Genomic DNA, 144,179 nt, shown 5'->3' with positions numbered 1-144,179 from the left:
ATCTTACCGTTAAACAAACTCGAATATTATTGTCTCATAATATCTTCAGGCTTCCACGTGGCCTCTTCAATACCGTGTTGCTGCCACATCACTTTAACTAACAAAATTTTCTTGTTTCCCAGCTCTTTAACCTCGTGAGCTAAAATACGGATTGGCTTTTCTTCGTAAGTCATATCAGACTGAATCTCTATCTCAGACGGAGGAATCACATATGAAGGATCGGATATGTGTCGTCAAAGCGTCAAAGCATTGATACGTGAAACACATCATGAATCTTTTCTAGCTCTGGTGGCAATAACAATCTATACGCTACCGGCCCAATACGCTAATTTCATACTGCCCAATGAAACTCGGACTCAATTTGCCGAACCGAAGTACTTTCTTCCACAGAGATACTTTCAAAAACACTTTGTCGACGATTTAAAATTCAGTATCTTTCCTTTTCAAATCGGCATAAGATTTTTGATGGTCAGAAGCTGTTTTTAAGCTATCTCGGATCACTTTTACTTTCTGTTCAGTTTCATTTATCAAATCAACCCCGTGAATTTTATTTTCACTAAGCTCAGTCCAATACAAAGGTGGACGACATATGCAACCATATAAAGCTTTTTAAGGTGCCATGTTAATGCTCGACTGGAAACTGTTATCATAAGCGAATTCAATTAAAGGTAGATATTGTTCCCACGTACCTTCAAACTCAAGAATACAACATCTCAACATATCCTCGAGTATCTTAATAATCCATTCGGATTGACCATCCGTTTGCGGGTGAAAATCAGTACTAAAATGTAATTTAGTACCCAGAACATCTTGTAACTTCTTCTAGAATCGTGATGTGAATCTCAGATCTCTATCTGATACAATAGATACTGGTACAGCATGCAATCATACAATATCGAAAATGTATAACTCAGCCAACTTATCTAGTGAGTAATCAGATCGCACTGAAATAAAATGAGCTGATTTTGTCAATCGATCAACTACAACCCAGATTGCATCTTTCTTTCTCGGAGACAAAGGCAAACCCGAAACAAAATCCATGGTCACTAGATCCCATTTCCATTCCGACACTATAATCGGTTGTAATGACCCCGATGGCACCTGATGTTTAGTTTTAACTTGTTGACAAATTAAACATTTAGAAACAAATTCAAAGATATCTCTTTTCATTCTGAACCACCAATAGTGTTTCAGATCATTATACATTTTCATACTACCCAGATGCACAAATAAACGACTACTGTGAGCTTCACTCAGAATCATTTGAATTCATTTTTGGATTTCTCAGAATACAAATTCTATCTTGAAATCTTAAACAATCATCTTTATCAACTCTAAATTCTAAACCAGTCTCTACATCCCACTGAGCTTGTTTAGCTAAAATCTCATTATCAATCTTTTGAGCTTCGATAATCTGCTGTAAGAACAAAGGTTTTGCTTTTAACTCAGCTAAAACTGAACCATCATCAGACAAAACCAAATAAGTATTCATCGCAAGCAAAGCAAACAACAATTTTTGACTCAAGGCATCAGCAACAACATTTGCTTTTCCTAGATGATAGTCAATCACAAGTTCGTAGTCTTTTAGCAGTTCTAACCATCTTCTCTGTTGTAGATGTAGATCTTTCTGAGTCATTAAATACTTCAAACTCTTATGATCAAAATATACATGACATTTTTCACCGAACAAGTAATGACTCCAAATCTTTAGAGCAAACACAATCGCAACTAATTCAAGATCATGTGTCAGATAATTCTTTTCATGCGGCTTCAACTGCCTCGAAGCGTAAGCAATGACTTTGCCTTCTTGCATTAAAACACATTGTAGACCAATTAACGAAGCATCACTGTAGATTACAAATTCTTTACCCGATTTAGGTTGTACTTAATTCAGAGCTTCAGTCAACAAGATTTTCAACTAATTAAAGCTGTTCTGACACTTTTCAGACCACTCAAACTTCACATCTTTCTGTAGCAGTTTTGTCAATGGAGTTTCAATCATCGAAAAACCTTTCACTAATCTTCTATAACAACCAGCAAGTCCCAAAAATCTGTGGACTTCAGAAACATTCCTTGGAGGTTTCCAATCCAAAATAGATGAATTTTGCTCGGATCAACTCGGATACAGACGCTGATGCAATATGACCCAAAAAACCAACTTCTTGCAACCAGAACTCACATTTACTGAATTTTGCATACAATTGTTTATCTCGCAGAGTCTGTAACACTATTCTCAGATGTGGCATGTTTGGATTCATCACGTGAATAAATCAATATGTCATCAATGAATACAACAACTAATTGATCTAAATACGGTCTGAAAATTCTATTCATCAAATCCATAAAGATAGCAGGTGCATTAGTCAATCCGAAAGGCATAACTACGAATTCATAGTGGTCGTTCCTAGTTTTGAAAGTAGTTTCGGAATATCTGAGTCTTTCACTTGTAGCTGATAATAGCTTGATCTCAAATCTATTCTCGAAAACGTAGCAGCTCCTTTCAACTAATCAAATAAATCATCAATTCGGGGTAGAGGATACTTATTCTTGATAGTCACTTTGTTCAACTGACGATAATCTATACACATTCTCATTGTACCATATTTCTCTTTCACAAATAGCACCGGAGCACCTTAAGGTGAGAAACTCGGTCTAGCAAACCCTCTATCAGTCAACTCTTGTAACTGAAACTTTAATTCTTTTAGTTCGGTCAGAGCCATTCTGTATGGAGCTATTGAAATTGGAGTAGTACCAGGTACCAATTCAATACCAAACTCTACCTCTCTAATCGGAGGTAATCCTGGAAGTTCTTCAGGAAACACATTAAGAATTCATACACAACAGGCACTAATTCAACTTTCATTTCTGATACTCTCAAATCAATCACATATGCAAAATAAGCTTCACAACCTTTTCTTACAATACTCAAAGCTTTCATCGAAGATACCACTGCAGGAAATCCACTCAAATCACTAGATTCAATTTTGACTACTTCATCATTCTTGTATTTCAAATCAATAGTTTTCCGTTTGCAGTTTACCATAGCATCATACAAAGTTAACCAATCCATTCCCAGAATTATATCAAATTCATCAAAAGGTAATAGCATCAAATCAGCCGGAAAACAAATGTCTTGAAACATTAATGTTCAACTCTTGCAGACTTTATCAACCAAAACACATCTGCCTAGGGGGTTCAAAACTGTAATTACAAATTCAATAGACTCTACAGGCAAACTCTTACTCTTCACTAAATTCATGCATATATACGAATGTGTTGATCTAGGATCTATCAAAGCAATCACAGAAGTATCATAAAGAGTAAATGTACCCATAATCACATCTGGCGATGAAGCTTCCTCACAAGCTCGAATAGCATAGGCTCTGGCAGGTGCACGAGCCTTAAATCTAACAGCTGTGCCTTTTTCTTCTCTTTAACTACTACTTACATTTCCCAAATTTATAGGAGGTCTACTGTAACACCCCGAACCCGAGACCGACACCGGAGTCGGACACGAGATGTTAACAAACTTTGAAAAATTTTTCCAGACACTGCCCAGTCTGAGTACTAGTCGCTTCAAAAATCATATCTTGAGTTTCACAACTCAAAAATCAGTTTTGTGATTTTTCCCTGAAACTAGACTCATGTCCCCACCTATGGATTTTTTTCTAGAATTTTTGGTTGGGCCAACTAGTACAGTTTATTAGTCAAAGTCTCCCATGTTACAGGGGTCGACTACACTGACCTTTTCCCATTACGACTGGGATATCTCTCTGCACAGAGCTTCAATACTGATGCCGTTTGATTCTATGGAAACTAGACTCAGAGAGGAATCCATACATATATGGTATGACCCCTAATTATCTCTGGTCAATTTATAGTGAATTTCCAAAGGCGGAACAGTGAATCCAGAAACTGTTCTGGCCCTGTTCCACAAGAACCCGAATATCTCTTTCTGTACTGTTCCTATAATTGTTTCGTTACTTCCATATGAAAGTAGATTCATCAAGGTTCGATTACATAATTTATTCACTATTTAATTCCACTCCTACGAATTCTTGTGATTTTTCCAATCCACACCACTGCTGCTATCAGCTTCTGTTTTCAAAGTGAACCTTACCTAATTTGGGGTTTCATGGACCAACTAGGGCCTTGTCATACATAAGCCCACATATGATCATACTTAGCCATTCTAGTGGCTGATCATTTGCTCAACACTTCCATTCCAACATAGTTACATCATGAAACCATCTATACATTCATAAATACGAATGGTCTAATGCCATACTCCACTTCTACAAGCCATCTTCGCATGGCTGTACACTTATACATTTCATAAAGTACTCGAAAGACAACAATGGGTAGTCCTATACATGGCATAACAAAATTCAACCAAAATAGTACCCAAAAGAGCCTTTGATAGTGTGGGCGACTTCGACTTCAAGATCCCGAGTCCGATAGCTGGAGAACCAAAAATCTATAAAACAGAGGAGCAATGTAACGAGTAAGCAATTTATGCTTAGTAAGTTTGAGCAAGGAATTCAGCATGCACAAAGAATAGCACACATTTAGCTAAACGGAATATTTCATAATACGCAATTTACCGATATCAAACTTGCTTCACAACATTAACAACCCTTATGTACATACACAATAAACTAACTTGGCCGAAGGCCGGTAGCTCGTTTATCAACTGAGCGAACATTTATTTGTAAGGGCTGATTAAATTCAACACATACGTAACATATCCCCATATTGGGATGTTTTTCGAGTATTCGCTGGAATTTTACAGCAAGCTCATTCATTACCAAATCACGTACCTTCGGGATTTAACCGGATATAGCTCCTCGTTCAAATGCCTTCGGGACATAGCCCGGTTTTAGTAACTCACACAATGCCTTCGGGACATAACCCGGATTTAACAACTCGCACGAATGCCTTCGGGCTTAACCCGGATTTAATAACTCGCATGAATGCCTTCGGGACTTAACCCGGATTTAATAACTCGCACGAATGCCTTCGGGACTTAACCCGGATTTAGTATCTCGCACAAAGGCCTTCGGATCTTAATCCGGATATATTCACTTAGTACAAAGCCTTCAGGACTTAGCCCGGACAGCATTCAATTAATCATGCACATCTAACAATAATTCATAGCACATTCATATTTCATTTTCGTTTACGAAACTCAAACACAAGGCACATATTGTCCTTGCACATTCGGCTCAATAGCCACACATAGAGCATGATTTAATCACATCGAAATTTAAGCTCTTTTACTCAAGAACTTACCTCGGGTGTTGTCGAACGATTCCGCTAGCTATTCAACCACTTTTTCCTTCCCTTTATCGGTTTTATTTCCCCTTTGCTCTTGAGCTTAATCAAACAAATAAATTGATTTCATCATTTTAGGCATCAAAAGATGAACACAAGGCACTTAGCCCATATTTATACATTAGACATTAAAGTCTCATACATGCAAAAATCATGCATCAACACCACATATTAGCTAATTTCTTGCCCTTGACCGAATATGCATGTCCATTTTTGGGGTCGATTTCAACACTTAATACACACATGTACACACTAGTAAAGCATCCTCCCCCTTTTCATCAATTTAACACATGCATTGCTCATTAACATGCAAAGTTACATTCGGCCTTAGCACACATCTTGCTAGCCGATTCTTCTCCATTTAGCAACCAATGCACATATGTGCTCACACAACAAAAAATGCTAAAAAGGAGGTTCAAGAATCATCAAGCCATCATCACATGCATCATTAACAAGCTTCATATTTTGCATGCAATGGCATTAACACAACCTCCACCTAGGCCGAATCTTAACTCATCCTCATGCCTCATCACCACAACATCAAACATCAACCAAGAATGATTCATCCATGGTCAAGTGCCATTTCCATCACATAGCAAGATTTAGACCATGGGTTAGGTAGAACTCAAGCTAACAACTAAAACATGCATGCCTCTCATGGAACATCATCAAACATACCTTAGCCTAGCTACATGCATGGCCGAATCTCTTCACCTTTCTTCTTCTTTCCTCCTTAAAATTTTTGGCCAAGGATGAACCAAAGGATGAGAAAATTTTTCTTTGTTTTTCTTTCTAGTTTTTGGCAAGCATGAAGATGAGAAAAGGATGAACAAAATTCCCCCTTTCTCTTGTTTAGCTCACGGCAATGGGGGGACAAACACCACACACACATTTTTTTTTCTTTTGTTTTCCATTTCTTTATTACCCATACTCCTTATTTTATTCTTCCACTAACAAAACATGTTTCATGACATGTTTTGCCCATCCTTCCTTGTCATGGCCGGCCACTACTCATTAGGGGGGGAATTTGACATGCAAGTCCCCCCTTTGTCCACATGCACTAGTAGGTCCTCACACATTGACCTATCACATTTTAGAATTTTCTCACATAAGTCCTATTGACTAAATTCACATGAAATCAACCAAATTGAAGCTTGAAATTTTCACACATTCATAATTACATATTCTACACAATAAGTATCACATTCAAACATTTCGGTGACTCGGTTTAGCGGTCCCGAAACCACTTCCCGACTAGGGTCAACTTTGGGCTGTCACAACTCTCCCCCACTTAAGAAATTTTCGTCCCCGAAAATCTTACCGGTAAATAGGTTTGGGTATCGTTCTTTCATCGAGCTCTCGGTCTCCCAAGTAGCTTCCTCGATCCCAAGTTTGAGCCATAACACCTTTACTAGCGGAACTCTTTTGTTTCGCAACTCCTTCACTTCACGAGCTAGGATACGCATCGGTTCTTCTTCATAGCTCATGTCGACTTGAATTTCAACCTCCGATGGGCTAATTATGTGCGATGGATCAGATCGATAGCGTCGAAGCATCGAAACATGAAAGACGTCATGAATCTTTTCAAGCTCCGGGGGCAAAATCAATCTATACGCAACCGGACCAACTCGTTCAGAGATTTCGTACGGCCCAATGAATCTTGGGCTCAACTTGCCCTTACGGTCGAACCTGAGTATCTTTTTCCAAGGTGAAACCTTAAGGAACACTTTGTCTCCCACCTGATACTCGATGTCTTTTCGTTTCAAATCTGCGTACGATTTCTGACGATCCGTGGATACCTTCAGACTTTCACGGATTACCTTTACTTTCTGTTCAGCATCTCTAATCAAATCAACTCTGAAAATTTTGCTTTCACCGAGCTCGGTCCAAAACAATGGTGTACGGCATTTACGACCGTACAAAGCCTCATAAGGTGCCATCTTAATACTTGATTGAAAACTATTGTTGTAAGCGAATTCAATCAAAGGTAAATACCGTTCCCATGAACTACTGAACTCGAGGATGCAACATCTCAACATATCCTCAAGTATCTGAATTATCCGCTCGGATTGACCATCGGTTTGGGGGTGAAAAGCAGTGCTAAAATGCAGCTTAGTACCCAGAGCTTCTTGCAATTTCTTCCAAAATAGTGAGGTGAATCTCGGATCTCTATCCGACACGATAGAAACAGGTACCCCGTGTAATCTCACAATTTGATAAACGTACAATTCAGCTAGTTTATCCAATGAAAAATTCGTACGTACGGGGATGAAATGAGCCGACTTAGTCAGTCTATCAACAATAACCCATATCGCAACCTTCTTACTTGCTGACAAGGGCAGTCCGGACACAAAGTCCATTGTGACTCGATCCCATTTCCACTCGGGTATCATGATCGGCTGGAGTAATCCTGAAAGCACTTGATGTTCCGCTTTCACTTGTTGACATATTAAACATCTCGAAACAAAGTCGGAGATGTCCCGTTTCATACCATGCCACCAAAATTGACGTTTCAAATCGTTGTACATTTTCGTACTCCCCGGGTGAATTTACATTCGGCTACAATGGGCTTCGTTCAGAATCATCAAAATGAGTTCCGAATTCCTTGGAACACACAAACGATTTCTGATCCTCAAACAATCATCATCATCAATTTGAAACTCCGATTCCTCGTTCGGAAAACACTTAGCCCGTTTTGCAACCAATTCATCATCGACTTTCTAAGCTTCACGAATTTGGTGAGTCAATAATGGTTTAGCTTTTAATTCAGCTACTAACACACTGTCTGGTAGAACAGACAAATGCACGTTCATCGCTCGTAAAGCAAACAATGACTTCCGGCTTAAGGCGTCCGCAACCACGTTAGCCTTTCCCGGGTGGTAATCAATGACAAGCTCGTAATCTTTCAACAACTCAAGCCAACGTCTTTGTCGCAGATTCAAGTCTCGTTGAGTCATCAAATATTTGAGACTTTTGTGATCCAAAATACATGGCACTTCTCACCAAACAGATAATGTCGCCATATTTTTAAAGCAAACACGATGGCAGCTAGTTCGAGATCATGGGTCGGATAATTCCTCTCGTGTGGCTTCAATTGTCTCGACGCATAGGCCACGACTCGACCTTCTTGCATCAATACGCAACCCAACCCAAGTAGGGATGCGTCACTATAAATGACAAACTCTTTACCTGATTCGGGTTGCACCAAAATTGGAGCTTCAGTCAAATGAGTTTTCAGTTGGTTGAAACTTTTCTGACATTTCTCCGTCCACTCGAACTTAACATCCTTTTGAAGTAGCTTCGTCATTGGTGTGGCTATCATCGAGAAACCTTTCACAAATCGTCGGTAATAACCGGCGAGCCCCAAAAAGCTCCGAACTTCAGTAATATTTCTCGAAGGTTTCCAGTCAAGTATGGCTGAAATTTTGTTCGGGTCAACTCGAATACCCGACGCGGATACCACATGACCCAAGAAGCTAACCTCTCTTAACCAGAACTCACACTTACTGAACTTAGTATATAACTGCTTATCCCGCAAAATTTGCAGCACTAGCCTCAGATGCCCAGCATGTTCGGTCTCATCTCTTGAAAGACCAAAATGTCATCAATGAACACAACTACGAACTGATCCAAATACGGTCTGAAGATCCAATTCATCAAATCCATAAATACCGCAGGGGCATTAGTGAGCCCAAACGGCATCACTAAGAATTCGTAGTGACCATATCTCGTTCTGAAGGCAGTTTTGGGAATATCTGGATCTCGAATTCGCAACTGATAATAGCCCGATCTCAAATCTATTTTTGAGAACACGGAGGCTCCCTTCAGTTGGTCGAACAAATCATCGATGCACGGCAACGGATATTTGTTCTTTATCGTCACTTTATTCAGCTGACGATAGTCAATGCACAACCTCATGGTTCCGTCCTTCTTTTTCACGAACAATACTGGTGCACCCCAAGGTGAGAAACTTGGTCGAGCGAAACCTCTATCCGTCAGTTCTTGCAACTGAGCTTTCAACTCCTTTAACTCAGTTGGTGCCATACGATACGGAGCTATCGAAATCGGCGTAGTCCCAGGTACAAGCTCAATACCAAACTCTACCTCCCGAACAGGTGGTAAACCTGGTAATTCTTCCGGAAAAACATCCGGGTATTCACAAACCACCGGCACAGATTCGGGTTTCTTTTCTAATTCTTTGTCATCAAGCACATATGCAAGGTATGCTTCGCACCCTTTTCTTACATATTTCTGTGCCAACATTGCTGATATTACAGCTGGCATCCCCTCCAAGTCCGCAGACTCAATTCGGACTACTTCGTTATTTGCGCACCTCAAATCAATAGTCTTGCTCTTGCAATTCACAATCGCATCATGCGCGGTCAACCAATCCAACCCAAGGATAACATCAAATTCATCAAACGGCAAAAGCATCAAGTCCGCTGGAAAACAGGAACCTCGAATTTCCAGGGGACATTCTTACACACTTTGTCGACAAGCACGTAACGACCCAAGGGATTTGACACCCGAATTACGAACTCAGTAGACTCAATAGGTAAAGTCTTACTGGATGCTAAGGTTTCACATATGTAAGAATGAGTAGAACCGGGGTCAATCAAAGCAATTACATTAGTATCAAAGAGGGTGAATGTACCGGTAATAACATCAGGCGAAGAAGCATCCTCGCGGGCACGTATAGCATAAGCTCTAGCAGGCGCACGGGCTTCGGATCTGGTTATATCATCTCTAGATCCTCTCTGACCACCACCAGCATTGCCCATATTTCCAGATGGTCTACCTCGAGCAGTGGTAGCACCCGGTCTCCCACTCTGATTTGCATTCTGTCCCGACAACCTCGGGAATCTTTAATGAAGTGGTCCACTGATCCGCATTTGTAACAGGAGCGGTCAGGAAATCTACAACTCCCCGAATGCCATTTACCGCAATATCGGCATTTCGTCCTGTCTCGACGTTCATTCCCAACACTGGCGACCGAAGTGCCTCGTGTACCCACAGGGGGTCGATCACGATCTCGTCCAAAAAGGCCCGAAGTGCCTCTAAACTGGCCCGCATCATCTCGAAATCTCTTCGATGTCTGTTGAAGAGACCTCCCCGAGGATGTTTTACGAAACTCTCCAGTTCCCTCATCAACTCTTTGCTTTTCTTTTCTAAGCTCTTCGGCTTTACAAGCTCGTTCAACAAGTACCACGAACTCTTGTATTTCAAGAACGCCAACGAACATTTTTATATCTTCATTCAGCCCATCCTCGAAGCGTTTACACATAACAGCTTCGGACGAAACACATTCCCGAGCGTATTTGCTAAGTCTAACAAATTTTCGCTCGTAATCAGTAACCGACATGGAGCCTTGCTTAAGCTCAAGAAATTCCTTCCGTTTTTGATCAACAAATCTCTGACTGATATACTTTTTCCGAAACTCAGTTTGGAAAAACTCCCAAGTTACTTGCTCTCGGGGCACAATAGAAGTCAGAGTACTCCACCAATAGTAGGCAGAATCACGTAGCAAGGAGATAGCACACTTTAGGCATTCATCGGGTGTACAAGATAGCTCATCGAGTACCCGGATAGTGTTGTCCAGCCAAAATTCAGCTTGCTCGGCATCATCGCTATCCATAGCCTTAAATTCAGTAGCCCCATGTTTTCGGATTCTGTCAACTGGGGCTTATGTGACCTTATTTGGTCCGTTACCGGCGGTATTGTAGGTGCGGGGGTAGTATTTGTTCGGGAATGGAGGTTGTGGAACAGCCATATTAGTTCGAATGTATTGGTTAAACCAATCATTCATCACGCTATAGAATGCTTGTCTAGCTTCATCATTCTGATTACTAGCATTAGGTTGAGAGTTTGCCGGCACTGTCCCTTGTGCGGGAGCAGGCGCTACACTCTCAAGATCATCAGCTACCTCTCGGTCACGATCGGGATCCATTACTATAAATAAACACATTTACAATTGTCGGAAATCACCACACTATCAAGTAATCACATAAAATGGCATGTATAGCTAGACCCAAAACATTACGGTAGTCCTAGAATCACTAAACCGTAGCTCTGATACCAATAAAATGTAACACCCCGAACCCGAGACCGACACCGGAGTCGGACACGAGATGTTAACAAACTTTGAAAAATTTTTCCAGACACTGCCCAGTCTGAGTACTAGTCGCTTCAAAAATCATATCTTGAGTTTCACAACTCAAAAATCAGTTTTGTGATTTTTCCCTGAAACTAGACTCATGTCCCCACCTATGGATTTTTTCTAGAATTTTTGGTCGGGCCAACTAGTACAGTTTATTAGTCAAAGTCTCCCATGTTACAGGGGTCGACTACACTGACCTTTTCCCATTACGACTGGGATATCTCTCTGCACAGAGCTTCAATACTGATGCCGTTTGATTCTATGGAAACTAGACTCAGAGAGGAATCCATACATATATGGTATGACCCCTAATTATCTCTGGTCAATTTATAGTGAATTTCCAAAGGCGGAACAGTGAATCCAGAAACTGTTCTGGCCCTGTTCCACAAGAACCCGAATATCTCTTTCTGTACTGTTCCTATAATTGTTTCGTTACTTCCATATGAAAGTAGATTCATCAAGGTTCGATTACATAATTTATTCACTATTTAATTCCACTCCTACGAATTCTTGTGATTTTTCCAATCCACACACTGCTGCTATCAGCTTCTGTTTTCAAAGTGAACCTTACCTAATTTGGGGTTTCATGGACCAACTAGGGCCTTGTCATACATAAGCCCACATATGATCATACTTAGCCATTCTAGTGGCTGATCATTTGCTCAACACTTCCATTCCAACATAGTTACATCATGAAACCATCTATACATTCATAAATACGAATGGTCTAATGCCATACTCCACTTCTACAAGCCATCTTCGCATGGCTGTACACTTATACATTTCATAAAGTACTCGAAAGACAACAATGGGTAGTCCTATACATGCATAACAAAATTCAACCAAAATAGTACCCAAAAGAGCCTTTGATAGTGTGGGCGACTTCGACTTCAAGATCCCGAGTCCGATAGCTAGAGAACCAAAAATCTATAAAACAGAGGAGCAATGTAACGAGTAAGCAATTTATGCTTAGTAAGTTTGAGCAAGGAATTCAGCATGCACAAAGAATAGCACACATTTAGCTAAACGGAATATTTCATAATACGCAATTTACCGATATCAAACTTGCTTCACAACATTAACAACCCTTATGTACATACACAATAAACTAACTTGGCCGAAGGCCGGTAGCTCGTTTATCAACTGAGCGAACATTTATTTGTAAGGGCTGATTAAATTCAACACATACGTAACATATCCCCATATTGGGATGTTTTTCGAGTATTCGCTGGAATTTTACAGCAAGCTCATTCATTACCAAATCACGTACCTTCGGGATTTAACCGGATATAGCTCCTCGTTCAAATGCCTTCGGGACATAGCCCGGTTTTAGTAACTCACACAATGCCTTCGGGACATAACCCGGATTTAACAACTCGCACGAATGCCTTCGGGCTTAACCCGGATTTAATAACTCGCATGAATGCCTTCGGGACTTAACCCGGATTTAATAACTCGCACGAATGCCTTCGGGACTTAACCCGGATTTAGTATCTCGCACAAAGGCCTTCGGATCTTAATCCGGATATATTCACTTAGTACAAAGCCTTCAGGACTTAGCCCGGACAGCATTCAATTAATCATGCACATCTAACAATAATTCATAGCACATTCATATTTCATTTTCGTTTACGAAACTCAAACACAAGGCACATATTGTCCTTGCACATTCGGCTCAATAGCCACACATAGAGCATGATTTAATCACATCGAAATTTAAGCTCTTTACTCAAGAACTTACCTCGGGTGTTGTCGAACGATTCCGCTAGCTATTCAACCACTTTTTCCTTCCCTTTATCGGTTTTATTTCCCCTTTGCTCTTGAGCTTAATCAAACAAATAAATTGATTTCATCATTTTAGGCATCAAAAGATGAACACAAGGCACTTAGCCCATATTTATACATTAGACATTAAAGTCTCATACATGCAAAAATCATGCATCAACACCACATATTAGCTAATTTCTTGCCCTTGACCGAATATGCATGTCCATTTTTGGGGTCGATTTCAACACTTAATACACACATGTACACACTAGTAAAGCATCCTCCCCCTTTTCATCAATTTAACACATGCATTGCTCATTAACATGCAAAGTTACATTCGGCCTTAGCACACATCTTGCTAGCCGATTCTTCTCCATTTAGCAACCAATGCACATATGTGCTCACACAACAAAAAATGCTAAAAAGGAGGTTCAAGAATCATCAAGCCATCATCACATGCATCATTAACAAGCTTCATATTTTGCATGCAATGGCATTAACACAACCTCCACCTAGGCTGAATCTTAACTCATCCTCATGCCTCATCACCACAACATCAAACATCAACCAAGAATGATTCATCCATGGTCAAGTGCCATTTCCATCACATAGCAAGATTTAGACCATGGGTTAGGTAGAACTCAAGCTAACAACTAAAACATGCATGCCTCTCATGGAACATCATCAAACATACCTTAGCCTAGCTACATGCATGGCCGAATCTCTTCATCTTTCTTCTTCTTTCCTCCTTAAAATTTTTGGCCAAGGATGAACCAAAGGATGAGAAAATTTTTCTTTGTTTTTCTTTCTAGTTTTTGGCAAGCATGAAGATGAGAAAAGGATGAACAAAATTCCCCCTTTCTCTTGTTTAGCTCACGGCAATGGGGGGACAAACACCACACACACATTTTTTTTTCTTTTGTTTTCCATTTCTTTATTACCCATACTCCTTATTTTATTCTTCCACTAACAAAACATGTTTCATGACATGTTTTGCCCATCCTTCCTTGTCATGGCCGGCCACTACTCATTAGGGGGGGGAATTTGACATGCAAGTCCCCCCTTTGTCCACATGCACTAGTAGGTCCTCACACATTGACCTATCACATTTTAGAATTTTCTCACATAAGTCCTATTGACTAAATTCACATGAAATCAACCAAATTGAAGCTTGAAATTTTCACACATTCATAATTACATATTCTACACAATAAGTATCACATTCAAACATTTCGGTGACTCGGTTTAGCGGTCCCGAAACCACTTCCCGACTAGGGTCAACTTTGGGCTGTCACATCTACCTCGAGAAACGTTACCACTCTGCCGTAGATTCCGAGCATTATCTTTTTCAACTAAATCTGGGCAATCTTTTATAAAATGATTTCTTGAACCACAACTATAACAAGCTTGATTATTACTTTTTCCCCAGCATTTACTGATGTGTCGTCTTCCACATTTATCACATTCAGGCTTTTCATTCTTTGCATTATCAACACTGGCAACAGACGTAGCTGAAGATTTAAAATTCGATTGTGTTCTAGCACGATCTCGATTTGAATATCCCACACTAGTCTTTAAACGACTACTATCAGCTTTAAACTTCTTTAATCCAAATTGAAATGATTTGCCCGATGATATCTTTCGTACCTCTTTAGCTTCAGCTTTCCTTTTCTCTTTCCCGAGATCTTCATCTTTACATGCTCGTTCAACAAGCACTACAAATTCTTTTATTTCTAGAATCCCAGCTAACAGACGAATATCTTTGTTAAAACCATCTTCAAATCACTTGCACATTATTGCTTCCAAAGATACACATTCACGAGCATACTGACTCAAACTTACAAATTCCCGCTCGTATTCTGTGACAAACATACGGCCTTGTTTAAGCTCGAGACACTCATTGCATTTCTGATCAAAGAATCTCTGACTGATATATTTCTTCCAGAATTCAACTTGGAAGAAATCCTACGTAACTCGTTCACTAGGAACCATAGACGTCAAAGTATTCTACCAATGATACGTCATATCTCTCAAGAGGGAAACAACACATTTTCTGCATTCTTCAGGATTCAATGATAGTTCATAAAACACTCTTATTATATTCTCTAACCAAAACTCAACTTTTTCAGCGTGATCACTCGTTGTAGCCCGGAACTCTTCAACACCATATTTTCTAATCTTATCAACTGGTGGTCTATTTAATTGAACCGAATTCACTGATGGCATAATAGGAGTTTGAGGAGGATTAACCGGGGGTGGAGGTTCTTGTACAGCCAGATTGGTTCTAATATATTGGGTGAACCAATCATTTATCATCTGATATAAGGCTTGCTAAGTCTCACCATAACAGCTACTCATAGCCGGTTGAAAATCAGCTTGCACAGTCCCTTGCGTGGAAGCAGGTGCATTACTTTCAACATCGTCTGTTACAGCTCTTTTAGGATCCATTTGCTATATGAAAGCACATTCCAATGTCAGGATTCATCATACTATCACAATTCACAAATATGGCATGTATAGCTAGACTCACAAACACTATGGTAGTCCTAAAACTGACTAAACCATAACTCTGATACTAATAAAATGTAACACCCCTAACCCGTAACCGTCACCGAAATAGGTTATAAGGTATTACCTAACTTATAACTCAGATTCGAACAACCACATAACAAAAATCATCTCAATTCAAAAAAAATATGGAGCTTTCATATTTAACACAAATTTAAAACAATCAATCAAGGTTTATTTAGGATCAATTTGAATACATATGAAAGTTCCAGAACTTATAAAAATTTTCAGCTTTTAAAAAGTCACACGTCCATGTGAACAGGTTGTGTGCCTTACATGGCCTTAGACACGCCCGTGTGTCTAAGTCGTGTCAAAACAGGGCATAGCTACTAACTTGCTCAATCGGTTACAAGACACGCTCGTGTACCTTGGCCGTGGTCGAGCCTGAATTGGGCCACACAGCTAGCCACACGCCTGTGTGCTTTGGCCGTGTTCGCGCCTGACTTACAATTGTAGGGTACACCTAGGGGACACACGACCGTGCGACATAGCCGTGTATCGTACACAGCTAAGACACACGCCCTTGTCTCTGCGCATGTGGACAAAAATAGGCCATTTGAATAGCTAATTTGCAACCCCGAATTTGGGACAACCTACAAGCAAAGAAACAAGCATATATGTACCACCATTTCATCTAGTTTTATGCCAAAACATTTCCTTCCATACATCATTCAATCTCAAGCTAAACTTACCAAAACTTTCCAACTAAAACATACCACAATTGCATATTAACATCACATACCATAAGCCATTATCAACTATGGATTTAAACACCAACTAGCCAAATCACATGGCTAGGTATATATATCACAAAACATAATCCCACAACCACTAGCCTAAATATGCCATACTTCAAAAATATACATTTTCAAAAGTACCCAAAATGAGGTTTGATAGTGTGGTAACGATCCTTGGCAATCCTCAAGCTTGCAGTAGCTTCGATATCTATACAACAATGTAAACACACACAAAGTAAGCTTTCATAAGCTTAGTAAGCTCGTACCAGAATATCAACTATATATAAAATATAAAATATAAAACATCAATACATAAATACTTATAAAATTCTCAACTCATCCAACAAGTCCATGCCAACATCATCTATATGTTTATATCAATTCAATAAACTTTTTATACATTTTACCATCTACCACATAGGTATTATACCTACCTGACATTCTCGTATTCATTCGTTTTCATTCTCACCTCTTGTTCGAATATTTTAAGACTTTCCAAAGATCACAAATTCTTCAAACATCCACACACCTAGTGCTTAAAAGATTAGCCGAAGCTATAATAATTTTGCACACTTAGTGCCATCTCAATTAACCGAAGCTATTTCGATATTGCACACTTAGTGCCTCATAAAGCTGAAGCTAAATTAACTCGCACACTTAGTGCCAAATACCATTGGTCTCATCCAACTCAATTATATATATACATCTATGCATAATCAAAACATCAACATATACTTATAACATCATTTCTATGTACGAACTTACCTCGTACTCATAATTGTTGACTCGGATCGTCTACTCTATAATCTTCGACTTCCATCGATCTAGATCCGAATTCCTCTTTTCTTGATCTACATGTATTTAAATTAACCCTTTTATTCACCAAATTATTCAAAAAAATCCATAAACACATATTTGGGGCATTTTGCAAACTAGCCCTCACATTTTCACATTTCGACACTTTAGTCCCTAATTCACAAATCACAAAATACACAAAATTTGCTTATACACAAGCTGAACTAAATTTTCATAGCTCTCATACAAATCGATACATTTCATTTATTTCACATTTTAGTCCCTCAAAATAATATTTTTACAAATTAGCCCAATTTACTCATTTTCATCAAAAATTAAAAGACAACATATGTCAACCCAACACATATCTTTCATAATTCATCAACTAACATTAGAAATCTCATAGTTTCATCAATGGCATAACTCAAAATCAGAAATTGAAGCATGGGTTTGATAGTATACGAAGCAACGATCACAAAAACATAGAAATTATCAAAAATCGATCAAAACTCATACCTTAATCAAGGAATGAAATGGCCGAACCCTAGGTGTTCTTTTTCTTTTATTTCATTTTCTATTTTCATCTATGGAACATGAATAATAGTCAATTTCATGCTTTGGTTTTATTAAACATATATTAATTCATCATTTACCATTTTACTCTTAGCCTTATAACATTTATAGCATTAATAACAAGGCCATTAATGTCCACTCATAAGTTCACTGGTCAAATAACAACATAAGGACCTCATTTAATTAGCCAAGTCAAATAGGCACTTTTAACAAACAACAGATAACTTTTACAATTTACACGATTAGGTCCCTTTTACAAATTAAGCACAAAAACAGTTAAATTTTCACACATGTCAATTACTTATAATAGGCACGAAAAATAATTATTAAAATATTTTTCTAACTCAAATTTGTGGTCCCGAAACCACTATTCTAACTAGGGTTAAAATCAGACTATTACATGACTCCTTTCCTCCTTTCCCTTACTCCAACGTTACCCCTCTTGACCGAATACACTTTCTTTCCTTCACCTATTTTCTCTTCTTCCTCCTTTGACCGAATATATCAATCTCCCCTCTTTCAACTCTTGTGATTGTTAAAGTTTATTTCTGTCCACCTTGCTTTTGGGACCATATCCTCCATCCTTTTTATTGCGGTTTGATGTTGTTCTTCAATAAGTGGGTAAGTACTCTCGCACTGATAAAAGTTCCCTTCTTGCTGATTCTTATCTTCCTTCTCCTAGGTGTGGTGTTTCTTTCGGTTTCTAGAGTTTCTTAGGGAGTGAAGGAGTTGCTAGTAAATACTGAAGCAGTCTGAACCTTTCCCTCTTTTCTCGATCAAGGTAATTCTGTTTACGATTATTGTGTTCCATTGGTGCATGACTTGTTTAGGAAGGTGTTGGCCGATTGCCTAATTTCTCCTATCCTTGGTTTGCACTTTAAATAAGCCATATTATAGTCTTAAGTCATGTGTTTTTGTGATCATCCTTAATGGGTTTTGCTGTCAATGCAGCTATTTGATTAGGAGAGTAAATCAGCCTTCGTCAACGGTTCTAATAGGGCTAGTCACTCATATGATCAAGGCAAGTATCGGATGTTATTTTATGTTGGAGATAAAGAAGGATGATTAACCCTAGTATCAAGTGACTAATGAAATTTTTTGATTGGATGTAAGTTTTGGGGACTCTTGGGCTAGTCACTCATTTCACAAACAGGTGTTTAATCACACTATTTTTAGCATAGATCGACAAAAGCCGAAAACATATGACTGTTGACGCTACACGAGCGTACACTCGCTCATGTGGTGAATCAGATGTGCAATCATGGGTGTCGATCGTAGAGGCCACTATGAACGATTTCATGGGCTTAAGCCGATTTGGGCCGCAGTGGGCCGAAATGGGACGTATGGGTCCTACGGGCTCATTGGCCCGCATGGGTAAATCACGTGATTGTATGGAGGTTATTGGACTAGGCTGTGTAGTTCGTACGACCAAGGCCATTTATGGGCTTATTGGGCCACAGGGGCGTGTGGGCCCACAAAGGCCGTGTTATAGGCTTTGGGCCTATTTTCACTGATTGTCTGTTAACGTTGCACTGGTTCCCCAAGACGACTGTGGACCTACTGATGGGTCAGTAAGTGTACTTGGACCCCTATTTTTGGTAAATGACTGATATACCCTTATGTGATGTATGACTGTTTGAGCATGCCATTTATATTGTTTATACATTTATATTATATTGCATCACATGGGGTGTGATATATGATTTGGATGAAGTGTACTGAAAGGCTATAAGCCTATTACTGGCAGCTCTGCTGCAAATACTGTTTTAGTGCCGAAACCGGTGGTACTTGGAGTGTAGGGTTGGGTGGGTCAATTTTATCCCCACATAGTGCGAAGGGTTGGTATGGAGATGGAGTGTAGAGGCTGGATTGGGTAGGATTTTATGATTGCATACTGCACTGATACTGTTATTGAAATGAGCTCAACCCCAGACTGTTATTGTTACTAAAATGGGCTCAAGCCCAGGCTGCTGCTGTTATTGAAATGGGCTAAGGCCCTAACTGAGACGGTAAGGGCTTAGCCCAAATTATGTCTACTCTGATTGATTGATATTCTAGTATTACGCACTGAGTTTCGTAAACTCACCCATCTATTAATTGTGCAGGTAATCCCCAGATTTAGGTGGATCGTTGTGATAGAGGACTCAGCGGTGGCCACTCGCTTTATTTATCTTTTATTAATTTACGTTTTGGTTATATTTTGGGTTTTTCTTTATGTAATAAGGCCTCTTGGGTTTATTTACTTTTCATTGGGTTTACATCTGCTAGTGGTAGGAAAGTCGTAAGATTTCAAAAGCCAAACATTTTATAAAACACTACGAAATCGCAACTAGTTTTAAAAGCTTCCGCAAACGAAAACGGTTTTACAAAATTAATAACATTTTAATATAAGTGAACTTTAATCATACAATTCCACATCATCAATGAAAGGTCACAACTTTCATTCGATTTTTCAAACTATACAAAGAGGCTAGCTAATGATTGGATTTATGTTTATAGAAAAACACTTCGATGTGATATCGCCAAATCCAGTCATAACGTTTGGGCTGGGTTTGGGGTGTTACATTTAGTGGTATTAGAGCCAGGTTGCAAAACTCAACTGTGGATTTGGGCTTTTACAAAAACGTGAAATTTTAACAAAATTATTTTAATTGGTTTAAAGTGATTAATATAATATGGAAATGTTTTATTGAAGGAGTGTTACATCGAGTCTCCACGCCGATCCTGTAAGTCTTCTGATTGTTTATACTGAAAGGGTTATAATGAAATGTTATTACTGAGACACTCTAGGTAGTAAAACTATTCTGAAACTCTCTAGCTAGAGTAACTACAAACCGTAGTAGGACTGTGAACTGCGTAAACAAACTCCGAGATAATATTGTTCATAAAATATCTGTAATAAACACGGGAACCATAAACTGACTGGCATAAAAATGTTAATACAGATAAAAGTACGATTCGATAATGAGCACTAGGCCACTCGTGGTAGAGGCCGCGGGAGAGGTCGTAGTGGTGCTCGGGCTGGGTCTTCATTGTCTAGACACCAGCCTAATGAGAGAACTGGAGAGGCACCAACTTCACCTATGGGTGAGACAGGGTCTCAAAATCGAGTGGCTGGGGCTGACGCATTATCCCAAGTGATGTTGAGGATTCTAAAAAGGGTCACTAGGCCTAATACTGGTACTGTGGGCCGTTAGTAGGTTATAGAATGACTCAGGTCTAATGGGGCAGAGATATTCAGGGGTATTGCTGGAGTTCCCCCTAATGTGGTTGAATATTGGATTAAGGCCATAGAGAGGGTCATAGATGACCTTGACTACACCCCCGAACAGAAGCTAAAGGGTACAGTATCACTGTTGAAAGACGAGGCTTACCAGTGGTGGCTTACTGTTAAAGAGGGCACTCAAGCCAATCGACTGACCTGGGAGTTTTTCAAGGCTACTTTTCAGGCTAAGTATGTGGGTGCCAACTATGTGGATGCCCGTAGGAGGGAATTTCTGAACCTAACTTAGGGTATAAGTCAGTAGCTGAGTATGAGGTTAATTTCTGCGTCTGAGCTACTATGCACGTGGGATGGTGGCAACTGAATATGAACGGTGTGTCCGATTTGAGGATGGCCTCAGAGATGGTCTAAGGTTCTGATAGCTCGTCAAAGGGAGTAGGTTTTTGCAGCACTTGTCGACATGGTGAAAATTACCGAGGAAGTGAAGCGTGCTGAGTGTGAGAACAGAGAGAAAGGCAGAGGTAAGAGGGATGCTTAGCCCACAAATTCATTTTAGAGGCCCAAGAAAAAGGCCAGAGCTGATGGGTCAACCAGAGTTGGGGCCCCTACTGTTGTTATTAGACTGCAGTTTTGTGCTGACTGTGGAAGACGCCATCAGGGCGAGTATTGGAAGCGGACTGGGGCATGTTTGAGGTGCGGTTCTATAGAGCAGTGTATCAGAGATTGTCCAAGGAGGACCGATCAGGTGCCAACTTCTGGTTTTGGTAGTGCACCTCAAAGGGTTGCTTAGCAGCCACCGAGAAGCTGTTGTTAGGCTAGTGGTGGAAATGGTATGGGCCATGGTCGGGGAGCACTGAGCAGGGGTGCCGGTCATACTACGACGAGGTAGCCAACACTGGTTTATGCTACATGCCACCGAGAGGATGGAGACACTCCAGATATTATTACGAGTATGTTCTTTATCTATAATATACCTTATACTGCATTGATTGATGTTGGGTCCACGTATACTTATATAGTGTGCACTGTGTCTGAGACTTTGGGTATTATGGTGGAAAACACTACGAGTGAGGTTACTGTGTTAAGTCCATTAGGGCAGTCAATAGGGGTGAATAAACTGTTTAAAGATGTACCTTTGGAAGTTCAATTAGTGGTCTTCCTGGGGGATTTAATGGAACTCTCTTTTGGAGAATTTGACATGATACTAGGCATGGACTGGCTGGTTAAGCATCACGCGAATTTGGATTGTACTGCTAAGCAGGTGGTACAAAAAACTGTAGAGGGTGGCGAGGTAGTTGTGATTGGGGAGCATCGGAATTATCTTTCAAATGTGATTTCTGCACTAAGAGCTGGAAAGTTGGTTCGTAAGGGTTATAAGGCATATCTAGCCTACGTCAGTGCTTCTGGTTCTGAGGTTTTGTTTGTTAAAGATATTAGACCAGTTAAGGAGTTTCCGGATGTCTTTCCCGATGAGCTACCTGGATTACCTCCTAATTGAGAAGTTTAGTTTGGGATAGAGCTCTTGCCTGGTATAGTTCTGGTGTCTATCGCCCCTTATAGAATGGCACCGAAGGAGCTTGTGGAGCTTAAAGCTCAGATCCAAGAGTTACTGGACCGCGGGTTCATCCACCCTAGTGTGTCTGCATGGGGTACCAGTTTTATTTGTGAAAAAGAAGGATGGAACCATGCGTATGTGCATTGATTATCGGCAACTAAATAAATTAACTATTAAGAATAAGTACCCCCTACCAAGGATAGACAATCTATTCGATCAGTTCAGAGGAGCTTTAATTTTCTCTAAGATTGATCTCTGATCAGGGTACCATCAACTGAAGGTCAAGGGGACTGATGTTTACAAGACAACTTTTAGGACTCGTTATGGACACTACAAGTTCCTAGTGATGCCATTGGACTGATGAATGCACCAGCGGCTTTTATGGATCTCATGAACTGAGTGTTCGAACCCTATTTGGATCGGTTCATAATGGTGTTTATAGATGACATTTTGTGTATTCGAGAACTAAAGATGAGCATGATGCACATCTCTGAGTGGTTCTGCAAATTTTAAAAGAAAAACAACTGTATGTTAAATTCAACAAGTGTGAATTCTGGCTACGTGAGGTAACATTTCTGGGACATGTGGTATCTACTGAGGGAATTAGGGTTGATCCTCGAAAAATTGAAGTTGTTCTGGATTGGAAGCAGCCTAAGTCGGTATCTGAGATTCAAAGGTTTTTGGGTCTGGCAGGGTATTATAGATTGTTTGTTGAGGGATTTTCGTTGATTGCTGCACCTCTAACTAAGTTGTTACATAAAGGGGTGCCGTTTAACTGGATAGATAAGCAGCAGGAAATTTTTGAGAAGCTGAAGAAAGTTCTGACTGAGGCTCTTGTCTTGATTCAGCCAGAGTCTGGGAAAGAGTTTACTGTATATAGTGATGCATCATACGTTGGTTTGGGTTGTGTGTTGATGCAAGAAGGTAAGGTTGTGGCTTATGCATCTCGTCAGCTTAAAACGCATTAGGCGAATTATCCAACACATGACTTGGAGTTAACTGCGGTGGTTTTTGCAATGAAAATTTGGAGGCATTACTTTTATGGTAAGAAGTGAATTATTTACACAAATCACAGGAGCCTTAAGTATCTCCTCACTCAGAAGGAGCTAAACCTTAGGCAGCTTAGACGGATTGAGTTGCTCAAGGATTATGACTGTTCAATTGAATCCATCCTAGTAAGGCTAATGTGGTAGCCGATTCATTGAGTCGTAGGGCTGTGACTGATTTGAGGGCGATGTTTGCTCATCTCAGCTTATTCAGTGATGGAAGTCTATTGGCTGAACTTCAAGTTAAACCGAGGTTGATTGAGCAGATTAAGGGTAAATAGTGGGAGGATGAATCACTAGGTTTTCGTTTCTGGTAGATAGAGAGTGGGGAAACTTCAGATTTTGGACTGAATAGTGAAGAGGTACTTTGTTTCCGTGGGAGAGTATGTACCGAAGGATACTGACTTGAGGTAGTCGATACTACAGAATGAGCATAGTAGTCCTTATACTATGCATCCTGGCAGGAATAAGATGTACTGAGACCTTGGAGTGTTATATTGGTGGCCAGGTTTTAAGCGTGAAGTTACTGATTTTGTTGGTAAGTGCCTAACTTGCCAGCAGGTTAAGGCGGAGCATCAATTGCCTTCAAGGTTCCTTTAGCCAGTTAAGATTCCGTTTTGGAAGTGGGAGAGAGTAACTATGGACTATGTTAGTAGGCTGCCCTTAACACCTACTAAGAAGGATTCAGTATGGGTCATTGTAGATAGATTGACTAAATCTGCCTATTTCATACTTGTTCGTACTGATTACTCGTTATGGAAGCTGGCTAAGTTGTATGTGTTAGAAATAGCGACACTGCATGGGGTACCAGTTTCCATAATATTTGATAAAGATCCCTGTTTTACGTCTCGATTCTGGAAAAAATTACATGAGGCATGGGTATAAGGTTAGACTTCAGTGCTGTGTTCCATCCTCAGACAGACAGGCAGTCGGAGAGGGTGATTCAGATACTGAAGGACATGTTAAGGATCTGTGTGATTGACTTCCAGGGTAGTTGGGAGGATTACTTTCCATTAGTAGATTTTACGTATAACAATAGCTACCAGTCTAGCATACAGATGACACCTTACAAGACATTATATGGTTGTAGGTGTTGTACTCCTTTCTGTTGGACTGAGTTAGGCGAGCAACGAGTTCTGTGTCCTGAATTGATTTCTGACACCGAGGATAAAGTTAGATTAATTCAGGATCGACTGAAGGCGGCATCAGATAGACAGAAGTCATATGCAGATTTGAAACGTAAGGAACTTGAATATCAGATTACCGTATACTTAGTTTTTCTTAAGGTTTCACAGTGGAAAAAGGTACTAAGGTTTGGACGGAAGGGCAAGCTAAGCCGTAGGTTCATCGGGCCTTACCGTATACTGAAGCATGTGGGACCGATTGCTTATCAGCTTGAGTTACCTCCAGAGTTAGACTGGATTCATGATGTGTTACACGTCTCTATGCTGAGGCTATATCGTTCTGATCCTGCGCACATCGTCTCGACTAAAGAGATTGAGGTTAGGCCAGATCTAACCTTTGAGGAAGAGCTAGTTCAGATTGTAGACCGTGATGTGAAGATTCTAAAGAGGAAGTGTGTTCCACTGGTTAAGGTGCTATGGCGTAATCATAGTTCTGAGGAAGCCACGTGGGAACCCGAGGAGGTGATGCGACAACAATACCCTCATCTGTTTTGATCAGGTAAATTTCAAGGCCGAAATTTTCTTTTAGGGGGTAGATTTGTAACGCCACAAAATATAGGTACTTATTTTCTATCTCTCGTGTAACTCAAATGCGTGCTTGTCTCGATGGCTGAGTGTCTTGGGAGGCGCCTGAGAAGTCTTGGGTTCAAGCTTTGGTTAGTGCAAAAAGTTTTGTTTTTGCTTAAATGAAACCTTTGACTCTAGACAGTTGGTTTTTAAATGATTGAGGGGAGTTCATGACATAAAAAGCTTGTTGGTCTAGGGGTTAGTGGCGTGTGGACTCCTATGGGGGATCTGAGGTTCGAGGCCTGACAACGGAAAAGAGTACTTTGGTTTTGTTTTGCTCCTGACATTGGAAAGGTGTTGTGGTTGGAATGAAATTGGGGTGTTGGAGGCGTGTGAGGAGTTGTGGCTGAATACTAGGGAGTGGTTGGAGGGAATTTCGGCTAGTAGGGATTTGGATGAGTAAGATATGGTTGACTGATCTTAGGAGTGATAAGGGGAGAGAAATTAGGAGTTTTGAATGGGGTGGTAGTGGTGTGCTGAATTTGGACTCTCACTTTTAAAATTTTTTGGCTTTTGAGCAAAAGCTAAGGGTTTGGTCATTTCTTTTTCGGTTCTTTTCTCCTTGGTGTGAATTCCTAACTTTTTGGTTTTGGTTTTAGTTGTTTCGTTTTTTCTGTCATTTTAGTCTTTTTCGGATTGTTCTCCTTTAATGTTTTTGCTCAACGATTTCCTTGGCTCCTCTTCTCTGTCATATCAAGTCTCTTTAGCTGAATATCTCTACTTTGGTGGTGAGCCGACTCCTTTCTTCCTCTTCCTTACTCCAATATTACCCTTCTTGACCGAATTCACTTTCTTTCCCTCACCTTTCCTCTCTTCTTCCTCCTTTGACCGAATATATCATCTCCCTTCTTTCAACTCTCGTGATTATCAAAGTTTATTTTTGTCCACCTTTCTTTTGGGACCAAATCCTCCATCTCTTTTGTTGTGGTTTGGTGTTGTTCTTCAACAAGTCGGTAAGTACTCTCGCACTGTTAAAAGCTGAATACTCTTCCCCTTCTTGCCTATTCTTATCTTCCAACTCCTAGGTGTGGTGTTTCTTTCAATTTCTAGAGTTTCTCGGGGAGTGAAGAAGTTTCTAGTAAATACTAAAGCAATCAGAATCTTTCCCTATTTTCTCAATCAAGGTAATTCTATTTACGATTATTGTGTTCAATTGGCGCATTACTTGTTTAGGAAGGTGTTGGCCGATTGCCTAATTTCTTCTATCATTGGTTTTCGTTTTCAATAAACCATATTATAGTCTCAAGTCATGTGTTTTTGTGATCATCGTTAATGGGTTTGTCTGTCAATGCAACTATTCGATTAGGAGAGTAAATCAACCTTCGTCAATGGTTCTAACAGGGCTAGTCACTCTTACGATCAAGGCAAGTATCGGATGTTATTTTAAGTTGGGGATAAAGAAGGGTGATTAACCCTAGTATTAAGCAACTAATGGAATATCTTGATTGGATGTAGGTTTTGGGAACTATTGGGCTAGTCACTTGTTTTGGGAACTTTTTTTAGCATAGATCGGCAAAATTCAGAAACGTATGACTATTGACGCTACACAAGCATACACTCGCTTGTGTGGTGAACCGGATGCACAATTGTGGGCATTCGATCATAGAGGCCACCATGAGCAATTTCATGGGTTTAGGTCGATTTGGGCCTCATTGGGCCGAAATGGGCCGTGTGGGTCCTACATTTTGGTTATATTTTGTGTTTTTCTTTATGTAATAAAGCCTCTTGGGTTTATATCTACTAGCGGTAGGAAAGTCGCAAGATTTCAAAAGCCAAGCATTTTATAAAACAACACGAAATCGTAACTAGTTTTAAAAGCTTCCACAAACGAAAACGGTTTTACAAAATTAATAGTGTTTTAATATAAGTAAACTTTCATCATAAAATTCCACATCATCAATGAAAGGTCACGACTTTCATTCGGTTTTTCAAACTATACAAATAGGCTAGCTAAAGATTGGATTTATGTTTATAGAAAAACACTTTGATGTGATATCGCCAGATCCGATCATAACGTCTGGGCCAGGTTTGGGGTGTTACAAAATGGATCCCGATCAAGCTGAGGCTGATGACGTTCAAAGTAATGCACCGGTTCTCGCTCAAGGGGCACTGCCGTCATAGTAGACCTGCTACAGTTAGTCAGGGAGAAAGGGCTAGGGAAGCCTTTCTCCACATAATGAACGAGTGGTATACGAAATTTGTTTGAAAAAATCCAAATGCCCAACCTCCTCCACCCCCACCTATTCCTCAACCAGTTCCCGTAGCTCCACAAGGTATGGAATTCTTAAAATGAACAAGCTCCCGGTTGATATGATTCAAAAGAATGGGGTTGAAGTTTTCAAAGCTAATATGGATGATGATCCCGAGAGAACCGAGTTTTGGCTCAAAAACACTATTAGGGTATTTGACAAGCTATCTTGCACAACAGATGAGTGTTTAAAGTGTGCCATCTCACTTTTGAGAGATTCTATGTATCGTTGGTGGAATATGCTAGTATCTATGGTTCCAAGAGAGAGGATTACCTGGGAATTCTTTCAAGAGGAGTTCTAAAAGAAATATATTAGTCATTGGTTCATCGATCAGAAACGTAAGGAATTTCTTGAGCTAAAATAGGGTTGAATGTCAGTGATAGAGTATGAGCGAGAATTTGTTAGACTTAGCAAATATGCTCGAGAGTGTGTATCTACTGAGGCTATCATGTGAAAGAGGTTTGAGGATGGATTGAATGAGTATATTCGTATGTTAGTTGGGATCTTAGAGCTGAAAGAATTTGTGGTGTTAGTCGAGTGAGCTTGTAAGGTCGAAGAGTTGAATAAAGAGAAGAGAAAACCTGATTGTGAAGCTAGAGATTTGAGGGAAAGACTGGCCGAAGAGTTCAATAAAGAGAAAAGAAAAGTTGATTGTGAAGCTAGAGATTCGAGGAAAAGACTGATGAGTAAGTCATTTCCATATCAGTCAAAGAAATCTAAAGAAATGTATTCCCGTTTAATTGTATCAGCTGGGTGTTCTCACTGAGACTGCGGGAAGCAATACTCGAATTTTAAATCTCAAGCTACTTCAATGGGAAGTGTGGGTAATGTAAGGTCTAACAGACCCGAATGCCAACATTGTGGAAGAAGACATCCCAGCAAGTGTAGGATGAATGATCGGGCTTGTTACAAGTGTGGTTCTCAGGAGTATTTTATCTGAGATTGCCCTGAAATGGCTGGGAAAGAAAATTTTCAGAACGCAAGGCTGAGTAATACTACCAATAGGGGTAGGCCATCGAGAAATACTGAAAATGGAACTAGTAGTAAAGGTGTGTTGAAAGATTCAGCTGTGAGTTTCGAAGCTCGAGCACCTGCTAGAGCCTATGCCATCTGTGCTCGCGAATAAGCGACATCTCCCGATATTATCACCGGTAGTTTTTCTCTCTATAATACTAATGTAGTTGCATTGATTGACCCTGGATCGACTCATTCTTATGTTTGTACGAAATTGGTAGCTAGTAAGAGCTTGCCTATTGAGTTTACTAAATTTTTTATTAGATTGTCAAACCCTTTAGTCAAACATGTATTAGTTGATAGAGTTTGCAAGAATTGTCCCTTGAATATTTAAGGTCACTGTTTTTTGGCTGATTTAATGTTGTTTCCATTTGATGAATTCGATGTTATTTTGGGTATGGATTGGTTGACACTGCATGATACCGTAGTGAATTGTAAAAGAAAGATTATTGAACTGAAATGTGAAAATGGTAAAACTCTTCAGATTGATTCAGATGAGTCGGGTGAGTTACCTGTTATGATTTCTTCGATGTCTGCCCAAAAATATGTAAGGAAAGGTTGTGAAGCTTATCTTACTTATGTGTTGAATACAAAGATGTCTGAATTGAAAATTGAATCAGTGCAATAGTTTGTGAATATCCAGATATGTTTCTAGAAGAATTACCTGGGTCTGATTAGAGAAGTTGAGTTTCGTATTGATTTAGTACCAAAGACTTCACCGATATATATTGCTCCGTATAGAATGGCTCCGACTAAATTGAAAGAATTAAAAGCTCAGTTGCAAGAGTTGAGAGACAAGGGTTTTGCAACACTAGGTTTTTCTTCTTGAGGTTCTCCAGTGTTATTTCTAAAGAAGAAAGACGGATCTATGAGGCTTTGTATCGATTATCCACAACTCAATAAGGTGACCATAAAGAATAAGTATCCTTTGCTAGGATTAATGACTTATTTGATCAATTAAAAGGAGTAATGGTATTCTTAAAGATTGATTTGAGATCTAGCTACTATCAGTTGAGAGTTAAAGAGTCGGATGTGCTGAAAACTACTTTCAGGACAAGGTATGGGCACCATGAATTTCTTGTTATGCCTTTCGGACTAACTAATGCACCTACTGTTTTTATGGTTTTGATGAATAGAATTTTTCGACCGTATTTAGATAAATTTTTGGTTGTGTTCATTGATGATATTCTGATTTATTCTCAAGACGAATCCGAGCATGTCGAGCACTTGAGAACTGTATTGCAGACCTTGAGAGACCAGCAGTTGTTCGCTAAATTCAGAAAAAAAGTGAGTTTTGGCTCCAAAAAGTCAGATTTTTGGGACATATTGTTTCAGGTAATGGTGTTCGGGTTGATCCAAGTAAAATTTCAAAAATTGTTGATTGGAAACCGCCAAGGAATGTATCTGAAGTTAGAAGCTTTTTAGGCTTAGCTGATTATTATCGATGTTTTATCAAAGGATTTTCGATGATTGCTACTCCTATGACCAAGTTATTGCAAAAAGATGTTAAATTTGAATAGTCCGAAAAATGTCAGCAAGTTTTGAGAAATTGAAAGCATTATTGTCTGAGGCACTGGTTTTAGTATAACTTGAATTGGGAAAAGAATTTGTAATCTTTAACAATACTTCATTAAATGGTTTGGGTTGTGTGTTGATGCAAGAGGGCAAAGTGGTAGCTTATGCCTCGAGACAATTGAAGCTTCACGATAAGAATTATCCGACGCACTATTTGGAATTGGCCGCCATCTTTTTTTGCCTTGAAAATTTGGCGACATCATTTGTATGGTGAGAAATGTCATATCTTTACTGATCACAAGATTTTAAAATACTTGATGACACAGAAAGATCTGAACTTGCGACAACGGAGATGGCTCGAGTTACTAAAGGATTATGAACTAGTGATTGATTATCATCCGAGAAAGGTGAATGTAGTAGCAGATGCTTTGAGCAGAAAGTCCTTGCTGGCTTTGAGAGCTATGAATACGAAATTGAATTTTTCTAATGATGGTTCAATTTTGGCCGAGTTGAGAGCTAGATCAATATTAATTCAGCAAATTTATGAAGCCTAGAAACATAATAGTGATTGCAAGTCAAAAGAGATCAGTGTGAATCGGGTAGTGATATAGACATTCGGATCGGTTCAGATGATTGTTTGATGTTCTAGGATAGAATATGTGTACCGAAAAATGATGAACTTATTCCAAAAATTTTACACGAGGCACACAGTGGCTATTTATCTATTCATCCAGGTAAGAAAGTGTATTGGTGATCAGGTATGAAACAAGATATTTCAGAGTTTGTTTTGAGATGTTTGATTTGTCAAAAGGTAAAAGCTGAACACCAAGTGCCTTCGAGTTTACTACAGCCATTGATGGAACCTGAGTGGAAGTGGGATAGGATTACGATGGACTTCGTAACTGGATTGCCTTTGACTCTGAAAAAGAAAGATGCCATCTAGGTTGTTGTTGATAGATTGACGAAATCAGCTCACTTTATTCTGATACGAACTGACTACTCACTTGATAAGTTAGCCGAATTATACATTTCTAAGATGATGAGATTGCACAGAGTGCCTATTTCTATTATTTTGGATAAAGATCCGAGGTTCACTTCAAGATTTTGGAAAAAGTTGCAAGAGGCTTTGGGCAAAAAGTTGAACTTTATTACCACATTTCATCCGCAAATCGACGGTCAGTCTGAAAGAATGATTTAAGTACTTGAAGATATGCTATGATGTTGTGTTCTAGAATTCAAACGTAGTTGGGAGAAATATCTATCGTTAGTTGAGTTTTCTTACAACAACAGTTTTCAGTCGAGTATAAAGATGGCACCTTATTAGGCATTGTATGGCCGCAAGTGCTGAACACCCTTGTTTTGGACCGAGCTTAGTGAAAAATAGATTCACAGCGTGATTCGGTCAGAGAAACTGAAGAAAAGGTAAAGGTAATCCATGATTGCTTGAAAGCAACTTCAGATCGACAAAAGTCGTACACAGATTTAAAAAAAAAAGAGATTGAGTTTTAAGTTGGTGATAAAGTATTTTTGAAAGTATCTCCATGGAAGAAAATTCTCAGATTTGATCGTAAAGGCAAGTTGAGTCCACGTTTCATTGGGCCGTATGAGATTATTGAAAGAATAGGGCCAGTGACGTATCAGTTAGCCTTACCAAAAGAGTTAGAAAGGATTCATAATGTGTTCCATGTGTCTTTATTGTGCAGTTATCGATCAGATCCTTCACATGTGATTTCGTCAACAGAAGTTGAGATTCGACCTTATATGACTTATGTGAAGAATCGATCAAGATTTTAGCTCAGGAAGTTCAACAGTTGTGTAACACCCTATACCCATAACCCACGCTGGAATGGAGTACAAGGAATTACTTAACTTGATTTTACTCATACACCTAATCTCAAGTTACCGAGACTCGGTCCAAAATAAAACTTTTTCAATTTCTACTTTAAACTACTTATTATGGGCCTACAGCCCCAAATCAATCATTGAAAACTATTCGAAACTATTGCGGGTCCTCAACCCAACCTTAAGAAGTTTGCTTTTGAAATAGGGCACATGCCCGCGTGAAGGGTAACACGCCTGTGTGGCTCTTTCGACATGACCGTATTGACGGCCCCTGTGACTCACGTAACCTGAGCACTCAGGGACACGCCCGTGTCCCATGCCCATGTGGAATTAATTTCCAATTCACACCTACAAGGGTTTCCCACACGGCCAGACACACGCCTGTGTCAATAGCCCATGTCCCTCACACGGCCATGACACTCCTATGTCCTAGCCCATGTGCAAAAACCTGGACATTCTATTTCTGACATCAGCATCCCCAAAATGTCACATGGCCGTGGCACACGCCCGTGTACTAGGCCATGTCCTCACATGGTTGAGACACATGGTAATGTCTTTGTCCATGTGTTTAATACTATGCATACTGACTTGAAATTTATACGTGCAGGGGACACACAGTCGGACCACATGCCCATGGGGCTGACCGTGTCTCACACACAGCCTAGACACACGCCCGTGTGTCTACCCATGTGGACATTATAAGGCTATTTGCCAAGCCTCATTGCCACCCTTGCATACCTATTTTCATATCAATTGTAACACCCTTAACTCGTGTCCCTCGCCGGATTAAGGTCACAAGGCATTACCAAACAAAGAACACATTTTCAAACATCCATATAATTATACCAGTCAAGTTCATATATATAAATAACATAAGAATTTTCATGTATTAATTGAGATTATGTTAATCTTAAAACATATACAGATCACATATTCAACTCTTTAATAGTATTTGAATACCTAATAATAAACAAACATTTAATATTCATTAGCATATATGTCTTTGTCAATTTCATTAACAGGTCAGGGATATTTCACATAACATTATAAACTTTACACACGATTATCCCTATCAAAATTTGAACCATTTCGAACATTTATAATAAAATATAATAAGCTAAAAATGCACTTTTACAACCAAACTACTTAAATTTTATTCGGTCATTTAATACATCCTTTATAAGTCATTTAAAAGTAAGTTAATATAAACCTCCACCAAAACACATTAAAGAACTATTTTTACTTCACTCAATTAAAGTTTATAAATCCAACACCTTCTTTATATATATACCATATGAAGACAGATATGTGTGTGTATATATATATATAACAAATCAATTTGTCATATCCAATAAACATTTAAATAAGCAATTATCGAATTACAAATTGATTATAATTATCTCCTATAATTTCATTTTATAACCGAAGTTTCATATACATTATGGCAATAATCTTCAAACCAACTTATAATACAAAAAATATATTCACTAGGATATGGTATTATACGCAAATAGACATATAATCAAAATATACATCTTAAATATCATGTAATCACCTTATCAAAACAAACTCAATCATGTTCGAATTTAGCCAACAACCTGTTACGCCAAATCATATATATAACATATTATCTTAATACAATCACACATGCACTTATATTTTACTCTATGCTTACCTTAGCCGAATCAACCCTTTAGTCACCCAAAATTATTAACCATTTCCAAAGCCTAAAACATCTAGCACGAACATCATTCAGCCATAGCAGTTAGTTTCATAATCAAAATAAACACAAACCAAGCTAAATATAACTAAATTCAAATATAAAAGATTAAATCCATTTTCGCATGGCTCAATTTATACAAAACCAAAATCCAATATTTTCAAAATGCATTCCAGCCTATACATGCCATAATTCAAGTTTGACTTATAAAGGTACCAAAATAGCTAATAGTGTGATAAGCTTTGCTGACGATCCCCGAGCTTGTAACTTGATCCAAAATCTATAAAACAAGGTAAACAAGAACACACGGCGTAAGCTAACTTAGCTTAGTAAGTCATAAGCAAATAAACAACTTAACATCATAATCAACTCATATTAACTAAACGAAATGCATTAACATTCCCATGCTTGACCTCAAACTTACAAATTCTATAAATAATACATTTTTCATAGACTATTATCCACCTAAGCCGAATATACATATAATCATTTAACACATTATAAATCAAATTCCAAACCAAATAGTTTTAATAAACCATACATCCATACTCTTTTTTGCAAACTTATGAATCGTCAAATGACATCTCATATATAATCAATACCTAGGTGGCCGAATATACCAAATCATTTATGCACATATTAAGTAACATTTCAATGATACACAACTTATTCATTCACAAGCTGAATACACACACTAAATACACATGAATTCTTCATTTGCATTGTACATGATTTACAACAAACATTCATAGTACTTTCTTACCTTATCTCAAGTAGATATTAAGTTAATTCATACCTTACCATTTAGCTCGTATTACACAATCGTACACGATTTACCTTTGCTCGATGAACCATTCAGAATTGGATAGGACACTAAGATAATCACATATATCGTACAATGCCAACGTCCCAAACGTGGTCTTACATGTAACCACATATCGATGCCACTGTCCCAGACAGGGTCTTACTCGCAAACACATATTGGAATCACATATTGATGCCATGGTCTTACTCGTACACAAGTGTCGGAATCCTATGTCATGACATATGTATCCTAACTATTCCTAAGGTTCATACGGGGCTTTCAGACATCGTAACTCAGTCGAAATGAATACTTGAACATGGCTACCAAGCTTATTCACATTCGGAAAAAGCATGTATAAATTCATATTTTACAAACTAGCATGTATTTTTAGCATTTAACTACGATTAGGCACGTCTATTTGCTTATAAACTTACCTCGGACGTTATAAAACGGAACAGGGCAGCTAGTCGACAACTTTTGTTTTCCCCCGATCCAAATCTGATTTCTTTGGTTCTTGATCTAAACATATTCAAATTAAGCTCATTCAAACATATTTTCATTCAATTTAGTCCAAAAACACATAACTGGGAAAATTACCATTTTACCCAGACATTTACAATTTTTACAATTTAGTCCCTATTGCACAAAACACAAAATATGCAAAATTTCCCTATACCTATGTTGGGCCGAATTTTACCCATGCTTATACAAGTCCATAAGTTTCATTTATTTCACATTTTAGTCCTTAAAATTATTATTTTTGCAATTAAGTCCTAATTAATTAAAATCACCAAAAACTCCAATACAAAATATGTTAATCTAAAACATATCTTTCATTTTTCATCATCAAACAACAAAAATCACAAGCTATCAACAATGGCACAACTCAAAATATTCATCAAAATAAAAAATTAAGGCATGGGTCTTGAAGATTACGAAGCAACGATCTCAAAAACGTAGAAATTATTAGTAGAAATTATCAAAAACCAAACAAAAACAAACCTTGATTGAGCTTGAGTAAGTGTCGAAGCCTAGCTTTCTCTTTTTCTTTTCTTTTGTTTAGTTTCAGTAATGAAGAACAAAGGAAATAAAATGAATTTGATTACTTTATTTTTAACATATATATGTTTATTAACCAATTTACTTAAATAAACTTAATGATATAATAATAAAATCATATAACATATGTCTTTAATAGTCCACTACACTTAATATTGGGCTTATTGAAACTTTAAGGCTTCCATTTAAAGAGCCAAGTACAATTTAGCCCTTTTTAGAAAAACCACTGAATTTTCATTTTACGCGATTAAGTCCTTTTATTTAATCGGACACCTAAACGACGAAATTAAATCACGAAAATTTCACAGATATAAATTCACACAAAATAAACACAGAATATAATTTTAAATATTTTTCTAACTCGAATTCGTGGTCCCGAAACCACCATTCTGATTACAGTCTAAATCGGGTTGTTACATCAATACCAAAACAAGCATAATTTCTAAAATCAAATCAGCCACAATAGACATCCATTCAACCATGAAGAAGCATCTTTTATAAACTCAAAATGAATGTTAGTCATCATTCAAGGCTTAATACCAAGTGTGGGATCTATCCCAAGCCAACACTTTTGGCCAATTCTCAAACATCCATTCAACCATGAAGAAGCATCTTTTATAAACTCAAAATGAATGTTAGTCATCATTCAAGGCTTAATACCAAGTGTGGGATCTATCCCAAGCCAACACTTTTGGCCAATTCTCAAAGACACAAAATAATAAGGTCTAGGCCTATACATGCCATAATCAAAAATATAAATCCAACTATATCGAATACTTTGGCTGATAGTGTGATTGATATCTCTGACTTCCGGTGATCCTTGAGCTAATTAGACGGCATTGTAAGGAAATGGAAAGAAAAAGGGAGTAAGCATAAAAGATTAGTAAGTTGCATATAAATAAATATACAACAACAAATTCATCAATGATCATCATGCTCATAACACAAAAATAGGCACAAGCATAACTTACTTGTTACCCTCCATACAAATCACATATTCTATATTGAGCTCATTCCTCACACATACCAATTAGGTACCTATATCACTCACAATACAATTATACTTCACTTATTAACTCACAATCGTAACTTTCATTGTTGAACCATTTGGAACACTACGAGATATTACACAAGCCTCAAACATGGGGTAAGGTGCCGATGCCATGTCCCAGACATTCTTACACTAGCTCTCGCATATTCATGCTGATGCCATGTCCCAGACATGGTCTTACACTGACACATCTCGTAGCCGATGCTTGTCCCAGACATGTCTTACACTAGCTTACATCTCGAGGCTGATGCATGTCCTAGACATGTCTTACACTAGCTCTCGTCTCAATGTTGATGCCATGTCCCAGACATGGTGTTACACTAGCTCTCATAATGTGGCCGATGCATGTCCCAAACATGTCTTACACTAGCTCACACAAGTGACCCTAATGTTACGGCATGAATATCCGGTTTATTTCGTATGTTCAACAGAAACCCTACTATCTCTATTATTATTATACTTTCTCAATTCCACAATCAAGCAATTCATGCTATATTAATTCAAATACAATTCAACACATACATTATTAATGAGGTTGTATTATTTACATACAACTTACCTCGGATTACAAAATACGCTCGACTAGTCAGTTTAGTCGATTTGCTTGGCTTTCCCCCGATCTAGGTTCGGATTTGGAAATTCTTGATCTATATTAGCAAAATACACTCATTTAGTCACTAAATAAAATTAGGCAATCAAAATTTACGTCTTAGGTAAAATGATCATTTTGCCCCTAGACCTTGATAAAATGACCATTTTGCCCCTATGTTTGAAAATCGATTTTTATCGAATTTATTTATATTTCAAGCCTAGAAGAACTCTTTTTACTCTTATAGCAACCCAAAATTCTCACTATTTCACACACTTATCTCCTATTTTGCAACTTATGCAAACTAGTCCTTTTAGGTGTTTTCATGTTAGCACCTTTCACAAAAGTTGTTTATGACACAACTAGGACTCATATTCTTCCATTAAAACTCAGCAACTATCACAAATGCATTCATGGAAAAACCTTAAACTCTTGTTTATTATGCATAATAATCTTTTCATTTGAAAGCTTATGCTTCAAGGAGTCCAAAAATGTAAAAATCATTAAGAGAAACTGTCAAAATCACTTACTTGAGAGGGTTTAAAGTTGCTGAAATTTTATTGAAGCTTTGAAACCCCAACAATGGCTGATTTTCAGTCAAAGAGGAGAAAAATGGATGAAAAAGGTGAATACTAAGCTTTAGGGTATTACTAAAGTATATATTATGACATCAACCAACCTAACCCTTTGACCAATTACCCATTCTTGTCTCATGGCCAGCCAAGCTCTTCTATTAGGGTCTAATTGCCCTTTAAAATCTCCCAATTTTGATTCTCTAGCAAAATAACACCTTTAGCTATCTTTTTAACTTCAGATTTGTGGTCCCGAGACCACTGTTCCAACTAGGCCCTAAATTGAGCTGTTATATTTCTCCACCTTAGGGGTTTTCGTCCTCAAAAATCTTATTGGTGAATAAGTTCGGGTACTGATCTCTCATAGTCTCCTTGAGTTTCCACGTGGCTCCCTCGACTCCATGTCTATGCCACAAAACTTTAGCAAGTGTTATACTCTTATTTCTCAAATGTTTGACTTCTCGGGCTAAAATATTGACCGGTTCTTCGCCATAAGTCATGTCCGGAAGAATTTCAACCTCTGTCGGCTCAATCACATGCGAAGGGTCTGATCTATATTGACGTAGCATGGACACATAAAACACGTCGTGAATCTTTTCCATTTCTAGTGGCAAATCCAATTTGTAGGCAACTGGCCCCACTCTCTCTGTAACCACATAAGGTTGAGTTGCCTTTTCTACTAAATCTGAGAACTTTTCTCCATGAAGATACTTTCAAAAATATCTTATCACCGACTTGAAATTCAATTTCCTTTCGTTTCAAACCTGCATATGATTTCTGTCTATCTGAGGTGACCTTCAAGCAGTCACGAATCACTTTAACTTTCTCTTCAGTCTCTTTGACTAAATCGACCCCGTGAATCTGACTCTCTCTGAGCTCAGTCCAATATAAGGGCGTTCGACATTTCTGCCAATACAAAACCTTATAAGGCGCCAATTTCAGACTTGTCCGATAACTGTTGTTGTAGGCAAATTCGACCAAAGGTAAGTATCTTTCCAAACTTCCCTGAAACTCGAAGACGCAACATCGCAACATGTCCTCTAGAATCTGAATCACTCTTTCTGACTGACTGTCAATTTGCGGGTGGAACGTCGTACTAAAACTCGACTTCGTTCCCATTGCTTCTTGTAACTTTTTCCAAAACCTTGAGGTAAACCGCAGGTCTCGGTCTGATATGATCGATAGCAGCACTCCATGAAGCCTTACAATCTCAGAAATATATAAGTCGGCTAGTTTTTCGAGGGAGTAGTCGGTACGCACTGGTATGAAATGGGCCGATTTTGTTAGTCTATCCACGACAACCCATACTGCATCTTTCCTTTTCGGGCCTATCACAAGGGCCATAGTGATCCAATCCCACTTCCACTCGGGCGGCCATTATAGGCTGAAGTAGACTCGAAGGTACTTAATGTTCAGCCTTTACTTGCTAACATACTAGGCATTTAGGCACAAACTCTGAAATGTCTTTTTTCATACTCGACCACCAATACATTTTCTTAAGGTCGTTGTACATTTTCACATTACTCGGGTGGACGGACAAACAACCATTATGTGCCTCTCTCAGAATCTTCTAAATAAGCTCATTATTCTTGGGTACACAAACTCTGTCTTTGAAATTATACATCCATCGGTACTAATATGAAAATCTAATTTAATTCCCGACTCACATTGAGTTCTCTTGGCTTGCAATTTCTAATCTCCTTTCTAAGTATCTCAGATCTCTTGAAGAAACGTCGGTCTAGCTCTCAACTCTATTAAGACTGCACCATCATCAGACAAAGCCATATTGACATTTATTACTTTCAGCGCAAATAACAATTTTCTACTCAATGCATCGGGGACGACGTTTGCTTTTCCTGGATGGTAAGGTATTACTAACTTGTAATCTTTTAACAGCTCTAACCATCAGCGTTGCCACAAATTCAACTCCTTTTGAGTCATCAAGTACTTTAAGCTCTTATGGTCGGTAAATACTCGGCATTTCTCACCATACAGATGGTGTCTCCAAATTTTTAGCGCGACCATGATGGCATCCAACTCTAAATTGTGCATTGGGTAGTTTTTTTCATGTGGCTTGAATTACCTCGAAGCGTAAGCTATGACTTTACCTTTTTGCATAAGCACGCACCCAAAACCATTCAAGGAGGTGTCGCTATAATCAAATATTCCTTGCCCAACTCTAGTTGCACTAACATTGGTGCTTCAGTCAACAAAGCCTTTAATTGCTCGAAAGTCTGTTGGCACTTTTCGATCCATTCGAAGTTGACATATTTCTGTAATAGCCTCATCGTTAAAGTAGCAATCATAGAAAATCCATTTACAAACTGTCTATAGTATCCGGCCAAGCCTAAAATGCTTCAAACTTCTGTCACATTCCTCGACGGTTGCCACTCTATAATAGCTGAGATCTTGGTTGGGTCAATTCAGATCCCGTCACCCGACACGATATGTCCTAGGAATCTGACCTCTTTAAGCCAAATTTCACTCTTGCTGAACTTGGCATATAACTACTTGTCTCTCAGGGCTTGTAACACAACTCTCAGATGTACCGCGTGCTCGCTCTCATCATGTAAATAAATCAACATGTCATCGAGAAAGACGATGAAAAACTTATCTAGATACGATCAAAAAACACGGTTCATCAAATATATAAACACCGATGGGGCATTAGTCAAACCAAAGGGCATGACGAGGAACTCATAATGCTCGTATCTTGTCTGAAATGTAGTCTTCGGCATATCTTGCTCTTTCACTCTTAACTGATAGTATCTGGATCTCAGGTCAATCTTGGAAAATACAGTGGCTCCTTTTAACTGATCAAACAAGTCATCGATCCTTGGCAAAGGATACTTGTTCTTCACTGATACTTTATTGAGTTGTCTATAGTCGATACATAATCTCATCGACCCATCTTTCTTTTACACAAAAAGTACCAGAGCACTCCACGGTGAAAAACTCGGTCTTGCAAAGCCCTTATTCGTTAACTCTTGCAACTGTGCTTTCAACTCTTTCAACTCTGTTGGAGCCATCCTATACGGAGCAATCGAGATGGGTGTCGTATCGAGGACCAACTCAATTCCAAACTCAACTTCCCTCACTAGAGGTAATCCGGGTAATTCCTCCAGGAACACGTCTGTAAACTCACAAACTACTGGCACTGATCCAATCTTCAACTCAGACACTTGAGTATTTAGCATAAATGCTAAGTAATCCTTATATCCTTTTCTCAAATACTTCTCAGCAGTCAAAGACGATAGTATTACAGGTAATTTATCTGACTCATCTGGCCTAACCCGAAGAACATTCCCGTCTTCACATTTCAACTCAATTTTCTTTTTCCCACAGTCCACTACAACACTATGAGCAGTCAACCAATCCATACCAAGGATTACATCAAACTCATTAAACAGAAACAACATCAGGTTGGCCAGGAAACAATGACCCCTAACTGTCAAAGGACAATTTCTACACACTTGGTCCACTAGTACATGTTTGCCTAAAGGAATGGACACTTTGATCACAAATTCAGTGGACTCTACTAGCATACTCATACGAGGTATCAATTCCATACAAATATAAGAATGGGTAGATCAATTAAAGCAATAACATATATGTTATAGATAAAAAAAGGTACATGTGATAACATCGGAAGACTCTGCCTCTTCCCGGGCACGTATAGCATAGGTCCTTGCTGGCGCTCTGCCCTCGAATCTCACCACAGCATCTCTTAGTGTGCCTCTATTGCTATCCTCAATCTCTGAGTTCTTTTGTTTTCTACCCCTCAACGGTGCACTACTTGCCTTCACTTCTTGTTTCCTTTCTCTCTCTTTCATCTCACGACAATCACGGATAAAGTGGTCTAATAACCCACACTTGAAGCAGCCTCTTTCGTTTTCTTGGCACTCGCTGAAGTGACGCCTTCCACAATACGAACACTCTAGCTTATTTGGTCGAGCACTGCTGACACTCGCCACCGAAGTGGTCTGGGCTCTAGATATCGTGTTCTCCCAGTCATTGTTTCTCTTTGGATACCCCACTGAAGCATTCGATCGGGTAGAGAATTCCTTTGATCTCTTGGATAAGGACTGATATGATTTCCCCATCTGTCTCTTCTTTAAATCTCGCTATTCAAAATCTGCATTCCTCTTCTCTTTAATCAGTTCTTCGGCCTTACAGGCTCTTTTAACAAGTGCTACAAATTCCTGTACCTCTAAGATGCCAACAAAAACTCAGATATCTTCACTAAGGCCATCCTCAAATCTCTTACACATGGTGGCTTTTATGGATACGCACTTCCGCGCATACTTGCTGAGCCTTACAAACTCGCGTTCATATTCTGTCACTGTTATTCAGCCTTGCTTTAACTCTAAAAATTTCTTCCTTTTCTGGTCCATAAACCTTTGGCTAATGTACTTTTTCCTAAATTCCTCCTGGAAAAATTCCCAATTGACCCTTTCTCTCGGTACCGTGGACACGAAAGTTTTCCACCATTGATAAGTTGAGTCTCGTAGGAGTGACACGGCACACTTTACGCACTCTTCAAGTGTGCATAACTATTCATTGAATACTCTTATGGTATTTTCTAACCAAAACTCTACCCTCTCCGGGTCATCATCTATGCTAGCCTAGAATTTCTCGGCCCCTTGTTTTTAGATCTTATCTACCAGAGCTTCTCCTTCCTAAACATGTCTGCACTTTGCAGAGCTACCGGGGCATACTGGGGAATCGGAGGAGGTGGGGGAGGTGGAGTGTTCAGGTTCGCACGAATGAACCCCGTGTACCAAGCATCCATCATTTGGAGATAGGATTCTCTAGCCCCTCCACCTTTGCCCATAGTCACAGGCTCACTCTCAACCGCCGCGGTCCCTTCGGTGGGAGCCAATGCATTACTTTCCACGTCATCTATCGTGGCTTTATCAGGATCCATTTACCATATAAAAAAAATTATAATCGTCAAGATTCGTCACACTATCAATATACAACTATGGCATGTATAGCTAGACTCGTGCTCTCGCTAGGTTAGTTCTAGAACCGACTAAACCATAGCTCTGATACCACTAATGTAACACCCCGAACCTGAAACCGACACCGGAGTCAAACACGAGGTGTTAACTGACTTTAACCCCTTATAAAATTTATTTTCCAGACACTGCCCAATCTGTGTACTAGTCGTTTTAAAAATCATATCTTGAGTTTCGTAACTCGAAAATTAGTTTCGTGATTTTTCCCAGAAACTAGACTCATGTGCCCATCTATTATTTTTTTCTAGAATTTTTGGTCGTGCCAATTAGTACAGTTTATTAGTCAAAGTATCCCATGTTGCAGGGGTCGACTACACTGACCTTTGCCCATTACGACCTGGATATCTCCCTGCACGGGGCTTCAATACTGATGCCGTTTCTTTCTATGAAAACTAGACTCAGAGAGGAATCTGTACATATATGGTACGACCCCTAATTATCTCTGGTTAACTTATATTGAATTTCCAAAGTCGGAGCAGGGAATCCAGAAACCGTTCTGGCCCTGTCCCACAAAAATCTGATTATCTCTTAATATACTGCCCATATGATCTTTTCGTTACTTCCTCATGAAAACAGACTCATCGAGCTTCGATTACATAATTTATTCATCAATTAATTCCACTCCTACTATTTTTAGTGATTTTTCAATCTCATGACACTGCTGCTGCCAGCATCTGTTACGAAAGTAACTAGGTCTATTTCATGCCTACCCTTGATCCAACTCAATCGAACATTCGTGCCATTTTTGCATGGCTTAAAGTTTACATGCCAAAGTTCAAACACAACGTCATAGCTTATACATGCCAAAATGTTCTTCTAAGCCAACTAAGAAGAAAGTACCAAAACTTGCTATCCGGTGTGATGACTTCGATGACGGCCTAACCCCGCAAAAAATAGATGAGTCCAAGCAACCTATAATGGGTGACAAGGAAACACCGAGTGAGTTTATAACTCAGTAAGTCATAAGCAATGCACTACCATCCATCAATAACATTATCACAAGAGGAAACAAAATGGAACGAGACAATTTACTCCATCCATACCGAACCATACCATAGTTCCTCCAACCTATCGATTCAGTTTCATATCAATTCATGCATTCACATTCCATATACTCATCAATAGGACATTGAGGCAATTTCATAAATCAATTTATTTTCGTTAAAATCAAACGACTAAACGGCCTTTCACCCATCCTACGATAATTTTTATGTACGTGACTTCAAGTATATTTGTCACATAGGTTCAAACTTACCGAGCTCAACACCAAGTATAAGCATAGCACCTATTAGCCATGTACTCAAGACACTTACCCGATCCGCTGTACGCGATCGACTCAATAGTGTCGCACACATAGTGTCCATAATGATTCACGAATGTATATTGAGTCCGCACACTCAGTGCTATATAATCAACTCGCACACTTAGTGCTACGTAATCAAATCGCACACTTAGTGCTACATAGTCAAACTCGCACACTTAGTGCCGCATGGTTAATTCGCACACTTAGTGCATCATATTCATTTCGCACACTTAGTGCAACATAGTCAAATCGCACACTTAGTGCTGTACAATTTAATCCCGCGCACTTAGCGCCAATCTCATGGTCATAAATGGTTATACCCGCACGTTTAGTGCCGAGATCAACAACTCAGTACATCTTACCTCTTTTCTTTTCATTCAACAATTTCATCATCACATACGTACATGCATATATATATATATGTATATTTATTCATTCCATTCAGCATCAATACATAAACATTATGACCATTTGAAATAATACCAACTACATGCTTAATGACTTACCTTGTGTTGGGTAAGACGGTTCCAACTCGGCTACTCAGTGATCTTTTCTTTGCCTTTATCGGATCTAGTTCCCTTTTGCTCTTGAGCTTAAGTTCAACAAAACTTAAAATAGTCATTAATCGACTATTCAAGTATTACTTTCAGAATAATATATATATTGATTTGACTTTCACACACATAGATTATAGTAAGCTTTATAATAATCAATAAATAACTCATTGGCAAATTTTCATTAATGTTTACAACAAAATCACATATTCACTACGAGCTGTTTTCCTGAGCAGTAGTCGCTAAATTGTTTATAACTGGAGCTACAAAACTCAAAATCACTAGCCGTTAATTTTCCCTGAATATATACTTGTATATCTTCCATCCATAAAATTTTCAGAATTTTAGGCTTGGCCAATCAATACCAGATTTTTCTTAAAGTTTCCCCTGTTTCACTGTTTGACTATTCTGACCACTCTTCACTACGAATCAAATTTCTCATTTTACAGAATTAAAAATGTGTTGTATTTGATCTCATTTGAAACTAGACTCATTAAGGAGTCTAAGCATATAAATTTTATCTTATAATCATTTTTTTACAATTTATAATGATTTTCTAAAAACAGAACAGGGAATCTAGTAGTCATTTTGACTCAGCCCCACAATACTTCAAATATCTCAAGATCGGTAACTCTTTTGTTTTTATAGTTTCTTTTGTAAGAAAATAGACTCTTCAAGCTTTAATGGCATAATTCACTCAGCTTCTAATTCAACTCCTACAAATTATGGCGATTTTCCAAAATCACCTTACTGCTGCTGTCCCCAAACAGATTATTACCAAATCAAATACTAACATTAGCATTTCACCTTAATAGCTAGCTTGCCAAGCCTTAATTTAACATATAATTCACACATATCACATTCAGCTATATATACATTTATCATATTTCCATTTCAGCATATATAACTAACATTTATTCCGAAATTTTAATATCTAATTGCTTATAAACTTTCTTCGGATGTCGTCGACTAAATGATCGACTACTCAACTACTTTCGATTTTCCCCGATCTAAATCCAATTCCTTGGTTTCTTGATCTTAACATATTCAAATAAATCTCATTTTAACATATTTTCATTCAATTTAGTCTAATAACGCATAAATGGATAAATTACATTTTTACCCCTAATATTTCGCACTTTCACAATTTAGTCTTTATTCCACAAAACACAAAATACACAAAGTTTGGTCACACTCCTTAAGGGCCGAATCTTCCTAGTACCCATATAAGTCCATACATTTCATTTATTTCACCTTTGAGTCCTTCAAAAATTTATTTTTGTAATTTAGCCCTAACTACTCAAAATCACCAAAAACTTCAACACAAAACATATTAATCTTTAACATATCTTTCACTTTTCATCAACAACTATCATAAAGCTCAAGCACTCATCAATGGCAAAACACAAAATCATCATCAATCCACAAAATTGAACCATGGGTTTTTAGAACTCAAGTCAACTACTAAAACATGCATGCATCTCAAGAACAACATCAAACATACCTTAGTCTAGCAAACCACCATAGCCGATTTTCTCAAGCTCTTCCCCTTCCTTTCTTTCCTCTATTCGGCCAAAGGTGTTCAAGAATGAACACATTTTTTTTTGTTTTCTTTCTTCAACTCACGGCAACAAGGGGGTATGGATGAGACCATTTTTTTTTCATCACCCTTCCTTTCATTGTTTAATTACCATGCTCTTTATTTTATTTTTCTTAGCATACATCACTAGCATAACATGTTGGTGACATGTTTCCACCCATAGCATGGCCAGCCACTATGCTTTAATTTGGCTAATTTGACATGCAAGGACAAACACTTTCCCACATATATTAATGGGCCACTTGAACACTTGCCTAGCATATTTCTAAATTGTCTCACATAAGTCCCTACTAATAAATTCCACATACACTGACCAAATTAAAGTATGGAACTATCACACAAGCATTTACGCACATCATAAACACAGAATATAATCTTTAATTATTTATAAGACTCAGTTTTGTGGTCCCGAAACCACTTCCCGACTAGGGTCAATTTTGGGCTGTCACAACTAAATGTAACACCCTATACCCGTAACCCACGACGAAACAGAGTACAAGGCATTACTTAACTCAGTTTCACACATACACCCAATCTCAAGTTACCAAGACTCGATCCAAAATAGAACTTTTAAATTTCTACTTTATACTACTTATTATGGGCCTACGAGCCCCAAATCGATCATTGAAAACTATTCGGAACCATTCTGGGTCCTCAACCCAACCTTAAGAAGTTTGCTTTTGAAACAGGGTACAAGCCCGTGTGAAAGGGTAACACGCCCGTGTGGCTCTTTCGACATGATCGTGCTGACGGCCCGTGGGACTCACATGGCCTGAGCACTCAGGGAAATGCCTATCTCCCGTGCCTTGTGGAATTAATTTCAAACTCACACCTACAGGGGTTTCCAACATGGCCAGACATACGCACGTGTCAATGGCCCGTGTCCCTCACACGGCCACTACACACCCGTGTCCTAGACCATGTGCAAAAACCTGGACATTTTGTTTCTAAAGTCAACATCCCCAAAATGTCACACGGCTATGGCACACGCCCATGTCCTCTACACGACTGAGACACATGACCGTGTCTCTGCCCGTGTGTTTAATACGATGCATACTGACTTGAAATTTATACGTGCAGAGGACACACGACCAGACCACACGCTCATGGGGCTGACCGTGTGTCACACACGGCCTAGACACACACCCGTGTGTCTACCCATGTGGACATTATAAGGCTCTTAATTTGGCCTCATTAACACCCTTGCATACCTATTTTCATATCAATACCAAAACAAGCATAATTTCCAAAATCAAATTTGTAACAACCCGTTTTTAGGGTTAATCAGAACAGTGGTTTCGGGGCCACTAAATTTGATGAGTAGGTTTGTAAATATTATATTTAATATTTATGAGTTAATTGTGAGTTTAAAAAAGGTTTTTGATATTGTGATTTTTGTTTTATAAGCGATTTATTAAGCTGAAGTGGTATGACCCTCAGGTCAAGTGGGTTTAGAAAATGAGGTATCGAGACCTCATTTCTATAAACCGAGTCATAAATATTTTTGTAAATATTTACGGAGTGGCAATAAGATGATACTAAAGTTTCGTTGAAAAATTTTATTGTTTTGATAGTTAATTAAGCAAAAAGGACTAAATCGCGCAAAGCGTAAAAGTTGTGTTCTATAAGTTAAAGATATTAAATAGCTATGGAATTAAATAATGGGAGTCCTTAAGTGGTAATTATTCCATAATTGTTGATAGTGGAATTCCATGGCTTGGTATAATGGAAATTATTAATGTATATTAAGGTTAAATATGGTATTTGGTAATTATAATAAAATAAAATAAAACAAAAGCCAAATTACATGCTATCATCTTCATCAATAGCCGAATGTGAGAAAGAAAAGAATGTTCTCAAAGCTTTGAAGGTTCGGCCATGGTTGTTCATGCATGTAAGTCCATGTCGTCTCGGTTTTTAATATTTTTTACGTTTTTGAGATCGTTGCTTCGTAATCTAGCTGGTCTGTACCTCTAATTTTAAAATTGTTAAAGTATTTGGATGATGCCATTATTGAATGTTTGAGTATCTTGTTGTTTGATGATGAGTAATAAATCTTTGATGTTTGATTTTCATGATTGATTAAGTGATTTTTGATAAAAATGTGTATTAAGGACTAAATTTAGAAATTTGTAAATTGAGGGGTCAAAATGTGAAATAAATAAAAGAAATGGGTTGCTAGAGACCTAAGGTAAATTTGGCCTAACATGGGTTTGATGAAATTTTGAGTAATTTGTGTTATTTTGAAATAGGGATTAAATTGTAAAAATGTGAAATGTTAGGGGATAAAATGCAAAATGCCCAAATTATGTGTCTTTAGATAAAATTTAATGAAATGTTGAATAAGTGAGTTAATTTTGATATTAATTAGATTGGCAAAAGTAGAATTCGGATTTGGATCGGGGGGAAAATCAAAATGGTCGATTAGTCGTCTCGTTTCGATTATCGTCTTCCGAGGTAAGTCCTTGAGTAATTATATTTGATTTGCTGCGCGCTTAAGATTATATAATATGATAAGTAATTATTTGACGTTTACAAGTTCGATTTGCAATAAGTATATTGAATTTCGACTATAAAGCCGAATATGAAATGGATGATTTATGTATATAATGTGGCCGAATGACTATTAAGTGATGATGTGAAAGTGTGTAATATGTGTATACAATTTTATTGTACTTATTTGTATAAAGTCAAAGGTGAATTGAATGGTATATATGTGGTGACAGAATAGCTATTATGAAACAAAGTCAAAGAATGGGATATTTGTATAATAGATGAATTGTGACTATTGTTCCTACTTGATCGAGGTTGTGTGTGAAATAATTTGTGAATATGACATATAGTCAAATGGTTATTAAAAGTGAAACCAAGATAATGAAAAGATTATGTGTTCCTTGTGTATGATTATTGAACCGAAAGTTAAAAGGTAGGTGTACATTTTGTGCTTATATTCGAATGAAGCAATTAAATTGTTAATGTGAAATATTATGTGAAATGCGTTAACATGCGAATAAACATGCAAGACACTGGAAATGTATCCGGGCTAAAGTCCCGCAGGCTTCGTGCTGGAAATATATCCGGGCCAAAGTCCCGCAGGCTTCGTGATGGAAATGTATCCGGGCTAAAGTCCCGCAGGCTTCGTGCTGGAAATATATCTGGGCCAAAGTCCCGCAGGCTTCGTGCTGGAAATGTATCCGGGCTAAAGTCCCGCAGGCTTCATGCTGGAAATGTATCCGGGCTCAAGTCCCGCAGGCTTCGTGCTGGAAATGTATCCGGGCCCAAGTCCCGCAGGCTTCGTGCTGGAAATGTATCCGGGTTAAAGTCCCGCAGGCTTTGTGCTGATAATATAATTTCGGGTTTTATACCTAGTAGGCTAAGTGCCGATGAATTTGATAAAAGTATACAATTACAAGATCCTACACTAAGTTGACAAATTGAAAGTGCATTACATATTAAGTTGGCTAGGTATGTATCATGTACTCGTATGCGATTTTGATTTGAATTAAATTATAAATATATATAAAGTGATGCATCTGTGAATAAGTGTTATGACTATAAATGTGATTGTGATATATTCGGTAAATATGTGAAGTTATGTGAAGTGATTCTATGTTTATATTCAAATATAAACACTTGGTCCTTGTGGAAAGGTTTGTGGAAGTATATGATTTTATTTTTAGGTGATTACGATCTTGGAAAATTAAATGTGAATATGATATTGTATTTCATTCGTTTCAATTGAACTAAAGCTGATAGTGAAGCATTTTAATGCCTATGTTATATGAGTTCGATCTTGAATGACATGATATACATGTTTAGATAATTTGAATGCAAGGAATGTGTGAAAGAGCAAATTTGTAATAAATCTGCTTGGGACAGCAACTGTAGCGTGATTTTGGAAAATCACCATAAATTGTGGAAATTGAATTAGAAGCTGAATAAATTATGAAATTAAAGCTTAATGAGTCTAGTTTCTTATAAAAGAAACCGTGTAAGCAAAAGAATTTTAGATAATGAGATATTTGAAGTGGAGTGAGACAGAGTCAAAATGACTTTGAAATCCCCTGTTTTTTCTTTAGAAAATCATTGTAAATTTTACAATGATGATTATAAGATAAAATTTATATTATTATACTCCTTAATGAGTCTAGTTTCAAATGAAGTAAACGATAACATATTTTGAATTCTGTGTAATGAGAAAATTGATTTGTAGTGAAGAGTGGTCAGAATAGTCAAACAGTGAAACAGAGGAAACTTCAATAAAAATCTGGTATTGATTGGTCAAACCAAAAATTCTGAAAATTTTATGGATGGAAGATATATAAGTCTATTTTCAGGAAAAATTAACCGTACTTTACTTGGAGTTTCTTATCTCCAGTTATAAATAATTTAGTGACTGTTGCTCAGGAAAACAGCTTGTAGTGAATTTGTGATTTTGTTGCAAACATGGTTAAAACTAGTTAATAAGATACTTTTCGAGTTCTTATGATCTTATTTGTGATTTCAATATTTGGTTTTAATTGATTTCAGATTCAAGTGAGGTGAATTTGCTAAATATGCATTATGTTCATGGATACTTGGCCGAAATGGCAATTACCTAGGAATGATTTCTTGAAAATTTGAAATAATCGATCTATAAGTAAATTAATTGTTTGCATTGCTTAAAACTTACTAAGCATTGAAGCTTACACCGTGTTCTATTTTCCATTCCTTATAGGTTTATCCTTTAGTTCGAGTTGGAAGAGCCGGAGATATCATCACACTACCGAGTCATTATGTGAGTTGAGAAGATGGTATATCATCATGATTTAAGGCATGTATAGGATAGACTATAGGTAGAATGATATTTTGACTTTGTATACATTATAGCGTTGCGAAGATGGCTCGCTTATTTTGTTTAGAGAAGCCTTATAATTGAACTAATGTGTTGAAATGTTTTAGTTATAACTTGATAGTAGTTAATTTGTTATTAGATATTCGGTTATGTTTTGATAGTTAGTCATTTTGGAAATTTATAAGAGCTCTTATGAAAAAATCAATGAGACAGGTTGCATTGTTGATAATTTATGTCTGGTAAATATCTTTGACCTTATAGAAGTTTTGTTCAGTCAAGTAATACCTCATAACATTATTCCGGCAACGGATACGGGTTAGGAGTGTTACAAAATCGGCCACAATTGATATCCATTCAACCATGAAGAAGCATCTTTTATAAACTCAAAATGAATGTTAGCCATCATTCAAGGCTTAATACCAAGTGTGGGATCTATCCTAAGCCAACACCTTTGGCCAATTCTCAAAGACACAAAATAATAAGGTCTAGCCATATACATGTCATAATAAAAAATATGAATCCAACTATACCGAATGCTTCGACTGATAGTGTGATAGAATCTCTGACTTCCGGTGATCCTTGAGCTAATTAGGCGACACTGTAAGGAAATGGAAAGAAAAAGGGAGTAAGCATAAAAGCTTAGTAAGTTGCATATAAATAAATATACAACAACAAATTCATCAATGATCATCATGCTCGTAACACAAAAATAGGCACAAGTATAACTTACTCGTTACCCTACATACAAATCACATATTCTACATTGAGCTCATTCCTCATACATACCAATTAGGTACCTGTATCACTCACAATATGGTTATACTTCACTTATTAACTCACAATCGTAACTTTCACCATTGAACCATTCGAAACACTACCGGATATTACATAAGCCTCAAACATGGGGTAAGGTGTCGATGCCATGTCCTAGACATGGTCTTACACTAGCTCTCGTATATCCATGCCGATGCCATGTCCCAGACATGGTCTTACATTGACACATCACGTAGCCGATGCATGTCCCAGACATGTCTTACACTGGCTTACATCTCGAGGCCGATGCATGTCCCAGACATGTTTTACACTAGCTCTCGTCTTAATGCATTTGCCATGTCCCAGACATGGTGTTACACTAGCTCTCATAATTTGGCCGATGCATGTCCCAGACATGTCTTACACTAGCTCACACAAGTGACTCTAATGTTACGGCATGAATATCCGGTTTATTTTGTATGTTCAACGGGAACCCTACTATCTCTATTATTATTATACTTTCTCAATTCCATAATCAAGCAATTCATGCTATATTAATTCAAATACAATTCAACACATACATTATTAATGAGGTTGTATTATTTACATGCAACTTACCCCGAATAACAAAATACGCACGACTAGTCAGTTAGTCGATTTGCTTGGCTTTCCCCTGATCTGGGTTCGGATTTGGAAATTCTTTATATATATTATCAAAATACACTCATTTAGTCACTAAATAAAATTAGGCAATCCAAAATTTAAGTCTTAGGTAAAATGACCATTTTTCCCTAGAACTTGACAAAATGACCATTTTGCCCCTGTGTTTGAAAATCAATTTTTATCAAATTTCTTCGTATTTCAAGCCTAGAAGAACTCTTGTATTTCAAGCCTAGAAGAACTCTTTTTACTCTTATAGCAACCCAAAATTCTCACTATTTCACACACTTATCTCCTATTTTGCAACTTATGCAAACTAGTCATTTTAGGTGTTTTCATGCTAGCACCTTTCACAAAAGTTGTTTATGACACAACTAGGACTCATATTCTTCCATAAAAACTCAGCAACTATCACAAATGCATTCATCAAAAAACCCTAAACTCTTGTTTATTATGCACAATAATCCTCTCATTTGAAAGCTTATGCTTCAAGGAGTCCAAAAATGTAAAAATCATTAAGAGAAACTATCAAAATCACTTACTTGAGAGGGCTTAAAGTTGCTGAAATTTTATTGAAGCTTTGAAACCCCAACAATGGCTGATTTTCGGCCAGAAATGAGAAAAATGGATGAAGAAGGTGAATACTAGGCTTTAGGGTATTATTAAAGTACATATTATGACATCTACGAACCTAACCCTTTGACCAATTACCCATTCTTGTCTCATGGCCGACCAAGCTCTTTTATTAGGGTCTAATTGCCCTTTAAAATCCCCCAATTTTGATTCTTTCACAAAATAACACCTTTACTTATCGATTTAGGACTTTTACACTTTATGCGATTTAGTCCTTTTTCTCAATTGGGCTTACAAACGTTAAAATTAACTTACCAAATTTTTAAATGCACTAATATGTTCATACCAGAACATTAAAATAATAATAAAATAATATTTTTAACTTCGTATTTGTGGTCCTAATACCACTGTTCCGACTAGGCCCTAAATCGGGCTGTTACAAGTTGAGAAATAAAAGTATAGCCCTAGTGAAAGTGTTATGGCAATGACATGGGGTCGAAGAGGCTATGTGGGAACCTGAGAAAACTATGAGAAAATAGTACCCAAACCTATTTTCTGGTAAGATTTTCGGGGATGAAAATCCCTAAAGGGGGAGAGTTGTAACAACCCGATTTTGGGTATAGTTAGAACAGTGGTATCAAGACCACAAATTCGATGCAAAAATATATTTTTCTTATATTTTTATGGTCTAAAATTTTATGGAATAATTTTTGGAAAATTCCATTAAAAAATTTTGACGTTTAGGCACTCAATTTAGCAAAAAGGACTAAATTGCAAAAAAAGTGCAAAACTTGAGTTCTAGAATCTAGAGGTGTTTAATTGCTATGAAATTTTAAATTGAAGGTCCTTAGATGGAAATTAGACCATTTATTAAGTTAGTGGACAAAAATAGAGATGAAGTAAGAGAATTTTAATGTCTTAAGAAAATGGCATTTTGGTCATCTGGTAATTAAATGAATTAAAAAGCCAAAAATCAAGCCAAAATCTTGCCCATCTTCTCCCCCTTGTGCCGAAATTTAGAAGGAAGACATATCTAGGGTCTTGCCAACTTTCAAGCTCGATTTTAAGTCCGTTCTTATTTCGTTAATGCTTTTTACATTTTTAAAGTCGTTATCACTCGATCTACCTATTTCTACCACTAATTTGAGAAATGATTAAGGTATAGGGCTTGAACCATGTTATAAATGTGTGTGTTTTGATGTTTAATGGTAGATTATGCAAGTTTGATGTTTGAAAAATGACTCTTGTTAAGTGGTTTTTGATGAAAATGCCTAAAAGGACCTATTTGTAAAAAGTTATAAAATGAGTAGTAAAAATGTGAATAATGGAAAATATGGGTTTTTATAAGCATGAAAGATGTTTGTCTAGGCTTGGGAATTGAAGAAATTGAATCCATTTCATTTTACGAGCTAGGGACCAAAGTGTAAAAATGTTAAAGTTTAGGGGAAAAACATAATTTTTGCAATAGTATAATTTTTGGGTTGAATTGAACAATGTGAATATTAAATGAGTTAAATTTGTTATTATAGATCAAGAGAAATGAGGTTTAGACTAGATCGGGGGAAAAGCAAAGTGTCTGATGATTAGGTCATATTTCTACTATTTTTGTACCGAGGTAAGTTCGTTTATAAAAAATGCATTGTTTTAATTATTTTTAAATGCTTTATTATTGTATGAATTGTAATTGACCCTTGGACTTATTCAGCAAAGTTCGGACAAGCGTGAAATCCTGGTTGAACCTTAGGAATAGATAGGATACAAATGTCATGATATTAGGGTTACTGAGATTTATGTGTAAGACCATATCTAGGATATGGAATCGATATGAGACTTCGTGTAAGACCATAGTTGGGCTATTGGCATTGATACAAGATCACATATAAGGCCATATCTGGGATATGGCATTGGTACGATACTGTGTGTATGAGATTCCCGAGTATCCTATAGTACTCCAAGCGGTTCAACAAGTAATTTAACGAGTGTGTCAAAGGTGAATTGCATGTAAATCCTATTCGAGATGACTCAAGTATGTACTGAAAATTCATACGTAATGAGCTCGATATGTGATGAACCCTCAGTGAGATTATGATTGGGTAACTATGTTTATAAGATCTTAAAAATATTTATGCCAATTATTATCATGTTAATTGCATGTTAAATGTTAGGATATAATGCTATTTATTTTCATGGGAACTTACTAAGCTATGTAGCTTACTTCCCTTTCCTTTCTCTTGTCTTATAGTATCACCAAGCTAGCTCAGGGATCAGAAACTATCGGAGATCCACTCACACTATCAACAATTATTTTAGTACCAAAGATTTCAACATTTTGAGTTATGGCATGTATAAGGGACTTGGTTATTTTGTAATGTGTCATAATTGAATTGGCCAAATGTGTAGCACCCCAAAACCAGCCCAAACGTTATGGTCGAATCTGACGTGCCACATTGAAGTTAAAAACCCATGTTCCCTTTTAAGTGTTTTAAAAGCTGACTTTTGTTAAGCTAACCAAGTGAATGGAAGCTGGGCACCAGGTAGGTATCCATAACAGAGGAGGTGAGCCATGAAGGCTGCTTAAGTACCAAGCTCTTCGATTGGATCCAATCCTAGACAAGCCCACATCCATTGCCACACTTGGTTATAACAGATTGAAACTTCTTTGAGTGGTTATCTTTGATAAATCGAATATTCGTGACGTCGTGTTACTTTAAAAACAAGTATCATTTTGAAATCGTGCCCTAAGTCTAGCCCATTTGAATTATTATCCACCAGAATAAAGTTATTAAAAATAATATAATCCCAGAAAATCAAAGAAGAAAATAAAGTTAAAATGGTCTTATTACAACCCAAAAATTAAATAGTAAATAAAAATAACTTAAGGAAACCAGTCTCTTTTTCAAACCCAAAAGCGTTCACCATGGCCACTCTGAATCCCCTCCGGCTCCAAGACACTCACATCAAGGCCCACCTGCAAGGTTAAAGAAGGGGTGAGTTTGGAAATTCAGTGTGTAAGGTAAACCCATTCAAAGCCCAAGTCAGCTCAAGCCCATCGGGCCTAAGCCCTTTCAGATAATAGTGATACTGGGCCATAGCCCCTTTTTCAGATAACAGTACGGCCCATAGGCCCATTTCAAAATACATGCAACTTCAATAAACATATGCAAGCCCATTTTGGGAGACTACTCAACCCACCAACCGCTACACTCCACCCGTACCAGCCCTACACTCCATGTGGGGAATAACTCAACCAACCCAGCCTTACACTCCACAGTTGTAGCCTTGCTGCTCAGTTAATAGTAAATTGAGGCAAAGCCTCTAGTACGTGGACAAGCCACTTTCAGTACTTCCTCCATCAATATCCCAGTCCCATGCATCAGATAATAACAACATGGCATGCAGTAAATAACAACAGTCAAACATGCATTTAGGTCAACTTACTCCTAGGGGTATTTCGGTACTTTATCTCTTAGGGGTAAAATTGTAAATTTTCCACTTTTTAAAGGTATTTCAGTAATTTATCTATTCTAGGGTTTTTAATGCATACTCCTACCTTTCACGTACTAACAGAATCACTTACCGAGGGTTCTTACCGAATTGGGCCCGTTGCCCCTTTATTCTAATTTTGGCCCAATAAGCCCAAATATATCGAGGGCATAGAAATCATGCACTTTACAGTCCAAACATTGCAGCTTACCAAAAATATTAATCGATTTATCTCACGAGCATTCACACACTCGCAAATCTACAAAATACCAGTTTTTTGGCATTTCGGCTTTTGCCGATCTAGACTAGGAAAGGGTGTCAGTTACACACCTGTTTTATGACGATTCATTGACGAGATCCATGCTCAAACTACCTACAATTATATTACTATCACGTTAATCCACTACCGAAACGAACTACATAATATCTCCTTACCTTATTCGGCCATAACACCTTAGGCACTAGCAATCCTACCTTTGCCGAAGTTTGTGACTAGACTTAGATCTCGTTGCTCCACTTGTCCAAGCCCTTGATCAGCAGCCTCTAGATCACATTATTATCAAGACAAAACAGTTATCACAACCCCTTAGGGCTACAAGTCCAAGTCGACAGCCTCCCTAACCTTTAGGGGTTTCGACTTTTCTAAAATACGAAATAAAGACTAGATTGAAAAGACTTACCACCGGTTCCTTCGGTCAATGATCCCAATTAATTTCTACTCAATTCTGATGCCGATCTAAGCCCTCAAATGATAACAAAATTTGAGCCTTCAGTGATCTCACTATTCGGCCAAGTCCCTAATAGAGTGGGGTTTTTGACTTTTGTTGAAGCTATGTAAAGGAAGATGAAATAGGAGGGTTTTGCTATGGTCCTGTTGACAGAACCTTGAGGTTTAGAGAACTAGAGAATCGGTCAAGAATGATGGAAAAGATAATAAAATTGGCTAGGAAAAATTGGCACAGAAAAAAGTATAGTTTTTGGGATTTCGACTTTTTATGGCAATGGCTATGAAGGTTTTAGAAACGTATGAAGAAAAAGATGGAGATGCATAGGTGGTTATAGAGATTCGGCTATGGAGGAAAAGAAGAAAAAGAAAAAGTTGAAGAGAAAAGGAGAAAAGAAAGAAGAGGAGAATGGTTAGCAAACGGCCCAACTTTCCCCCTCATGCCGAATTTATACTGGCACTTAACCTAGCCGAATTTTTCCATGCTAGAGGCCCTTGGCCGGCCAACTCCTGCTCCTTGATCAGCTCCTAAATCTTCTCCTTTATCAGCTCCTAAATCCTCTCCCTTATCAGCTCCTAAATCCTCTCCCTTATCAGCTCCTAAATCTTCTCCTGACAGCCTTTCACTTTAGTTCCACTGCTTACCTTTTCTGTACATAAAAATTAATATCACCAATTTTCTTACCTTGCGACTCGAACCTTTTCTCTCCTTGGTCATCCACACCCCACCTCTCAAACCCCCAAGTGACGCCACAAGCCAACTTACCACGGGCTTCCTTGTGTTTTATTTTACCCAGTTAATACTTTAGAGCCCAGCTAACCAGAACCCCTTTTTCTATAGAATTAAAATTAACTAAAATTACCGGATTTTAACTTAAACTTGGGCCTTTTAGAGACCCACTAACCTGATTAAATCTACGCCAAGCAGACAGAACACCAAAATTTAAAATTTGCCAACACTCACAGAATTCCCGAAAATTGGGGCGTTACAAAATGTGTTGGCTCATATTGGTTGATGGTTCATTTTGTGTAAGGCCATTAGAGATTGGCTACTATTGCTATAAGTGATTTACTTGATGACGCCTTTCATGGATGTGGAGCTTTACTTAATTTGAGCTAATGAGTATGTGAATGTTGTGTTGATGTCTTGGTTGTGGCTGATTTGGTTGTATGTATATGCTTGAATTGGTGTTATGTTATGTGTGTAGGTTTTTGCATCAAAGGGTGGTAAAATGGCTTGGTAAATTTTTGTCCACACAGGCGTGTGTCTAAGCCGTGTGTGACACATGGGCATGTGCTTAGGCCGTGTGTCCTCTGCACCCTAACATTTACAAAACAGAATGCTCAAAATTGAGCACATAGGCAGAGGCAAGGGCGTGGGTCTCAGTGGTGTGGATGACACGGCCTCATGCACGGGCATGTGTGAAGTCTACACCTATTTTATGAAAAATCATAATTTTTAAATCGACCGTACGACCTAGCACACGTGCATGTAACTTGGCCGTGTGTCTTCAATTTGTTCTTGGGTGATAAACAGAGAGTTATACGGGGTAGGGACACGGGCGTGTGTCACCACACGGTCTTCCCACACGAGCGTGTCCTATATCCACATGGCTGTGTGACCCTTGTTTAGTGAAAAATTTTCTAAGCATTGCAAAATTTTCTAAAGTTCTCAATTTAGTCCCGAACCACTTTTAAAGCATGTTTTGGGCCTCATAGGCTCGTATTAGGGACATTATGACCAAATTCAAAAAGTTTTAAATTGGATGGAAATTTACGTATGGGTTTTGTATGATTGCTTGTGTATAAGTCCAATAATGCCTCGTACCCTATTCCGGCGTTGAATATGGGTAAGGCTTGTTTCAACATCTTTCATTTACCCGTCGAACCATTCAGAATAGAAGTTGGATATTCAAGAGTCCTGCACACTAAATACCTATGCAATGGCCCGAAGCCAAGTCACAGTAACTTATATCCGAAGTACTGATATTCATGGACTGAAGCCAAATCAGCCGATATTCATGGCCTGAAGCCAAATCAGTATAACTCGCACCTAAAGTGCTTCTATCATGGCCCGAAGCCAACTCAATGTATCCCCTAATGACATGTCACTAGTATCCTAAACTATTCTTAAGGTTCAATCGGGATTTCGAATATTGTATCGTCGTCGAACATATCCTTAGAGTCGAATTCACAATTCATATAATATCAAAGCATTTAAAACATAACTATATCAATGCTTATTACATACAAACTTACCCCGGATGTGAAAACGACGAAATAAGTCAATTAGTCGATAACTTTAGTTTTCCCCTGATCTAGTTTCAAATATCACTTTTCTTGATCTAAATATATTCAAAATTAACTTATTTAATAATCTCTCTATTTAATTTAATCCAAAACATACATTTAAGCACATTTACACTTTTACCCCTAAAATTTTACAACTTTTACAATTTAGTCCCTAGGCTTGTAAAATAAAATTCATTCAATTTCATCACAACCCAAGCCTAGATAAATTACTATTATAAACCTAGCAGCCCATATTTTTCATTTATTTCACATTTTAACCACTAAATTTCCAAATTTCATAATTTAATCCTTAATTTGCATTTTCACTAAAAATCACTTATTATAAGTCCATAAATGTCCATATAGAAACAAATGGTCTAATTACAACATAAGGGCTTTAACGTTAAGGTTATATAGCTATTAGACACCTTTAGCTAATAGAACACAACTTTTACTCTTTACGCAATTTAGTCCTTTTTATCAAATTGACTAATCAAACGATAAAATTTCTTAACACAATTTTCACACAAAAATATTATCATGTTGTGGATATTAAAATAATAATAAAATAAATATTTTGACTTTGGATTTTTGGTCTCGAAACTACTATTCCGATTTGACCAAAAACGGGTTGTTACACCTTATTGTCTAACCTACCCTAATGATAGTTAAAAACCTTCAAGGACACCTTTTTATAAAACCACAGTTTCTATTGTTATCTTTTGAAATCATCCATTTTCTTATTCCAACCATGCTTAGGTCAAATTAGTGAATTAGATGAGTTTTTGTAAAACCATACTGACGACGTTGCCTTTGAAAAATCAATTTGTTATCTTCTAAGCAGTAGAAATGTACCATTACTAATCAAATTATTAATTTAGCCATATATCATGCATAGTCCATTTCAACATATTTATCAAAACCATGTATCTATACCAAATATACGTGTCATGCATGCATGAAAAACCCTAAAATCTCTAACAGTCCCAAACCATAATTTAAAGAAATTTTACAATCTAAAACCGAATAATAATAATAAAATAACCAAAAAATGTAATTAAATAAAAATAATATGATGAAGTAAAGTTCGAAGTCTGTTGTATGTTCGCATGCCAATTCCAATCCTAAGTTCGATCATTACATGATAAGTTGAGATAATGAGGTGAGCTTAACAAGCTTAGTGTGAGACTAAACAAGTATTAAGCATTGATACAAGCAATTTCATAGTGGTATCGATAGCACAATCAAACACTATCAATAATAATTTCAAATGCACATGGTCATGACAAAATGCACATGCGAGATCCCATCCACACCATCTACTACACACCACGAGTTCCCTAGAACCCGTCTGCCAATCTCTAACGTATGTAAGCAATGCTCGATACGGTAAAACCACCAATAATTAATAATGCAGTGAAACTGCCAAATAAATAATGTGAAATAATCGCCAATCTCCTCGGTACTCCAAATGCAATGCATTGACTATAAATATATACGGACTTAATATGTTGTCGGTACTCCACGGAACTCCTCCGTCAACCACAAAATCCTATGCCAATGCACATGCAATGTCATACAAATTCATACATAATCACATTTCAATACTTTTCACATTTATTCGACATGTTCAACATGTCCTTAATAATCACATACTTTCAGAGAAAGGAAGCCGTGTTCCAACTTTCAAATTACCATTAAGATGGTATATATCAATATCGTTTAATTCATATACATTACGAATTTCATTGTGCCCTAATAGCAACCTCACGTATATATATCATAGTAAATATTTCATGCATTTAAATCATGCACAAACCTAATATCTCAACATTTCAATCATTCAATCAACCATTCTCATGTCACATAATATAATTATGCAAAACACTCTCAATCACATATTCATACAATCAAACTAGCAATTTTACCAACACATTAGTCTTTTAAGGCTCAAAATGTACCTGGTTCTGCTACTCGCAAAACTAATATTTTGGCTACTATGCCAAACCAATCAGCAATCTAATTTATCAGATATAACATGACATTTATCATTACCAAACAAATTTTACAAGTTTAGGACCCACACCTTATTTTTCGCTTTATTGTAACACCCTAATTTCTAATTTTCCTTAATAAACCTTTATACGATCCTAAACCAAAATTCAGTATAAATTCAATCAATTTACCACTTAACCAACTCCAATTACCCAATTATGGGTTCAAACCAATTTTTAAATTAATAATGATTTTATGAATTCAATTAGTTCAATTCCTTACCTTGTATCGATGCGAACTGTATGTACAATCATTCTTCAGCTTTACAGTTGATTAGAGGCATTTGGATCAGCACCTAATTTAATAATATACTCAAAAATAAGTAGCTAATAATTATTAAATTCCTTCATTTAATAAATCCATAAAATTTACCCTATAACTATGTCGAAACAACAATTAATTTTATGCTTAATTGCACTTATGCTTCCTGATTTGTAAGTTCGAATGCCCAAATGATCAAGAACATTTTTTTCCATAATTTACATGAGTTTAATAACTGATTAGGAGGGTTCAATAACTAAAATTAATGCTGGAATTAATTGGGAAAGATTCAAGAAACAAAAATAGCCCCCTATTCTACACATATGCGCATGCACCACCACCCATGGTGGCAGAATTTGGGGCTAAATTTTAAAATAGTTTGAGACTTCATTAAAATCTGGAAGAATACCTTTAAAAAATTTAAAATCCTCTAAATTATAGATCTGGAAATTTAAGCTTTTAATGGACAAGATTAATTAAGAAATTGAACAGAGAAAAGACCTTACACAAGCTACTTGAGAGAAATGACAATGGCACTTTCTAAGCAATGTTTGGGAATGATCTTGGAGTTTAAAATTTCAGATTTGGGGCTGATTTGATTGATGAAAAATTGCAACAATATATTAAAGGAGATGGTGCTCAATCTTGATTGAAAAAGAAGAAGAAGATGATGATAAAAGGGGAGGTGTAGGTAACGACAACAATGGAGGAAAAAGGGAAAAGAAAAAAAAATAAAGGTGATGAGAGGGAGACAGGGTTAGGGATGGCTAAGGTAGAAGAAAACGGGTTAAAAGGCTGATTATTTTGATGAAAACATGTATTTATACCTAGGTTTACTAAGCTTGGATGCCAACACATAAAAAGAAAAAAAAAAGGAATTTGCAAAATATTAATTTATTTTGTAAGAGTTGAGAATTGAACATGGGACCGTCAACTAACTTTCAAGCTTTCACATTTAATGACTAACCATTGGGTCAATTCCCTATTTTTGATATATTTCTAAATTTTATGGAGCTAAATTTGGGATGTTACATTTTCGATTACAGATTATTAGATGTTTGCATTTTAAGCATACCTTCTACTAGGTTGGCATTTTCTTTTTCCTGAGTTATGTCCCATTTGAGTTCATTTCTGCTTATGTTTTCTAGAAAGTTAATGATTTCTCTTCCAATTTTTGACCAAATACTCAAGTTATAATATCAATCTGTCTCTTGTTCTGTCCATCCAACCCATCATAAAAATGTTGAAATTAGATTGCAAAATTAACACCTCCTCCCAATATTGACCTAATAATTGTTTTGAACCTTTCCCAAGCCTATCCCAATATCTTAATAGCCTTTTGGTTACACTTAAATAACTTTTCATATGGATTGATTACCTGGGTCATTGGCACCATACAACGTAAAAATAGTTGCATAAATTTAGTCCAGGTTGTAATTGTATCTAGTGGAAGTTCCTCCAACCAAGCTTTTCCCTGACCCTCTACGGTGAAAGGAATAAGGAGAAATTTGATAACTTCTATTGAAACACCAGCCTATGCAATGGTACTGCATATGTGTTCGAACTACCAAAGGAAAGTTATGGGGTACTCATTCCGATAATTATCAAACCTGACATTTGCAAAGATCCATGTTAGTAGCGACGACTTCAATTCAAAATAGGGATTTTGACTAATAGGTTGAGTAATACTAGATCGTAACCAGTTCATGTAAAAAGGAACTGCCCCTAGAATCCATATCATTGAATTAGATTTTAAATAGAATATTATAAGTCAAATACTAAGGGTTACTTTATAAACTTCCATGGTAATTATTCAGTACTACACTTTTCATGTTTATTGACTACTTATGTTACCAAATGGACCCAATTATTATTCTCTCTGAATTAGTGAGCAACTCCATTAGTATTTTCCTGCTGCGAGTCATATTTTTTTAAAAAATAAAAACATTAAAAAAATTAAAAATCGTATCTATAATATATAAATTTCCTAATTATTCTATAAAAAGAAAAAAAATTAATCTAGTGATGTTGCCTCCCTAGAATTGATGCCAACAACTTGACCGCCTCCAGAAGTACAAATGCCCAAAATGTAAATACTGCAACTAAATGTATAGGATTGATGTGGTTTCCACAATTATACGAGTCAAGTTGTAATATAGTTTGTACAATGAAGTAGGTGAGTACTTCGAGCATCGTACCCAAGGAAGGAAAGTACTAAATTAACTTCAACCTAAACGAAAATAGATCAAACTAGTACTTTAGATAAATTATATTACGATAAACATAAAAATCAAGAAGCTAGATTTTATAAGAAAATAAATAAAAGAACATAAAAACATGAACTTTGAAAAAATAAGATCTAAACTCAACCAAATCTAAGTATGGGTGATTAGCTTGCTTCGGTGATCATAACTAATTCCTATTTAGGGTTTCTACTTCAATCAACTAGCTACTACCCTAGAAGGATCTCTCGGTCTTCCACTAGCTGCTACTTCAATCCACGGATAAGCCATCATCCTTAGCCCTAGGTTTGCTGAAGTTTTCATGTTAATTTTCATTGTGTTGACTAAAACTCCCCTTGCTCATAATTATTCTTGTACAGGGTTGGTATCACGACACCTAGTGCCTGTGTCGCGACAACGAAGGCAATATCCTTTGACTTAGGTTTAGCTGCCAGGGCATTTCGCAACATCCTTTGGCTATGTTACAACACCAAAGGAAGTATTGGAATTCTTGTATTCTGCTCCATATGTTGTGACATTATACCTTCCGTGTTGCAACATAGTGAGCTACCTTGAGTTATTTTGCCTTTGAATGATTTCCTGCAAACTCACTTAGTACATTAGCTCACCTTTAGGCCTCATTCAGCCCCTAAGGTCATAAAAAACTCATTTTACACTTTTTATTGAATGCAAACTAAAATAATAAAAATAACTAAAACATAATGAAATTGCTTGTATTCGAGCTTCTTAAGTATCGAAACTAGTTTAATCTGCTATATCGAATTACGGTAGATCAATTATACATTGAGCATTCAACCATTGATTTCTTAAGGTAACAATGCCTTTTTACTTTAACTTTTATGGGTTTTAAACCATGTGAGCTTGATTTAGCTAAAGCATGTATCTACCTCTTCAATTGTTAGATAATCATCAAGTTTCCATTAAAATGGAATTGATAATTTTGAGTTTGATTTGAAGAAATTGATAGTTAGAAAGTCTGATTTATGTTAGGTATTAAGTTAAAAAGTAAGTTAAACTTGTTAAATAAGTTTGTGACATTAGGGACTAAATTGAAAACTATCATAAAATAATACTATAGATAGAAAGTATATGGTCCCCAAAGAAAAAATGTGAAATCAAATTTTAGTTTGATGTTAGATATTGAAAAATATGAGAATCCTGGGTGTAGGGATTAAAATGAATAAAATGAAAAATATATTGGCTATGTATTTGAATTTGAATTTGAATGTAAACTGATATTGTTTTGTAATTGCATTATTGAACATAGCTAAAGACGACGTCGAGCTGTCACGAGAGAAGGGAAAGACGAGTGTCGTATACGAGTGATAAAAATTACGGTTTGTACTTTTATAACTTGAGTTAAATAAATAAATACTTATACATATGCGTATATACATATATGTGATTTTTGCAAATCTAACTATTGAGGTAATTGATCCTGACATAATGATATCGAATTTCAAGATTTGGATTGAACTGAATATAATAGAAACGAGCATGTTATGAATTGATAAATGATATGTGATATGAATTGATGATAAAATGGTACGAGATCATGATATGTGAATTTATTTACAATATGTAAGTGTAACATGAGTTACCCTACTAGCTGTTTGGGCAGAGCCGGATGTAATTGGCATGCCATAGGTTTAAATTTGTGTATGGGTTTATACTTCAGTTTTACTGATGAGGCATAGAGCTCAATATTTTCTTCAAACTTTCTGATGAGGCATTAGTTGCCGTATTGGTGTGATGGTTGGATGATTCATGTATCCATCTTGGGTCCGTTTCCTATTAATAGGAATTGTGTAACATGAACTTGATGAATGATATTTGAAATAAATCATGAAATGAAATGGTACTATATGTGTATGAAACGTATCAAATGATAACATGTAAAAGATTATACGAACTAATTTAAACAAGTCCTAAGGGCCAAAATGGTAATGAAACGAATCAATATATTTGAGAAAGAATGAGAAAATGAAATGTATAGGTATTATGAAATGAAATGGAAATGGAAATGAATGTATTATATGGTTATAATACATGGCTTGATATGTAATAGCTGATTTTCAGTGGTGTCGAAAACAATGGTTTCGGGACCACAATTTTGACAAATGAGCCAGTAAATATTATTAATTAATATTTATGAGTATTTATTAAATTTATACTAAATTTTCGTTAAGAAATTTTAATGTTTAGTTAATGAAGTAAAAATGATTAAATCGTAAAAGTTACAAAAGTTAAATTCTATTAATTAAAAAAGTTGTCAAATTGTTATGAAAATGTAAATTAAGGGATTTATTTTTTAAATCTGCCATAGCAATATGGAATGGATGGTTATGTAGTGAGTTAGTGTGAATTTTAATTTAAAAGGCAAGGTTAGTTAAGCAATTTAATAAAAAAGCAAAAGAAAGAAAAGAAAAATTAAACTAACAAAAAAAAGGCTATCATCTTTCTTCTCCACTACGACCGAAATTGGATAGGAAAAACACCATTGAAGCATACTTAAGGTTTGGCCAAGCTATAGTTCATTGCATGATCAAGAAACAAACTCACTGAACATTAATCGCGGGAAAGCCAAAGTAGCGGAGTAGTCATCAGTCTCGTGTTGGAATCGGTTCTATCTAGGTAAGTTCGTATGTTAAATTAGTAGTTAATGGATTGATGATTTATAATTTAATTCTTATCAATATATAATTGATTCATCAAATTCATTAGATGTAGAAATGAGAAAGGCCATGATTGAAAGATATCATGACATTTTACCCTAAATGAGAAAGACCATAGTTGAAAGATACTATGGCATTAAACTGAGATTGTGTAAAACCATAATCAAAAGATATTATGGCATTAAATTTGATACAAATAAGACCATAGTTCAAATATACTATGGCATCACAATGGTAATGATCAAGACTGTAGTTCAACAATACTACGACACTACCTCAGGTATGCATAAGACTATGGTTGGAAGATACCATGACACTCCTTTAGAACGATGAATTATTTGGAAAGGTACAACATTGTAGTGAAAACTTAACTGAAGTATCACGGTTTGTTGTACGAAAATCTATATTTAAGTTAAATAGTCTTGACTTAGCAAATTATGTTACATTCTATACGAGCTTACTAAGCATAGATTGGTTACATTGCTTATGGTTCTCTCAAGTAGATTTTGAAAAGCTTTACCAGTTGGAAGATCAAGTCAGAGCATACAAACTATCTATTCATCATCCCGGTAGATGTTTTAGGTTATTTTGAGGATGGTTATGAATGGTATGTATTAGGAACTTTTGTTTGTTTTGTCCATGTTGTTTATATTTGGTATGTGTTTTGGTAATATTTTGTAGTTATGTATATAAGTTTGGCACCTTGATCTAATGATTGGTTGTTAATACTTTAGGTCTTTTACTTAATGTTATGATGACGTATGTTTATATATATGTTGTTTATAGGTTGAATGAAATGGAATGATTGAGTAATACTAAGTATATGTATTTAAGGTGGTAGTTTAAGTTGAAATTGTAGATTGTTGAAAGTAGACAATGATAAATTAGGTATGTGATTATTTTTCTCAAGATGAATTTAACTACAAGTTAGCTTGGTGTGCGTTAAGTGTTTGATTTGATTTATTTTGGCAAATAAATTGTGGTGTCAATGATGACACATCGGTTAGGCACATAGGATGAATGATTTGGCATGCTTCATGTGTGTTTAAATGTATTTTAGTCATATAAATGTGTGTGGGATTGGTTTGGTTTGGTTCCCAAGTAATTAGGGTGGAATTGGCTTGCATTAAGGGTCATTTAAGAAGCACACGGCCTGGGACAAGGGCTATCACACGGCCATGTGCACACACGGCCACACCTTATGGCCATGTGTCATATAAATTTTAAATGCAGGATGAACCACATGGTCACAGAGAGTTACACGGCTCGACTGTGTGACCTAACTTTGAATGCACACCTGGTCTGACACACAGGCATGTGACCTTATTTCAAATACCCACATGGGCAGACACATAGGCTGGGACACGACCGTGTGTCCCATACTTCAAATTGTACATGGTTGGCCACACAGCCGTGTGACCCTTGTCTCCAAAAATTTTCAATTTTTCCTAATTTTTTTGTTTTATTTCAAATTAGTCCTTGAATGTTCCCAAGTGATTTTTAGGGCCCCATAGGATCGGTGTAAGGCCCATAAGAGTATTTATGCTATAAATAAAATGTGTTTTTGAATGTCATTTTTTAATTTGAATAATTGTTTCTAGTTGAAGTTAAATGTTTCAATTGTACTATAATACTTCATAACCCTATTTTGGCAACAAAGATGGGTTAGAAGTGTTACATGATATGTGTATGGAAACTTAGTTAAATTTATTGGTGCATAAAATTTATTCATGAGACTTGAATGGTTGAAATTAGATCATGTGTTATTATATTCTTGACATGAAAATGTTAATCCTTTATTGTCTTGAATCATGAAAGTACCACTAAGCTTTATCACTCAATGTATGATTTTTTTTATCTATTTTGTGCGCAGGTAATAGTAGATCTCGAAGGCTCGAAGAGTGGTCCAACATCTGAATCGGGACTCTTGACTCAACAATGTTTGTATAGTCTCCCTATGTTTCGATAAATGGCATGTACCTAAGGATTGAGTCAGTTTTGTAATGTAATGTTCATTTTGAAATCTCGAATTGGTAATATTATTTTGTGTCCAAGTATAAGAATTGATAAATGCATACATGTGATTAGTATAAATAGTTGAAATAGCTGAAATTTGCAAATGGTAACATATGTTGAATTGGTTTAAGTTTTAATTGTCAATTAGGTACATTTTAGATAGAAATGTTGTTAGAATGGTAGCATATGAGATGCTTGAGAGTATGCATGATGTTTAAATGGAATAGGTATGAATTTGTTCATTTTTTTAACTTTTTTGAATTGGTACTTAATGGATCTTGTGGAAACAATAGGTGACGTCGCGATGCGAAATTGACAAAGAGTGGCATCGCAACCTCAGACCTCCAATGTCATGACTACGCTCATAATTTTGACTAGATCGTGACGTGGTACCCTCAAGGCCAATTTGATAATTTTGAAAACATTACATTTTAGTCCTCTAATGACCTTAGACTATAGAAAGAGCTCTCGTAAGCTCGTTTAAATCTCAGGTATGATTATATAACATGCGGTAATTATGTATTGTACTTAATAGCATGTATAAACTATTGAATTGAGTTGGAATTAGTATCATAGTTGCTTTGGCAAAAAATGTGGCATCCCATAGCTTTATTCATTTCCTTCCTCTTAATTTTAGGTCAATCTCCTTTTAATCTTTGTACTCTTGTTCTTTTACATTCATTATATTAATTAATATCTTTTTTTTAATCATTACCTATTACCTTGAAATTCCTTATTAACCCTTTTCTATCGATGAATACTTGTATCATTTCACTCCTTTCTCATTTCATTTGTAGTGCACTTCTTTTTATCATTCATCGATACTTCGTTTTATCAATATTTCACAACTTTTCATTCCTTAATAATTCCATCTTCTTCGTAATTCCTGGTTTAAAGTACCCTCACTTTATTTTTATCCTTTTAACATGATTTACTATCAATCATTTCCAAATTCACATTTTTTTATTGGATTGACAATCTATTTCAACTATATCTCTTGAAAAATTCATTATATATATCATAATGTTTTTGAGTCGCTTTCTTTAGGAAAATATCTATTTCAATCCTTATACAACTTACTTTCTTTGAAATTATCTTTATAATTTTAGTCATACTACATTTTCTTTTAGTTGTGATCACTTGACTTTTATACTTTTCATAACACTTGCATTCTTTTTCTTTATATTCCTAATCATCTAAATCTTTTCACCTTTTCAATTAGTAGTTCTCTTTTGCCTTATCATAATTTTTCTAGTTCTTGTACAACTTTAATGTTCAATCGCCATAATATTCCTCTATTAACTCTTCTTTTACAGACCAATGTTTGAACTAATTCAAATTATTTTTCTTAATTGTTAACTTTTTCTCTTATTAACACTTTTTCCTCAACTTCACAATATCATTATTTCACTTTCAAATTCTTGATCATCACTTCTATCATCACTTGTAACTAATTTTCTTATATTACTTTTAGTCATTCCTTTGAACAATCCCCTTTGATATTTTCTTCTTTAGAAGCAAACATCAATCAACCAAAAATATCTAATCCCAAAATCGCTTAGTATATCTTTGAATCGCTACAGTTGTGCTCTAGAATCTATTGGCCTGATTGCTGCCAATTTTCCCTTTATTCTTTCAACTTTCAACTTTCACTTTAATTGTTTCCATTATCATTTAAGGATTTTGTAATTCTTCAAAGATTACCAATCTCTTAGATTATTTTATTCTTGATTTCTTCATTCTAGAAATTTTCATTTCTTTTATTTTGCTATTGTCGTTAAGTGTTAATTTGACTAATATCTTTATTTCTTTCTATACTTTTTTCTTCAAAACTAATTCTTTAATTTTTTTTATAATCGAGTCATCGTAATATCCTATCCTTCCTTTTATACTTCCACCATCTATTCTATTTTCAAAAGACTAACATTACAATATATCAGACTTTTCATTCGTGAATTCAAAATTTTCTAAATTTCATTATATATATACAACTCTATTTACTCATTCTCATTTACATCCTCTAGCCTCTAACTTTACATTATTTTAAGTTTTACTCACTTGTGCTTATTTCTATGTTTTCTTGTTTTTCAAATGTTGTATCTTCATCAGGAAAATTCTCAATATTGAATTTTGATTTCTCTTCAAATTCATCTTTTGTAATCCAATTTAAAAACTCTTCAGGGTCTTCTTCCTCTTCCATCTTTAGAACGGGTACAGAATCTATAAATTCCCTTAGTAATTTCCTAATAATTAATTTATTCATCCATAAAATTTCAAACGTATTTATTTTCCTAAATAGTTTTTGCAAACCTACACTTAGTGCTGCCATTTTCTTTGCCCCATAAAATATATGTCAGTCACATAACGTATCATTAAATTCTTGTAACATCTTGATTTTCAGTGGTGCCAAAAAGTGCGGTTTTAGAACCCCATTTTTGTAAACCGGATCTGTAAATATTAAATATGAATATTTACAGAGTTGGTATAAAGTATATTAGAGTTTGGTCTAGTGATTTTGTCAATTAATTGCTTAATTAGGGTACAGAGACTAAATTGTAAAAGTCCAATCGGTATAGGTTTTTAATTGATTAAAGATTTAGGGACTTAATTTGCAATTAGCTAAAGGTCCAAAATGGTAATTAAATGATTTCCCAAAATGAATTAGTTCTTGATGATGAATTATGTATGAAGATGAGATTAGTAATTAATTAAGTTAATAAACTAAGGTTAATTAAATCCTAATTACACTATATATATTAAGTTAGTGGGAAAAACATGAAGCCATTATCTCATCTTCATCCTCTTGTCGATTTTGAAAGAAAGAAAACCCTTTTTAAGCTTCAAGTATTTGGTCCTTCAATTGGTAAGCAAATCAAGCCACTTTCTTATAATTTTTGTCTTTGAGGTCATGGGAGCTTGATTTAGCTAGCCCATGTACCAATTTGCAAAATTGTTAAAGTTTTTGAAAGTTGACATTGTTGATTTTTTGAAGAAATTGGTGTTAAATGAATAGATTTTAAGCTTAGATTATTAAAAAGGACTAGATTGTAAAGTTTAATTGTTAGTTTTACATATAAGGACTAAAATGAATAAAATACAATTTTTTTTGAAATTTCAATATAAATAGAAAGTAGAGGGTCTTTAATGAATTTAATGAAGTTGGTTTTTAAACCGGGGCTCAAAATTAAAAGATATGATTATTTCGCTTTTAGGGACTAAATTAGATAAAATGTAAAACTTTAGGGTATCGAAGAATGAAATTATTTAGGTTCATTCATGTCATGACATAATGTATAAATGTTTGATATTGATGGATTGAATGGAATAATTGTATAGAGCAAGTATTGGATAAAATCAAAGGTAATCGAGGAAAAGCTAAAATAGTCAATTAGTCCCTGAAGATTTAACATGTTTTGTGTTTTGATTTGGTAAGTTTATATGATATTTATTTATATAGGTTGTTGTGTTTTTGATTTGTAATTATATATGTGTTTGGTTGTGAATTGATTCAAAAGGCTAGAATTGGACTAAATTGAAAAGAAATGTTTACATGTGTCAAAGATGATCGTGTGAATTTAGTAAATGTTAGGATACGATTGGCATGTCAATAGGTCTTGTTCGTGCTTGTACAAGATCAGTTATAGATGTTATCGAGGTCCTGCATATGTTACAGATTATTAAATATACGTGGCACAGGTTTAACTCAGACGAGTAATCGGATGTCATTATATAGGTTTAGCTCGAATAGATAAGCTGATATGTTTATATTTAGCTCAGATGACCAACTAGTGTGATGTAGATACTTGTGTATCCTAGTCAATTTATTAGAGTTCATTGGGTGAAACAATTTATATGAAATGAGAAGTTGAAATGGAATGAAATGAACTTGACTATCAAATGGTCAATTATTGAATTAATGATGCAAGACATATTGATTTGAGTAAGTGAACTGTCATCAAATGTAATAGTTAATTCAAGTCAATTTCGCACTTAAGAAGCTTGTTTTCTAGCCAATTTAATATTTAATATTGCATTTTCATTATTTAGGACTTAGGATTAAAGGAAATAAAAATAAATGTTTTTAACACATTTTTTAGTGTTGATGACCTATTAGGCCGACAAAGGATTTAGGTAGGTTTAATTTGGGTATTTAAGTGTGCATGAGGCTTAATTTTAGACTCAATTGATGTAGGAACTTCGGGCGAGTGATACACATGCTTTTCAAGCCATGAAAGCATGAGAAAAACATCTAAAGCGACAAAATGCCTTACGTGGCGTGACATGCAATGTCTGTGGTGCGACACGTAATGTTTGTGTTTCAAGATGCATCGTGTGCTGATCCATAGTAGTCCTATGTTGAGCCATAGCTTGAACATGGGTCATAAGAAAGGATGGCATTGGCAACCTTATTTTGGCAGATTCTTGAAGATTTTATTCCTTACTTGCACCCAACGTATCGGGGGCATATCAAGCATAAAGTGCACATCTTTTAGTCTATAAATAAAAGGCATTTGTACACAAATTAGGACACCAATCAATTGAGAATCAATATGTAACACCCCTAACCCATATTCATCGTCAAAATAGGGTTACGAGGCATTACCGATCAATACACATCATTCACATACATAACATATAAATTTATGCATTCATATATAAAATCCATTCAATAAATTCACATTGTACCTTAAGAGGGCCTATGGGGCCATAAACATGCTTTAAAGATGGTTTGGGACTAAACTGATATCATATAAAAAATTTGGGAACTTATAGAATTTTTAATGAAATCAGTGGCCACATGCCCATGTGAATAGACCGTGTGCCTCACACGGCCACCAGACACGCTTGTGTCACAATCCATGTGAAAACAGGGCATACATACTAAGTTGCACCACACGGCCGAGGACATGCCCGTGTGAAATAAAAATAGGCTTGGTTTAAGCCACATTTCTTACCCTCCTCATGCCTTCCTACAATAAAACATTTCATGCCATTTCGATACATATATAAGCAACCAAAACATATTATTCCAAACACATACTATGCCATGTATAACCATTCTTTCTAGTACCTAATTTCATGATCAATTACATACCAAAATAATATGCCACAATCATTAAACTCACATAACTTCTAAATGCATTCTATAATCTTTCCATAAACTAAATCATGCTTCTCAAACAAATCAACTCATCATCTATATATCATACCAAAATATATCATCAACTTACTAGCTTATACATGCCATATAACAAAGTTATAATTGTATAAATATTGAAATCAAAACCTAATAGTGTGATACGATCTCCGCTGACTTCCAACCCGAGCGAATGTCCAAATCACTATAAAACACAGAGAAATAACACAAAGTAAGCTATAAAGCTTAGTAAGCTCGTATCTCAATAAACTTAACATAACAAATAATTTCATTACAATGTCAAAAGCATGATATACTATCTCACACAATTTTTCTAAATTTTATACATGTACTCATATTGAATTATCATCATTCAATATTATACTTACTCACTTTGCTAACTTTAGCTTTCACAAACTTATTCAATTCAATTTTCATATATCATTCAATTTCCAATCTCATATAGCCAAATGAGCACATTATGGAAAATAACACATTTAATTATATAACTTTCTCATATGAATCATATATCATCATTTATACTCAAATTCACCTTTCCTTCATATAGCATCTGACAATTTCTCATATGTAACTTTATAAATCACATCTTATTCATTTGATCATGTTTCATTTACACATTTTCACATTTCATTTCCATATATATATATCACATAACATTCTTTGCTCATACACTTACCTTTCATTTTCAAACATTTTATACATTCCAACGTACCTAAATTGAAATGTCATTCACTTAATTATTTTATTTCTCGGAATGCCCGTTGAACCATTTAGAATCAATACGGATACTCAGAAGTCTCGTATATCACATACAATGCCATATCCTAGATATGGTCTTACATGTTATCACATATCGATGCCAATAGACTCGTTATGGTCTTATACGACTCATATATCGATGCCAATGTCCTAGACATGGTCTTACACGAAATCACATAACGGTGCCAATGTCCCAGACATGGTCTTACACGTAATCACTTATCGATGCCAATGTCCTAGACATGGTCTTACACGAATCATGTATTTCCATGGTCCAACCATGGTCTTTTCCGCCGATTCGTCTTTCGTTACAAAATAATTGTGTTTGATCCTGCATTTTTACTTATTTCAAACATTTAATTTATGTTCCACTATTAAATCAATTATATGAATACATTCATACTATCATTCATCAATTCCATAAATATAGATTGAATTTTGATTATACGAACTTACCTTAAATCGCAGATGATTATTCCATGACCTTCTCTGTAATATCTCGAATTACGGCCTAATCAGAATAGTGGTTTCGTGACCAAAAATCTGAGATAGAAATAATTATTTTATGATTATTTTGAGGTCTATGATATGATTGCATGATTGTGTGAAAAATTCGTGAAGAAATTCTATGCATAAAGTGCTTAATTTAAAGTTAGGGACTAAATTGAATAAGTTGCAAAACTTGCATTCTAGAAGTTTCTAGTATGAAATTGCTTTGAAATATTAATTAGGAGGTCTTAAATAGAAATTTGACCAATTTCAAAGTTTATGGACAAATATTGGACATGAATGGAATTTTTGGAAAGTTTAGTAGTAAGGGCATTTTGGTCATTTAGGGGTAAAATGAATTAAAATACAAAATTAAAACCCAATTTTGCTCATCTTCTTCACCATGGACGTGTACACCGAGGGAGACTCCATGGTAGGGTTTCCAAGCTTCCAAGCTTGATTGTAAGTTTGTTCTAGCCTCGTTTTTAATGATTTTTACGTTTTTGGAGTCCTAGTAACTTGATTTAGCTTATGCTAGCAATAATTCAACCTAGGGTTCATATTTGGAAAAATACCCATAGGTTAAATTTGTGTATTTTGGTGTTTTATGATAGAATATGAGGTTTTAAATTATATTAGACAACTTGTGCTACTCGGTTTTAAGTGAAAACGAGCAAAAAGGCTTAATCGGTAAAAATACCTAACAGTCATAAGTACATGTTAGAGTGAGAATTTGATGTTTCCATAGAAGGGAAAAATGATCAACATGTCATAAAACATAAGAAAATAGGATGAAGTTTAATTTTCGAACCTTGGGGCAAAAGTGAAAATATGCAAAAGTTTAGGGGTCAAAATGAAAATTTTTAAAAATATGATTTTTGGACCCATATGAATATTGTGACTAATTATTAGGCTAAATGTGATATTATAGATGAAGGAAATCGAGATTCGGGCTTAAATCGGGAAAATACAAGGTTATGGACTAAAATGGTAAATTGTTGTTTCTGGATCGAGGTAAGTTCGTATGATAATAATAATGCAATGTTTTGTTTGAATTATATTTCTTACTATTATTGCATATACTTTATGATTTAATATAGTGGAAAAGTTGATGGAATGGTGTTTATGATGTGGAAATATGACATGAAAGAATGTTACATGAAATGTAAGAAAATAAAGGTACATGACAAGTGATATATGAAATATGTGATATATGTTATGTAAATTCTTAAAAGCTGATTTGATATTTGAGTTGTGTCTTATTATACTATGAATGGACAATTGGTACTATGGATAGTGAGATCGACACTTCGAGTAAATTCGTACATAAATAATCTATCGATTCTTTTTATGTTATTATATTTTGATATCATATGAAATGTGGCTGCCTATCAAATGGTTATTTGATGTAAATTATGAATTTAAATTGATTACGGACAATTTAGTAAAATGTTGAAAAGTGAGGAATTTCCCGATTGAACCTTCAGAATAAAAACGATACGAATGATCTATTGTGAGGTCGCATGTGTAGTACTAAGTGCAGGCTACAATGCGTACTCGAAAACTGTGACGTCACGTGTGTAGTACTAAGTGTAGGCTACTATGTGTACCAGACTGTTGGTCGCATGTGTAGTACTAAGTGCAGGCTACTATGGGTACCAGATAGCTTCGGCTACAAGTGTGGAAATGGGAAAATGTGCAGGCAATTCTGTATCTGTTATTATTCCGATGAGTTCAACGGGAAATCGATTAAATGAAAATACATGTGAAAGTGATTATGTGATGAACAAGTGCAAGTACATATTTATTTGAATTTATGAGCAATATGCTCAATATTTGAGCGAACGTCGGTAAAATGGAATGGATTAAGTGAAATTGTGTAAAAGTGAACTTTAGTAGTAAAACAGTATTAGACAGCAGCAGTGCATGACTTTGAAAATTCACCAAAAATTGTGTAATTTGAATTAAATTTTAAAAAAAAATTATGGAAATAAATCTTAATGAGTCTATTTTCACATGAAAGAAACAAAGGAAGCAAAAGAATTCTATATTTTGTGATATTTTAATTCTTGTGAAACAAGGTCTGAATGAATTCGAGATCCCCTATTCTGATTTTAGAAATTCACCATTAATTGTACAAAAATTTTTGAGAGTCATACATTACATTCATGGATTTCTTATTGGATCTAATTTTAAGGGAAACAAACGGCATGGTCTTTGGAATTCTGTGCAGGGAGAAATTTGGTTTGTAGTGTATAGGGGTCAGAGTAGTCATACCCTGAAATAGGGGAGACTTTAACTAATAAACTGTACTAAATGGCCCAACCAAAAATTCTAGAAAAATATTAGTAAGTAGAAATATGAGTCTAATTTCATAGAAAATTTATGGAATTGGATTTCGAGTTTTGTAACTTGAGATATGATTTTTTTAACACCAGGACTCCAGAAAATAGTCTGTCCTGAATATGTGTAATTGTAAAATTATAGTGTTTTGTCTTGAAAAGCATGGTAGAATTTGCTTATTATTTTCATATGAACTTACAAAGTGTAAAGCTTACCCATCCTCTCCATTTCTTTAGTATTGGCAGGTCGGGTTGGGGTTGGAGATCGTCGGAGGCAAAATCACACTATCAAACTATCATTTTTGGGAAAATTAATTCAAATATTAGAAATATCAAGTGAGTGGCATGTATAGAAAGTTGGTTTGTGATATGTATTTTTATTATGATTTTGACCATACGTATCAGTCTGCATTGAGTTATCGTATAAAATCATGAGATGTGGTCCTTATCCATTATGGTTTATAAGTTTAATTAATCGTGCCATGTCCTATGTTTTGATGTGATGATATAGTTAGCTTTGTTTGTTCTGCATGTGTTCGAAAAGTTTTGAATTAAATGAAATTTTATGGCCCGGTTTTCGTCTATGTGTATTGTTAAGTCTGGTAATGCCTCTACTCTGTTCTGGCCTTGGATACGGGTAAGGGGTGTTACATTCTCTTTTCCCCAATTTATAATTGATCTATTTGTTTCACGATGAAAACATAATAAATCAATTTGTTAACTAACTTAAATATCAAATCAAGTTCAAATTCAAACCATTCTATCATTTAATTACAATTAGTAAAAATATCTTTATTCCTCACGAATGATCAACACAAACATAGTCATTATCCAATTCATTCCAATTTGAATAATATGAATACAGTAGGAATTTATAATAGTTCATGAAACCTAAAAGAAAGTCTCAAAGACTTATATATTTGGATAGAATTAAGATACTCTTTAATAAACAACATTTATACACAAAATCAAAATATGACAGTATAATTAGGTATTTAATATCAATTCAGACAACATCCAAATTCTGCATTCTAGCAGCCCAATTGACCCACCGAAATAAACTTTAATAATAATTAACAGTTAACTTATTATTGCAGAACATATTAATCACTAATTATACTCTCTTTGACAATTTAAACAACATTAGTTAGCATTATTATCATTTTTTTTATTCTCCTGTTGTAATAAATAGTCCATAAACCGTCTAAACAATATAAACATACAGCTATTTACCACTACTTAATCAACTCATTAACTAACACTTAAAACAAAAATTCTATGGCATTTACTCTGCTTTTATCCTCATTTAATAACTTGAATAACGGTTGCATTTACCCCTTTAACATTCAAATTTTTACACATAAGCTGCCACTAATAAATATCATTAAGATAGCACATCAAAAGGCATTCGGTCATACATATGCAGAATTAGTCTGGTCTTTTATTATCTTCCTAGCTACATTAGTAACAGTATCAAACACTCTTTTTCTCAAGTTCCAAACATAATAAATACATCACTATATATTCATTGGCAACTTCAACCATTATTAACATAATTTAAAATCACTCAGACTACATTTATTAACATCTAAACAACAATTTACTGCTACATTTATACACCAAACAACAGTCTATAAAATAGCATGCATACACCCTTTTTTAAGTATACTTATCACTGTAATATTCAATTGTATCAACCATGATCAACCAGTAATAACAGAGCAGCAATTAACAATACTAATAGGGATACAATTCAGACATCTAATAGTTTCCCCAATTCGCAATCACAAAAGACTAAAAGTTCAGGGAAAACATGCTAATATTTCCCACCACCGATTCTATCAATTCAAATTTTGTTCCTTCCCTCTCACATTTGGTCAAGCTTAAATCAATAAATTTAACCATAATTTATCAATGAAAAGATATAGGTAAAGGAGAGTTTAGAAGAGTTACCCTTCCACTTCAAAATTTTTAACTTCTAAGCAATCAATTTCATGGTTTTCCACTACATCAGCCAATCTCCTCTCTAACTTCCATACTCTCCTTCATTCTTATTTTTAGTTGAAGAGTGTGGAAAAAAGATTAACACTATTATGGCTTTGTTTTATTTATTACTTACCTATTAATATAAAATTTACAATTTTATCCATCCTTTATACAAAATAAAATCATCCATTTTAAACCCATAATCGTCCTTCCCATTATTCAATGGCCAAATTTCATTTTAAGGACTTTAAAATTAAGAGACCATAGAAAATAAGTACTTTAACAAACAGAAGGCCTCTTTTACAATTTTCGCAATTAAATCCTTTTATCAAATTAGACAAATAATCAGTAAATTAATTCACGAAATTTTTACACATATCAAATAATATGCTGTAAATACTAAAAATAATATTAAAATAACTTTACAACCTCAGATTTGTGGTTCTGAAACCACTATTTTGACTAGGGTCTAAATTGGGCTGTTACACAATCCATCCATCAAACACTTCTTCAGTTATTTAATTTTAGTTTCTTTTAATTTTTCGTAGTCGAAAGATCCTATTTTGATGTGAAGATATTTGCGAGCAAAGATTGCTTTGTATCTGTGCTTCAATATAATTGTTCACGAGCATTCTCTTATATTTTCCCTTCTATTATTTTATTTATCATTAATCTAGTCAATTGGTGTTTGTGTTAATAATGAAATAGATTATTGTGCTTTATTCATATCTTGCATGATTCATTTATTGAATTGATTAATTCATTAAGTCGATTATTTAACAAATGAATAAAGGTTCATAATAGGATTAGTTGGTTTAGATTACTTGTTCCTAAACCTTAGGCTTGACAACCCTAGGAAGTAATCATATGGGAGACTAGGTCGAGAGACAAGTCGAGCTGAATTAATCGTAGATTCTCCTAGCGGAGAAAGTGAGATTGGGAGATAAGTGACTATCTACCGATTAATTAATTAGTAGAGTTCGGGAGGTAATACTAGTTAATTAATAGCGGCTTCACATTAAAACTTGAGTTCTAAAATAAGTTAATTTTTTTTATTAATTATGGATTTAATTGATCATAGGCTAGAGGCTCGCACTGTCAACACTAGGAATTGGAAATTCCATTAGGTTAGCTAGGTTAATTTAGATTTAATAATTTAATTAGTTTAATCTATTAATTTGGACTTAAACTACTAATTCATGAGTCGATTAGATTAGTAATTTCTTTTGTAATTAATTTAATATTAATTTCTCCAATTTTCAATCCCTTGGGTACGATCCTCGGAATACTTCCTTGTGTTTTGTTGTAACATTTACTATATTGCAATTTGACCCATACGCTTGCGGACACAATTAATTTAATTATATATATTTTTGGTGTAATATTTTTCCTATAAACAATAACATGTTTATAGGTGTTCAAGTTTTAGACGTCGTTGCCTAGGATTGCAATGGTGAATTTTTTTTAGATTGATTACCATAAAATAATATTAATAAAAAATGAATGAGCTAGATAGTGTTATAGCTTTTATTTAATTAATTTTATTTTTTTAGTGTGGAAAAAAATTATTATGATTATTGTTATTTTTACTGAAGTTGTTGAATTTTATAGTTTGATGTATAAGATATCCAAATCAAGTTGGTTGTACGGAGATTCAAACCGATGGAGTTGAGATTACAAAGACAAGCAGCTTGAGTACTTGAACAAATTTCCACCTACATAGAACGAGTATACATTTGAGAGGGAGGAAGGTTCGATGAATCACTAGAGTTACAACGGAGAACTTGACATGTCCAACTACTCAATTCAGCAAGCATTGGATTTAATAATTGACATTGATGTATATAGGCACTTGCTTGAGCGAAATCTGAGCTAACAAAGGCCAAGTCAAACACAAGAAGTCTTAACAAATCAGTGGAGTTAGGGTCGCATGATTGGAAACTATGATTATTCATCTGAACTCCTAATCTATAGAAATTCATTGTAGCAGATTAAACTATTTTCTGTACTTAATGATCTCGTATGAAAGTAATTTAGTTATGTTTATGTTTAGTTTTCAATTTTAGTTTATAGTTAATATAAAGAGCAATTTGAGCTATTTATATGACCTTAGGGGCCAAAGTAGGCCTTAAGGTAGACTAACATATTCGGTAAGTGTGCAGAACACCATTCGAGAGTGCAAATATAGTGGACTGTCCAGGATGTTGCAACATGGAGCTTCGCTGATGCAACATAGTGAACAAAGTACTCAAAAGGAGTAATCTTCCTTTGGTGTCGGAACACAACCATAAGTCGTCGCGACATAGCTCTGAAATCAAGCCCTAGCTAGTAAACTACTATCAGTGTCACAACAAATGACGAAGGGTGTCGCGACACCAACGTGACATGAGGAAGTAATGAGCAAAGGGTGTTTTTTTCTGCACAATTAACTTTAACACAAAAGCATTAGCCAAATCAAGTGAATGATCAACGACCCTAGACCTATAAATAAAAAGGCTCTAAACACTTTATGGACAATTTTTATTAAAGTTTTAGTAGATGACTTTCATTTAGTTTTATTTTCAGTTTCTCTTTAGTTTATTTTGTACATAGATTTATTTCTTATTGTAATTTTACTTTATTACTTATTTCATTCTTTGTGGAATCTGATTTGTGGAACAATTAGCTCTTTATGGATCATTGTTCATGCTATTATCAATTTATCAAGATTCTTCTTAAACTCTTTGCTTTATCTATTATTTATGTTTATCTTTTCAATCAATTTTATGATGTTTATTAGATCAATGGGGAACTAATCCATTAATGGGAGATTAATGAGTGAACGTGGGAGTAATTCACTTCTATGTAGGGTCTCTTAGCGGATCAACTAGTTGAGATAAGAAGAACTCAAACCTTAGGCTTGACGACCTTAGTAAGTCATATATGCAAGAATGAACCCAAAATTGGTATTGGCTATCCGTGAACACCTTATCCCAATCCGGTCTGGACTGTGAGGTCAAGAGATAAGTAGTGCTTGCCGAGTCATTAATTTAGTGGAAGATTAAGAGATTTTGTGAGGTTAATGACTAGTTGATTGAATAGAATCTGAAATAGGAGTTAGTTATGATCATTGAAGCAAGTTAGCCTTATGTCCTTAGAATTGATAAAATATGCAATTTGTTTTCCCTTTTTTTTGTTTTTATACTTTTTAATTATTTTTATAAAATATGATTTTCCATCACCTTAAAACTCATCGTGTAATGCACTTCACCTGACTCGATTCTTTAGGTCCGGATCTCGGGTGTTACTAAACAATACAAAACATTTAACAAAAATAGTTTACATTTTTATCATTTAATTTAAACCTATTATTAGAAATTGATAAATCGTAAATTATACATATTTTACCCCATGTTTAATGCATTTTATGGATGATTTCTCATTAGAATTGGTGAATTCGATGCTCCTAATGCTTTAATTTCATGTTTTATACTTAGGAGAGCGAAAGGAAGGAGAAACGGGCCAAAAATGGAGAAAATGGGCCAAAGTACGAAATCAACATGGCTTGGACCTCCTCACACAGGCAGACTACACGGCCATGTCAATTTGGCAGGCTCGAGCACGACCTGAAGTAATCGAACACGGGCGTGTGCCACGTGCATGTCCTTGCCGAGCCCAAGTTGAGTCCAATTCGGAAAAGGCTAATTTTGAGGGCTTCTAGGCATTCCAAAGACTATAAATACACCCTAGAGGAGGAAGAAAAGGGAGACAGAGAAGGGGGTAAGGAATTACACCAAGGAAGCCGATTGATCCATCTCAGAAGGTGGATTCATCATCAAGACTGAAGATCTCTCCTCAATTTCCCTTCAGGAGTTTTGGGTTTTCTTTATGTTTTGTATTCTTTATTCTTCTAAGATGTTTTCTTATTTAGTTATGAACTAAAACCCCTAAATACCTAAGGGGAATGAAATCTAAGACGAGCCTTGTTATTATTTTCTGAATCATATGATAAATATTTAACTTGGTCTTAATTATGTGTTCTTAATTCTTGTTTTGATATCCCAGGATACTGATTCAAGACATGCTCTTACTCAGAGGAGGAATAGACCCTGTCTAAGAGTACTTTTGTCATAATTAAGCGGAGTTGATTGCGTGCCTAGAAATAGGGTGACAAGTTTTGCCGGATTAGGGTGAAACCTAATAAGGGGATCCATTGATCGAGTTAATACAACCCTAGAGTGTTAATTAGAGAAAAGTCACAGTTATTCAATCTAGGGATTAGACGTTATTAGTCTTGAATAGGGATAATAACATAACTTAGGGATCTCTACGGAACAAGTTGAATGAATAAATCGTCCGATTCGGAGCCAGAATAACAAATAAAGTCTAGGTAGATTTTTCCTTAGGTATTGTCTCAAGTCAATCGATTTTCCCAAAAGCAATTCCCCAATTCTTTTCTCTATGCGTTCTTAGTTTAGATAATTAGTTAATTAAAACAAACCCTTTTATTCTTAGGCTAGATAATAAAAAGACAGTCATTACTAGTACTTTTTGTTCCCTTAGGTACGACAATCCGGTCTTGCTAAAACTATACTACTGTTCGATAGGTGCACTTGCCTACATTGCGATAATAGTTAGTCTAGGTTTGATCTTCATTATAAATATTTATTACTTGTTATGAATCACGCGATCAGAAATTCCAAAAGAAAACTTAACATTTAGAAATTTAAAATACAATATATGACAAATAACTTGTTACATCAAATTTGATACAAATCTTTACAAGTTGGTGTTGAAAAAATGGGTTTTGAAAATGCAACAGAAAATAAATTTAGGGAAAAACTAGAGTTTTAAAAAATTTTCCAAAAGAATATCTTGGTTGTGATATCTAAAGTAATGAACACTTAATCAAAATTGTACATTTTTTATTCGTCTAGGATGAAAGCTTCGACAAAGTAGTATTCTCCACTATCCTCAAGCTCACATCTGCAGAGTGTGGGCTCGCTTCGAATCATTTTCACAAAATTACCAGTTGGGTAGTTTTCCAATTTCTCTAAACTTTTGGGTCAAGTTGTAAATCTAAAAAATATCTTTAGAAATTTTCTAGAATAATCTCTTTAAAGAATTTTCTCTCTACAACTTTCTCTTGAATTCAAGTGTTTGTAAATAATGACCCAAAGCTCTTTTGGAATAGTTAATCTAAAATCAAATTCTCTGGTAGAGTCCCAATAAGAGTGTAACTCTTCCACTACTCAACCACCAACAACCAACCGCAGTCAGCCATTAGAACGGCTGTGTCTGGTGATGCAAGTGCGACACCCTTACAGCACCCTGAGCCAGTTCGGTCTAGGTCAATGACGATCCAACCGGTCCGATCTATCCACTTGTTGAACAGTCTACCCAATTTCACAAAATGGGGCCTAGTTCGACCAGTTTTTGGGTCTTAATCTCGGTTTTGGGTTCCCAGGCCCAACTTACGATCTCAGGTAACGCCTTAAACTCAGGCTAGACGTTATGGCCGAATCTTGGAAGTTACATTAACAATGCTTGAAATTATTTAGTTTTTGAAATTGACTAAGGTTGAGGTGTTTTGTGAAATGTTAAAATTTTGAATATTTAATGTAACACTCCTAACCAGTATCCAACACCGGGATAGGGCTCGAGGTATTACCGAAACTTTACACTTTCAGTATACTAACTCGAGACACTAAATTTCATTTGAATTTAAAACTTTTCAATCATGAACTCGTCCCTTGTATAGGCCTTCGAGACCTATAACATATCGAAATGCAATACGGGACAAATACGGGCACGTTCGATTAACCTTGGGCTACTCAGAAAATTTTCCTTAACATAAAGGGGCACACGCCCTTATAGGTGGGCCGTATGGACTCACACGCCCGTGTATCATGGGGCACGCCCATGCCCTTAAATCGTGGGCAACACTCACTTATCAACACGGCCATGGAACACGCCCGTGCTGCCTGCCCGTGGACGAAACTGTCATTTTAACACGGCCATAATGTACGCCCGTGGGAGGGAACCGTGTGTCACACACAGCCTATACACACGCCTGTGTGTCCACCCATATGAACTTTCTACTACTTGTGTTTAGTGGTTACCAAGTTTGAGAGAAAACATAATTTTACGCTTGTAAATAACCTTAATAAAAATAGTTGTATGGAAATCTCATATCATTGGTTTCATACATAAATGGTTATTTCCTCTTTAGTATCATGGGTTCCCGTGTTACATTAATCCATCCGAAATTGGCTCATTCATGTGACTCATTGCCAATTGATAGCAACCCATCATTAGTAATTAAAACCATGCATAAAATCGTAGGTCATAGCCTACTTAAATTAAGCCAATTTTAATGGCCATATACAAAGAGATAAACATATTTCTACATGCCTTTACTTGGCAATCAAATGACACATATAATAAAATACTCAAAAATACTATACATGCCATTTAACAAAATAAACAGAGTCTTTATACCAAAGCTTGTTTAGTTGATAGTGTGTTGACTCTCCAATTGTCCTCCAATCCTTTCGAGTCCTCGAGCTCTGTGAGACAGGGAAGAAGAGAGGGGTAAGCATTTACATGTTTAGTAAGCTCGAATAACTGAAAAGTAAACTTATCGAGTAATTAGCATACATCCATACTCAATTCATGAAATCATCCATTATGAAATGATTTCCTATCACATGCACTTAATCAATGAGTTAGTCACATAACAAAGCATCACGTAATTTATATAGATGAGCTCATCATTCATCATCTGGTTGACATACATCATATTAATCCCGTTGAGTTTCTAGGAAATCTCGATGGAATACCCATTATCTGTCAATTCTTATGAATGATCATTTCACATATATGCACTCCCGCGAACCTCACATCCCATGGCAGGATTACCAGTCCAGGCTAAATCCTCCATATCATGAACTCGTAAGGTGATGTCGGGATTACCAGTCCAAGTTAAATCCCTTATAGCGACAAACACCCTTAATGAGCTCAGGTCTGAATTACCAGTCCAGGCTAAATCCAGACCCTAATCGGATTACCTGTCCAGGCTAAATCCAATGCATATATATTCTTCAAGAGGCTCGATCATTCAAGGAACACCCGTTCGGGCTAGATTCCTTTCCATACTTGAGATTACGGATTACCTGTTTGGGCTAAATCCTTACTGCAACACATGCAGGATCTCAATTCACATGTAAAACATGGTTCATCCCTCGAATTTCCCTTTTTAACCTCAACCGAGACAGTTATTAACAAGTCATTACCAAAGTTGCATTTCATGCATTTTCATACTATCAATAAATACAAATATCATGCATTCATAAATCATACAATTATGTATATTAGGGGTTTACTTTAAGTTATCTGAACTTACCTGGTATTCTTTTCGGGATTGTGTTTCGGTTATTTCGATACCTTGCATTTACCACGATTGACCTCCGAAATTTGTTCCTCGGGGTCTATAACAGTAAAATTAACTGTTTAATATCCCACATTATACATTTCAAGTTTAATCTTTACTCCCGGTCCAAATGATCGTTTTGCCCCTAACCTTTGACATTTTTACGATTTAATCCATAGGCTCGTATAATGAAACACATGCACTTTCTATCTTACCCAAGCCTAGCCAAACATTTTTCTCTCTTATGGTAGCCCACATTATCCATTATTTTCTCATTTCCACCACACATTTACATCTTTTGCAAAATGGTCCTTATAAGGGTTTCTCATGAAAATCAACTAGAAAAAAATGTTTAACACACATTAATCTTTCATATTTCTCCATAGTCCATCAAAACACAATTAACTCATGCATGGGTAAATTTTTAAACATGAACCCTAGCATGAAATATGGGTAGAAATGGAGAGATCAGGTTATTGGGATTTCAAAAATACCAAGAACATGAAAAACGGGGCTTGGGAACACTTACTATTGAGCTTGAAAATTGAAGAGACCCTAGCTATGGTGTCCTCCAAATTTCAGCAGCTATGGGAAGAAGATGAGCATATTTTTGCTCCATTTTTCTCTTTTTATTTCATTAAAATGCCTAACAACCAAAATGCCCTTATGCCCTTTCTTTAAAATTTCATCCATGCAAGCCCATTTTTGTCCAAAAATTTAGAATTTGGGAAAATTGCTCTCCAAGACCTTCTAATTCATAATCTAAAGCAATTTCATACAAATTGCTTCTAGAAACCAAGTTTTTCAATTTATTCAGTTTAGTCTCTAATTTCCAATTGGACATCGTATACTTAGAATTTCTTCATAAAACTTTAGCAAATGTGTATAGTCATATTCTAGGCCTCATAATGACCATAAAATAAATATTTTGATGTCGGATTTGTGGTCTCGAAACCACTATTCTAACTAGGCCCTATTTGGAGATGTCACATTTAATGATTTTGTTTCTTTGAAAAAAATACTTATTAAAAATGTAATCTTTTGAAAGTAAAGTGTGACATTATATTTTAATATCATTTGAAGTTATTTGAAAATAATGAATTTGTATTATAATTATTTATTAAAATGGGTTTGGGCAAAAATCTTTCATAGCAAAATTTCATAAAACTATTTAGAAAATTACGAATTATTGTTAGAGTTGTGACCCAAATTCTTATCAATGTAAAATACAAGTGTAAAATTCTTATTAGTTTCCATTAAGAAAAAGACTCCACAAGAGATATGGTCTAGTAATCCAGTTGATTATTCTGATTTAAAGATTTTTTGGTGTCCTACATATGCTATTGTTGATAATGGAAATCGAGATCTATTAAATTTGTTTTTCTTGGTTATAAGGCTAGTGTAAAAATGTATAAGTTATGGTGTCCTGAAAATTAAAAAGTTGTAATTAGTAGAGATGTTTTTGTTGAAACTGCTATGCTACCTAACTTATCTTTTAAAGACTCTTCAAATAAAGAATAACAAAAGCAGGTGGAGCTTCAGATTGATCCGGTATCTACAATAGAGCCGACTCCTCAAGTTAGTACAAAAAATTAGAATACACAATATTGTATTTCCAAAAATAAAACTAGAAGAGAAATTAAACCTCCAAATAGGTATACAGAGGCTGATCTAGTTACTTATGCTTTAAATGTGACTGAAGATATAGATGGAAATTAAGAGCCATCTACTTATTCCGAGGCAGTTAGCTATGAAAACTCAGAAAAGTGGATGTTTGTCATGCAAGAAGAGATGGATTCACTCCAAAAGAACAAAACATAGGATCTTGGTAAGCTTCCTAAAGGTAAGAAGGTTGTTCGTTGTAAATGGGTGTTCAAGAGGAAAGAAGTATAATGCCCCAAAAATTTATTTTTTGGCTTTTGTAAATTTTGAAACAATTGAGTATCTGTTTTAGTGGTTAAGTGTTCTAGGTGTGTGTGTGAGGTCTCGAGTTCAAGCCCTAGGGTTGGCTAAATTTTGATATTTTTCTGAATCAAGCCCTATCTTTGGTTAATAGGCTTTTTTTTTAATTGTTGGTAAGCTTATAACAGAATGGACCTACTAGTTTAGTGGTTAAGTGGAGTGTTAGTCTGCTAAAGGTCATGTGTTCAATTCCCTGTACGAGCGTGGGAGTTTATTTTTGCTTGCTTGACCGAGAGAGTTTCGATCAAACAAGAATTTTGAGTAGTTGGTGGATTGATGGAGAAAATAGTGGGGAGTTGGGATTTGGGAATTATTAGTGTATTCTATTTTTTAAAAAAAATAGTTCCTCTCTCCCTCTCAAAATTTTTGATGTTAGCATTGCTTTTCTGCCAATTTTTCTTCTCTTTTTCCCTCTCTCTTTGTTTTCTTTATTTTTCCAAATTGTCTCTTTGAGTTTAACCATCAATTTCATCTGTTTCAGTAAGTTGGGAAGCATATTTTAGTTTCAGTATTCTTCAATCAGAAATTAATGGAATTATTTCATATTTAGGAGACCTCTAGGCGGCTGTGGGTTTCTATCGGTGCTGAGGAAGTACGATTTCGTTATTGTGCGTTCAAGGTATAAGTTGTCAAAAATATTTGGGATTGTTTGTTCTTAATAATTTGGTTTGGTATCCGTTTAAGTGATTGAAATTGGTTTGGATGACCGAAAATAGGTTCTAGAGTGCTCGGGGATCATTTGAGCTTCAATTGAAATCAAGTGTGTTCCCGAAAATACAAAAAATGAGGTCTTGGTGAAAGCTGAAAACCATACTGTCGACGCCACATGGTTGTGTGGTAGGCCGTGTGGTTGGCCGTGTGCCATAACACAGGCGTATGAACGATGAGGCTAGGCCGTGTGCACTAGACACGGCCGTGTAATGGCCAGGTGGGCCGTGTGTGACACACGAGGTCGACCGATTTAGGCCATGTGGGCCACACGGACGTGTGGGCCCACACGGGTAAGCCGTATAGATGTGTGTGTAATATCCTGATTTAGACCTAGTTAGAATAGTGGTTTCGAGACCACAAATATGAGTCAAAAAAATATTTTGATATTATTTTCTGTGCCTATAATATATGAATTGATATCTGTGAAAGTTTCGTGTGAAAATTTGATCGTTTGTATGCTTAATTTAGAAAAAAGACTTAATCACGTAAAATGTAAAGGTGGCTAGCTATTTTTTAAAAGTACTTAAATGTTATGTCTTATTAAAGGAGAGGTCCTTATGTTGTAATTAGTCCATTGATAGTGGGAATGGACATAAATGGGCATTAAAATGATGGTTTTTAAATAGTTTATTAAAGGGGTAAAATGGTAAAATGTGCATAATGTTAATTAAATTAAAACAAAAGCAAAATTCATCCATTGTCATTCATTATTTGCAAAAAATACAAGGAAAAAGAAAATAAAAAGAGTCCTAGGGTTCGGCTAAGGAAATTAATGATTTAGGTATGTGTTTTGATCCATTTTCGATAATTTCTATGTTTTTGTGATCGTTGCTTTGTGTTTTATTAAGCCCATGCCTCCATTTCTAAATTTGATTATGATTTTAAGATGTTCCATTGTTGATAATGTGACTTTTATGAAGTTTGATGATAGAAAATGAAAGATATGTGTTAGATTACTATGTTTTGTATTGGGATTTTTGATGAATTTGAATATTTTAGACTAAATTGTCAAAATCAGAAATTGAGGGGCTAAAATGTGAAATAAATTAAATATGTGGGCTTATTTGAACTAAAGGAAAATTCGGCTAGGCATGTGTGAAAGGAAATTTTGTGTATTTTGTGATTTTATGAATTAGGGACTAAAGTGTTAAAATGTGAAAATGTAAGGGCTAATTTAAAATTCCCTAAATATGTGTATATCGACTGAATTGAATGACTTGTTGAATAAAAGGGTTAAATTTAAATTTATATAGATCAAGAACCAAAGAAAACGAAATTAGATCAGGGAAAGTCGAAAATCGTTGAATAGCCTTTCGTTTCCGTTCATTTCCGTATGAGGTCAATCGATTTGTAAATAAATGTGTTTGAATTGATTTATTCATGTTTATATGATATTGAATTGTGATGAATGATTATAGAAGCTGAATATGTGAAATTGAGAAAGTTTTGATAATATAACGATGTCCGAAAGCCCCATACGAACCAATGAATAGTTAGGATTCCGATATGTGATTTCATGTAAGATTTGAGATTTAGATGTAAGACCATGCCTGGGACAATGTCATCATATTTGATTTCGTGTAAGGCCCTGTCTGGGACAGTGGCATTGATATTTGATTACATATAAGACCACGTCTGGGACGTTGGCATTGTTATGTGTGCAATGAATTGGGATTATGTATAATGTAGATGAACTATATGGTTTGTAATCAGTATTTGGCTATGGAATATATGTATTTTATGATGCTTATATGCTTAAAATGATAAGTTTATTTGTATATGGCTTACTAAGCTTTTGAAAGCTTACTTTGTGTGTTTTTTCATTATGTTTTAGATATTGAAGCTACTGAAGGCTCGAGGATTGTCGAGGATCATCACCACACTATCAAGCTTTTCTTTGGTACCTTTTGAAAGCATAATTATTCAAGTATGGCATGTATAGTCTAGATAAATTGAGATATGTTTTTGAGTTATGAATATTTAGCCATGTGATATGGCTTAATTTGGATGTGTTTATGAATGACTTTTGAGTATAAACTATGTGATGCAATATTGCTAATATGATGTGTTCTTGAATGGCCAAAGAGAATTGGTCAATTTAGTAAGATTTCAGTATGTACTTATTTGAGGAATTGGTAAGATTATGGCATGAGATTGAATGTAGTAATTTGAGGTAATGAAACATAGAGGTTATGAAACATATGTTTTGGTATGACTTTGGCTTAAGATTTGGGATGATTTTGGTATAGATATAAGCATGAAATTGGTTGTAAATGGCCTATTTTTTCCCACACGGCAAGGACACGGGCATGTGTCTCTGCCGTGTTGCTCGAGGGCCATTTTGAAATGAGCCTGGGTAGACCATACGAACGCAAAAATGGGTGTGTCCAAGATGTGTGGCCAAGTCAGTTTCAAGGACGGGCTAGACACACGAGCGTGTGACTGGCCGTGAGACCCAAGTCAGTAGCCTCCCTAATTTTCACACGGCCTGGTACACGGGCATGTCATGTGGCCGTGTGGACAAGTCAGTATGTATGCCTTATTTTGCACAGCCTAGACACACGGGCATGTCTAATGCCGTGTGAGGCACGCAACCTGTTCACACTGGTGTGTGACCTCTGTAACATAGAAAAATTGTTTAGTTTTGAAAAATTTTGTATGTGTTCGATTTAGTCCTGACCTTTTTCTAATGCATGTTTAAGGTCTCGTTGACCTAAGAGAGGGACTTATTATTGATATTTGAATATGATATGCCAATGTATGATTTTTAATTGTGAAATGGTTGCGTAATGTTCCGATATGTCCAGTAATGCCTCTTAACCCTAGTCCGACGACGAAAACTGGTTAGGGGTGTTACAGTGTGGGATTCTGGGCTTGGTCATGTGATCCACATGGCCAAGGCCAATTTAGGCCGTGTGGACCACACGGGCGTATGGGCCCACACGGACAGACAACATGGGCATGTGAGCTCATTTTCACTGATTTGTTGCCAAGGTTGCACGGGTCGCCCAAAACGACTGTGAACCTACTGTAGGGTCGGTAAGCTTACCTAGACCCCTAATTGAATGAAATGACTGTATGACTAATTTATATGTATACATGTTATTGAGCATGTTGATGTTTCACTAAAATGATATTGTATGTATTGTTACCATGTTATAGCATGTCATAACTGTATATTGCATTGCTTTGGGTTGGGGGTTGATATTGTTCAGAGAAAGTGTACTGAAAGGCTTCGAGCCTAATCTACTGGCAGCACAGCTGCAAACTACTGTCTAGTTCCGTATTCGATATTACTTTGAGTGTAGGGATGGGTGGGTTGATTTCATCCCCACATGGAGTGTAGGGTTGGAAGGAAATAGTGTGTAGAGGCTGGATGGGTAGGATTTTTGTGACTGCATATCTGTTACTGCTATTGATACTGGGATGGGCTAAGGCCCAAACTAGACTGACACTGATACTGAAAGGGCTTAAGCCTAGATTGTGATTATCTGTTTGTTGTCTGTTCACTTGTATGGGGATTACACACTGAGTTTATGTGAACTCACCCCTTCTGTTTAATCTGTACAGGTAATCCCCAAATTTATGTGGGCTTGTGCGACGGATGACTCAATGGTGGCCACACGACTTCTTTTACACTATTTTTTACCTATTTATGATTTTACTTTTATTTGGAAGTATTTTACTGTAATTACGGCCTTTACGGATTTTGTTTTAAATTTGAATTTTATACAGTTTTATGATTTAAATTTTCTAGTGTTAGGTAAAACTTGGGTTTCCAAATGAAATTAATGTTTTATAAAAAATACCACGAAATCGCAAACTGTTTAAAAGCTTCCGAATGAAAAACTTTTTGGAAATTGAATATCGATTTGCTAATGAATAATGTTTTGAAAATGAACGACACGATTTGAAATTAACATAAGATAATGAAAAAGGGTTAAATAGAAAAGGGGATTTAGCAAAAACATATTTTTCGAAAGCACTGCCATGTGACATCTTCAGATTTGGCCATAACATCTAGGTCGGGTTTGGGGTGTTAGAAGAAGGGACTCTAGGAGTTGAAAAACCTAGAGATAAAATAAGGCTTGTTGCAAAGGGTTACAGTTAGATTTCAGGTGTGGCCTTCACAGATGTGTTTTCTCCAGTTGAGAGGCACAGTTCGATTCAAGCCTTGCTTGGTATTGTGGCCATGTATGATTTGGAGCTCGAATAGTTAGATGTAAAAATAACATTCTTGTATGAGAACTTGAGGAGGACATTTACATGCAACAACTAGAGTGTAACGCCCCAAAATCTTAAGTATTTATTTTTGTATGTTTTGTCACACAGCTGTGTATCTGTTTCAGTGGTTAAGTGTTTTGGGAAGTGTCTGAGAAGTCTTGGGTTCAAGCCTTGGCTTGTGCAAAAGTTTTGTTTTTATATGAATAAACCCTATTTCTAGTCAGCAGGCTTTTGAATAAATATGGGTATTTTATGTCAGAAAGGGCCTGCTGGTCTAGGGGATAGGTGGCATGTTGTTGTTCCATGAAGTTTGAGGTTAGAATCCTGCTTTGAGTAGTGGGAGCATTTTATTTTGCTGCTAAGGCCATGTGGGAGTTCTAGTCAACTTGAACTACTAAAGAGTTCGGTGGGAGTTCAAATTAGATGGTTGAGAGATTGGAGGAGAGTTTTGAGGAGTGGATCAAGGGATTGAGGAAGTAGTGGTGCCAAAATTGGATTCTTCCTTAAAATTTCGATTTGGCTCTTGTTCTGTCAACATTCGGTCACCTATTCTCTCTATTACCGAATTCTTTTATTGTCTTCTTCATTTTTCCCCTCTTCTCCTCTTCTTTCTTCCTCAAGCCCTCTTTCTCTGTCGATTTTGCTCTTGGTTTATTTCTGTTCCCTATCCTTCTTGGTCAATTTTGTTGCCACCATTATCATCAAGTTGTTGTCCCAATTGTTGTTTCTTAGCTTCATCTCCTCGGTGAGTGCCCATCGTGTTCTTCTCCATCTCATGCTATTTTTGTGGTTGCTCTCTTTGGCTTAACATGCCTCTTATTGTCATTTTCTATCGTTATTTCTTTTTACCAAATCTGTTCTTTCTCTTGCTCTTAACTCCTATTTCCCATTGGTTCGGTAAGTCTTTGTAACACCCCGAGCCCGAGTCCGACACCGGAGTCGAACACGAGGTGTTAACAAACTTTGAAAAATTTCCAGACACTGCCCAATCTGTGTACTAATCGCTTTAAAAATCATATCTTGAGCTTCACAACTCGAAAATCAGTTTCGTGATTTTTCCCTGAAACTAGACTCATATGCCCATCTACATATTTTTTTCTAGAATTTTTGATCGGGCCAATTAGTACAGTTTATTAGTTAAAGTCTCCCATGTTACAGGAATTGACTACCCTGACCTTTGCGCATTACGACTTGGATATCTCCTGGTACAGGGCTACAATACTGATGCCGTTTATTCCTATAGAAACTAGACTCAGAGAGGAATCTATACATATATGGTATGACTCCTAATTATCTCTGGTTAATTTATAATCAATTTCCAAATTCGGAACAAGGAATCCAGAACCCGTTCTGGACCTGTCTCACGAGAACCTTAATATCTCTTAACATACTGTCCGTATGATTGTTTCGTTACTTTCCTATGAAAGTAGATTCTTCAAGGTTTGTTTACATAATTTATTCACTATTTAATTCCATTTCCACTATTTTTAGTGATTTTCCAAATCTACGTCACTGATGCTGTCAGCCTCTACCTTTAAGGTAGGCTTTACCTATTTCATGGTTCAACTAGCCCTTTTTTTGCATACATAGCACAATTTATGAAAGTGATTAACCATCCCCGTGGCCAATCCTTGTCAAGCATATCCACACCAAATGATTATAACATTATACTCAAACACATATAAGCCATTTTCGCATGGCTATCCAAAACTTACACATCACATAAAGTACTCGAAAAACAACAATGGGTCGTCCTATACATGCCATATCAAAATTCAACCAAAAGAGTACCCAAAAGAGCCTTTGATAGTGTGGGCAACTTCGACTTCAAGATCCCGAGTCCGATAGCTGGAGAACCAAAAATCTATAAAACAGAGGAGCAATGGAACGAAGTAAGCAATTTATGCTTAGTAAGTTTTGAGCAAGAAATTCCAGCATAACGAAAGCATAGCACACATTTAGCTAAACGGAATATTTCATAATACACAATTTTTCCGATATCAAACTTACTTCACAACGTTAACCCTTATGTACATACACAAAAGACCAACTTAGCCGAAGGCCGGTAGCTCGTTCATCAACTGAGCGAATATTTATTTGTAAGGGCTCGATTAAATTCAACACATACGTAACATATCCCAATATTGGGATGTTTTTCGAGTATTAGCTGGAATTTTACAGCAAGCTCATTCATTACCAAAATCACGTACCTTCGGAATTTAACCGGATATAGCTCCTCGTTCAAGTGCCTTCGGGACATAGCCCGGTTATAGTAACTCATACAATGCCTTCGGGACTTAACCCGGATTTTAAAACTCGCACGAATGCCTTCGGGACTTAACCCGGAATTAGTATCTCGCACAAAGGCCTTCGGGACTTAACCCGGAATTAATAACTCACACAAATGCCTTCGGATCTTAGTCCGGATATAGTCACTTAGCACAAAGCCTTCGGGACTTAGCCCGGACATCATTCAATTAATCATGCACATCTAACAATAATTCATGGCACATTCGTATTTCTTTTTCATTAGCAAAACTCAAACACAAGGCACATACCATCCTTGCACATTCGGCTCAATAGCCACACATAGAGCATGATTTTAATTTTCTTAAAACATGATTTAATCACATCGTAATTTAAGCTCTCTTACTCAAGAACTTACCTCGGGCGTTGTCGAACGATTCCGCTAACTATTCGACCACTTTTTCCTTCCCTTTATCGGATTTATTTCCCCTTTGCTCTTGAGCTTAATTAAACAAATAAATTGATTTCATCATTTAGGCATCAAAAAAAGATGAACACGAAGCACTTAGCCCATATTTATACATTAGACATTAAAGTCACATACATGTGAAATCATGCATCAACACAACATATTAGCTAATTTTTCCCCCTTGGCCGAATATGCATGTCTATTTTTGGGGTCGATTTCAACACTTAATACACACATATACACACTAGTAAAGCATCCTCTCCCTTCCCATCGATTTAACACATGCATTGCTCATTAACATGTAAAAGTTACATTCGGCCTTAGCACACAACTTGCTAGCCGATTCTTCTCCATTTAGCAACCAATGCACATATGTGCTCACACAAAAATGCTAAAAAGGAGGTTCAAGAATCATCAAGTCATCATCACATGCATCATTAACAAGCTTCATATTTAGCATGCAATGGCATTAACACAACCTCTACCTAGGTCGAATCTTAACTCATCCTCATGTCTCATCACTACCACATCAAACATCAACCAAGAATGATGCATCCATGGTCAAGTGTCATTTCCATCACATAGCAAGATTTAGACCATGGGCTAGGTAGAACTCAAGCTAACAACTAAAACATGCATGCATCTCATGGAACATTATCAAACATACCTTAGCCTAGCTACATGCATGGCCGAACCTCTTCACCTTTCTTCTTCCTTCCTCCTTAAAATTATTGGCCAAGGATGAACCAAAGGATGAGAATTTTTTTTTCTTTGTTTTTCTTTCTAGTTTCGGCAAGTATGAAGATGAGAAAAGGATGAACAAAAATTCTCTCCTTTCTTTTCTTTAGCTCACGGCAAAAAGGGGGGAAAGAAAACAACTACACACATTTTTCTTTTTTTTTTGTATTCACCATACTCCTTTTCATTATTTAATTTCCATGCCCATTATTTTATTTTTTCCACCCATAATGCACCAACAAGACATGTCTATGACATGTTTTGGCCATCAAACTTGGTCTACCATGCTTGTCATGGCCGGCCACTACTAGTAGGGGGGGAATTTGACATGCAAGTCCCCCTTTGTCCACATGCACTAATAGGTCCTCACACATTGACCTATCACATTTTAGAATTTTCTCACATAAGTCCTATTGACTAAATTCACATGCAATCAACCAAATCGAAGCTTGAAATTTTCACACATTCATAATTACATATTCTAGACAATAAGTATCACATTCAAACATTTCAGTGACTCGGTTTAGCGGTCCCAAAACCACTTCCCGACTAGGGTCAACTTTGGGCTGTCACAGTCTTTGGGATGCGAGGGTATGGTTTCAATTGTTAAATTGCGTTAGGGTTCTGACTCTCTATTGTGTTAAACTTTGTTTGGCAGCATCAAATCGCATCGAACTTGGTTTACCTGCGGATTCATAGGCTACATTGGTTGAAGCAGTGGAAGTAAGTAACGTTAATGATTTCGTTTGGGGATTGTTTTTGTATTGTTAGTTCTAGGCATGGCTAATGTTGGGGGTGGAATTGTCATTTGTTTAGCAGTGATTTGTCTCAAGAGCGTTACGTACCAAGAATCCTATCTGGTGTGTACATACACAACTTTGACTATGGTAAACGGAAAAAGTCGGAATAAGTGAACGATGACCTTACACGAGCTGCGCCCGCTCGTGTGGTAGTCCGTATGACTAAATTTGGGCATATAATCATTGAGGCCTACCATGAGCGATTTCATGGGCTTAGGTTGTAATGGGCTGTGTTAGGCCGAAATGGACCGTGTGAGCCCACGTACTGGTAAACCACATGGATTGTGGAGAATATTGGGCCAGGCTGTCTAATCTACATGGCCAAGGCTATTTCTGGGCTATGTGGGCCAAATGGGCGTGTGGGCCCACATAGGCCCGCAATATTGGTCGTAGGCCCATTTTCACTATTTGACTGTTAAGGTTGCACAGGTCGCCCGAGACGACTGTGGACTTAGTGTTGGGTCAGTAAGTGTACCTAGACCCCTAATTGATAAAACGACTATTATGCCCCTGTATGATAAAATGACTGTTATGCCCCTATGAGATGTATGATTATATGTGAGCATGCCATTTTAAACATATTGAACATGTATGATACTATGGCATGACATGACATGATACATGATATGTTGCATGGGGATGGGTTTTATTATGATTGGAGAAAGTGTACTGTACTAGCAGCTCTTTTGCAAATACTGTTTAGTGCCGCAACTGGTACTATTTGGAGTGTAGGGATGGGGGGTTGATTATATCCCCACATGGAGTGTAGGGTTGGATGGAGATAGAGTGTAGAGGCTGGCTGGGAAGGATCTTTTGATTACATATTTGTACTGCTACTGTCACTAAGATGGGCTCAGGCCCAAACTGATACTAATATTGTAATGGGCTAAGGCCCTAACTGAAACTGAACCGTTACTGAAATGGGCTTAGGCCCAGACTGTATATGCTCACTGTTTGGTTATTTGATATGGGATTACACACAAACTTTTCATAAACTCACCCATCTATTTATCTATGCAGGTAATCCCTAGTCTTATGTGGATTTGTGCTACGAGAGACTCAAAGGTGGCCACACAACCGCACATACATTCACATTTTATTTTCTAAGTATAAGTAATTTTATTTTGGGTATTTTTACTGTAATAAGGCTTTTATCGTTTTTACTTTAATTGGGTTGCTATTTGTTTTGATTTATAACTGCTAGTAGTAGGGAAAGACGCGGGTTTTCAAAAAGATAAATGCTTTTCAAAAATACAACGAATATGTAACCTGTTTTAAGAGCTTCCACAAGAAATAACATTTTAAAAATTAGTGACGTTTTAATGTTATTAACTTTTTTCCAAACGAATTACATTTTGAAAATGAACGAGACATCCTAAAACTATCGTTAAGACCATAAAGAGGTTAAATATAGCACGGGTTCTCCAACGATATCACACTTTACGAAAAACACTTCAATGTGACATCGCCAGATTCAGCCATAGGGTTCAAGCTGGGTTTGGGGTGTTACATAGAGGGCTTTATAGTCTCAGAAAAAAGAGGACTATGTTTTGTAACAGCCCGATTTTGGGTCTAGTCAGAACAGTGGTTTCGGGACCACAAATTCGATGTAGAAAAATTTATTTTTATTATTTTTTTATGGTCTACAGTTTTATAGAATGATTTCGTGAAAATTTCGTTAAAAAATTTTGACGTTTTGGTCAAAAGGATTAAATTGCAAAAATTGAAAAACTTAAGTTCTATAAGGTAGAGGTGTCAAATTGTTATGAAATTTTAAATTGGAGTTCTTTAAATGATAGTTAGACCATTGGTTTAGTTGGTGGACAAAAATGGACATGGTTAGGTATGTTTCTAAAGTTTTTCATTAAGGGAATTTTAGTAATTTGGTAATTAAATGAATTAAAAAGCCAAATTAAAAGCCAATTTTTGTCCATCTTCCTCCCATGGCCGAAATTCACAAGGGTAAACCATGGCTAGGGTTTGTCAAGCTTCCAAGCTCAATTGTAAGTCCGTTCTAGCCCTGTTTTTAATGATTTTTATGTTTTTGAAATCCTTGTAACATGATCTATTCCTACCACTAATCTAAGACATAATCAAAGTCTAAAATTTTACCCATAATGGGAATTTTTGTATTTGGATGTTTAATTGTAGAAAATGCATGTTAGTTGTTTGACAAACAAATTTTGCTAAGTGATTTTCGATGAAAATGCCTAAAAAGGACTTATTTGTAAAAAGTTGTAAAATGGGTGTCAAAATACAAATAAAAGAAATTTTTGGGCTGCTATAAGCATGTATAAGGTTTGGTTAGGGATGGGTATTAAAGAAATTGGGTACATTTCATTTTACGAGCCTAAGGACTAAATTATAAAAATGTGAAACTTTAGGGGCAAAAATGTAATTTTCCATATTGTGATTATGGGCTGATTTGAATAGTATAATGATTAAATAAGTTAAATCTTATAATATAGATCAATAAAAACGAGGTTAGGAAATAGAACAGGTGAAAAACAAGTATTTGACGGTTAGGCCATTTTCACCATTTTTATTCTGAGGTAAGTTTGTATGTTTAATAAGCATTAAATTATATATGTATAAATGCTTAATTGATATAATTGTTGTAAATGCTATATTATTGAAATGAAATGTGAATGCTATTGAGTACGATAATATTGAAGTGACCGATAGAGATTCGATATAGCGAAAGTCCCTGTTGAACCTTAGGAATAAATAGGATACAAATGCCATGACATTAGGGTTACTAAGATTATGTGTAAGACCATATCTTGGATATGGCATCGATACGAGACTTCAGACCATAGTTGGGCTATTGGCATCGATACGAGATTTCATGTAAGACCATATCTAGGATATGGCATTGGTACAGTACAGTGTGTACAAGATTCCCGAGTATCCTTTAGTATTCCAAGTGGTTCAATGGGAAATTCTATGGGTATGTCAATGAAGAGAAAAATTCTGTAAGTATTACAAATTGGTATAGGTATGTACATAAAGTCTATTGCATTGACTTCATGAAATTGTGAGTTCATGATTTCCACGAGAATGATTTTGTGAAAACGTTGTGATTTTTGGCCTATACTTGTGACGTATGAAATTCATGATAAATTTGGTTGAGGATCATGTGATTGGCTTCAGGGCCAAATTGAGTTATGATATAGCATGTTTTATTTACACAAATTATGATTTATTGTGTAACATCCTGATTTTCGGGTTTTTTGTGATTCTTGAGATTTTGGTAACGTTTTTTTAAAATATGATATTTGGTTGTGAAATTCATAGTTGGAGTGTGTAAATAGGCTTATGGAAGGCCCATGTGATGGCCAAAACCCGGTAGAATTTTTAAATTTTGGACTTAAGAAGTTAGGGGCTTTGGATAGGTGGCCTTATTAGAAATTGTCGGTAAAAAGTATCACAAAAGAGCCTCTGGTAATGTGGCTAAGTGACGCCACTAAGGAACTAAAGAGGTGGCGTGTAAGTGTTTGGGGGGAACCTGGGTTCGATCCCCTGTGATGGAAAAAGTGAGGTTATTTTATGCTTTGGGCATGCAGGAGTTGTAGCCGAATGGAACTCTGTAGGAGAGAGTTTGAATCAGTCAAATGCATGGATTAAGGAGTGATAAGAGGAGAGATTTTAGGGATTTGAGAGGGAGATAGAATTAGCCGAACAGAGGGGATTGGAGAGGGGATTTCGACAGAGGGGTATTAAGTTAGTATTTTTGGCAATAGGGACATAGGTTGTGCCGTGTTCTTCTTTAGGATTAATCTTTTCTTTTCTTTTTCTTCTCTAGCCGAACCTACCACCCTTCCATTCATCATTCCTTCCTTTCTTTTCTTTTTCCAAAACCAGCCCACTACTCCTTTCCGTTCATCTACTCTTCTTTTCTTACCTCCACATCTGCCGAAAAGCTACAAAAGCCGAACTTGTGAAGCTTGGTGATGCCGATTCTTTATTGACCAGCAACCTTCTTTTTTCCCTTCATGTTTTGGTGGCCAATCCCTTTATCTTCAAGGTGTTAAACGGTTCAAGGATGGAGACTGTGGTAAGTGTTCGTACTCTAAGTCAATTTAGTAGTAACTGTTGACAAAAGCTAAAACCCCTATTGTTGAGGGTGGTTGCCGATTTGTGATGTAGGCCTTATTGGGTTTTTTGCAATTGATTTCTATGGTTTATATAGTGGAGTAGATACGTTGGAGGAGCAGCAAGGCGTGGGGTATCAATTCGGATAAGCTTGGATCATCAAAGTGACTAAATCTAGATCTAGTCATCAATTTCGGCAAAGGTATGAACCCTAGGGCCATTGTAGATGGTGGCCGAATATGTAAGAGATGATAATAGATAGTTTTTGGTTTGGTTTAAATGTTATCATGATCTAATCTATAAGCAGTTGATTATAGAAGAAATCGCGTAGGAGATCTCGTCAAGGAATATCGCAAATCAGGTGTGTAATGAACCTTCTTTTGTAGCTTAACTCGTTATTGTCGAAAAGCCGAAATGCTGAAATTCTGGCATTTCGAGGACTCGTGAGCACGCGAATGCTCATAGGTTAGTTAGATTTGCTATGTTCGATGATCGGGATCGTTGGAACAGGTAAGGGCACGGTTTGGTGCATGATGGTAAGTTGGGCCTCGAGGGGCTGAAATCAGGCCCAATGGGCTTCCGGGCCCATTTGGGTAAAGTTGGTAAAAAATGAAATCCTGTTAAATTGCGCGTTAAGACTGTTAATACCGCTATGAAATATAGGCTAAATGGGCCTAGATGACTAAATCAGCTATATAAAGCCTATTAGGGGTTTTGGGCCCAAAAAGCCCGAATTTGATAAAGTGCGTTAAAATCATTCTTTAAACACTTGGAGTTATTGATAATTGCTAATGAACAGGGAAACCCTGATATTTTGGTAAAATTACGAAATTACCTTTATAATATGAAAAATGACTGTTTTGCCCCTAGGTAAAAATGACCGTTATACCCCTAGGGTTTAATTATGAGTTTGATGCATGAGATTTTGATATAAATGATTTGATATGATATGCACATGATATGTATGTTATGCACATGATGTATTCATTTATGCGTGGGTTGGGTTTTTTATGAATGGAGGAAGTGAAAAAGGGCTTTGCCCTAGTTTACCAAAAAGGGCTTCGCCCTAGTTATTTAAAGAGGCTAGGCCTCCAGTTATATGATAAAACAGCTATGCTGGCAGTGGTGTGTTGGTTGGGTGGGTCAAATCATTCCCCACATGGTGTGTTGGTTGGTACGGGTGGAGAGTAGCGGATGGTGGGTTGAGTAGTCTCCCCAAATGGGCTTGCATGCATTCTTTGATGTTACATATGATAATGAAATGGGCCTATAGGCCATACCTTTTTACAGTAAAGGCTTCGGCCTAGTGATATGAATTATGAAAAGGCTTCAGCCCAGTAATCGTTTAATGAAAGGCTTCGGCCCAGTATATGTTGAGACTGATTTTGGGCTTAGGCCCAGCAGGCTGATATTGTTTTGGGCTCTGAAAGGGGCTTGTTGCACGCTGAGTTTCCAAACTCACCCCCTCCTTAACCTTGCAGGTGAGCCTTGATGTGGGGACTTGGAGCCGGAGGGGATTCAAAGTGGCCACGGTGATCGCTTTTCGGCTTTTGAAATAAGTGACTGGTTTCCTTTAGTTTATCTTATTTACCATTTATTTTTGGGTTGTAATAAGGCCATTTTAACTTTATTTTCTTTCTGGGATTATTTTATTTTCAATAACTCTAAATTTTTGCTTATAATAATTAAAATGGGCTAGACTTAGGGCACATTTTCAAAATGATGCTCATTTTCAAAATAACGTAACAACATGATTAATCGGCTTATCAAGGATATCTACCAAAATGAATTTTCAACTCGGTTATCAAAGTGTGGCAATGGTTGTGGGCATGTCTAGGATTGGATCCAATCGAAGATCTTGGTACTTAAGCAGCCTTCATGGCCCACCTCCTCTGTTTTGGATACCTACCTAGTGCAGAGCCTCCATTCACTTTGTTAGCTCAACAAAAGTCGGATATTTAAAACACTAAAACGAAACATGGATTTTTAACTTCAAAGTGGCACGTCGAATTCGGCCATAACGTCTGGGCCGGGTTTGGGGTGGTACATTTAGTGGTTCAGAGCCAGGTTGCAACAACTCAGCTATTAGTTTTTAAATGGGTCTGAAATCAAGAGTTTCAAACCAAGGTATTTTAAAGCAAAAATTTAAGAATTTCTATTTTTGTGACCAAATACATGTTTTTTGCTTTAAATGATTTGGAAGAAAAAGGTGGCACACTGAATCCCCAGCACCAAGTCTGTAAGTATACTTTCTTTTACATTATGTTATATTGGTATGATGCTGTGGATAAGAACTGCGACCCTGCTAAGATACTTTAGATAGGGTAAAACTGTAAAACTGTAGGAATGAGACTGTAGCTAGGCTACGGCGTTGCGAAAACAATCCTTAAATTGCTATATTTCCATAAGACATCTTGTAATAAACAATTGAAATATTAAACTAATGTCATAAAATTCGTAATCAGATAATTTGATATGAGTACGAGAGGAACTCATGGACGAGGTCGCGGAAGGGTGCAAGCGGAATCTTCATCCTCAGGGCATAGGCCAGCTGAGGAGGCATCCGTGCCACAAGCAACTGAGACTGGGTCATATGATCGGGCTGCGGGGGACGATGCTTTGTCCCAAGCCATGTTAAGGGTTTTAGAAAAAGTTGCTGGAGCTAGCACTAGGATAGTAAGTAGGGGATCCATCTCGGAGCGACTCTGGGCTAATGGAGCAGAAGTTTTTAGGGGCATATCTGGAGTAGCCTCAAATGTGGCTGAATATTGGCTAGAAGCAATAGAGCGGATTATGGACGATTTAGATTGCTCTATGGAGCAAAAGCTGAAGGGAGCTATGTCGTTGCTACGAGACGAGGCATACTGGTGGTGGATCACTATAAGGGAGAATACCCCGATTGAACGAGTAACCTGGGAATTGTTCAAGACTACTTTTAAGGGGAGGTATGTTGGAGCTAGTTATGTGGATGCTCGTCGAAAGGAATTTTTGAATCTGACCCAGGGTAATAAGACTGTTACGGAGTATGAGACGAAATTCTTGAGGCTGATTCGATACACCAGCGGGATAGTTGCGACTAAATATGAGCACAGTGTTCGATTTGAGGATGGCCTTCGCGATGAGCTTAGGGTGCTGATAGCTCCACAGAGGGAGCGCGATTTTGCTGCATTGGTAGAGAAGGCTAAGATAGCTGAAGAAGTGAAACGGACTGAACGACAGAATCGTGAGAAGGATCGACCCAGATTTAGGAGGGATTCTGGACCCCCAGGTGTTGCAAATAGGAATGCTAAAAGAGATAGAGCGAAGGAACTATTTGTCCAATGTTGTCTCGGCTTTAAGGGCCGAGAAGTTGATTCGGAAAGGTTGTGAGGCGTTCTTGGCATTTGTAAGTTAAGTTGAATCTGAGGGGATAACTGTGGAGTCAGTTAGGACCATTAAAGAATTTCAAGATATATTTCCGGAGGAACTTCCTGAATTACCTCCAAACAGAGAAGTCGAGTTCGGAATTGACTTGTTACCTGGAACAGCTCTAGTGTCCATTGCACCTTATAGGATGGCACCAAAGGAGTTGGTGGAACTAAAAGCTTAGATTCAGGAACTATTGGATAGAGGGTTTATAAGACCAAGTATTTCTCCGTGGGGTGCACCAATGCTGTTCGTAAAGAAGAAAGATGGGACCATGCGGATGTGTATTGATTATCGGCAGTTGAACAAGCTGACGATCAAGAACAAGTATCATTTGCCCAGAATCGACGATCTGTTTGACCAACTGAAAGGAGCTTCGGTATTTACTAAGATTGACCTTCGGTCAGGATATCATCAGTTGAGAGTCAAAGAAGTGGATATTCATAAGACGGCATTCAGGACTCGATATGGTCATTACAAGTTTCTGGTTATGCCTTTTGGTTTGACTAATGCACCGGCAGCATTCATGGATTTAATGAATCGGGTGTTTTAGCCGTACTTGGATCGGTTTGTAGTCATTCTTATCGATGATATCTTGGTGTATTCAGAAACGGAAAAGAAGCATGATGAACATCTTCGTATTGTGCTGCAAATGCCAAGGGAAAAGCAACTTTATGCGAAGTTTAGTAAGTGTGAGTTTTGGCTGAAGGAAGTCACTTTCTTGGGGCATGTTGTGTCTGTTGAGGGGATCAAGGTGGACCCTTGAAAGATTGAGGCAATTCTGGAATGGAAGCCACCGAGGATAGTAACAGAAATCTGAAGTTTTTGGGGTTGGCAGGTTATGACCGAAGATTTGTGGAAGGATTTTCTGTGTTGGCAGCACCGTTAACTAAACTTATAAGGAAGGGAGCACCATTTGTTTGGACAAATAAGCAGCAAGAGGCTTTTGAGAAGTTAAAGAAGGTTTTGACAGAAGCTCTAGTGTTAATTCAGCCAGAGTCTGGTAAGGATTTCACTGTGTACAGTGATGCATCACATGTAGGTTTGGGCTGCGTGTTGATGCAAGAGGGTAAAGTGGTCGCTTATGCATCACGACAGCTTAAGCCTCATGAGGTAAACTATCCTATTCATGACTTGGAGTTGGCAGCGGTGATTTTTGTGCTTAAAATATTGAGGCACTACTTATATGGGGAGAGATGCATTATCTATACAGATCACAAGAGTCTTAAGTACTTGCTGACTCAAAAGGAGCTGAATCTTAGACATCGAAGGTGGATAGAGTTGTTAAAGGATTATGACTGTTCGATTGAGTACCATCCAGGTAAGGTAAATGTTGTGGCTGATGCGTTAAGTCGAAGGACTGTGGCGGAATTGGAGGCAATGTTTGCTCGTTTAAGTTTGTATGACGATGGAAGCTTATTGGCAGAGTTACAAGTGAGACCGACTTTGGTGGAGCAGATTAAGAAGAAGCAGTTGGTGGATGAGTCATTGGTTTCTCGGTTTCAGTAAGTTGAAAAGGGGGAAAATCCAAATTTTGGGTTGAATAGTGATGGGGTTCTTTGTTTTCGAGGACGAATTTGTGTGTCGAAGGACTCTGATTTGAGGTTGATGATTTTAAGGGAGGCACATAGTGGACCATATGCTATGCATCCAGGAGGGAGTCAGTTGTATCGAGACTTGCGAAAGCTATATTGGTGGCCTGGGCTTAAGCGAGAAGTGACCGAATTTGTGGGGAAATGTTTGACGTGTCAGCAAGTAAAGGCCGAGCATCAACTGCCTTCAGGATTGTTACAGCCAGTAAAGATACCACTTTAAAAGTGGGAAAGGGTAACTATGGATTTTGTAAGTGATTTTCCATTGACACCTTCCAAGAAGGACTCAGTTTGAGTGATTGTGGATAGGTTGACGAAATCTGCCCATTTCATACCGGTCCGAACCGATTACTCACTTCAGAAGTTGGCTAAGTTGTATGTGGCGGAGATAGTGTGGTTGCATGGGGTGCCAGTATCGATAATTTCTGACTGAGACCCAAGGTTTACATCTCGGTTTTGGTAGAAGTTGCACGAGGCGTTGGGAACGCGATTGGATTTTAGTACGGCTATGGGCAGTCAGAGAGGGTCATTCAGATTCTAGAAGATATGTTGAGGGGTTGTGTTATCGACTTTAGGGGCAGTTGGAAGCATTGCTTGCCATTAGTGGAGTTCGTGTATAACAACAGTTACCAAGCAAGTATTCAGATGGCTCCTTATGAGGTACTATATGGGCGAGGGTGTCGTTCGCCTACTTGTTGGGCAGAATTGGGGGAAAGGCAAGTACTTGGACTAGAGTTGGTAGCAGATACTGAAAACAAGGTTAAGGTGATCAGGAATTGGTTAAAAGAAGCAGCGGATCAACAAAAGTCTTATGCGGATCTGAAGCGTAAGGATATTGAATATGCTGTAGGGGACATGGTCTTTTTGAAAGTTTCGCCTTGGAAGACGATATTGAGGTTTGGTAAGAAGGGCAAGTTGAGTCCACGGTTCATTGGGCCTTATCGAGTTATTAAGCGAATAGGGCCGGTGGCTTATCAGCTAGAGTTACCTCCAGAGCTAGATCATAGTCACGACGTTTTTCATGTGTCCATGCTAAGGCGATATCATTCTGACCTAACTCATATCGTGCCAATTGTAGAAATCGAAGTACAGTCGGATTTAACCTTCGAAGAAGAACCTGTGCAGATACTTGATCACGACGTCAAGGTGCTGAGAAGGAAGTCAGTCCCATTAGTGAAGGTACTTTGGACAAACCATGACAAAGAAGAAGCTACTTAGGAGACCAAGGAGGCGATGCGTCAGCAGTACCCTCAACTGTTTAGATCAAGTAAAATTTCGAGGTCGAAATTTCTTTAAGGAGGGTAGAGTTGTAACATCCTGATTTTCAGGTTTTTCGTGATTCTCTAGATTTTGGTAAATTTTTTTTAAAATTTGATATTTGGTTATGAAATTCATAATTAGAGTGTGTAAATGGGCTTATGGAAGGCCCATGTGATGGCCAAAACCCGGTAAAATTTTTGAATTTTGGGCTTAAGAAGTTAGGGGCTTTGGATAGGTGGCCTTATTAGAAATTGTGGGTAAAAAGTATCACAAAAGAGCCTCTGATAAAGTGGCTAAGTGATGCTACTAAAGAACTAAAGAGGTGGCGTGTAAGTGGTTGGGGGAAACCTGGGTTCGATCCCTTGTGATGGCAAAAGTGAGGTTATTTTTATGCTTCGGGCATGCAGGAGTTGTAGCCGAATGGAACTCTGTAGGAGAGAGTTTGAATCAGTCAAACGCATGGATTAAGGAGTGATAAGGGGAGAGATTTTAGGGATTTGAAAGGGAGATACAGTTAGCCGAATAGAGGGGATTGGAGAGGGGATTTCGGCAGAGGGGTATTAGGTTAGTACTTTCGGCATTAGGGACTTAGGTTGTACCGTTTTCTTCTTTATGATTAGTCTTTTCTTTTCTTTTTCTTCTCTAGCCGAACCTACCACCCTTCCATTCATCATTCCTTCCTTTCTTTTCTTTTTCCAAAACCAGCCCAGTACTCCCTTTCGTTCATCTACTCTTCCTTTCTTACATCCACATCTGCCGAAAAGCTGCAAAAGCCGAGCCTGTGAAGCTTGGTGGTGCCAATTATTTATTGACCAACAACCTTCTTTTTTCCCTTCACATTTTGGTGGCCAATCCCTTTATCTTCTAGGTGTTAAACGGTTCAAGGAGGGAGACTGTGGTAAGTGTTCGTAGTCTAAGTCGATTCAGTAGTAACTGTTGATAAAAGCCGAAACCCCTATAGTTGTGGGTGGTTGTCGATTTGTGATGTAGGCCTTATTGGGTTTTTTGCAATTGATTTTTATGGTTTATATAGTGGAGTAGATACGTTGGAGGAGCAGCAAGGCGTGGGGTATCGATTCGGATAAGCTTGGATCATCGGAGTGACTAAGTCTAGATGTAGTCATCAATTTCAGCAAAGGTATGAACCCTAGGGCCATTGTGGATGGTGGCCGAATATGTAAGAGATGATAATAGATAGTTTTCGATTTGGTTTAAATGTTATCATGATCTAATCTATAAGCGGTTGATTATAGGAGAAATCGCGTAAGAGATCTCGTCAAGGAATATCGCAAATCAGGTGTGTAACGATCCTTCTTTTGTAGCTTAACTCGATATTCACCAAAAAGCTAAAATGCTAAAATTCTAGCATTTTGAGGACTCGTGAGCATGCGTACGCTCATAGGTTAGTTAGATTCGCTACGTTCGATGATCGAGATCGTTGGAACAGGTAAGGGCACGGTTTGGTGCACGATGGTAAGTTGGGCCTCGAGAGGCTAAAATCGGGCTCAATGGGCTTCCGGGCCCATTTGGGTAAAGTTTGTAAAAAATGAAATCCTGTTAATTACGCGTTAAGACTGTTAATACCGCTATGAAATATAGGCTAAATGGGCCTAGATGACTAAATCGGCTATATAGAGCCCATTAGGGGTTTTGGGCCCAAAAATCCTAAATTTGATAAAGTGTGTTAAAATCATTGTTTAAACACTTGGAGTTATTGATAATTACAAATGAATAAGGAAACCCTAATATTTTGGTAAAATTATGAAATTACCTTTATAATATGAAAAATGACTGTTTTGCCCCTAGGTAAAAATGACCGTTATACCCCTAGGGTTTAATTATGAGTTTGATGCATGAAATTTTGATATACATGATTTGATATGATATGCACATGATATGTATGTTATGCACATGATGTATTCATTTATGCGTGGGTTGGGTTTTTTTATGAATGGAGGAAGTGAAAAAGGGCTTTGCCCCAGTTTACCGAAAAGGGCTTCGCCCCAGTTATTTAAAGAGGCTAGGCCTCCAGTTATATGATAAAGCAACTATGCTGCCAGTGGTGTGTTGGTTGGGTGGGTCGAATCATTCCCCAAATGGTGTGTTGGTTGGTACGGGTGGAGAGTAGCGGATGGTGGGTTGAGTAGTCTCCCCAAATAGGCTTGCATGCATTCTTTGATGTTACATATGATAATGAAATGAGCCTATGGGCCATACTATTTACAGTAATGGCTTCGGCCCAGTGATATGAATTATGAAAAGGCTTTGGCCTAGTAATCGTTTAATGAAAGGCTTCGGCCCAGTATATGTTGAGACTGATTTTGGGCTTAGGCCCAGCAGGCTGATATTGTTTTGGGCTCTGAAAGGGGCTTGTTGCACGCTGAGTTTCCAAACTCACCCCCTCCTTAACCTTGTAGGTGAGCCTTGATGTTGGGACTTGGAGCCGGAGGGGATTTAGAGTGGCCACGGTGATCGCTGTTGGGCTTTTTGAAATAAGTGACTAGTTTCCTTTAGTTTATCATATTTACTATTTATTTTTGGGTTGTAATAAGGCCATTTTAACTTTATTTTCTTTCTGGGATTATTTTATTTTCAATAACTATAAATTTTTGCTGATAATAATTAAAATAAGCTAGACTTAGGGGGCATTTTCAAAATGATACTCGTTTTCAAAATAACGTAACAACACAATTAATCAGTTTATCAAGGATATCTACCCAAATGATTTTTCAACTCGGTTATCAAAGTGTGGCAATGGTTGTGGGCATGTTTAGGATTGGATCCAATCCAAGAGCTTGATACTTAAGCAGCCTTCATGGCTCACCTCCTCTACTTCGGATACCTACCTAGTGCACAGCCTCCATTCACTTTGTTAGCTCAACAAAAGTCAGATATTTAAAACACTAAAACGAAACGTGGATTTTTAACTTTAAAGTGGCACGTCGAATTCGGCCATAACGTCTGGGCCGAGTTTGGGGTGTTACATGTCGGATATGAGAAAGAGGAATGATTGGCATAATTGCCTATTAAAATAACTATGGAAGTATCGGAAGATATGAGCTTTAACAATTGAAAGATGTTAAAATATATGCTTGAAAAGTGAATACTCATAATTAATGTATATGTTTATTATGAGGTTTGAAATGATTGGTTGATTGTGGTAATCAATTGTAATGGAGAGATTACTGTTGTGAGGCTGAAGTCAAGACAATTAAATTATGCTTGCAAATTGATATAGCAAACAATGTGACTGAATAATTTATAACTATGAGGTTTATAGCAATTTATACTATTTTATTTTGTGTTTATATTGTAGACTTGGTAAATGATTGGTAAAAGTTTCCTATTATGTTCATACGAGCTTACTAAGCTATATAGCTTACCCCTCTTTCCTTTCTAATTTTTTATAGTGCCGTCGAGGTAGCTCGGGCTAGAGATCACCGGAGATCTTATCACACTATCAAGCTATCATTTTCGGTATTAATGGGTTTAAGTATTTTGAGTTTATGACATGTATAAGGACTTGGTCTTTTGGTCATATGTACTGGTTTGTAAAGATTCATGGCTCATTTTGTATATAGCCTTGGAAGTTGGCTAATGTTGGTTATGAGTATATTTATATTAATTTCATTTGTGAATGTGGAATCTTGCATAATTTGATGTGAAAAGATTAATATTTTAAGCATGATTAATAATGGTATGAGAATGACATGTTATTGCCTTGGTTGTGATTGCTTGGTTGCTCTTACATGCTTAAATTTGTGCCATGTGATGTTGTGTAGATATGTGCAAGTGAGGGCGGCAAAATGGCTTGGTAAATAGCATTTTTTTGTCCACACGGGTAGACACAAGGGCATGTATCTAGGCCATGTGATCCAGTCGTGTGTCTCATTCACCTAAATTGTTGCAAAACAGAATGCTCAGTATTGTGCACACGGGTATGTGACACGGCTGTGTGTCTCAGCCATGTGAAGGACACGGCCCCAGGACATGGATGTGTGCCCTAGCAGTGTGATTTTAATTTGTTCGTGGGTGAAAAATAGAGAGTTACACGGGTTCGGGACACGGGCGTGTGTGACCACATGGCCTGCCCACACGGGCATGTCCCAAGCCACATGGGTGTGTCCAAAGTATGTTTTGGGCCTCGTAGGCTCGTGTTATGGAATTTATGCTCAATTTCAAAAAGTTTTAATTTGGACAAAAAATTTATGACTCAAAAATGTATGTTTGGTTGTGTTTAAGTCCGGTAATGCCTCGTACCCTATTTCGGCATTGAATAAGGACAAGAGGTGTTACATTTAGTGGTATCAGAGCTATGGTTTAGTTGATTCTTAGAATCACCTAGCATGTGTGAGACTCTAGCTATACTTTCCATATATAACCTGTGATAGTGTGATATCTTCCAACACTGATGAAATTGTTTTGTTGAGACAAAAATGCTTTCCAACCGAGCTACTTTCAAAAATGCTGAAAGTGATACTAAAATATTTGAAAATGTGTTTGTGATGAGTCGAAACTTGGAAAGGTATGAATAAGAGTTCATGATATGTATGTGATGATGTACAAAATGAAATAACCATAAGTTGAGAAATATGGGTAAAATGTCATTGTTTCGGTTGAACGTTGTGTTTTGATGGATTATGGTGATTTTATGAAACGAAATGACAGGTTATAATGTGATAGACTCATCCATGTTTCTTTGGCATTCATATGATGTTATGTGTCTGACTTGTTTGATTAAGTGAATGCGATAAGTAAACTTACTCAAAATTTATGGAATGTATGTATAAATGCACTTATTTGAATAAGATAATCGAAAAGTTCGTGTAACATAAATATGTATGTTAAATTGCCTGAAGTGACTTATATAAATGTGATGATATTATGATGATGATGAATGTTAAGTCACGTGTGTGTATATATGAGAGTCGAGTTAGAGGCTTTATGACCTTACCCCCTTACCAATGTGATATTTTATAGTGAAATATCACGAGATTTATGTTGAATAAGTGAGAGACTAAAGAGTTCAGTAGCAGAATAACTAACAATGTGGTCAGAGTTGACAATAGTTTGGCAAGTGAATACAATTTTGGAAAAGATGCCAGGTTATTCTAAAGATCATTCAGATTTCATAATGTCACGATTAAAGAAAAAGTTAATCTCGGCTAATCGACTCATCAGGTATGATGTCTAAAGTATGTTTTTGCTGGAATTTCTTCTGGATTGATTTTTGTTAGTGAATGGAATAATACAGGATTAGTGATGACAGAATTAGTCAGAGAAATGATATTTGAACCGTAAAGATGACTGAGTGTAACAGTTGTAATTGAATAGATTACGATGATCTCTCTTGGGTATTTTATATATTCATTTATCCTCAGAGATATATGTGATTGTTTGATTTCTGATGAAATTCTTATCGTATGAGAATGCTAGTTGATTATAATGTTAGATGAAAGCACTGTTGGTCTGGTTGGTTGATGATCAGCATATCTTATCTCTCTCTCTTTGGGGTTATATTCTATTATGTTTGGAATAAAAGTTGATGGTGAAAATTTATGTGAGACTATACTTCTGTTTCTATTGGATGTTGTTTTGTTTTGTGTATATATATTTGGAAACTATATTATCTCTATTACAATTGATTGCAGAGCGTGTAAGCATTATTTTTCTTCTGGTTTTCTCTGAGGAATCATCAAGATCTTTATTATTTTCTTATGAGTTATGTTCTCGGACTGCTAGTATGGTATCGCATCTTGGATTTCTTTAACTCAGTTTTCTTATCATCCTTATTTCATAAATTATCAATTGTGGTTCATCTTTAAATTGTGTTCTTTGGCTTGTGATAATTATGTCTATTATGGGTGTATTTCTAGTTCGATCATAGGAACGTGGTGCTTCTAGTATCTAGTTTCTCTAATTTTCGTGAAAGAAATTGACATCGGAAAAGGTATAGATAGTGGAAGTTCAAGCTCAAATTGTATGATGGTTTTCTTTTCTCAAGTAAGTTTGATTAACGTCAATGAGTTCGATCAGGATATTTTGTTTTCTTAAGCTAATGTAGTTGTAAAGATCCTTGATTACCATGTTAGGAGAATTATAAAAGATTGTATGTTTGAGTTGTTTGACAACATGAAGAAAGAAGTATTTTGATATGTTATTATTTGATAGTTGAGATCGACTCAGTTGCTTTTATCTGAGTGAGCTGGTCAGTTGAAAGGTAATTTGAGTTATATATATTTAAGTTTATCCTCAGGCAAGAAAATAAAATCTTGTACATTTATGGGTGAATAGGCAAATAGTTTGAAGGAAGAATTCATATTCTAGAAAGTGTGATACAGAGGTATTCCTATTAGATTTGTTCTAATTGAATGATGTTGTTATGAGTTAAAGCTGTTCCGATTGATAAAGTTATCACATTTGTGAAAATTTGAATGGTGTGTTGCATGTTTGCAAAGTTGAAAATTTTTGAAGGTTATTATCTGAAGCACTGGTTCTAGGTTCTGTATGAATTGAGTAAAGAATTTGTGATTTTTCAGTGATGCACTATCGAACGGATTGGAATTTGTTTTAATACAAGAATGTAAAGTGACAATTATGCTTTCGGATAGATAAAATCTCATTAAAAGAATTGTTCGATGAGTGACTTAGAGTCGACCGCTAATATGTCTATGTTGAGAAAATAATGACATCGTTTACTCGACGAAAGAAGTCATATGCTTCTTGATTCCAAGAGTATAAAGTATCTAATGTTACAGAAAGAAAAATCTGAAATTAAGACAACGTTGATGGCTTGAACTATTGAAAGATTGTGAATAGTTAACGATTAACCTTTAGGGAAGTAGAATAGTTGCAAATGATTGAATGGAAAGCCTTTTTTCATTCTGTGAGTGTTTGTTACATGATTAATCTTATTTAAGGGAAGACTGAATCTATCTAAATTAAGAAGCTAAAGTGATGTTTTCTTTGCAAGATTGAGAACCTTAGGAATGTGATAGTGAGTGGTGAACTAAATGAGTACAGTGTGAGACGACTTTTGATTCTGATTTCTGTTATTATTACTCTGAGATAGAATATGCGCAATGAATTATCCAGAGTTTATGCAGAAAATGATGCATGAGACTTAGTAGTAACTCATTTGTTCATTCAGGGAGTAATTCAGAATTTTGACGATATGCTCCAACACTGTGTTTCAGAGTTCAAAGATGATTGGAAAGAGATATACGAGGTGAAATTGATTTGTGATTCTAAGGGAAAGAGGCAAAAGTGATTCATGAAAGTTGAAAGCAACTTCAGACTGACATAAGTAGTATACAAATTTGAAAATTTAAGGTATTGGATTCCAGATCGATGACAGAGTGCTTTTGGAAGTATTTCCCTTGAAGAGGACTCTTCGATGAGGTAGAGGAAATACGAGAATGCTACCCTGATCTCTTTTCTGGTAAGATTTTCTGTAACAGCCCGATTTAGACCCTATTCAAAATAGTGGTTTTGAGACCACAAATCTGAGTCAAAAAATATTTTAATATTATTTTCTATGTTTATAATGTGTGAATTTATACGTGTAAAATTTTCGTGTTTTAATTTTGTCGTTTGAGTGCCCGATTTAATAAAAGGGCTTAATCGCGTAAAATGGAAAATTTATGGTTTACTGTGTAAGGGCTGAATTGTTGTTGTCTTTATTGCTTGAGGTATTTAAGTTGCAATATTAGCATAGTTAAAGGTGATGGACAATTGTGACCATATTTTATAATGGTTTCATATTAATTAATAAAGGTTAAAAATGTAAAAAGTTAAATGATATGTATTATAATAAAACATAAAATTAAAAGCCATGCATTATGTTCATACTTTTGACCAAAATTTGAGAAAGAAAGAAAAGAAATAAGCTTTAGGGTATTCGGCCATTGTTGAAGCTTGATTAAGGTATGTAACTAGCTCGGTTTTTGATAATTTTGACATTTTTGAGATTGTTGCAGTGTAATGTACAAAGCCCATGCTTGAATTTCTGATTTTGATGAATATTTTGAGTTATGTCAATGATGAATAATTGAGCTTTGTGATGTTAGATGATGAATTATGAAAGATATGTTTTGGATTAATATGTTTTGTATTAGAATTTTTGATGATTTTCAGTAATTAGGGCTAAATTGCAAAAATAATAAATTAAGGGACTAAAATATAAAATAAATGAAATGTATGGACTTGTATGAGCATAAGGAAGATTCGGCCTAAGCATGGTGTGTGAAAATTTTGCATGTTTTCAGTTTATTGCAATTTGGACTAAATTGTAAAAAGTGTATAATGTTAGGGGCAATATGGTAATTTGCCCATTTATGTGTTTTTGGACTAAATTGAATGAAATTATGTTTGAATATGTTTAGATCAAGAACCAAAGAAATCTGGTTTGGATCGGGGGAAAACCAAAGTTGTCGATTAGTCGTCCCGTTCCAATTATTATTGTCCGAGGTAAGTTTATAAGCGAATAGATGTTATTTATTTGATTAAATATGAACTATATATGCTGAAATGAATAATGTGATAGTATATATGTGGAAGCCGAATATGTATAAGGATAAAATCTATGTGTACGAGTTCGATTCAATTGAGTTACGACGTTTGAAAGCCCCGTACGAACGTTAGGAATAGCTAGGATACATATGTCATGACATAGGATTGTTGATATGTGTATTCATGTAAGACCACGTACAAGACATTGGCATTGATATGTGATTATGTGTAAGACCATGTCTGGGACATCGGCATCGTATTTGATTCGTGTAAGACCCTGTGTGGGACAATGGCATCGAGATATGATTACATGTAAGACAACGTCTGGGACGTTGGCATTGTACGATATGTGTGATTATACGAGTATCCTAATCAATTCCGAATGGTTCAACGGGCAATGATAAGTTGTGATCGAATGTGTAAATCGAGCTAAGTGATCAGATATGTGATAGTTGATTACCTATTTGAAAATAAGTTAAGTTGGTTATTTGATATGTGATGCAAAATATACATGATGCTAATGTAAATATATGTAATTGTGAAGTATATTCGGTCACATGTTATGTATAAGTATGTGATACTAAAGTTTGATTCATGAGTATATGCATACGAGTGTATAAATATTTGGTTATATATTGATAATATGACTTTGAAAGTGATAATAGATATATGTATATTCGACCAAGATAAAGTTCATCTATGAAAGTATATGTTGTATATGAAACTGTAAGCTTGAAATTAAATGTGATTATGTTATTATAAATTGGTTTGGTTAAATTGAGTTGATTATGTGACTGAGTTATTTATTTGCTTATGACTTACTAAGCTATGAAAGCTTATTGTGTGTGTATGTTTGCCTCTGTTTTATAGATTTTGGAGTCATGTTACGAGCTCAGGGATCGTCAGCGAAGTTTGTCACACTATCAACTGTGTCGCTTTTTTTATAAAGTTGAACTTAAACCTAAGGCATGTATAGACTAGCTTATGTTTATGTTTGATTTTGGGTTATGTAATGGCTTATTCATTATGTTAAGTTTGGTTTTGATAATTTGGCCATCAAATATTTATATGTGAATCATGGTTGATATATTTGCTAATGGTAACGAAGTTATGTCAAAGTTATATGTGTATGGTATATTTGGTATGATGTGAAATTGTGGTTGAATATTCTTGTTGAGTGATATGCGTGATATATAAGTGGGATGTATTATGGTAACCGGTTATGTGATGAAGTAAATATGGATAACGATTATAAGTTTTTGATCATTGGTTGTAAATGATGTGCATTTATATTCGGCTAATGATAGATAAATTAAATATGTATGCATATGGCATGTTTGGTTGTGGTTTGATATTTAAAGTGAAAAGTTGACATTTGTATTCGGTTATGCAATGGTAAATTTTAATTTAAGATTAAATGGTGGAATTGGTATAACTTTAATGGTTAATTTTGATAGTCGAATAGGTGAGCAATTGAATTGGTTGTGTATTTGTAATTTTTTCATGATGCTAGAAAATAAATTTTGGTATGTTTTGATTTGGTGATTATGCTTAGAAGGGGTTCATAGATTTTTTGAATATATGATGGTTAGACATGTTATTTGGCTTGAAAATTAGGTGAAATTATCATGTTTAAATTCAGCTTTGATATTTTATAGCATTAGACAAGTGTTTGTTATGTTATATGTATAAATACAAATTTGTGATGTGTTTGATGTGAAATGCAAATTATGATTGACATATTGGTTTGGTTATTTTAAATGTTACATGGGTGTAAAGTAATAGAGTAAAATGAAAATAGACGTTGAATAAAACATGTAACACCCCTAACCCGTATCCATCGCTGGAACAGGGTTACAAGATGTTACCGAAGTTTATAGAATAATTACACATAATTTCAAAAATTTTCCTATGTTCATAACAAAACTGTCCACCGGAGTCATAATAATTAAATTATTTATATCTTGAGCTACAGAACTCCAAATTGAGAACCGCTAATTTCACTTGAAACTACACTCACATATCTTTTTACCATAAAAATTTTAGAATTTTTGGTCTAGAAAATAAGTACATTTTATTCTTTAAATTCACCCTTTTTCACTGTCCAACATTCTTGACCCCTCTTCACAAAAATTTTATTATCTCTTAGTACTAAATTCAAATGATTTTTTTTGTTTATATATTTTGAAAATAGACTAATCAAGGATTCTAAACATATAAATTATAACTCACAGTTATTTTCTTACAATTTTTAATGATTTTCTAAAATCAGAATAGGGGATTTTAAAATCATCCTGACTTTATCTTACACAAATCCAAATTCATTTATTATTTTGCTTAAAAAATTTTCTTTATATGAAACTAGACTCAATAAGATTTCATTTAATATTTAATTCAACTTCTAATTCAATTTCCACAATTTTTGGTGGATTTTCAAAGTTAGACTACAGCTATTATGTAAGACTGTTTTAGTGCAAAATATTAATGACTAAGTTTATAACACCTTTATTTCCTTTCACTACAATATTTCCTATCACTCCCTTTTATTTTCCTTCACTATCATAATATGAACATAGTTCCTCATGTAAAAAAACTCTACTTTAACATCACAAATACCTATTACATAATATCATATATCCTTAATTAATATACCATATGGCACATCAAGATGCATATTTTTCCTTACCATACTTATACTATTTCATCCATGTGTGTATGAGAACCATTTATAACCTTATGAACTCATATGTTTATATATATACATCATTACTAGCCATACCAATGGCTAACTTCCAAACATTGTGTAACATTTATTATTTCACTAATTTAGCTATACATGCCGTTTTCAAAATAAGTAAAACATTATACCAAAATTGACAGGATGATAGTGTGATGAAGTCTCCGACCCGTCTTCCACTTCTTCCAAGCTTTCAAGCGCTATAAGACAAGGAAAATAAAATCTAATAAGCATATCTATGCTTAGTAAGTTCATATAACATGAATCAAACTTACCAATTATATTTAATATTTAAATCATATAAAAGCATAATTTCCATTCATTTTGGTTATTTGCCTATTCATAAACATTTCAATCAAAAGCGTTAGTAACAAACGTACCAATAGGCATAGATGAGCTCATCATGCTATTGTCTCATTCCATCTCATATTTCTCATGTTTTGTTTTACTATCTCATCCGTTGAATCATTGGAATTATCGATGGATTTTCTAAGAGTACACACAAAGTGTACGTTTTCATATTTCGTCAATTCATATCCAGGATTTAGCCCTTAGGATGTTAAATCATCAAGCACTCTCTCGAGTTACATATCAAGTAACCGTAGCGAATCGGGATTACCATTTTAGGGAAAATCCTATTCACCTTGAGTTACCATAGTGAATCAGGAACAAATCCTATCCACTTTATATAAATCTAGTGAATTAGGAATAAATCCTATTCACTTTTAATTCTCGAGAAGGCTTTTGTCAGATTTTTCCATCCTAGCTCAATCCATTTCTGCAACACATGCAAAACCTCATATATTTCGGGAAATTTCCATTATCCATCGATCACCAATATTTAAACGGAAATTCACCTATTATTAATTTCCAAACATGTATCATTTCTTTCATTTAACATCTATATAACTCATATATTCAATTTCATACATCATATACAATACAATACAACATTTAAATTAACATATTTACATACTCATTCAAGTTATACGAACTTACCTCGATAGCAACTTGTAATCGAAATTCTTTTAATCCGATATCTTTTCTTTTCCACAATCACTTTCCTTTTTCAATCTTTCCGGGTCTATATAAATAAATTTAACATCAATTCAACATATTTCATACTCATTTGAATTCAACTCATGTTCTACACAAAATTACTATTTTTCCCCTAAACTTTTCATAAATTTCATTTTTGTCCCTTGGCTCAGAAATTAATATCTATGCAAAATAATCCTTGTTCCAAGCCTATTTGATGTTTACATCTCACATTTACAGCACTTATATTTCATAAAATTTAGAATTTTTCTTTAAATTTCACAAGTTTACAAATTAGTCCCTTTTTACACAAAACTTTTAATTTATTCTTCAATTTAATCCTTTACCTAATTCTAACTTGAAATTTTATTAACTTAACCCCTAATTCATCAATTAATTCAACATAAACCATGTCCAAAAATCTACTAACTTTCAAAATTTCAACATATACTAAGTAGTATTTTATTCTAGGATTCCAAAAACATCAAAATTATAAGAAAAGGAACTAATCGGCTTACCAATTGAACTTGAAACCTTAAACCCCAATTTCTCCCTTTTCTTTCTTTCCCTTTTTCCTTTCTTTGTTTCTCCCCTGCTTTTTCGTTTCTATTCTGTTCTTCCTTCTTTTCTTTCTTTTTTTTTATTATATTTTAGTTATATTATTATATTATAATATCTATAATAAATAAATACATATATGTACATATGTATTTATTACACATTTACATTATTATTACCGCACAATTGTCATAATTTAATTTAATTTATTTACTTTATTTAATTAATATAATATAATAATATAATAATATTTACTTAAATTATAAGTAAATATATAATAATTACTAATATATGTATATTATTTATACACATGGAAATTATTTTTACCACACACATGTCAATTCATGGTGTACTTTCTTATTTAGTCCCTTGAATTTTCTCTATTCTATAATTCAACTTTTACCCTATGTTCAATCTATTCCTTCCACTCAATTGCTCCTAATTTAACAAATTCACCTATCCAAAACCTAATTAACCACACAACTAACTTCGTAAATATTTATGAATCTGGTTTATAGGAACGGAGTCCCGAAAATGCATTTTTTTCAATTAACTACAAAATCAATATTCGGAACACATTCAGCCCGTTTTGCAACCAATTCATCATCGACTTTCTGAGCTTCACGAATTTGATGAATCAACCATGGTTTGGCCTTTAATTCCGCCACTAACACATTTTCGGATAGAACAGACAAGTGTACATTCATCGCTCGTAAAGCAAACAGTGATTTACGACTTAAGGCATCCGCAACCACATTAGCCTTTCCCGGGTGATAGTCAATGACAAGCTCATAATCTTTTAATAACTCGAGCCAATGTCTTTGTCGCAAATTTAAGTCTCTTTGGGTCATCAAATATTTGAGACTTTTGTGATCCGAAAATACATGGCACTTCTCACTGAATAAGTAATGTCGCCATATTTTCAAAGCGAATACGATGGCAGCTAATTCGAGATCATGGGTCGGATAATTTTTCTCATGTGGCTTTAATTGTCTCGACGCATAGGCCACAACTCGACCTTCTTGCATCAATACGCAACCCAACCCAAGTAGGGATGCATCACTATAAATGACGAACTCCTTGCCTGATTCGGGCTGCACTAGTACTGGAGCTTCTGTCAAGTGAGTTTTCAATTGTTCGAAACTTTTCTGACACTTTTCTGTCCATTCAAACTTAACATCCTTCTGAAGTAGTTTCGTCATTGGTGTGGCTATCATCGAGAAACCTTTCACAAACCGTCGGTAGTAACCGGCAAGTCCCAAAAAGCTCCGAACCTCAGTAATATTTCTCGGAGGCTTCCAGTTAAGTATGGTTGAAATTTTGCTCGGGTCAACTCGAATACCCGATGCGGATACCACATGACCCAAGAAGCTAACCTCTCTTAACCAGAACTCACACTTACTGAACTTAGCATATAACTGCTTATCCCGTAAAATTTGCAACACTAATCCCAGGTGTTCAGCATGATCGGTTTCATTTCTCGAATAAACCAAAATATCATCGATAAACACGACTACAAACCGATCCAAATACGGTCTGAAGATCCGATTCATCAAATCCATAAATACCGCAGGGGCATTAGTGAGCCCAAACGGCATCACTAAGAACTCATAGTGACCGTATCTCATTCTGAAAGCAGTTTTGGGCATATCTGAATCTCGAATTCGCAACTGGTAATAACCTGATCTCAAATCTATCTTTGAAAACACTGAGGCTCCCTTTAGTTGATCAAACAAATCGTCAATACGTGGCATCGGATATTTATTCTTTATTGTCACCTTATTCAGCTAACGATAGTCGATGCACAACCTCATGGTTCCGTCCTTCTTTTTCACAAACAATACTGGTGCACCCCAAGGTGAGAAACTTGGTCGAGCGAAACCTCTATCCGTCAATTCTTGCAACTGAGCTTTCAACTCTTTTAACTCGGTTGGTGCCATACGATACGGAGCTATCGAAATCGGCATAGTCCCAGGTACAAGCTCAATACCAAACTCTACCTCCCGAACAGGTGGTAAACCCGGTAATTCCTCGGGAAAAACATCCGGGTATTCACAAACCACCGGCACAGATTCGGGTTTCTTTTCTAACTCTTTGTCATCAAGTACATACGCAAGGTATGCTTCGCACCCCTTTCTCACATATTTCTGGGCCAACATTGATGATATTACAGTTGGCAACCCCTTTAAGTCCGTAGACTCAACTCGGATTATCTCGTTATTTGCGCACCTCAAATCAATAGTCTTGCTTTTGCAATTCACAACCGCATCATGCACGGTCAACCAATCTAAACTGAGGATAACATCAAATTCATCAAACGGCAAAAGCATCAAGTTCACCGGAAAATAGGAACCTCGAATTACTAGGGGACATTTCTTACACACTTTGTCGACAAGCACGTAACGACCCAAGGGATTTGACACCCGAATTACGAACTCAGTAGACTCAATAGGTAAAGTCTTACTGGATGCTAAGGTTTCACATATATAAGAATGAGTAGAACCAGGGTCAATCAAAGCGATCACATTAGTATCAAAGAGAGTAAAAGTACCGGTAATAACATCTGGCGAGGAAGCATCCTCGCGTGCGCGTATAGCATAAGCCCTAGCAGGAGCACGAGCCTCAGATTTGGTCGTAGCATCTCTAGATCCTCTTTGACCACCACTAGCATTGCCCGTATTTCTAGATGGTCTACCTCGAGCAGTGGTAGCACCCGGTTTCCCACTCTGATTTACATTCTGTTCAGACAACCTCGGGCAATCTTTAATGAAGTGGTCAACTGATCCACACTTGTAACAGGAGCGGTCATGAAATCTACAACTCCCCGAATGCCATGTACCACAATACTGGCACTCCGTTCTGTCTCGACAATCATTTCCAACACTGGCAATCGAAGTGACTCGTGTGCTCCCAGAGGGTCGATCGCGATCTCATCTTGAAAAACCTGAAGTGTCCCTAGACCGGACTAAGTCATCTCTAAATTTCTTCGATGACTGTTGAAAGGGCTTTCCTGACGATCTCTTACGAAACTCCTTTGCTCCCACCTCAGCTTTCCTTTTCTCCTTACTAGCTCCTCGGGTTTGCAAGCTCGCTCGACAAGCACCACAAATTCTCAGATTTCTAAAATGCCAACATACAGCTTTATATCATCATTCAGTCCATCTTCGAAATGTTTACACATCACAGCTTCTGAAGAAATGCATTCTCGCGCGTACCGGCTAAGTCTCACAAATTTTCGTTCATAGTCGGTAACCGACATGGAACCTTGTTTGAGTTCAAGAAATTCCTTCCATTTTTGGTCAATGAATCTCTGACTGATATACTTCTTTCGAAACTCGGTTTGGAAGAACTCCCAAGTTACTTGCTCTCTGGGCACAACAAAAGTCAACGTATTCCACCAATAGTAGGCAGAATCGCGTAGCAAGGAGATAGTACACTTTAGGCACTCATCGGGTGTGCAAGATAGCTCATCGAGTACCCGGATAGTGTTGTGCAACCAAAATTCAGCTTGCTCAGCATCATCGCTGTCCGTAGCTTTAAATTCAGTAGCCCCGTGTTTTCGGATTCTGTCAACTGGGGGCTTATTTGACCTTATTTGGTCAGTTACCGGAGGTATTGTAGGTGCGGGGGTTGTATTTGTCGGGAATGGAGGTTGTGGAATAGCCGTATTAGTTCGAATGTATTGGTTGAACCAATCATTCATCACGCTATAAAAAGCTTGTCTAGCTTCATCATTCGGATTACTAGCAATAGGTTGAGAGTCCGTCGGCGCTGTCCCTTGTGCGGTAGCAGGCGCTACACTCTCAAAATCATCAGCTACCACTCAGTTGGGATCGGGATCCATTACTATAAATAAACACATTTGCAAATGTCAGAAATCGCCACACTATCAAATAATCACAAAATGGCATGTATAGCTAGACCCAAACGTATTACGGTAGTCCTAGAATCGACTAAACTGTAGCTCTGATACCAATAAAATTGTAACACCCCGTACCCGAGACCGTTGTCGGAAGCGACCATGAGGTGCTAACAGACATAATTCATGTATGTTCACAGTCCATTTTAAAAATTTCCAGACAGCCGGCTAACTGTGTCACTATCACCTTAAAAATCATATCTTGAGTTCCAAAACTCAAAAATCAGTTTTGTAATTTTTCCATGAAACTAGACTCATATATCCATCCACAAATTTTTTTATAGAATTTTTGGTCAAGCCAATTAGTACAGTTTATTAGTTAAAGTCTCCCCTGTTATAGGGTTCGACTACACTGACCTTCCTGCATTGCGACTTGGATATCTCCCTGTACAGGGCTTCAATACTGATGCCGTTTGTTTCTATAGAAACTAGTCTCAAAAAATAATCTATACATATATGGCATGACTTCTAATTATCTCTGGTTAACTTATAATGAAATTCCAAAGTAGGAATAGGGAATCCAGAAACCATTCTGGCCCTGTTTCGCGAAAACTTAAATATCTCATAATATACTATTTGTATGATCGTTTCGTTTCTTCCATATGAAAATAGATTCATCAAGGTTCGGTTACATAATTTATTCACTATTTAATTCCATTCCTACTATTTTTAGTGATTTTTCACATTCACGTCACTACTACTATCAGCATCTATTTTTAAGGTAGACTTTACCTATTACATAGTTTCCATGATTCAACTAGCCCTTTAGCATATATAGCACAAAATATGATCATGATTAACCATTCCAATGGCTAATCGTTCCCAAACATTTTCATACCTCTTAACGAACATCATACAAGACGATTATAATACTAAGCTCAAAGTGTATATAAGCCATTTTCGCATGGCTATCCAAATTTATACAAAACCAAAGGGTCCATGACCAACCACAAAACGGGTAGTCCTATACATGCCATTTCAAAGTTCAACCAAAAGTGTACCAAAAGGGGCTTTGATAGTGTGGGCGACTACGACTTCGACACTCCCGAGTCCGATAGCTGACGAACCAAAATCTATAAAACAGAGATTCAAAGAACGGAGTAAGCATTTAATGCTTAGTAAGTTTTGAGCAATGAAATTAGGCACAACTGAAGTATAGCATTCATATAACTAAACTGATAATTTCACATACACATATATTCTCAAAAATCAGTCCTACTTCACATTCCCAACCCTTATATTCATACATAATGGATCAACTTAACCAAAAACCGGAAGCTCCTTAATCGACTGAGCGAATACTATTTAAGAGGAATCAATTAATCCAATGCATGTACAACACATACCTTGTTGTTGAGTTTTTACGAGCGTATTAATTGAAATTATTACAGCAGATCGCTCATTCCCAAACTCAAGTAATCTTCGGGATTTAGCCGGATATAACTACTTGCACAAGGCCTTCGGGTCTTAGCCCGGATATAGTCACCAGCATAAATGCCTTCGGGACTTAGCCCGAATATAGTCGCTAGCACAAATGCCTTCAGGTCTTAGCCTGGATATAGCAACTCGCACGAATGCCTTCGGATCTTAGTCCGATTATAGTCACCTAGCACAAAAGCCTTCGGGACTTAGCCCGGATATCATTCGAATAACCATGCACATATATCAATAAATCATGACACATCCATATTTCATTTTCATTACCAAAGCTCAAACACAAAACACTTATCACACTTACAAATTTCGGCTCAATAGCCACATACAAAGGGCATGATTTTGATTTACTTAAGACATAATCTAATCGAATCAAAATCTAAGCTCCATTACTCGAAAACTTACCTCAGATTTTGTCGAACGATTTCAGCAGCTATTCGATCACTTTTTCCTTTCCCTTATCCAAATTTGGTCCTCTAAGCTCTTGAGCTAATTCAAACAAATTTAACTTATTAAAGTCTTATTATGCTAGCTTATGGCCGAACATGACAATGAATTTGATGGGTCATATGGCCACCTTTAGTTCAAATACAAAATGGTCATAGGCATTTTTAATCACATTGAGCACTTTAGTACAATTAATCAAACATTTCCTCATGTGCACCTTTATGACCAAATACACACATCATTAACCTAATATCAATTAACTAAGCACTTAACAAATTCTCCTTGAGCCGATTGTCTAAGTCAAGATAGGATCATCATTATGCTTACCTATAGCCGAATGTACAACATCAATCTATGCATTCATTCGTGTGGCCGAACATGCATGTCTATGTTGAGGCCGATTGCATACTTAATACATTCTACAAGTATGGTCACTTGTATTGACCAAATACCATTTTGTTTCAAGTTCAAAACTTGGCTAATACACATATATGCACCATTAAAGCATCCTCTCCATTCCATCAATTCAACACATGCATTACTCATTAATATACAAAATTATATTCGGCCTTAGCACACCTCTTACTGGCCGAATTTTTTTCTCCATCTAGCAACATTTTATGTACTATGCCGAACCAAAAAGATCAAACACCTAGCTTAATCATTTCCAAAACACTTAATCGGCCTTTGACCAAGACTTTAAACAAAGTCTATGTTCGGCTATCACACATATGGGCATTATTAGTTTAAAGTTTTGACAAGATTAATTTCTTTGATCTTAACCTAAATGACAACCCCCATTGTTCATCTAGATTTAGCATGAAACAAACACCAACCAAGAAAACAACACCCATGGCCGAGTATCATCTTCATCACATAGCAAGATTTAGACCATGGGCTAGGTAGCACTCAAACTAACATCAAAAATATGCATGAATCTCATGGAACAACATGAAACTTACCTTAACCTAGCTACAAGCATGGCCGAATCTCTTCAACATTTCCTCCTTTCTTTCCTTTTGAATTTCGGTCAAGAAGAATGAAAAAGGATGGACATTTTTTTCTTTGTTTTCATCATTTTCCTTTTTCCATTTCTTTATTACTAGCTTTTTATTTTATTATTTCCTACATACCACATTAGCACACCATGCTTAAAATATGCTATGCCCCATAGCATGACCGGCCACTAGCTCAAATATTGGGCAATTTGACATGCAAACCCACCATTTCTATAACATGCATTAATAGGCCACTTTACATTTGCCTAGCACATTTCTAAATTTTCTCACATAAGTCCTATTTACTAAAATTCACCTATAATTAAACAAAATCCAAATATAAAATTTTCACACATGCATATATACATATAATAAGCATCAAATATGACAGCTAATTATTTTTATGACTCGGTTTTGTGGCCCCGAAACCACTTCCCGACTAGGGTCACATTAGGGCTGTCACATAGCACCTCGTGTTCGATTCCGGCAACGGTCTCGGGTACGGGGTGTTACAACTCTGCCTATTGAGTCTAGTTAGTTTGTGATTAGAGTGTCAAACCCCTTGGGTCGGTGTTTTATGGTTGACAAAGTGTGTAAGAATTGTCCCTTGATGGTTTGAGATTTGTGCTTTCTGGCTGATTTGATATTGCTGCCATTTGATGAGTTCGACATAATTCTGGGTATGGGCTGGTTGACATTACATGATGCTGTTGTGAACTGTACGAGAAAGACCATTGATCTACGGAGTCAGAAGTGATTTGTATGGTTTACAAGCAGTAATTTCTTTGATGCTAGCCTAGAAATATGTGAGAAAAGGGTGTGAAGCTTATTTTGTCTATGTGCTTCACAACAAAATGGCCAAAAGAAACATTGAATCAGTGCTAGTTGTATGTGAGTATCGAGATGTGTTTCCTGAAGAATTACCGGGTTTTCCACCTATTCGGGAGGTAGAGTTTGGTATTAAGTTAATGCCTGGTACGACTCTGATATCCATAGCTTCATATAGAATGGTACCTACAGAGTTAAAAGAATTAAAAGCTCAATTGCAAGAGTTGACAGATAGAGGTTTCGTACGACCGAGTTTCTCTTCGTGGGGTGCACCTGTACTGTTTGTGAAAAAGAAGGATGAACTATGAGAATGTGCATTGATTATAGACAACTCAATAAGGTAACTATAAAAAACAAGTATCCGATGTCACGGTTTGATAATCTGTTTGATAAACTGAAAAGGGCTATAGTGTTTTAGAAGATAGATTTGAGATCAGGCTACTATCAGTTGCGAGTTAAAGATTCAGACGTACCAAAGACTACTTTTCGCACGAGGTATGAACACTATGAGTTTTTAGTTATACTTGATTGGAAACCTTCAAGGAATATTTCTGAAGTCTGAAGTTTTCTAGGACTTACTGGTTATTATAGACAATTCGTGAAAGGTTTCTCTATGATTGCAGCTCTGATGACGAAGCTATTGTAGAAAGATGCTAAGTTTAAGTGGACAGAGAAGTGCCAGAAAAGCTTTGATCAGTTGAAAACACTTTTGACCGAAGCTCCAGTACTAGTTTAGCTAGAATTGGGTAAAGAATTTGTTATTTATAGTGATGCATCTTTAAATGGTTTGGGCTATGTTCTGATGCAGGAAGGTAAAGTTATAGCTTATTCCTCGAGACAGTTAAAGCCACATGAAAAGAATTATCCGACACACGGCCTAGAATTGGCAGCTATTGTGTTCGCATTGAAAATTTGGCGTCACTATCTGTTTGGTGAGAAATGTCATGTTTATTATGATAAAAAAAGTCTAAAGTACTTGATGATTCAGAAAGATCTGAATTTGAGACAACTCCGATGGTTAGAATTGTTAAAAGACAATGAGCTTGTGATTGACTACCACTCGGGAAAGGATAATGTTGTTGCTGATGCTTTAAGCCAAAAATCACTGTTTGCTTTGCGTGCAATGAATGCGCATATGGCTATGTCTGACGATGGTTCAATAATAGCTGAATTAAAGGCAAGACTATTATTTGTTCAACAAATTTGTGATACCCAGAAGGTTGATAATGAATTATTAGCAAAATAAACTCAGTGTGATACAGATGTTGATTCAGAATTCAGAGTTGATGCTGATGGTTGTTTGAGATTCATAAATTGTATATGTGTCCCGAGAAATTCAGATTTGATTCAGATGATTTTGAATGAGGCTCACAACAGTCGGTTATCTATTCACCCAGGTAGTATGAAGATGTATAATCATCTGAAATAACTTTATTAGTGGGATGGCATGAAACAAGACATCTCTGACTTTGTTTCGAAATGCTAAATCTATCAACAAGTAAAAGCTAAACATCAGGTGCGTTCAGGATTACTTCAGTCGATTATGATACCTGAGTGGAAGTGGGATAGAGTCACGATGGATTTTGTATCTGGTTTACCGTTGACACCGAGCAAGAAAGATGCAATTTGGGTTGTTGTAGATAGATTGACCAAATCCACTCATTTTGTTCTAATTCGTATAGACTACTCACTAGATAAGCTGGTTGAATTGTATGTTTCTCAGATTTTAAGGTTACATGGTGTGCTTATATTTATTGTTTCGGATAGAGATCCGAGGTTCACATCACGATTTTGGAAGAAACTCCAAGACATGCTAGGTACAAAATTACATTTCAGCACTACTTTTCATCTGCAAATAGATGGCCAGTCTGAGCGAATCATTCAGATACTTGAAGATATGTTGAGATGTTGCATTCTCAAGTTCGAAGGTACGTGGGAATGATACCTACTTCTGATTGAATTTGCGTATAATAACAGCTTCAATCGAGTATCAAAATGGCACCTTATGAGGCTTTGTATGGTCGTAAATGTCGTACACCATTGTATTGGACTGAGCTCAGTTAAAATAAGATACACGGAGTCAATTTGATCAAAGAAACTAAATAGAAAGTGAAAGTAATCCGTGAAAGTTTTAAAGTAGCATCAGATCGTCAAAAATCATATGCGGACATGAAACGTAAAGAAATAAAGTTTTAGATCGGAGATAAAGTTTTTCTGAAAGTCTCACCGCGGAAAAAGATACTCAAATTTGGTCGTAAAGGCAAATTGAGTTCGAGATTTATTAGGCTGTGTGAGATTATAGAGCGTATCAGACCAGTTGCTTATAGATTAATGTTGCCACCTGAGTTAGAAAAGATCCACAATGTATTCCATGTTTCGATGCTTCGTAGATATCAATCTGACCCTTCGCATGTGATTAGTCTATCTGAGATCGAGATTAAGCCCGATATGATATATGAAGAAGAACCGATTCGTATTCTGGCTCACGAGATTAAAGAGTTACGAAATAAGAAAACTTTGTTGGTTAAAGTACTGTGGCATAAACATGGAGTTGAGGAAGCATCGTGGGAGCCAAAGGATGCAATGAGAGAACGCTATCCGAACCTATTCACCAGTAAGATTTTTAGGGACGAAAATCCCTAAGGGGGAGTTCTAACAGCCTAATTTAGACCCTAATTGGAACGATGGCTTCGAGACCACCAATTCGAGTCATAAAAATATTTAAAAATTATTTTTTGTGTTTATTTTCTGTGAATTTATATCTGTGAAATTTTCGTGATTTAATTTTGTCGTTTAGGTACCCGATTAAATAAAAGTACTTAATCACGTAAATTGAAAATTTGGTAGTTTAATATATAAAGGGCTGAATTGTTAGTGGCTTTCTAAATTGAAGGATTTATGTTGTAAATATCCCATTAGTCTTTTGGTTGGACGGTAATAGACATGTGTTATATGATTTTTATATTATATCATTAAGGTTAATTTAGTAAACTAATAATATAACTAATATAATATAACATATATCATGAAAAAATATTAGCGTTTATACTTTTCTTCATTGCTGAAATAAAAAATAAGAAAGAAAAAGAAAAAGAACTAGGGTTCAACTTCATTCAAGCTCAATCAAGGTAAGAGTTCAGCTCAGTTTATGATAATTTCTACGTTTTTGAGATCGTTGCTTCGAGTACTACAAAACCCATGCTTGAATTTTTGATTTTGGTGAATATTTTGAGTTATGCCATTGTTGAGAGCTTGTGATTTTTGTTTTTTGATGATGAAATATGAAAGATATGTTTTAGATTAACATGTTTTGTATTGGAGTTTTTGACGATTTTGAGTAATTAGGACTAAATTGAAAAAATAATAATTTTAGGGACTAAAATGTGAAATAAATTAATTATATGGGTTTGTATAGACATGGGTAAAATTTGGCCCAACATGAGTATTTTGAAATTTTGTATATTTTGTGTTTTGTGTAATAGGCACTAAATTGTAAAAATTGTAAATGTCAAGGGTTAAATGGTAATTTGCCCATTTATGTGTTTTTGGACTAAATTGAATGAAAATATGTTTGAATGAGATTAATTTGAATATGTTTAGATCAAGAACCAAAGAAGTCAGATTTGGATCGGGGAAAAAAAAAGTTGTCGACTAGCAGCCCTGTCTCATTTTATAACATCAGAGGTAAGTTTATAAGCAAATAAACGTGTTTAATTGTAGATAAATTCCAAATATATATGTTGGTATGGAAAATATGAATTTATATGCGCTATTGTTGAATGTGAAAAAGCTTGGTAACCATGGTCGAGCATTTGTTTTAACCGAGTTACGACGTCTAAAAGCCCCGTATGAACCTTAAGAATAGTTAGGATACATATATCATGACATAGGATTCTGATATATGTGTGCGAGTAAGACCATGGCATCGAAATGTGATTCCGATATGTGTTTACGAGTAAGACCCTGTCTGGGATAGTGGCATCGATATGTGACTACATGTAAGACCACGTCTAGGACGTTGGCATTGTACGATATATGTGTGATTATCCGAGTGTCCTATCCAATTTTGAATGGTTCATTGAGCAAAGGTAAATTTTGTACGAATGTGTAATAAAGTTAAATGGCCAGGTATGAATTAGCTTGTTGTCTATTAGTAATAATGAAAGTATTTACTTGATATTTGTTCTACTCATGTGCAATTGATAATGATGAATTTAGGTGAGATTGGCATGTGTATTCGGCTTTGTGGCCATATAAGTTGAGTATTAATGAAATGATTCATAATTATGTGCAAGTGTGTGTGACCATGTATAATCGGCCTTATAGGTGATATATATGTTATGCTATGATATGATTTTCGAGCTTATGTATAAAAGCATACGTAGGCATGATTTTATTATAACTAGTTGTTTTTGGGAAGTTGATTATTGATATGTTTAAATGACCATGTGAGTATTCGGCCAAATAAGAAGTGTATGTGCTTGTTGTTATATCTTAATTCTCAAACTTGTGTTAAAGTATATGTGTATTTGATAATGTAAAGACATTTTGGTTGCAAAGTTGAATGGTAATAGGTCAATTTGATTATTTGAATATTCGGCCAAGATAGTATTCATGTACAAAAGTATACATATATATTATTTACAAATTATAAGTTTGAGACTAGATGAGATATGGTTACTATAAATATTGGTTAGCCTAATTAAGTTGAATATTTTGTTAGGTTAATTATTTGCTTATGACTTACTAAGCTATAATAGCTTATTGTGTGTATATTTGTTTCTGTTTTATAGATTTTGGATTCAAGTTACAAGCTCAGGGATCGTCAGCAAAGCCAATCACACTATCGACCACCTTCGGTATTTTATAAGTTGAGATTTTGGTACTATGGAATGTATAGGCTGGAACAAATTTTTGGAAATGTTGAATTTGGTTATGTAACTAAAGCCATGCGAATATGGCTTGCTATTTATGTGTGGATTTAGTTTTATGGGTGCTCAATTATAAGGTTTAGTCAGTTTGGTTTTGCTAATTTGGTTATGCTTGATAGTGGTTTAAATTCGTTTAGTCAATTTGGTTTTGATAATTTGTGGTAAGTATTTCATGCATTGAAAATGGCTTTAATCTTAGGTTTGAATTCAGTTTTGGTTGAGTCATGGTCTAAGTCTATTTGATTATTATGTCGTATGTCACGGTTGATCATTTTTGTGTTATTTTGGAAATGTATCTAAGTATATAAAGCTTGTGAAGGTACTTTGTGTTCGACTATATGTTTCCATTGGATGTTAATTAAGCTAAGGTAGGTTATGAGCTGATAGGTAAAAATCAAGACATATGCATGATTTAAATTGAGTGACCATTTATGGACCATATTAATGATATGGATGACATTCGAATTGTTGTTTGATAAGTAAGACATATTGGGATTTAGATTTATATAAGGATATATATGTGTACTTGGTAATTGGTCATATTATGTTGTTTGAGTTTTAAATGTTTTTCATGTATAAATATATGTGATTGTAATATGGTTGATATGTATATGTGCATGGCAATATAAATTCGTTAGGTATTTATAAATTATTAAATATGTATAAATGAATTGAGTTAGCCAAGTAGACATAGAATTGAAATGGGTTATTTATAACATAATATTTATTATTAAATTGTGTTAATATGCAAACATATAAATTACACATAGATTAACACATTAATGTCTCATATATGAATGAAAGGGTTAGTAATGAAATTTAGTTCAATTGATAAATAACCTGTGTATATGCATGATTTATTTAAGAATAAAAATATAAGTTTAATATTCCGTAATGAAATTATTGATATGTTATATGTTCTGTATATGTATTGAATTTTTTTGCATATATATATATTTTGGATTATGTTTTATTTAAGCTATGTGGTGAATGATAAAAAAATTTATGATTAGATATTAGATTAAGTCATAAGCATTGAAGTGATTTAAATCTTTAATTGCAACGAACGTAATGTTCGCATGTGTAATACAGTTGTTAAATATATATGATTATGACTTGAATTAATATGAAAATATTTGGAGCTGTGCTTTCGTTTAGTAATGTCTCGTAACCCCATTCTGGCGACGGATACAGGTTTGGGGTGTTACAAAATATGTATAAATGCTTAATTGCTATAATTGTGGTAAATGATATATTATTGAAATGAAATGTGAATGCTATTGAGTACGGTACTACTGAAGTGACCGATAGAGATTTGGTACAACAAAAGTCCCAGTTGAACCTTAGGAATAGATAGGATACAAATGTCATGACGTTAGGGTTACTAAGATTACGTGTAGGACCATATCTGGGATATGGCATCGATACGAGACTTCATGTAAGACCATAGCTGGGCTATTGGCATCGATACGAGATTCCATGTAAGACCATATCTGGGATATGGCATTGGTACAGTACTATGTGTACGAGATTCCTGAGTATCATTTAGTATTCTAAGTGGTTTAACAGGAAATTCAATGGGTATGTCAATGAAAAGAAAAAGTATGTAAGTATTAAGAATTGGTACCAGTATGTACGTAAAGTCTATATGCATTGACTTCATGAAATTATGAGTTCATGATTTCCACGAGAATGATTTTGTGAAAACCTTGTGATTTTTGGCCTATACTTGTGACGTATGAAATTCATGATAAATTGGGTCGAGGATCATGTGATTGGCTTCAGGGCCAAATTGAGTTATGATATAGCATGTTTTATTCACATAAATTGTGATTTATCGGATATGAGAAAGAGGAATGATTGGCATAATTGCCTATTACAATGACCATGGAAGTATGGGAAGATATGAGCTTTAACAATTGAAAGATGTTAAAATATATGCTTGAAAAGTGAATACTCATTATTAATGTGTATGTTTATTATGAGGTTTGAAATGATTGGTTGATTGTGGTAATTGATTATAATGGAAAGATTACTGTTGTTAGGCTAAAGTCAAGACATGTTAAATTATGCTTGCAATTTTTTATAACAAGCAATGTGACTAAATAATTTATAACTATGCGGTTTATAGCAATTTATACTATTTTGTTTTGTATTTATATTGTAGACTTGGTAAATGATTGGTAAATGTTGCTTATTATGTTCATACGGGCTTACTAAGCTGTATAGCTTACCCCTCTTTCCTTTCCCATGTTTTATAGTGCCGTCAAGGTAGCTTGGGTTGGAGATTGCTAGAGATCCTATCACACTATCAAGCTATCATTTTGGGTATTAATGAATTTAAGTATTTTGAGTTTATGACATGTATAGGGACTCAGTCTTTTGGTCATATGTATTGGCTTGTTAAGATTCATGGCTCATTTTGTATATAGCCTTGGAAGTTGGCTAATGTTGGTTATGAGTATATTTACATTAATGTCATTTGTGAATGTGGAATCTTGCATAATTTGATTTCGAAAGGTTGATGTTTTAAGCATGATTAATGATGGTATGAGAATGACATGTTATTGTCTTGGTTGTGATTGTTTGGTTGCTCTTACATGCTTTAATTTGTGCTATGTGATGTTGTGTAGATGTGTACAAGTGAGGGCGGCAAAATGGCTTGGTAAATAGCCTTGTTTTTGTCTACACGGGTAGACACACGGGTATGTGTCTAGGCCGTGTGATCTGGCTGTGTGTCTCCTACACCTAAATTGTTGCAAAACAGAATGCTCAGTATCGTGCACACGGGCATGAGACACGGTTGTGTGTCTCAATCGTGTGAAGGACATGGCCCTGGGACATGGGCATGTACCTGGGCGTTTGATTTCAATTTGTTTTTGGGTGACAAATAGAGAGTTACATGGGTTTGAGACATGGGCGTGTATGACCACACGGCCTGCCCACATGGGCATGTCCCAAGCCACACGGGCGTGTCCCAAGCCACACGGGCGTGTGACCCTTGTTTAGAAAAAAATTTCTAAAGTTCTCGATTTAGTCCTGAATCACTTTCAAAGCATGTTTTCAGCCTCGTAGGCTCGTGTTAGGGGCTTTATGCTCAATTATAAAAAGTTTTAATTTGGATAAAAATTTATGACTCGAAAATGTATATTTGCTTATGTTTATTCTGGTAATGCCTCATACCCTATTCCAGCGTTGAATACGGGTAAGGGTGTTACATGTTTTCTTGTTGAAAAAGTCCTTTCATGGGTTGAAACAGTCACCAAGGCAATAGTATAAGAGGTTTGATTCTTTTATGACTTCTTATGATTTCAAAAGAAGTAGATTTGATAGTTGTGTTTATTTTAAGAAGAACAGTGATGGTTTTTTTTGTGTATCTACTCATTTATGTTGATGCATTTTGATAGCAACGAGAGATAAATAAAACATAAGAAAGGTCAAAGCCTAGTTCAGTGAAGAATTTGAGATGAAGGATTTGGGAGCAGTAAAGAAGATACTTGGTATGGAGAGTCTCAATGATAGAAAAACAAGTAAATTGTACCTAAGTTAGAAAGGGTATACTGAGAAAGTTCTTTGCAGGTTCAATATGTAGAGTGCTAAGCCTGTTAGTACTACTTTAGCGGCCTATTTCAAACTTTCGTCAGTTTTATCTCCATAATCAGATGATGAGATTAACTACATGTCAAATGTTCCATATTCTAGTGCAGTGGGATCTCTTATGTATGTTATGGTTTGTTCTCGTCCAAACATATCATATGCAATCAGTGCAATTAGTAGATACATGGTGAATCTCAGTAAAGAACATTGGAAAGCAGTTCAGTGGATTTTGAGATACTTACAAGGCACTACTGATGTTTACTTACAATTTTGAAGAAATAGAGATGGAGTCATTATGTATGTTGGTATTGATATTTTCGGAGACCTTGATAAAAGAAGATCTCTCACAGGTTATGTCTTTACAATTTTGGGTTGTGCAATTAGATGGAAAGCCACCTTGCAAACTACTGTCACTTTGTCTACCACTAAAGCTGAATACACAGCGATTATTGAGGCTTGTAAAAAAGTTATTTGGTTAAAGGGGCTCTCTAGTGAACTCAATGAAGACCTTCAAATCAATACAATATTTTGTGATAGTCAAAGTGTCATCTTCTTTACGAAAGATCAAATGTTTCATGAGAGAACAAAACACATTGAGGTTTAGTATCATTTTGTTAGTGATGTTATTGCTCATGGTGATATTATTGTGAGCAAAATTAGTACTCATGATCATCCTACAAATATAATGACTAAGTCATTTCGTATAACCAAGATTGAGCATTACTTAGACTTGGTTGGTGCTCATTGTTGAAGATAAACCCTTCAGGGGTGTAACTCCCCAAAAATCCCGAAATCCAAAAATCTCGAAATCCAAAAAAAAATCCCGAAATCCCGAAATCCAAAAATCCAAAAATCTTGAATTTTCTTTTTTTTTCTTTTTACTTAGCAATTCCGGTTAAATGTTAATTACGAAAGGGTAGGTCTTGGTCAAGGTTTGAGTTCGAATTAAGGGGTAGAAGAAATTATAATTTAATTATTAAAAGAATCAGGGTTGGCAAGTAGTTGAGCTTTTAAATAAAGATAGGGGAAAATAGCATCAAAAAGCCTTATGGAGGAGTGGCTAAGTGACGCCACTTAGAGTGTAGGGAGGTGGAGTTAAAAGCTAGTAAGGAGGTCCAAGGTTCGAGTCCTAGCTTAGTGTTTTTAAAAGTTTAATTTTGGCATTCTAAAAGGTTGAAAGTGTCGTGGAAATGGACTCCAAGGGAAGTGTTCAGGAAAGAAATCTGACGAAAAGATCAAGGGGTTATTGAGAAGAAAAATGAGGAGATAAGAAGTGAGGAGCAACTGGAGCCGAAATGAGAACTTAGGCTTGAGGAGTTCAGCCATAAGGGTTATAAATAGGTGCCGAATGTAAGGGTATGAGACTAATGCCGAAATCTTTTTCTCACCTTGTTGCCAGAGACCCTCTTCCCTAAAAGCCAAAAACCCTTTTGTTTTCTTCCTTTTCTTTCTGTCGATTTCTCTAAAAGCTGAAAACCCTTGTTCTCTTTTTTATTTTCCTTGTGCCGATTTCTTTGTTTCACTTTTGGGTTTAGCCGATTCTTCTTCCTCTCTCCTTTGGTGCCAAATAAGCAGTTGTTGCCATTCATATCTCTAGAGCCGAATACTCTTTGACCGAATCTAGTGTAAGTGTTACTCTTCCAATCGATTTTCTTTGCTAAGTATCGAATATTGTCCCTCACTCTTTCTAATCAACTGTGGTAGGGAATTAGTACCATATCTCGGATCTTAGCTCATTGCTAAATTGCTCTTTAAGTGTTGCGGTATTCCTCTCCCATTGGCTAAGGTGGCCGAATGTTCATAGTTAAGGTAAGGGAACTTGTGTTGGATACGAGTCATCTATTATTCTGGTTTTAATGAGTAAGATTAATACAGATCTAGGGAGTACGTGATCAAGGAAAGCTATGAAAGATTGGTGTTCAAGGTAAGGTTAAGGTGAGGTTCCGATTTTTGATTTTTGGATAGAATATGGATTAAATATATGATTAATGGAAAGGTGATATCATTATAGGTTGGTGACTAAGGGAATCACGGCACGCTTGCTTACCAGGTGTGTACATACATTGCACACACACTATGAATCGGCAAAAGTCGAAATGCCGAAATGCTGAAAAGCCGAAAACCCGAAAGTTTGGCTACGGTAGTCTTGCGAGTGCGTGAACACTCGTAAGAGGGAGGCCAATAGGTTGCCTGAGACCCACGGGAGATTTCGTGGACTTGGGTTGTGATTTGTCCATACGAGCCAAAATGGGCTAAATGGGCCCGATGGCTGTTGGGCCCATAATAGGCAAAAACTGAATATTGATGCTATGTGATAGGAATTTGTAAGTGAGCATGAATATGCATGTGACTAGGCCTAACGGGCCATATAAATGTGATTTGGGCCTAATAGGCCATATACAGGTGATTTGGGCCTAATAGGCTCTATGAATGTGATTGGGCTTAATGGGCCAGATACAGGTATGTGAATTTGTTTGAGTGTTGTAAGGGGTTTTGGGCCTATTATATGATAACTACATAAGACCTAAGTAATATATTGCGATTGTGGACAAGTCAAAGGGTTAAGGTGTGGCAACGGGTATGTGCATGTCTAGGATTGGATTTATGAAGAGCTTCGTACTTAAGCGATCTTAATGGCCCACCTACTCTTCCCAGGAATCCTACTTGGTGCATAGTATTCGTTCATCTTATCTAATGGGACTTGTTAACGGGTCAGGGTAAGTGAAAACTATAATTAAAGAAAAATTACCAAAATGCCCCTAAGGGTGAAAATAACCAAAATACTCCTAGGTGTTGAATGTAAGTTTTATGGATGTGACATGCATACATATGATGTTCTGCTTAGGTTGCATATGGGGTGGGAACTATGGAATGGAGGAAGTATATGAGGATCGCATCGTTGCCTGACAATCGTGGATCCACCGACGGCTTTTAAAGCCCAATATGTAAATAAAGGTAGTTCCGCAATCGGGCTACCATTGGTGTGTGGGCTAGGTGGGTCGATATCTATATCCCCACATGGTGTGACGGGGGACAGAGTTGGTGTGTAGCAGATGGATAATTTGGATGGGATTGCATTGCATGTTTCATGACTTCTCTTTAAATGGTTATTTTTCATCGAGGGTTGTACAGACTGAGTTTGCGAAAACTCACCCCCTCTTTTATTTTATTTTTAGGTGATGCTCAGTAGAAGGTTTGATGTTTGGAGGGACTTTGGGTGGTTGGCTAGCAAGATAATTCGGACTTGGTTTTTTTAAGCATTTACGTTTTTTTATTTCTTTTTAAGTGTGTTCAGACCAGATTGTAATAAGGTTTTCATTATGTTATTGTTACTTGAATTATTATTATTATTATTTTCATTGTAATTACGAGAAGTTGAACATGGATTTCTTAAATTATAGTATGTTTTCTACATTTTCGCAATTAAGTTTTTTTTTAAATCAAATGTTTTAAACAAAGCTTTCGTAACTGAAAGGCTTTTTTTTAGTTAATTAGGGTTTCTTTCATTTTAAGAAGGGTTTTTAATGAAAACACGATTTTCGCTAAAACACTTCAATGCGACACGCCTAATTTGGCCATAACGTCCAGGTTGGGTTTGGGGTATTACATTTAGTGGTATCAGAGCCCAGGTTGCAAAACTCAGGCTGTGAATTGGGCCTTATTACTATTTGGTTTCTTTTTCTATTTTAAAAATATTTTGGATCGCACTGGTATGGAAAAAGGGAAATCTTGCTGAGCGGCACACCGAGTCTCTAACGTCGAACCAAGTAAGTACTTTTATTTGAGTTTGTTTAAATTATTATATGGTAGATAGTTAGAGGGCTACTTTAGATGATTGCTAGAACGAAACTAAAGCCCGTAAGATCTGGAAACTGTAGAGGATTTTCAAAAAGGATCTTCTCTTTAAATATTTTCATAAAACATCGGTTTAATTACTTAACTAACCAAAATTTCATAAAATTTTAATCCAGATAATACACGAATCGACGATGAGTACTAGAAGAGGTGCAAGAGGCCGTGGTCGAGGCTGCAGAAGCATTAGGGTTGAATCATCGGCATTGGACCATATGCCCGATGTTGGAGTAAAAGAGGCTCCGGCCTCACCTGTGGCTGGGAATGAATCGTATGATCGGGCCGCGGGAGAAGATGCATTGTCGCAGGCAATGCTGAGAATTTTGGAAAGGGTCGCTGGGCCCAATAATGGTAGCGAAAATTGGGGGTCCATTCTGGAGTGACTTCGTTCGAACGAGGCTAAGATCTTTAAGGGCGTGGCTGGCGTGGCTCCTAATGTGGCAGAATATTGGTTGGAGGCCATTGAAAGGATAATGGAGGACCTGGACTGCTTACCTAAGCAAAAGTTGAAAAGAGCAGTGTCACTGCTTAGGGAAGAAACTTACCAGTGGTGGCTAACAATGAAAGAGGGCACCCAACCGGAGCGGGTCACTTGGGAGTTTTTCAAAGCTGCGTTCCAAGGGAAGTATGTGGGTGCAAGCTATGTGGATGTTAGAAGGAAGGAGTTCCTGAACTTGACCCAAGGAAACAAATCATTGGCGGAGTTTGAGGCAGAGTTTCTACGCCTTAGTAGGTATGCAAGACTAATGGTGGCAACAGACTATGAGCGTTGCGTTAGGTTTGAGGATGGACTTAGAGATAGCCTCAGGGTGTTGATAGCTCCACAAAGGGAACGAGTTTTCTCGGAATTGGTGGAGAAAGAAAAGATAGCAGAGGAGGTAAAGCGCATTGAGTGCCTAAACTGGGAGAAAGAAAGGGGTAAGAATAAGAGGGAGGCTGAGACTCCTGGTGTGGGACAGAGGCCTAGGGCTAGGTCCAGAGTTAATGGGCCAGTTAGAGTAAGGCCCCCTGCTGCTAATCTAGGGGTGCCAACTTGTGTTGACTATGGGAAAAGCTACAGAGACAAGTGTTAGAAGAGGATGAGAGCTTGTTTCGGTTGTGGGTCTATAGAGCATAGGATCAAGGATTGCCCTCGAACGCTAGGTCGAGAGCCAGTAGAAGGTCAAGGTGGTGCTCAGCCACCAAGGGGCAGACAGCTGCCGCCAAAGGGTCGTGGACAGGCTAGGGGTGGTAATGGAAATGGATGAGGGCATGGAGCACCAGGCAAAATGTAGGCCATGCTGAGATGAGACAGCCAGCTTTGGTTTATGCTACTCGTCCCTGAGAGGACGGGGATGCCCAGATGTGATAACAGGTATGTTCCTTATATATAAGTTACCTTACATAGTCTTGATTGATATTAGATCGACGCATTCATATGTTGCATACAATAAGACTGAGTCTTTGGTGATATGTTTGAGATTTGTTAATGAGATGACTATGATAAGTCCGTTAGGGCAGTCTATAGGAGTGAATAAGTTGATTAAGGAGGTACCCTTAGTAGTCCAAGGGGGTACCTTTTTAGTGGATTTGATGGAGCTACCTTTTAGCGAATTCAACTTAATCTTAGGTATGGATTGCCTGGTGAAGCACCGAGCCACCTTGGATTACGCTGTAAAGAAATGGTGTTAAGAACGGCGGAGGATAAGGAGGTGGTGGTAAATGGTGAACGGCGAAATTATCTATCGAATGTGATTTTGGCGTTGAAGGCTGAAAAGTTAGTACGAAAGGGATGCGAAGCCTTTTTGGATTATATTAGTGATACAGATGTTAAGAGCCCTACTGTTAAGGAGTTGAGAATAGTTAGGAATTTCTAGATGTTTTTCCCGAGGAGCTGCCTGGGTTGCCACCAGCAGAGAAGTGGAATTTGGAATCGAGTTGTTACCTGGGACGGCTCCAGTGTCTATCGCTCCTTATCGGATGGCACCAAATGAGTTGGGAAAACTTAAGGCATAGATTCAGGAATTGTTGGATTGAGGATTCATTCGACCAACTGTGTCTCCATGGGGAGCACCAGTGTTATTTGTGAAGAAGAAGGATGGAACGTTGCGAATGTGCATCAATTATTGACAGTTAAACAAGTTAACTGTTAAAAACAAGTACCCTCTACTGAGAATCGATGATCTTTTTGATCAGTTTAGGGGAGCTTCTATTTTCTCAAAGATTGATCTGCGTTCAGGATATCACCAATTGAGGGTTAAGGAGGTAGATGTTCATAAGACAACTTTCAGAACTCGTTATGGGCATTACGAGTTCTTTGTGATGCCATTCGAGCTAACGAATGCACTTGCCGCTTTCATGGATCTCATCAATCGGGTTTTCCAACCCTACTTAGATCAGTTCGTGGTAGTCTTTATAGATGACATTCTGGTGTACTCAAAAGATGAGGAAGAGCATGATGCACACTTAAGGATTATGTTGCAGACTTTGAAGGAGAAGTAGCTGTATGCCAATTCAGTAAGTGTGAATTTTGGCTAAGGAAGGTTACTTTTCTAGGACATGTGGTGTCAGCCAAGGGGATTAAGGTGGATCCTCGAAAAATTGAAGTGGTGTTGACTGGAAAACACCTAATTCAGTGTCAGAAATTCGAAGTTTCCTAGGCTTGGTAGGATACTAGAGGTGGTTTGTTGAGGGCTTTTCAGTAATTGCTGCACCCTTAACTAAGTTGTTGAG

The sequence above is a fragment of the Gossypium hirsutum genome, chromosome A06 (genome assembly GCF_007990345.1).
Source record: "Gossypium hirsutum isolate 1008001.06 chromosome A06, Gossypium_hirsutum_v2.1, whole genome shotgun sequence".
NCBI lineage: Eukaryota > Viridiplantae > Streptophyta > Magnoliopsida > Malvales > Malvaceae > Gossypium > Gossypium hirsutum.
The sequence above is the reverse complement of the archived record's forward strand: the minus strand, read 5'-3'. Positions refer to the sequence as shown.